This window comes from Lithobates pipiens, unplaced genomic scaffold (assembly GCF_037356315.1).
Source record: "Lithobates pipiens isolate NorthernLeopardFrog02 unplaced genomic scaffold, aLitPip1_a1.2 Scaffold_22, whole genome shotgun sequence".
In the NCBI taxonomy this organism is placed as follows: domain Eukaryota; kingdom Metazoa; phylum Chordata; class Amphibia; order Anura; family Ranidae; genus Lithobates; species Lithobates pipiens.
Genome location: NW_027507784.1, coordinates 24159452 through 24303630, shown reverse-complemented (window position 1 = coordinate 24303630; position 144179 = coordinate 24159452). Strand labels below are relative to the sequence as shown.

Genomic DNA, 144179 nt, shown 5'->3' with positions numbered 1-144179 from the left:
GGAAACAGGTTAGAGCTTTCCTGGGTATTACGGGTTATTACCGTAGATTTGTGCCGAACTTTGCCTCAGTTGCTGCTCCACTAACTGACTTGACAAAAGGCTCAGCCCTCCGGTCTGAAAAAGAGGGGGGGAATATGTAGACATGTCACTGGAGAAGTGATCGAGGGGGTGTACATCTCACCTAGGTTGCTACACAGTGTGAGATGGTAAATCCAGGATGGATCAGTTTCTCAGCAGCGATATGCTGCTGAGTTGTTATTTAATTTTGCCGGGCCTGGGTTTATATGGAATGGCAGGTAGGTTTGGTAGAGGGACCTGTCATTCCACATCCCCCGATCCAGTTCTGGGTTTGGGATCAGGTGAGCTTTGATCCTAATTAGCCTGGGAAGCTAAAGGCTCTGCAAGGTCTGCAGGTGATTGCTCCCAGCCAGGGAAACGAACAGTCTGTGTGTTTGAGGAAGCTGCAAGCACAGCCAGTGCTGGAGCTAACATCCACCCTGCGATATCCAGGCGAAAGACGCTGTGTTTATAAGTGTCAGATAGGTGAGAAGAACCTGTTAGTAAGCGCCCAGCCGGGCTAGGTTGTTTTGTTTTTGTTATTATTTTGTGCCTGTTATACACAAGAAGCACGGTGTTGCTGTATACTTTGTTTGTTGGACTGTTTGTACCACGAATAAACGCCAAGTTCTACTTTATAAAGTCCAAGTCTGCTGTGAACTGTGTCCAAACACACCCTACCCCGGGAAGATCCCTTACAATATATATATATATATATATGGAAATATATATGTAGAAATGCATGGGTCACTTGAAAAGGTTGGGACCCATGCCAGAAATGGAGTCATTATGTTTGGTCTGGTGTCAGTCCAGATTAATGGCTAACATGTGTTGGGGGGTCTGTGGTCAGTTAGTGAGTCCTCGAGGTGAGTTGGCGGCTGGGGACAGATGCTGACGAAGAGGGATCACAGGCTCAAAGTAATAAGGGGTCGTCAGGGAACAGCCAAAAAAATTACTTAGTGGTCTTTGGGTAACTGGAAGATGTTACAAGTTTTGAATTGTTGAAAATATTTAAAATAAAGTTTAGTTTTTTATTGTTATTTAATAAAGGCCGTTGAGGCCATTTTCATCCAACCAGGTGTCCGTGTATTCATTTTAAGGTAATAGTTAGTGTATACATGTATTGGTGGGGAAGTAAGTTATCTGGCTACACTAGTAAAGCCTTAATCTAGGCTTACCTGTAGGTCAAAGTGTGTTGTAAGGGTTTACAACCACTTTAACCTGCGATGTTCCTGATACCTGTAGTATTATTTTTCAGCAGAGATTTAATTTCCTTCCTAAGCATCTTCTTCTCCGCAACGTTGTATCCTTTCAGGCTGCGATTATATGTATCCAGCCCACTCACTGACCCTGGATCTCTTCACAGATGGCCTCACTCTAAGGACCTTCAGGCTAGGTTCACACTATTGCGATGCGGGAACGCCGCGAATCTGCGGCGTTTTCCCGCATCGCATACCTCCCGCCGGCAGTTCACACTGCCCTATGCGGACGGCTGGGGGTGTCAATGTTATGTTAATGACACCCCCAGATCCGTCGGCATATCGCAGTGCGATCTGCCGACTCGCACAGGAATCGGATCGCATGGTGTGAACCCCCATGCGATCCGATTCCGTTGCGGACCCAAAAAAGGGTCCTGTGCGAGTTTGCTGCGGGACAGCTGCGAGTTCAGCCATACTATCTGTATGGCTGAACTCGCAGTGCTACGGAGATCGGATGTGATTTGCTGTGCGAATCACATCCGGTTCTCCCCCCGCAGCGGTGTGAACCCAGCCTCAATGTAGGAGCTTCGGCAGGGAGCTGTAGGAGAAAAGAACTATGTAAAGATGTTGTACTTGCCCACTTTAGTATGAAATAAGATCATCTGGTGCTACATGGATACCTGGAATTTGTATCTCTAAAAAGGGAATGGCCAGTTAGTATAATATTCTACTGACTTTAGATCTTCTCTTAACCACTTCAAGACCGCAATACTGTACGTATATATATGTTGCGGCCTTAGAGTGGTTTTCTGGAGTTACCCCATATTTTTTTTTTTTTTTAGCTCATGAGCCGCTGGAACGCTTTCAGAAGCGGCGGGAGGGGACCCTACCCCCTCTCGCTGCTCCCCGGTGTTTCTTAAGCTTACCGTTTTTACCGGTGCGCCCAAAAAAAACTATCCGATGGTGCAGCCAGCTGGTCACAGAAGCGATAAGAGACCAGATCGTCTTTGATGGCCTCTATGGCCTTAAGGACCGGAGCGATGTCATGACGTCACATCCAGTCCAGGGTTGAAGTAATTTTTATTTTATTTTAAATCAAAAGATCAAAAATGTTTTTCATTTTTTTTGCTTTTGAAATTAAAAAAAGGAGATATTTGGGGTCTTTTTGACCCTTGATCTCTGTTTATATTCCTTGTAATAGGAATAAATAAAAGTTATCAAAAAAAATAAATGAGACCGTGTAAAAATAAAAAATAAAATAAATAAAAAAAATTGAAAGCGCCCCCATCACCCCCATTGCGCGCAGAAGCAAACGCATATGTAAGTCACACACGCAGGGCTTTTTTTCAGCGGGAAGGTGGGGGAACGCAGTTCCGGTTTTCTGGCAGATAGTGTCTTGCCATCACATAGTGTCCGCCCCGTAGAAGAAGCTTCGGAAAATCTCCGAAGCTGAACGGCGCCTGCGCCATGAGTGGAGGTGGTAGCCCCCCCATCCAAGCGGACATAGGGTTGTGAAAATTAGAGGGCCCCTCGTGGGCGAGATTCGCTCGCCGGGCTCGGCCTCGCTGCGCTCAGCACTTTTTTTATTCCTACTCTATGTCCACTTGAATGGTGGGGCTAGAACCTGGACTCACGGCGCTGGCGCCGTTCATCCTCGGCTATTTTCGGAATCTGCGTTGCTGTGTACTGCGCATGCGCAGTACACAGCGGACACTATCTGATGGGGGACCTTATATGATGGGACACCGGTACCTCCAGCACTGTGTCTATGTAATGACAAGGGGAACTGGGGGGTGATCTATTGATGCTTGCGGCTGGCGAATCTATTGCTGGAGGGAATCTATTTTTGCGGGGGGGTCCTATTGTTGCTCGGAAGTTATTTTATTGCTGGTGAGTGTCAATTGTTGCTAGGGGTGGGTCTTATGTTGCTGGGGGTCAATCGTTGCTGGGAGGTATCTACTGTTGAGGGAGGGGTCTATTGCTGCTGGCTGTTGGGGGTCTATTGTTGCTGGAATGGATCTATTGTTGCCAACTACAGGGACTCTATTTTACTATTTTTCTTGGTCTCATGAACAAATTCCGTGCAAATGACTTAGCACCACAAAATGATACTTGATTCTGTATTCTCTAAAAGGGGCAATACTAGGAGCTTGGGAGGGGGTAGAACTCTGGAACGGTGCTCCTTCCTTTTTGCTCTTTGTCTTAATCCTGCTGCTTCTTTTACTTTACTTTTTACTTTACATTTCCTTTCCATGTCTGACTACTTTTTACTACATCAAGCTCAGGTAATCATTTCTCCTCTTCTAGTCCACCATCTAGTGGAACTTCTCCTGCACTGCAGCCAGACCAGATTTATAAATGAATACTGTTAACTATCATTAAACCCTGATTCCATATTTAAGCACTTACAGTAAGGACCGACTCCTGCACATATACGTCGGCAGAATGGCACGGCTGGGCACAAGCACGTACCTGTGGGTCGGGAGCGCATCTCAACTTTACATCTCAACTTGCAGATTTCCCTCAGCCCTTGTACACACGGTCGGAGATTCCGACAACCAAATCCGTCGGATTTTGTCCGTCGGATTTTGCCCGACGGATTTTGTCCGAAACTGTTGTATACACACGGTCGGACGAAGTTGTCGGAAAATCCGATAGTTCAGAACGTGATGACGTTATTTCGTTACGACGGGACTACGTTCAGGCTAGTAGCCAATAGCTTTGATGTAGGAATTTGATCTGAGCATGCGTGGCACTTTGTCCGATCGGAATTCTCTACACATGATCGGAGTATGTCCGATCGGAGCATTTTGTCGGAAAATATTTCCGGCAAGTTGGAAAATTTGGTCCGACGGATATTCTCAGTCTCAGGCAGCGGAGTAGTGTAATTAGAGCTGCAGAGCAGCACTGGAGCCAACGCATAAAGGAAGAAGAGCCAATGCTTCCTGTATAGCGGCGCCTTCTGCCACATGGGCAGGGAAAATGGGGTGGAGTCAGGGGTGGAAAAATTAGGTTTTGCCTAGGGTGTCAAAAATCCCTGTAGCAGCCCTGCTGACATAAGGGATGCTCTGGAAACCCTGATTTAAGGGGGAACAATAAGAACTCCGATGTACGGAGAGGACTCTGATATAAGGGGGAACATTGCTGCCTCTGGTGTAAAGAGGAACACTGATGTAAGGGGTGCTCTGAGAAGGTGGCAACCCTACCTATCATAGTTTCGAAAGCCATAAAATGCCAAGATAGCACAAAATCCCCCAAATTACCCCCTTTTGGAAAGTAGATACCCCAAGCTATTTGCTGAGAGGCAAGTTGAGTCCATGGAATATTTTATATTTTGCCATAAGTTGCAGGAAAATTATAATTGTTTTTTTTTTTCACAAAGTCGTCACTAAATGATATATTGCTCAAACATGCCATGGGCATATGTGGAATTACACCCCAAAATATATTCTGCTGCTTCTCTTGAGTACGGAGATACCACATATGTGAGACTTTTTGGGAGCCTAGCCGCGTACGGCACCCCGAAACCCGAGCACCGCCTTCATGGTTTCTAAAGGCGTAAAATTGTGATTTTACTCCTCACTACCTATCACAGTTATGAAGGCCCTGGAATGTCCACATAGTACAAAACCCCCACAAATGACCACATTTTGGAAAGTAGACACCCCAAGCTATTTGCTGAGAGGCATGTTGAGTCCATGGAATATTTTATATTTTTCCACAAATTGCGGGAAAATTAATAATTATTTTTTTTTCTCACAAAGTTGTCACTAGATGATAGTTGACCACATTTTGGAAAGTAGACACCCCAATGTATCTGCTAAGAAGCACGGTGAGTATTTTGCAGATCTCATTTGTTTTTGAAAATGAAGAAAGAAAAGAAAAATGTATTTTGTTTTCTTTTTTCCATTTTCAAAACTTTGTGACAAAAAGTGAGATCTGCAAAATACTCAACATGCATATCAGCAAATAGCTTGGGGTGTCTACTTTCCAAAAAGGGTGTCATTTGGGGGGGTTTGAACTGTCCTGGCATTGTATGCACAACCTTTCTCGCAACTCGAGGAAACTGTTTGTTGGAAGTCTACGCAATAGAGGGCTCTGGACTGTGCCATTCTTTCTTTACAAAGGGTTAATTGCAGGTCACTACCTGGTATGTGAGCTGTGGGCGGAGTCAAGAAAATCCTACGAGTTACGTGACTAGATGAGCCAGTAGGAGGAGTCTTCTCTATCTATTTGCTACACGAGGCGTGTCTGTGTTGAGACGCTGAAGAAAGAGTTGATCTTTCGCTAAAGGATAAGTTCCGAATGCCAGGACCAGTTATGGGACCCAGGATGTTCTCTGTGGGTACCACTACAAGTATCAGACTGCCTGGAATGCTGTTGATAGATACAGGGATTAGCCTGAGACTGGAGGGGAGTTTCATACTGTATACTACAGGAGATGTTGAGGCCTTGGGCATGCTGTGCAACAGGGGTGAAGGACTGGTCGCAAACCCCGTCCATTTGTCCGATGTTTGCATTGTGGGGAGTACCTGTTCGCAGTCGGCAGCCTACCGTGCCACTTCCTGCATATAGAATGGACTGGGCTATGGGCATCGGCACCGAGGAGACCACTACATTTACTCCTGTGGCCGGGCCTACATCTTCCAAACCAACTGCTACAACCAATGTTTCTGAGGGAGATGGTACTGTTACTGCCATCAGAGGAACAACTGTGGGCATCATGGAAGCTGCTCCTTCCACCACTACTCACTTTCCTGCATCCACCCAAAAGAAGGTGGGATATGTGAAAGTCTCCCACAGCCGCAGTTGAGGCCTACCTCGGAGATTGCCTGGACAGGATTCGAAAAAAGTGATCGCTCCCGAGGAATCCACCACAGGAACGGGTGAGAACTCTGAGGAAAATTTACCTAGTGGGACTGTTTGCAGATATCTACCGGCAGAAGAGTTACGGGACTCCGAGATAGACTCTTTGTCGGACATATCTGAGGACGAAGACTTGTTTGAAACCATGTCCCAAGAGATGTTGTGGGCAAACGCTGAGGATGTTGCTGCAACATGTAATGTGTCTGGTTGGCTAACTTTGAACTCGGGGAGTGCATCGCTTCGTGCGGAAACCCCGGTTACCATTAGTGAGACTTTGCCCAAAGATAATAGTTAATTCGGGTCAAAGAAATTACCTGTCTATGCCATGGTACAGAAGTCGCCAAATTCTTGTGTACCTCACAGATTGGGAAGTGCCCAATCCTTACCTAGACTTGCCCAATCACAGCTGCTGCTAAATAAACGGGTAGCTACCGAGTATGGGCTGGAATTCCCTTACGTTCCTAAAGAGGCCATGCAAGAGATCGAACAAAACAGAGAACGTTGGTATGCCGATGATGTTTGGGACTATTTGAAAGTACCAAAACCTTTCAGGAAGCCAGGATGTTCTCCCGGCATGGATGATCGTTTTACCGGGTGTCTTCAACACTGGAGTTACGGGAGGCACATTTATGCGGATAAAGTAATTATTTTCTGGCCGGGAAAGGACAATATTGTGTATTTCATCACAACTGTGGATGCTAAAGGGAAAGCCGTAACTTTACCAGATCCTCGTTTCTATTGGTAATGGATCACAGTGACTTTTCTTTGGTGCCAGTTCTAAAAGAAGAACTTTTCTCAAAATACAAGGACTGTGGGGACTAGCTAGATAGTGTTAGGTTTCCCAGAAGGAAGCTTCGGGTCAAGACTATCTACTGGCCAAGGTACTAAAGGACTTGTTGTCTTTCAACACTTTCGCCAATAGATAGTGGAGGTTTGCGCAACAGGTTGGACTCTTGCACTTAGACACACAGTTAAATATATTGGAAAGAAAGTGTCATTTCTTTTTGAAATGGGGCTTTGCTTCCTATAGACGTACATTTTATATGCTTCTGTTTTTCTGTGTTTTGTTTCAGGAATGCAACGAGATCTTCTATCAAGCTGCTGGAGAGTGGGTGGTTTAGATAGTTAGAGGATGGGAGTTATGTGTTATGTAACTTGTCTACATGTGAAATTGTTCAAATATATTGTGTGTTCGCTTTACCTTTCCTTTTCCCTTCCCTATCCAAGTTTTGAGCTCAGGTGGCAGACTTTCACGACTGAAAGTCTTTATTTTCCCAGACGATGGGGACATCGTCTAATGCGGATGGGGGAGTATGTAGCGCCCCACTCCTAATGGGCAGACGCTATTCTTTTTCAAATTTAGTTGTCTGAAGCTGAAACTGGCTCAGGCTGTTTCCTAAAAGTTTTGGTTTCTGTGCCAGTCCAGCTGGGTTGCACTGGTTCCCACTTGACCATAGGTGTCACTGTCACCGCCAGTAAGTGTGGAAATGCAGCAGGCTGGATGTATTGAATACCACCTCTTGCTCGAAAATAGCTCAAAGCCCCCGGCTGGCCCAGGGCTCTGCAACTGAGAGGGTGAGCCCAGAAAAGTCTTGGGGGCTACTGATCCAGGGGTGGTCCTGTGCTGTCTGGCCTGCGGGGAGCGCAGGATCCAGAGGAGGACTTTTCTAGTAGAGGACCGAGCGCAAGGCTGGGGTCTCTGGAGGAGCCTGAAAATTCAGTTGGAGGATGCAACCCGGATCAATACACAAACAGTATCGCCGGGTCAGCTGAAAGAAACTGGTACTGTATGGTAGTTCTTTAAAACTCTCAACATTTCTCAGTTCATTTGACAAGTCTGTGGCAGAGACTTTGTTGAGAATCTCATCGGCTGCTAGGTCAAGTGAGAGGGGCCTATCCGATGGTTGTTGGATCCAATTTGTGGAGCTGTTTGTCCTCTGGATCTGACCAATACCTCTAAATCGCAATTACTAGGTGCCTGAACTCCCCCTTTATCCTTTGACATTCTATTTAAGGAATTTTGTGCTTGTCCTGAATAAATGTAAAAGAAAAGGACTAAGTGTCGGATTCAACATCATTTGGGCTACTTTCCAACGGGACCCCTGTAACAGAGAGGCGAACAGGTGAGGTAACAGAAAGCCCAAATAAAACCAGCAGCTCCTTCGGGGGTTAGAGCTACACTTTTTTTGTGTTTTTGTGTGTTTCTTTTTTTTTTCACTTTTATAAAAACTGTATGTTGCAGATTAGGGTCTCTCAAAATGTGATGGTCATCTCATCTTTCGAGACCCTGTATATGTGTGCCTAGGACTGTGTGGTGCTGTACCCTACACTAATACTCAACTAGTGTGTGGTAGCGTTTGAAACAGTCACCGATCCAAAGACCAGGTTGGTAAGGACAAGAGGGACAATAAAAGCGAGTGTCCTGCCTAAATCCGCGTTTTCTGCAGACACAAATTCTTCTTTGGGGTGTTCTTTGGGTGGGGGTACCAGGGAGGACATATGGAAAATGCCTCTCATGCAGCCGGCTCACTGCATTTGCGTTGGGAAGTTGGGCCACAGCACCATCTGGAAACAGAAGGGCTCTGACAATCTCTTCCTGGAATTTTAGGAAGGATCCAGTTCCTCCTGAAGCTTTGTATAGCACAAAAGCGTTCAGCGGAGCCAATTGAAATAAGTATATGGACACTTTTTTGTATTAGCATCTGGCCTTACGGGCATATAGGTACAGGACCAACAACTGGCCGCTGAGGTCCACCCCTCCCATATTAAGGTTGTATTCATGGACACAGAGGGGTTTCTCCACAACACCAGTCACCGTAGGAATTTGGACTGTCGTATCTGTGTGAAGGGAGGACAGAAAGAAAAAATTCTGTGAATCCCTCCACTTCACTGCTAACAAATTATTACACTTCAAGCAGGCTCTCTCTACCCCCCTCCCCCCACCCCATTTAAGTCGGAATTCTACAAGCCGGTGGAGGAAGCCCCGGTGATTAGATTGCACGGTGCAACATGCGCCAATACCATAATCAAAAAGGTGACTAAAAAGTGGCACGCTCGTGTAGTAAATGTACAAGTGGTACCCCTTTCCGAATAAGGGGGATAAAGTCCCACACCCACGCAATCTTACTAGCGCTTCCTATGCAGTCTGAGGAGTTCTCTGGCTCTATGTGAATATTTCCTCCCTTATAAACCATCAAACTATATGTATAGCCTGTTGCCCTGTAATCAGGGACTCATGAACGCAGACAACTTGATGGGGAGTAAACAAGGCTGCAAACTGTTGGTTGAAGTGGTTTACGAGGGGCCAAATTTTGTAGAGCTGATCAAATCCACGGTCACCCCGAAGACGACAGAGTACATTATCATGGAAGTGCATGAACCGCAAGATCTGTTCGTATCGTGTCCTGGTCATGGAGGCAGAGAACACGGGCATATGATGAATTGGGTCAGTGGACCAATATGATCGCAACTCACTCTTTTTAGTTATGCCCATGAGGGGGGAAAAGCTCAGGAAGGTCTTAAATTCCGAGTCCATAATAGGTCTCCAATCTCTAGCAAGGGTCAACTGGGGATTAGCGGTGGTGAATTGACCAGCATACAAATTGTAGAATACAAGTAGCACTCTAGAGATCTTCCGTGTAAAACAGCGAATAAAAATCAAGTGACTTAAAATCAACTGTTTCCACCTGAATTCCGGGTTGGCCAGTGAATGGAGGAAGTGCGGGTGCTGCAGAAGTGGTGGGCTCCCAATTAGGATTGGCAAATGCAGCGGGAAGGGCACTATGGGCTCTATGGGCCTGTCTTTGTCTTTTTCTTGGTGGCTGTGGAACATTACGGCACCAGCTTGAAGTGCACTTATGGGAATCACCACGTCACCATGTATTACTGCAGTGCTGGTTTGACTACGACCAGGATGTACTAGGCCGCTGGTGCTTGCCAGTTCGCCAGAAGGATGAGCGACACTAGTACTTCCCTGCTCCATACGAGAGCCCTGCAGTTCTTGCACATCAACGACAGCAGAAGAACGAGGTCTGGTATGCCTGACCTTGGCAGGGACCACAACTCTGTTGTCAGAGCTATCTGTCATGGAGCCACTGCTGTTTACAAGTTCGTATTCTGAGCCTGAATCTGACAGATGAGTGACTTCCTCTTCACTATCTGTTATGCTCAGAAACGTGTAGGCCTCTTTACTAGTGTACCTAGTCTCTAAATTTACTGGTACAGTAGTGAGAAAAAAAAAAAGCTCCTGCCTGTTAGCGACTGATTCAGATGCTACCAAAAAAACTGTTATGCCACGTACACACGACCAGACTTTTTGACAGCAATTCGATCGTGTGTGGGCTCCATTTGACCTTTGCTTGCTCCATTGGACCTTTGCTTCCTACCGGAACTCCGCCGGAAATCCATTCATGTGTATGCTAGTCCGACGGACAAAAACGGACGCTAGGGCAGCTATTGGCTACTAGCTATGAACTTCCTTATTCTAGTCCGGTTGTACGTCATAACGTTCAAATCCGTCGGACTTTCGTATGATTGTGTGTGGCCAAGTCCGTTCATTCGGAAAGTCCGTCGGAACTCCGCCAAAAGTCCGTCGGACCTAGTCCCTCGTGTGTACGCGGCATTAGCGTTCATAGGGATCAGGCCTGACTCTGCGAAAGCTGCAGCTATGTGTTTAGTGTTTTTGTAAGTGACAGTGATTGATACTGCACTTGGGTGGACTGGGGTGGGCTGGGAGGAGGGGCTAAACGCAGGTGCTAGAAGGTAACTGGGCTGATCTTGCTAACACTGCATTTTTGAGAACCCTAAACTGCTGGGGACGCTAGTATAGATCTGATCAGGTCAGATATCGATCCATTCGGACACTATACTACAAAGGGTGTTAGCGCTACTGGCACTAATCTGACGCTGCCTGGGGCGACGCAGACCCTATCTGACCCTAAAACCTAACTGATATCTCAACCGCTGGGTAATCAGGGGGTTAAACCTCTATTTAGGTAATATACGACTGGTGCCCTGACGCTATGAAAAAAATGAAGAACTAACTAGCGTCACCCGTGACACTAATACATTGATCATAGGTGACAGGGTGTGGTCAAGGGGTTAAACCTTTATTAGGGGGGGTTGGGGGGAGTCCAAAGACCTATCTGGGCCTATCACTAAGTACCCCAACACTGATTAGTGTCACTAATGACACCAGTACAGTGATCAAAAAAATATGAACACTGCACAGGGGGTAAAGGGGTTAACTGGGGGGGGGGGGGGTGATCGGGAAGTGACAAGTGTACATACATGAACTGGTATCAGTGTAGTGTATAGCTATGACGCTTCATGCAGCAAGGCCAAACTGCCACAGTATAACTGCGTTACCAGTTAAGCAAAAATATTCACTTTGCTCATGTAGCGGTAGGGACTGCTGGATATTGTGGTCCTACCTGTCACCTCTGCCCAGTCTTTATGTTTGTTTTGTATTTTAATGAGGGATTTTGAACTTTGGTTGGGTAAGAGAAATTATGGGATGCCCAGAATCAATAATAGAATCTATAAGATGATCAGTTGAAACCTATATTTGCTCTACTAGAGCTCCAGCCTCCTCCAGCACAACGCTTATTTGTAGACTGTTCCTCTTTCTCCTGTATAATACTTGATTCCAGGCACAGGTAGCACATGGTAGGCCCAACTCTGACTCGGTCAGACCTTAGCAATTGCCATTTGCAGGGACCACAAGGGCCCCTTTAGTGTAGCTACAAATAGTGAAAGAAATGTCTTTTAATGCTAGCTGTCCTATGGTGGACTACTGCTCCCAGTCAGTCCTCTTCAGGCCCTGCCAGCCCTCCTGACTGCAGCCGCCCGGCTCCACTGCCCATGACATCACAGTCTCTCCTGCCGGCTCTACATTCATCTCAGACTGCACACTCCCAGTCCGCTCTGGCATGCCTCCCCAGCTCTCCCAACTGTGCATGTCACTCACCAGCCCTCCTGGCTGCACTTGCTCCCATTGTCTCTCGGCCCCTCTCTGTCCAAAATCCTTCTTTGTTACCCAGAATGGCTCCAACTTGCACCCGAACCCCACGGGCCCAAGGTCAGAATGGGGAGTGCCTCAAAGGCCGACAACCTAGTGCTCCATCTCCAGCTTCTTCCACCAAACAACTCCTCCACAGCTGTGCTGACCCTTGGTATGTCAAGGAGGGCACCTGCCAATCCTAGTTGGGGACTGGTCAGGGCTCCCTGAGACACCTTCAGATAGCTCTACCTCTTTTCTCCTCCTCTCTTCTAGGATCCTCTAGAAGCCTCTAGAGGGAGGTAACTGAAAGATGATGCTGTTAGTCACCTGCTGCTGCTCTAGCCCACCCCCAGTCCAGCTAGGCCTGATTAAAATTACCTGAACATAAAAAAAAAATCCTACTTCTAGCACCTACCTAAAGTAGAGGGTGCTACACTAAGCTTTGTATCTGTATTCTTAAAACTTATTAAAAACAATTGAAATAAAAAAAATATATATATAATTTTTAAAAAGACACACATCGAACAGAAAATATAATTAGGAACTCTTAGTTTATTGGAAAAATAAAGTTGCAGAACAAGGCTTGCCTTCAATGGACCTGAGGGACATTAGTGTTATTTAGAGATATCCCCTACGTGGGCCTGTGATGATGGGCAGTTTGCCTTCAGGTGGATTTCACTTGCACTTGAGATGAGTTTGAAAGCTTAAAGGGGTTCTGCACTCATAATACAACATTTGCCCATTCTGTTGCCTATAGTTAATATATCTCATAATGCCACCTGTTTTTTTTTTTTGATTCACCTACCTTTTGTAATCTTCAGTACTTTATTTTAAACCCCTGCGGCGATGGGCGGTCTCTTGCGGGGATCAGCGTAATTTCCTGTTGAAGCCCGCACTGTCTCCTGGGATCTCGTTCGTGTAATCCCGGTAGACATTGCGGCTAATGCACCCGACATCTCGCGAGATTTCGGGTGCTACAGCCGACATCTCGCGAGATTTCGGGTGCTACAGCCGACATCTCGCGTGATTTCGGTAATTACAGCCGAGATCTCGCGAGATCTCGGCTGTAATTACCAAAATCACGCGAGATGTCGGCTGTAGCACCCGAAATCTTGCGAGATGTCGGGTGCATTAGCCGCAATGTCTCCTGGGATTACACGAACGAGATCACAGGAGACAGTGCGGGCTTCAACAGGAAATTACGCTGATCCCCGCAAGAGACCGCCCATCGCCGCAAGAGACCGCCCATCGCCGCAGGGGTTTAAAATAAAGTACTGAAGATTACAAAAGGTAGGTGAATCAAAAAAAAAAAACAGGTGGCATTATGAGATATATTAACTATAGGCAACAGAATGGGCAAATGTTGTATTATGAGTGCAGAACCCCTTTAAGAGGTCATTCATGGTTCATTAACACGTGCTGGTAACCTTCTAAGCCCTTGTACACACGGTCAGACATTCTGACAACCAAATCCGTTGGATTTTGTCTGAAACTGTTGCATACACACGGTCGGACAAAGTTGTCAGAAAATCCGATTGTACATAACGTGATGACGTGATTTCGTTACGACGGGACTACATTCAGGCTAGTAGCCAATAGCTTTGGTCTAGGAATTTGATCTGAGCATGCGTGGCACTTTGTCCGTCGGAGTAGGCTACACATGATCGGAGTATGTCCGATCGGACCAGTTTGTCGGAAGATATTTCCAGCAAGTTGGAAAATTTGGTCCGACGGATATTCCGATGGAAACAGTCTGATGCATACCACACACAGTCGGAATATCCGACAAAACAGTCCGATAGGACACATTCCGACGGATTCTCCGACCGTGTGTACAAGGGCTTAGATGCATCAACCTGCTCTGAACTGCTTTTGTGCTCCTTTTGACTTGTATGAAGAAAAATAAGCAGTTCTGGCGCAAACAAAAGCTGGTTGGCACAGGCCTGTATCTGGTTTCTAGAATGTATTGTGCATTTATATCTCTGAAAGAAATGTAATGTAAATCCAATTTCAAATCAATCAAAAAATAGTTACCTGAAAATGTAAAGCTAATAAATGTTAAATACACATATAAAGATATCCGGTAAAAGGCTGTGCCACCGTTAAAGGTAAACAGTTCACAAATAAAAGAACGTCAAAGTCCTTCCAGAGATTTTCCAGGAATGATGCCAGTCTTATTCATCCACCAGATGTTCGGTGTCCTCTGTGGACGCCTCTGTACTGCGCTCTGCTTTTGTGTCTTTTTTCTTTTCCACGTGTCCAACAACGCGACCAACGCCCGCTCCAACACCTGTGCCAATAGCCCCGAGAGTGACGGAGCCTCCGAGTGCCCCTGTGACCACTGCCGCAGTTGTACTGCCCAATAAACCTACAGCTTCAACAGCGAGCACAGTCCCAGCCACGGCTGCCCCTACAACCCCACCGGCCAGGCACAGGACTCCGCCTCCTACTACACAGCCAATACCCACTGCGCACCTGGTGAAGAGTTTTGAATATTTGGCGCAGAAATGCTCTTCTTTTTCTTTCAACAGAGATTTCATCTCCTCCATGAGCATCCCCTTCTCTGCAGCATTATCGCCTCTCAGGATACTCTCATACGTATCTAGAAGAACATCAGCCTGCTCTCTGACCCTGGTCCTCATCTCAGATATACTCACCCCAAGGACCTTAAATGGAGAAGCGTTGGCAGGGAGCTGTAGGAGAAAAAGAACAGTAAAAATGAAATAAAAATGTTGGACTTTCCCAGGTTAGTGTGAAACTAGAACATCTGGTGCTACATACAACACCACCTACATTAATTAAACCATAGAAATTCTATATCGGAACGTGCAAGTTTGGTTAAGTATCTGGACAATTTTTTCAAATATTCTCTGAAGGGGATACCGTATATACTCAAGTATAAGCCGAGTTTTTCAGCAAATTTTTTTTGTGCTGAAAGTGCCCCCTTGGCTTATACTTGAGTCACGGTGCCATCTCCCTACCTGATCAGCCCGTGTAATGCTCAGACGGCAGCCGACCGGTGTTCAAAAGCCACATCTCCTCCTCGTCTGCGTCCGTGATAGGGGAACACTCAGTTTCCCAGCAGTGAGTCAGTGTTCAGTGCTCCGCCTATCACGGACGTCCTCTCATTCTCATCCCACGGACGAGAACGAGAGGGTGCCCATGATAGGTGGAAAAAACACTGAATACTGACTGCTGGGAAACTGAGTGTTCCGCCTATCAAGGAGGAGGCGCGGCTTTTGAACACTGGATGGCCGCCGTCTGACTGCGTGACGCGGCTGATCAGGTAGGGATATCGGCAATGCATACACTGAGGCATAAACAAGAGGCATACACTGAGGCATGCAATGGACACAGTGAGGCTCTCCCTCGGCTTATACTCGAGTCAATACGTTTTCCCAGTTTTTTTGTGGTAAAAGTAGGTCCTCAGCTTATATTTGGATCGTCTTATACTCGAATATATACGGTAATTAACATGAACTTCAAAAGTACATTTCTAGGAGTCTTTTAGGTTGGATAGAAAAATATTACATATTTCGACCAGCTTTGGAGAAATAAGTGACATTATAACAACATTTAGTGGCTCCATCAGTCAAGTCTCTGGATCTCCATAGGAGGAAGTTGTAAATGCCAACTTTGTTTGAGCACAGGAGAGGAGCGCTCCTTCTACCTCAATCCCCTTCTCAAACTCTTTCCCTTTGCATCTGTTCCTCTTTCTCTTTTGCTTCTTCCTACCCCTTTCTACTACTAAAAAAACTCCTAAAGTGGTTCTAAAGTCAGAAGGTTTTCAATTTTAATGCTTTCTTTGCATTAAGATAAAAAAAAAAAACCTTCTGTGTGCCGCAGCCCCCCCCCCCAATACTTATCTGAGCCCATCTCAATCCAGCGATGTTGCCCAAGAGTCTTGGCTGTCCGGGACTCACCCTCCTCATTGGCTGAGACAGCAGCGGTGTGCCATTGTCTCCCGCTGCTGTCCAGTCAGTGAGCCAACGAGGAGATAGACGGGGCTGGACCAAGAAGGCTTTGTGTCTGAATGCACACACAGAGCAGCGGCTCGGCTGCCTCCATCGCAAGCTGCTTGCTGTGGGGGCACTCGGCAGGAGTGAGGGGCCAGGAACGCAGTCGAAGGGACCCGAGAAGAGGAGGATCTGGGCTTCTCTGTGCAAAACCACTAAACAGACGACGCAAGTATAACATGGTTGTTATTTTTAATCAAAAAAGCCAAGACTTTAATATCATTTAAGGAAGCAATCCGTATACAACTGCATCAAGCTCGGCTTACCAAAAAGCCACATCTCTCTCTTCTTCTAAACCGCAGCCAATGGCAACAATAGACCATGACTGAGCTATGTGTGGGTATAGTAGCTTGTAGTCTCCAGAGGAGCATGTGACATGGAGACAACTCAGAATCTCAATTCAGAGTTCTCACCCTCTTACAGGAAATATCTGAACAAGGCTGCAAATTTAGCACTTTTTAAAACAAACTTTTAAATGAATTTGACATATTAAAAAAGGTATATTAAAATGTAGTGATTGGATTTACATCTACTTTATATTTTACAGTCAATTACTTTTTAATTCAGTAATGATTTTACAGACAATTATTAATTACTATGATATATAGCCCATATTTCTAAAAACACTAGCTAGAGGAAGTGTCTAAAGAACCTTATTTTAACAAAGGGTGGAGAATAAAAAAAAAGAGTTTTAAAACTTTTTTTTTTAAATTAATTTAATAGGGGAAATTTTCTACTACTTTAGCTTTTACTATCCATTGCTTTTTAATGTAGTTATGAATTTGCAAGCAATTACAGGTCATTAGGATAGCGTGCATTTCCATAAAAAAAAGACGTTTTTAAAAAATGTTTTTTAAATAATGTTACATTTTAAAATTTAATTTTAGTTCACATAAACTTTACCTTTCACTATCATTTTTATTTTTTTTATTTTATTAGATTTTGAATTCAGTACAGAGGAATGCAGCTCAGATGTGTTCATTTTCTCTATATAAATGTTGACATTTCATATACAAAAAGAAATATCAGAGTATCGGGTAATGAGGGGTCTCAGTATTACCTGCTGCTCCAAGAATTCCTCAAATCTTTTTAAGACAGTATTCATGTATTTCTGGTTTTCAAGTGAATAAAGCATCTATTGAGAGAATTGGACACAATGCGGTTAATCTCACCTTCTGCAAAGCAACCAATCAGCATCTAACCTCAGCTTGTTCAATTAAACTTTGGCAATAACCTGGAAGCTGATTGGTTTCTACACAAAAAATTGTTTATAAATAAACTCCAATGGGTCTGATTAAAGTAGAACTTGTAAAAAACAAACAAAAAAACGAAAAAAAAAAAAAAAACACAAAAATCATTAGCCAATATCATTAATCATTATAAGATAAAATAACACAAATAATATTTTACATACCGGCCATCAGGAGTGTCCATTATATAAAAATGCCCAATATAATATAATAAATACCTGCAAGGGGGAACTAAAGCTGTACTGTCTTCTCTTTAGAATGATGACAAATTTCTATAAAATAAGATAGTGTGTTATTGTCTGAACTCAAACTGGAACTTCATTTTATATTTCTATTTATAAGCCCCTCTTTCACTGCATATAAAAAAAAAGTGAAAAAAAAATAAAATAAAAAAAAGTAAAATAATGTCAAGTTTCAACCTCTCTATATTGCTTCTTCCTTGGTCCAGCACTGGTAGTCCTCTTCAGGGCAGAACGACACCCATCTACTGCAAGCCCAGCCTGTGGTTTACATGCTGCTACCAGGTGGCGTTTCATTACAATGCTCCACCAAGGCTGGGCGGCACTCATGCGCCATTACCTAAGCTTTGCTTAGTCCTGGAAGAATGACCCCCTTTACCCGTATTCAGAAGAAGAGGATCTTCCTGGAACATTGCCAGACCGGCTTAAATAATGTGAGCAAGTTCTTTTTAAAGATAGCTGGAAGAAAGATTTTTTTTTTTTTGGGGGGCCCACTTTAAAACCTCAAACCAATGGGATTTTATATATTCCTCTCGGGTTGGCTTATGAAAGACATTATTAATAATACAGTATAATGAGGACAGTTAAAAATTCCACGGATTTTAGTAACAACCCCCCACCCCTTCTGATGGTTGTTATAAAAAAAAAGAATAGATCCAAATGCCTATTTTACTCCCCTGAAGCCACGGGCATGTAATGCCACCACCCCTATCCTTCTCCCTTCTTCTGTTTTCTTCTTGGGGTCCTTGTTTGGATGTCCACATCACTGCCTGCATGTGGAAACCCTTTTATTGGTGGAGACAGGCATGTACTGGCCATCGGGACTACCGGGAGTTTCCCGGTGGGCCGATGGCTCAGTGGGCCACTCTGATGTAAGGGGCTGGTGATGGGACACTCTGATGTAAGTTGGTGCTGATGGGACACTCTGATGTAAGGGGGCTGCTGATGGGACACTCTGATGTAAGGGGGCTGGTGATGGGACACTCTGATGTAAGGGGGCTGCTGATGGGACACTCTGATGTAAGGGGGCTGCTGATGGGACACTCTGATGTAAGGGGGCTGGTGATGGGACCCTCTGATGTAAGGGGGCTGGTGATGGGACACTCTGATGTAAGGGGGTGCTGATGGGACACTCTGATGTAAGGGGGTGCTGATGGGACACTCTGATGTAAGGGGGTGATGATGGGACACTCTGATGTAATGGAGTGCTGATGGGACACTCAAAATGTAAGTGGGCCGGTCTGGATGAAGTCCAGGGCCAAATTTCTGTCCCAGTCCAGCCCTGGGTGGAGATGACACTTCCAGCAACCGGGTAATCCCTTATAGACTCCAGAGGCAGGAGAAATCAGGGGAGACTGAAAGGGGACTGGTGACCAAGAAGATAACAGGCAAGAAACAATGTCTGCTACCCAAGATAGGAAAGGAGTTTGGTTCATAGAGGACACCATGACTCTGATCCATTACACTGTAGGGTGGCTTAAGACAGGGGTAGGCAACCTCGGCCCTCCAGCTGTGGTGAAACTACAAGTCCCATGGGACATTGCAAGACAATCACAGGTATGACTCCTAAAGGCAGAGGTGTGATGGGATTTGTAGTTTCACCACAGTTGGAGTTCCGAGGTTGCCTACCCCTGGCTTCAGAGGAGGAGTTTGGAATCAAGAGGAGTAAGGTCATTGAAGCACCATGCACTATTTCAATTTTTTGGAGTTGGGCTTTAGCATACGTCTCAGACTTCATGGTACTGCGGGATTGGAGGATGAACATAAAACCGGATGGTTTTACAAAATATCACACCTCCCATTGTGTTCTTGGACAATCAACATCTGCCTTGACATATTCCATAGTGATTGGGTTTAGGTGAGAGAGCTAGAGAATTTTGGATACTTTATACTGTCTAGAGCCCACACATTAGCTGTAGCCGAAGCTGCAAGGTTTAAACTTGTATAGTTCAGCTTAGCAACCAGATTCTATCTTGCAGTGATAGGACTTCAGTGATACTGATTGCTATGGATCATTACACTGGTTTTCTATGTTCCAATAGTAGGACCAGTTGTCTTTGGGGTGGACTGACCTTCAGTGCTTCTCCCACATGGGCGCAGGTGATCGTCTCTCCACTGATACTGGTTTTGCGGTGGAGCCAAACTCCTGCCGTAAGATCGGAGATGTATCTTGTGAGGTGATCTTTGAAATCTTCATCCATGTCTGTGATTGGATGGAAAGACACACAATGTCAGCAGAGGATTTTGTTGAAGGCTCTAAAGTCCCAATGAAGAAATGCCACAAGTGGAGCCATTGAGTGTACAATATAAGAGGTGGCGGGGAAGAGTTTAGCTGGTTGGAGCCCACAGGCATGTAAAAAAATCATAATTTTCTTGATAGAAAATTACTCAGAACCATCAAACATTATATCGTTTTTTTATCAGAGACCCAAAGGAATTAAAATGGCGGTCGTCGCAACTTTTTATGTCACACAGTGTTTGTGCAGAAATTTTTGCCCTTAATGTCCCTGCTGGTTGCTGCAACCATCTTCACCCCTCTTCCTTCTAGCGCTGTGGACTCTGGCTCTGTGACTGGCCGGAGCCACATGCCGGTCATGGCATAGGCCTTTTTAGAAATGGCACAATAGTGCCCTTTCTTCAGTGCGCATGCGCGATGACATCGGCGCAAGCGTACATGGTAAATATCTTGTAAACCTTGCAGGTTTAGGGGATATTTCCAGTACCTACAGGCAGTGTTAATTTTGTCGACTAAAACATTTTAGTTGACTAAATTAATTCTATTTTGGTCGACTAAAACAATTGAGATGAGTAAAATACGACTTAAACTAAAATGGCATTTTAGTCAAAAGTCTAAAACTAAAATGGCATTTTAGTAGAAAGACTGAGGCCGCGTACACACGGGCGGATTGTCTGCCCAACTTAGTCCGCTGAACTGCGTTTCAGCGGACAGTCCGCTCGTGTGTGGGCTTCAGCTGACTTTTTCAGCGGACAGTCTGACGGACTAAGTCTTTCGGAATTTCCGTAATTTTGTCCGTCCAAACTTGGTTTCAGCGGACAGTCCGCTCGTGTGTAGGCAAGTTGGACGGACTAAGTATGGCGCATGCTCAGAAAGGATTTACACGGCCGAAGGTTGCATTGCAGTGTATTGGACGTCGTATTTCTAGTCCCGTCGTACGTGCTGTACACGTCATCGCGCAAGTTTTCAGCGGACTGTCTGTTCATCGTGTGTGGTCAAGTCCGTTCATTCAAAAGTTGAACGGACTGTCTGTCGGATTGTCTGACGAACTTAGTTGGGCAGACAATCCGCCTGTGTGTACGCGGCTTAAGACTAAAACTAAATTTAAATCTGACTTCAAAATTAACACTGGTCTGTAGTGCATGTTCATACCTCAATACCATAAATAATAATATATGAGATTTTTCACTCCAACAGTATATAATGTGTTTGGAAATAGTAGAGAAATGTTCACTAATGCATTACAACTGAAATACACCCATTCGATTTTAGTCGACTAAAATGTGCTGGAGATTTAGTCGACTAAATACGACTAAAACCAAAACAATTGCAAAAGACTAAAATGAGACTAAAATTAAAATACCATTTTAGTCCCAAGACTAAAACTAAATCGAAATTTGCTGCCAAAATTAACACTGCCTACAGGTAAACCTTTTTATAGGCTTACCTGTAGGTAAAAGTGGTGCAACTAGGTTTACAACCACTTTAAGCATCAGCCTTTTGCCATCACTGCATTATTATCCATTTAATAGAGAGCGCCCCCTAGTGCCCTATTGCTGCACAACTCCTTTTAGTTTTGTATGTTTTTATTCAATTGTAATAAACAAGACCTTTAAGAGCCCATTCACACAGGGGCAACTCCTGATCCGACTTCAGGTCGCCCCTAGTCGCCTCAGGTCGCCTCAGGTCGGACAACATTTAAAAAGCAATGTAAGTGAATGAGAGCCGTCTTAATGCACACTACTGAAGTCGCTCCGACTTCAGAAAAGGTTCCTGTACTACTTCTATCCGACTTGTAGGCGACCGGTACCCATTGATTTCAATGGAGATCGCCTCCAAGTCGGATCTCCGTCTATACGGAGGCGACTTTGACAGAATTATTAGCTCTGAATGGGGAACTCCACGGCAAATTTATGAAAAAAATTTGGCGTGGGTTCCCCCTCCGAGAGCATACCAGGCCCTTAGGTCTGGTATGGATTCCAAGGGGAACCCCCTACGCCGAAAAAACGGCGTGGGGGTCCCCCTCAGATCCACACCAGACCCTTATCCGAGCACGCTACCCGGCCGGCCAGGAAAGGGGGTGGGGACGAGCGGGCGGCCCCCCCCCTCCTGAGCCGTACCAGGCCGCGTGCCCTCAACATGGGGGGGTGCCTTGGGGGAGGGGGGGCGTGCGGCCCCCCCACCCCAAAGCACCTTGTCCCCATGTCGATGAGGACAAGGGCCTCTTCCCGACAACCCTGGCCGTTGGTTGTCGGGGTCTGCGGGCGGGGGGCTTATCGGAATCCGGGAGCCCCCTTTAATAAGGGGGCCCCCAGATACCGGCCCCCCACCCTATGTGAATGAGTATGGGGTACAATGTACCCCTACCCATTCACCTGTGGAAAAAAAGTACAAAAAAAAAACACAACACAGGGAAAAAATATTTTATTGCACAGCTCTGGGGGTCTTCCGTCTTCGGGGGTCTTGTCCCCCTCTTCGGTTCTTCTGCCGGGCCACCGCGCCTTCTTATAGCTCTTTTGCAGGCGGTGGCCCGGTCTTCTGTCGCCGCCGCCGCCGCCTTCCGTTCTTCTTCTTCTTCTTCTTCTTCTTCTCCAGGAGATGTTGACACGACGCTCTCTCCGGCCACAATGCCAGGGACGCGCTCCGCTGCCACTTATATAGGGACAATGGGGCGGTGTCACATGGGTTGATGTCACATGGTAAGGGGACGGGGTCACCATGTGACATCAACCCATGTGACACCGCCCCATTGTCCCTATATAAGTGGCAGCGGAGCGCGTCCCTGGCATTGTGGCCGGAGAGAGCGTCGTGTCAACATCTCCTGGAGAAGGAGAAGAAGGAGGAGAAGGAGGAGAAGAAGGAGAAGAAGGAGAAGAAGGAGAAGAAGGAGGAGAAGGAGAAGAAGGAGGAGAAGGAGAAGAAGGAGGAGAAGGAGAAGAAGGAGGAGAAGGAGAAGGAGAAGGAGAAGGAGAAGGAGAAGGAGAAGGAGAAGGAGAAGGAGAAGGAGAAGGAGAAGGAGAAGGAGAAGGAGAAGGAGAAGGAGAAGAAGAAGACCGGGCCACCGCCTGCAAAAGAGCTATAAGAAGGCGCCGTGGCCCGGCAGAAGAACCGAAGAGGGGGACAAGACCCCCGAAGTCGGGAGAAGAGGCCGGCGGCGGGGAGGAAGAAAGCCGGACTCCTCCGCTAGCAAAAGAGCTACAAGAAGATAGCGGAGGAGTCCGGCGAGAAGACCCCCGAAGACGGAAGACCCCCGGAGCTGTGCAATAAAATATTTTTTCCCTGTGTTGTGTTTTTTTTTTGTACTTTTTTTCCACAGGTGAATGGGTAGGGGTACATTGTACCCCATACTCATTCACATAGGGTGGGGGGCCGGTATCCGGGGGCCCCCTTATTAAAGGGGGCTCCCGGATTCCGATAAGCCCCCCGCCCGCAGACCCCGACAACCAACGGCCAGGGTTGTCGGGAAGAGGCCCTTGTCCTCATCGACATGGGGACAAGGTGCTTTGGGGTCGGGGGGGCGCACGCCCCCCCTCCCCCAAGGCACCCCCCCATGTTGAGGGCACGCGGCCTGGTACGGCTCAGGAGGGGGGGGCCGCCCGCTCGTCCACACCCCCTTTCCTGGCCGGCCGGGTAGCGTGCTCGGATAAGGGTCTGGTGTGGATCTGGGGGGGACCCCCACGCCGTTTTTTCGGCGTAGGGGGTTCCCCTTGGAATCCATACCAGACCTAAGGGCCTGGTATGCTCTCGGAGGGGGAACCCACGCCAAATTTTTTTCAGAAATTTGCCGTGGAGTTCCCCCTTGAGCTCATTCTCTGCTTGGCCTCGGCAAAAGTCGCCTGGCCTGGGGCGACTTGTAAGTCGTCCCAAGTCGGGCTTGAAGTCATCACAAGTCGTTTTGAAGTCGTCCCAAGTCGCGCTGTGATCTTATAAATAAAGATACTAATAAACACTTCTGTACAGAGCCTATTGCCATGGCAGGAAATGTTCATTATCTGTACACAGCCAATTAATTTTTTAGCAGCAATGGTACGGTGCAAACAAAGACTATGTAATGAATGTAGATAATTTGTCTTTGAAAACTGTCTACACAGGAACAGTACATGAGGGTCTATATTACCTGCCAATGTGCCCCTCCTTGATCTCAGGAACCCTTTCCCGGGGAAGGGCAACAGGAAGCCGCTGATAGACGGACTCCTAAGAGTGTCCAGCAAAAGACTATGTTCTGAACCTTTCTGTAGCCTCAGTTTCTGTAACAATAATAAGGTTACTTTTATAATTAATATACAGCATATGGCCAAAAGATTGTAGACACCTAACATGCCAATATGAGTTTGTTTGGCATCTTATTTAAAACACATGGCCATTATTATAGTTTTGGTTCTCAATTGTCGCCTCTCCTCTGGAAATCATTTCCACAAGATTTTGGAGGGTTTCTGTGGGAATTTATTCTAAATTGAAATCAGGTACTGACGTTGGACAAGAAGATATGGATTCCATTTGGGGCAATAATTTCATCCAAGTAGGGTTGAGTTAAGGGCTCTATACAGGCTACTCGAGTGAAGGGAAATTTAGCGTAACCGCTTTCATTCTTTAAGAAATTTGGTTTTCATTTTGTGTCTCTAACATCCACCTCCCAAAAGATATGCTCAAGTTTTGCTAGTCTAGTTTAGTTTCTCATGTTACTGTTATCTTATTTAGTTGTTTCCTTTCTTGGAAAGCATATGATTTTGAGGAATCACTAGTTTCACTTTTATTTTAGGCTGTACTTGTATACGATTGGATAATCTGTATGACACGTTCAAAGGGCGGTACTTTCTGAAAGCCCCCTTTAAATATTCACACCAAAGAATAAAGATTAGATTTGCTCGGAGAGACTTTGTTGTTTTCTGTCATTGTCTCAATGGGCTAATCTCCCAGGCCTGTGTGGGTGATTGGACATCACACTTTAACAGACATGAAGGGGTTAAAAACAACCTCTAGACATTCTACATTCCCTTCAGTTTGGGAGCTCGGTCCGACCCAGCCACCCTTTAAATATTCACACCAAAGAATAAAGATTTGATTTGCTCGGAGAGAATTTGTTGTTTTCTGTCATTGTCTCAATGGGCTAATCTCCCAGGCCTGTGTGGGTGATTGGACATCACACTTTAACAGACATGAAGGGGTTAAAAACCACCTCTAGACAATCTACATTCCCTTCACTAGAGTTCCTCCACACCAAATTCATCAAACCGTTTCCGTATGGAGCTGGCTGTCATAAACTAGATGTGACCAGAACTGTGTGACTGCGACAGAGTGAACCAGACATAAATAGGTGAAAGTACGTTTATTTAAATAAATGCATATAAATGCGAACACACCGCCAATACAAACTGAGTGAACAAACAAAACAACCAAACAGTTATAATAAACCAACCAGCATATATAGCAAAAGGGAGTACCAGAATCATAGTCAAGCCAGGCCAGGGTCATAAACAGGAGATCAGTAGATGGGGGGCCAGGAGTAAACAGACAGGGAACAAGATGAAAGGACCAGGCTGCAGGGCAAGGATCCAGGGATACAGGAACAGATACAAACAAGTCCAGGATACAGGAATCAGGGTTCAGGATCAGGATCAGGCTAACAGATAAACAGGCTGCAGGTCAGGGCACAAGGACAATACCAGGGCAAAGTGCGTGTGCACTTGCCGGGTATTTATACTATAGCTGCTCTCAAAGTCAGGTGATACCTAATTGCAGAAGGTAATACCTGCTCCACACTGCCAGGATCCCTCCGCTGCTGGACACCAGTACTAATACCAGCAGGGAAAAGTTATTTTGACAGCTCCAAACTGCCAGGAGACACCTGCTGGTGGACCTCAGTACTGCACGCCAAATGATCAATATTGCCAGCGGAGGGAACCTTTCTGACACTGGCTTTGTACACAGGGGCACAGTCACACTGGAAAAGAAAAAGGATCTTCTCCAAATTAGTGCTCAAATTTGGAAGAGCACTATTGGCTAAAGTTTCTTTGTATGTTGTAGCATTAACAGTACCCATCACTGGATATACCTGAACTTATGTGATGACCCTAATGTAGGTATGATGGTCAGGTGTCCACAAATGTTTAGCCAGAAACTCAAGCATATTAGAAACCTGCTAAAGTAAAGTGTTTTTAAACTTCTGGTGATAGGAGGCACATGTGCGGAGTATAACAGGAAGGTCATGCCCTGTTAGAGCTCCGCTCCGTGAGGGGAGAAAACTGCCATTATTTATCAGCCCGCCGGTATTTAAAACACACGGCTTCTCCCAGTTGCTCCTGAGTACCTGGAGAAACATTTTGGGACACAAAATGGTGCTGGGGGGGACTCACACAAAGGTAAACCTTCCCCAACAGTGCAACACGGTCCCGCACTTCGGCTAAAATGGCGCAAGTCTCCTCAGCCACCAGGGTTCCAGACACACCTGCAGTTCGCCAGAAGAACTTCATCAGACCCTTCAAGACCTACATCTGGGAGATAACCTACCCGCCGCTTCTACCTCACGTAGAATAACAGCTTCATCCTTCTCTCCAAGCAACTCATCTCAATCCCAACAGAAAAATGGAAGTCATCAATCCCACAAGAGAGATCGCTTCACCTCTCCACCTCAGGACCAAGAAGATTCCATCCTAACTCGACACTCCTATAGTCCTCCTTTCCATAACCACAATCTAGAAACTATTTTTGAAGGATCTCTGCTTTGTTTGACTCTCCTTTTTTTTTTACAAGCAGTTTATGCTACATTTTTATTCCCAATAACTGAACACCAATTTGTTGGACTGTTCTCTGCCAACAATGCATAGGGACACAGTTTATTTTATTATATCTGTTTTTTTCTGTTATAGTATGCAAGTATGTATAGTATGTAAGTCCCCACTTATGGGTCTGAAGTCTGGGACCAGGTTGATTGCTTGGACCCAGATTTCAGATACATCTCTTTAATTCAGGTTTTTATTCATAGGTTGGATTGATCATATTTAGGCACAAAGACTCAGCCAAATTACATTCCAAATGTTTTAGTTTATAGCAGTTAGTTTGACCAACAAAGCCCTGGGTTTGTTACAACTCCAATAGTTCACATGTCCCTTTCTAACTTCCAATCTGCCTCATTCCCACCCTATCTCCCTCCATGGCTTATCCCCATTTATATATTTAATAAATTAGACTTACAGTTAGTACTTACCATATGTATCTTCTATTTATTCCCCCTTTTCTTTTGGAAGATACGGAATATTTGGAGAAACATTATTATACCTGGCAGGTTATAATTATACATCTTCATGTTTTTTTTTAGGAGGTTATCCTGCATGCGGAAGATCTGTGTGCTCCATCTCGCCTCCCTTGGCTCCCCACTTTTATTATGTGGGTGGTCGAAGTAGGCCCTCTATCCCCTGATGGGGAGTTGTACCCCCAATCACAGTTAATTTTTGAAGCTCGTTTCTTATGGTTCTTATTTTTTCTCCACTCCAGTCTACCCTGGATCTCCTTTCTCCTTGCTTTTCTTCAGGTCCACACAGGTCGTCCAATACAGCCAAAGGACCTCGAAAGTTGGTATCATTTCCTAACTCAGCTATCATGGCGCCTTTAAACATGTTATCCCTGAATGTTCAGGGTCTCAATATACCGCAGAAATGCACTAAAGCTTTCCACTCGTTTCATGCAAACAAAGCGCACATAGTTCACGGTTCACGGCAAATTCTACGCCTAAATTTGTAAACTCCTTTTATCCGCAAATATTCACAGCTTCAGCCACTACTAAACAACGTGGAACACTCATAGCCTTCCACCGCACCACCCCATTTACACTTCATTCTGAAATAAAAGACCCTGAAGGGAGATATTTAAATCTTCTGGGGCATATAATGGACACAGCAGTTACGGGTGTTTCATACTATGCACCCAATAAACAGCCCACACCTTTTCTCACCCATCTTCTACAAGTAGTATCTACACATAAGATGAGAACATATGAAGGGATTTTAATCAGGTCCTCCTCCTATTTCTCGACAAATCACCATATATCCCCCATCAAAATCCAACCAAGATGTCTCCCCCCCAGTTTCTTTCTAAACATAAATTGGTGGATTCTTGGAGAGAATGTAATCCGACTAAAAAGGAAATACACTTATTACTCATATCCACAGCAAACATTCACTCGCATTGACCACATATTTCTAACAATAGGTACGATTCCAGAATTGCTTACACTGAATATAATCCCCATCCCATGGTCTGATCATAACGCGGTCTTTACTACTATCACTTCCACTATTCCCAAAAAACACGACTTACTTACACCTACTTGGTACCTCCGAGATATATTACTCAAACACCCGTCGCATAGTTTAACAATCGAACAGGCTCTAAAAGAATGTTTAACACACAACACAAATGCTGACGTTTCCCCAATAACATTGTGGGAAGCACATAAACCCGTGCTGCTCGGTACCATACAACGGCAATTTGTATTATTCAAATGGGAACGTAGGAGTCTTGGGAGAAAATTAGAAACTGAATTTAACTCTTCCTTTATAGCTTTTCAAGATAATCCAATGCCATTTACCAAAAGTTGCCTAGAAAAAGCCCATCTGGAATATGACTTATTCCTCGCAGAATCCGCGGATTAATACTTTAACCATTCTCGACACGCCTTCTATATGAAATCCAATCAGTTTGGTACTTTTCTGGCACGCTTAAGTCATTAAACAAATCTTTTAAGCCGATTAGACTTAAATCGTCTAAATGGCACATATACTAGTAATCCTACTAAAATTGTTCATAAATTCCGCTCCCACCTAACCTCCCTATATTCGGAAACAAATACATTTAATACCATTGAGGCTGATGCCTTCTTCTCAGATATCACCCTACCTGAGATGTCTGACACCCAAAAGATTATACTCGAAGCACCCATCACTGTGAATGATATAACAAAAGCAATCAAAGAATTAAAACTAAACAAAAGACCAGGCCCTGATGGTTATTCTGCCTTATACTATCATATTTTTTTCAGAGATCTTCTCCCCTATTTTGGCCGAAGCTTTTAATGTTTTACTAGAAGGTAAATCTACAACTATTTGTATGATTCCTAAGCCTCATTCTGATGACACATCCTGTATTAACTACCGCCCCATTTCCTTGTTAAACTTAGATATCAAACTATTAGCAAAAATTCTAGCAGCCCGCCTCAATGGAATCATAGGAAATCTTATACATCATGATCAAGTAGGCTTCATGCCTACACGCCAAGCAGGTGATAATGTACGTAGAGCGGTCCTTTTGCCACACATTGCTAAAACCCTTCGCATTCTTTCGTGCTTTATATTTCTGGATATTAAAAAAGCCTTTGATTCCATCTCCTGGCCCTCTTTACAATACTCACTTCAGAAATGGGGTTTTGGCCCTAACTTTAGAACTTGGATCACTGCATTGTATAATAAACCAAAAGCATATAATAAGTATGCAGGTTATAAATCTGACTCCTTCAATATAGAAAGAGGCACAAGACAAGGATGTCCACTCCCTCCCCTTTTATTTGCCCTCCCAATAGAACCGCTTTCCCTGTCGATTAGATCAAATCCCAAAATAACCCGGAATAGAATTAGGAGGATATCAACATAAACTTTGTTTGCAGACGATATACTCCTATTTCTATCATCCCCACAGGTCTCAGGCCCTAATCTCCTTCCCATCCTCAATAGGTTTGATGCTTTTTCTGGCCTATCAATCTTAAAGAAATGCTTAGCATTAAATATATCCCTATCTAACCTGGAACTAAATTCAGCAAAGGTAGGACTTCAGTTTTCCTGAGCGGAAAAATCAATACCATATCTAGGGATTCATCTTACTGCTTCTATATCATATCTTTTCTCAGCAAATTATCCACCGATTCTCAAAAGTGTGACAAACCTATTGAACTCTTATGCCGCGTACACACGGTCGAATTGTCCGGCGTACTTAGCCCGGCAAACAATCCGGCTGATAGTCTGGCGGACTTTCTACCGAACGGACTTGGCCACACACGGACACTCAGAAAGTCCGGCGTTTGCTAGCGCGATGACGTACAGCACGTACGATGGGACTAGAAAAAGGAAGTTCAATAGCCAGTAGCCAATAGCTTCCTTTTTCGTACTTGCTTCTGAGCATGCGTCATTCTTAGTCCACCGGACTAGCATACTGATGAACGTATTGTCCGCTGAAACCCAAGTCCGGCGGAAAGATTGGACTGCAAAAATACTTTCTAAGTCCGCCGGACTTTACGCTGAGAAAGTCCGCTGAAGCCCACACACGATCGAAGTGTCCGGTGAAATGCGTTTCAGCGGACTAAGTACGCCTGACAATTTGATCGTGTGTACGCGGCATAAGTCCCCCATCCCACTATCATGGTTCGGTAGAATTAATGCAATCAAAATGACGATCCTGCCTAAGTTGCTGTATCTGTTCAGGGTTTTACCAATTTCAATTCCTGCTTATTATTCATGACTAATACAGAAAAAAGCAACATCTTATATATGGGAGGCATCCAAACCACGTATACCTTTGCACACAATTTACTTTGCAAAGTAAATGGAGGCTTTGCTAGCTTATCTAAATACTATGCAAGACAGGAAATCCTATTCAGGCAGCTACCGAATGTGATCCCTTATCGATCTCTAACCTGCTTTGGCTTCATCCTAAAGACCGAAAGGTTTACGAAACCCCCATCACCAAACACTTTATTTCTCTTTGGGACAGTTTTAAATACAACCACTGGTTACAATCTCCACATAAGCTTCTTCTCTCCTTCCTAAAAATCCCTGATTTTTATCCTGCTTGGACTGCTCCCAAATCCTTTTGAGTATGGTCATCCTGGGAAATCCTGACTATGCAGAAATTTGTCACTAATATGTATTTCATCCCTTTCCCAACCCTTTGTGAAATCTATGGCTTACCTCAATCAGAATTATTCCGATACCTGCAAATGTAAAAACTTTTCCACTCCTCATATAAACTCCTCTAACACACTTTACTGACTTAGTAGAAAAGACCCCCACACAAAGCCTAATCTCCTCTCTTTGATAGTAAAACCTGACCTGGATAAGCCTTCTTATGTCCAGAAATAGGAGGCGGACCTGGGATGAATGCTCAACATCACAGACTGGAATCAAATCTGGTCAACAAGCAAATCACCTTCCCCTATTATTATTGAGGTTGAGGCTATTTATAAAGTATTAACAAGATGGTACTTTGTACCTGCTAGGGTTGCCAAATATGTACCAACCTGTTCTGCACAGTGTTATCGTGGTTGCTTAGAGTTAGGCACACACCTGCACATTTGGTGGACATGCCCAATAGCACAAGCCTTTTGGAAAGGTATTTTTAAAATGGCCTCCAAGATGTTTGGTTTGCAAGTACAGCCTAATCCTGCTACTACCCTACTTAATCTGAAACCAGGATGTCTAACCTTGTTTCAATTTAAACTATTTGTCCAACTTCTAATGGTTGCTAAGCAAACTTTGGCAAAGGCATGGCGATCCCCAACATTGGTAGTGGCTGAGACGAAGAATAGGATGACTAACACCATGATTCATGCCAAAATGGTGGCTATTGATAATGCTCTGCTTCCCAAAAGTGAAAAAATTATGGCTCCCATGGATAACACATTATTTGCCATCTAACTTTGACGAGAATGTTCTACTGCCATGGTAGCTGAATTGAGAAGACTTAAGCTGATCTACAATGAACACACAAACTTTCATGATGGTTCTCAAACCAACCCTGTGGACCCCCTCTCTTCTATGTTTCACTCCCTCTCTCCTTTCTCTTCTTGCTTACTCCCTTTCTGATTTTTGAACTCTTTTTCCTAATAGAGTGTATTCCTCTGCAGACATCTCTGCTGTGGACACAATTATAATTTAAAAATTAAACTTACTTTCTAACAGCTCCTCCATAGCGCTTCAATACCGAATCTAAGACCCAATTATCTCTATATTATCATTTATTATTAACTAGTAATTCTAGCATCTTACCTTCACTACAATATGTTTACTCATTATATTTGTTATGTATTCCTTTGTACACTCAATAAAATCTTTTGACAAGGAAACTTCTTGTGATAATTGTAGAAAAAAAACTCCTATTTTCTGAGCCATCCTCACATTTACCATCATACCTCACTCTCGCACTGTAGGTAGGAAAGAGCGGCTTCACGGCCACAGTTGTCAGGATCCTGCCAGTCTCTCACTAGAAAATCCAAGTGCTGAAGAATAAAATGGTACAATAACTTCTCAAGAGAGGCAAAGTGTTTTTTTTGTTTTGTTTTTTGTATTTTTAGAGTATTCAGAGATCTAGCTTAACAATTTTAAATGATTGTTTTATTGAAAGAAAAATAAAACCAGTGGTAGAAATATTTACAGTAAATATATTACAAAACAGTAAAAACAACAGTAAAATAAAGGGTTTTAAAAGTAAAAAAAATCCTTCAGTGGAAATGCCTGGTCTTTGGGTCTGTACCAGAATCAAGTTGGATGACTTGTAGAGCAGTGATCCAATCTGTTATTGCAGAGTCACTGGCCCTCATAAATGACTCTCAGTATCCCAAGCAGTTTTAATTGTAAAATGAGTGCCAAATGCAGCAACCTTTTCTTGTACCTGGAGAGGGTGTTGCAAGGGGCATATATCCACTGCTATATGTGCTCCAATTAGGAGACTCTCAAAACTATAGCCTTAGGGCCGCAGTATACAGAGGAGCCTTGATGTGGGTGCTGCGGCTTCCACATATATTTGCAAAGGAGTGCAATGAAATGCTCTGTTAAAACGCTATTTAATGTGCATTGTTAGGGTCAGTTTGGTTTGTTTGCAGGCTAGCTGGTATATGTGCTGGGAAACGTTTGCTTGTTTGTGATGTGCAATGCCCTTCCATGTGCACCTGACTGCAAAGGCTAGCTGGCCAGTTGCCATCAGTGTTAATTTCATCTACTAAATTAATACTATTTTACTCTACTAAAATACGACTAAAATTAAAACAATTAAGATGATTAAAAAAAATACAACTAAAACTAAAATGGCATTTTAGTTAAAAGACTAAAATTGGACTAAAACTTAAATGCCATTTTAGTCAAAAGACTAAACACACGACCAGACTTTAACATCAAAAGTCCGACGGAACAATTCCGGCAGACCATTTGATCGTGTGTGGGCTGCAGCGGACTTTTGATTTGCAAAAGTCTGACAGACTTTAGAAATGGAACAGGTTTCAAATTTTTCCGCCAGAACTCCGCCGGACCCAGTTCCTACCGAGAAATCCGCTCATATGTATGCTAGTCCGACGGACAAAAACCGACGCTAGGGCAGCTATTGGCTACTGGCTATGAACTTCCTTATTCTAGTCCAGTCGTACGTCATCACGTTCGAATCCGTCGGACTTTGGTGTGATTGTGTGTGGCCAAGTCCGTTCATTCGGAAAGTCCGTCAGAACTCTGTCAGAACTCCGTCAGAACTCCGTCGAAAGTCTGTCAGACCTAGTCCCTCGAAAAGTCCGGTCGTGTGTACGTGGCATAAGACTAAAACTAAATTGTAATCTGACTTCAAAATTAAGACTGGTCTGTAGTGCATGTTCATATCTCAATACCATAAATAATAACATATTCGATTTTTCGCTCCATTTTCGCTCCAGCAATATATAATGTAATGAAATTGTAGAGAAATTTTAACTAATGCTTTACAATTTAATTACATACATTAAATTTTAGACGACTAAAATGAGTTTTAGCCGACTAAAATGTACTGGAGATTTTAGTAGACTAAAATGTAGGACATTTTAGTCGACTAAAATATACTGGGGATTTAGTCGACTAAATACGACTAAAACTAAAAACAAACAATTGCAGAAGACTGAAATGGGACTAAATCTAAAATTCCGTTTTAGTTCTAAGACTAAGAATAAAAACGAAATCAAAATTTGCTGCCAAAATTAACACTTTCTATAGCTTATTGCAGTGTTAACGCCACCCAACCAAAGGGTTTGAGGTGGGATGGAGCATTTTATTATGCCCAGCAGACACACCCTCAATGTAAACTATGCTGTATTTCCATATTAAACGGTTTTACAATCCAAAAAACAGGCATATTCTTTATCAGACTAAAGTTACAATGTGTTAGATACCAAATATGATATAGATCTGAGGAGAAATCTGTGCTTCATTAGCCTCCTAGACCTTGTAAAATAGTCATGTTTGGTATTTAAATATGTTCATCAACATTAGTGTAGTCAAGGAAAGTAACTTCATCACTGTAGGAGTTATGGAATATGAATTAAAGTTGATGGTATGAGATGTATAAGTGTTCGGGCTGTAGGTCAAAATTCCAGATACACAGATGTGTGCTCCTTCCATTTATGAATTGGTCATTTATGACGGGGACTCATAAAAAGTCCTTTGAAGACCCTGGCTATGTAAGCTTTTTATGATCTGCAATTTTTCAAAGCTGGACTGTGTTCTATTAAAATTGTCACTCTACATGACTGCCTAGAACAGGGTTTCATTGAACCCTAAGGTTCCTCCAGAGGGTGCTAGGGGTTCCTTGAGCAAAGAAAAATTTCTGTTGATAATTTCCCACTGACACCATTGATCTTTTTTGCCATCTATCATTGGGTAATTCTTTCCAATGGCCACAAGTGTACGGAGCATTTGTCCCATTGACTATCATGCTACTGTATAATGAGTTGTAGATATAGTAATTTTAGCAGGGGTTCCCTGAGACTGGAACGTTATTTCAAGGGTTCCTTTGTGTTGAAAAGGTTTAGGGCGGCACAGTGGTGTAGTGGTTAGCACTCTCGCCTAGCAGTAAAAAGGGTCACTGGTTCAAATCCCAACCACAACACTACCTGCCTGGAGTTTGCATGTTCTCCCTGTGGGTACTCCGGTTTCCTCCCACAATCCAAAGACATGCAGGTAGGTTAATTGGCTTCTGTCCAAAATTGGCCCTAGTATATGAATGGGGACCTTGGATTGTGGGCTCCTTGAGGGTAGGGACCAATGTGAGTATGCGTTGCACAGGGGCATCATAGGGACAATTGTAGACACTCACTCAGGATGAACTGGATAGACTGGTGTCTTTATTCAACCTTCCTAACTGTGTAACTATGTAACTATGAGTGAGCTGAACTAGAATAGATATGAGATTTAAATCTGACCATTTTTGTTATTGATGATGTTTGAATTTTGGGGACAATGAGAGTGGCATTGTGTTCAGTACTACTCCCCAATTCTCTCTATACAGTTTTGGATCAGATCTCACTATATTCACTTCCATCATAGCTTTGCACTCTACTTTGAAACAACTGGCAGCTGTTCATCTCATCACATGACCCTTTCCCCGTCACATGACCCTTTCCCGCGTCACATGACCCTTTCCCCGTCACATGACCCTTTCCCCGTCACATGACCCTTTCCTCATCACATGACCCTTTCCACTAGTTGTCCTATGTCAGTAACAGTTGACAGATGTGGTAAATACTGTATGGAGAGGTTTCATTTAATAAAAGAGAGAAAGTTTAGTCCCTTGTAAAAGTTATCGATAAGAAAATCTATTTCAGGTCACCTGGAGATATTGCAGTGAAAATGATGTTGCTGTCAGTTCGGACACATGAAGATACATCTGGAAAGACCAAAGAGAAAACGTATCAATGAGATTCTCCAACCTGACGGGATGTTGTCCCTTTCACTATGGCTAACCTAGTCTGATCTTGTCCACCAACATAGACATGGCATTATGGTTTTCTAGCAGGCCTAGAGTGAGATTCACAGAGAGAAAAAATGGAGTGGAGGGTAAGGGGTAATGGTTTTAGGGAAACTTTGCAAAACACAGGAGGTGTCCAACAATGGTGGCCTCATAGTGAAATACTCCATGTCTGCACCATGCAAGCTTCTGCGTTGGTCTTGAAATATATCTAGACTCTAACTAAAAGATCTATTGGTGACTTTGCATGATCTTATCCCGTTTTTTTTTTTTTTTACCTTTTAATACACTATTGGTAAATAATATGGATGGATGGATGAATGGATAGATTATTCTGGCCAAAAATGAAGGCTCTTCTAGACAATGGAGTCAAAGTTTCATCAAGATCTCTTGTAAAGATTCACTGTCATGGCTGTGTAAAGTGCCACGTCGGACCCTCGCCTTTGCCACAATATCATAACTAAAAGTATTCTGAAGCCAGTCCTGGGTACTAAGGAGAATCACAGCAATAGTCACAAAAATAGGACACCAAAATGCCACAACACACCAGAAGGTTGCTTAGGGATTATATCTGTGCACTGAGCAAAATGTACGTGGATGTGATAAATGTGCCTTTGCTGCGTGCATGTATGGATGGACACATACCTGGTCTAACATGGAAAATATTAGGAGCTAACTACATAAAGGAAGGACTGTTAGCTATCCGTTGACGTTACCCCATTTGTATTATATATTAGAACATTGCATCTCATAAACCACCTACCTCCAGATAATCCAGTTCTGTGGTTTTCAGATTTGCGTTCACATTAAAAATCTGCAGAATACATGAAAGTTGACACATTATCATTATCAACAACTTACGAATAGGGCAGAACATTACTGGAGTATTCAATATAAAATGGTAGAATCCTAGAATCTAATACCAGATGTGAGCTGAGTAGCATAGACAGTGCAGAAAGTTTAAGGCAGTTCTCCCGGTCACCCTCGATATCCAGCGAGCCCTCCGTGTCCAGGACAAATACCGCCATCTGTGAGGAGAAGGTAAATGGTCATGAAAGCAATCAATGAACCAATCCCAAAGGACACTCCTTGGGTTATATCATACGATGAATAGGTGGTTTGACTGAGAAAATACATACTGTACATCTATCATGTCTAATCTTACTTAATAAATTGGTGCATGGGGATTTAAATTTGACCAAAATTTATGTGTCATGTACTATTGTGTTATATATTATGTAATATTCTCATTTATTCAGATCATGGTATAACTGTTGTTAGTACTTAGTTATATTAAACTGGACTTCTTCTGTGATACACAAGAAATGTTACCACTGATCCAAGTGGCTTCCTCAGGTCTAGCGATTGTCAGGAACCTACCCCGGCATTTAAACAGTTATCTAGATTGATGAAGAAAAATCCTTATCATGTGTTTTACTAACTAATAACAATAGAAAGAATAAGGCCAATGTTAAGTGCCAATATGCACTTTTTGGTTCACTTGTTAGAAGAAATATTGTGTTCTCTGGTCCCATCACATGTCTTGTTATGGAACATAGAGACAGTTCGTTTTCTTGCTCTTAAGTACAAAAAATGGAAAAATTTCCCCAGGGTTTTTTTTTTTTTTTTAGGCAGCAAGGAGTTTATACGAGGATAATTGAGTAAAAACCTTTTATTGGGTCAGGAAATAAACGATACATTCAAACATACAATACATTTAAAATACAAGCTCTGGTTAGCGACACAGACAACATAAAACATCACTCGTGGCAAAAAGTACCCCAAGGATTGCCAATTACATTTACAGCATAGCTATCCACAGGAATACCCAATGCGTGGTATCCAACTGCGGGTGCTTTGCCCCCCCCCCCGTCCTCCTCTCCAGGTCCAAGAGCGTGGCCCCTTGTAAGCCTGGTGGACTGTGGATTCACCTGTAGGGTGCGAAGGGGATGTGCGGAAACGATGGGATCACTGAACGCAAATGTTTTTAGCAATCTGGTTTGTGTGATACATTCTCACTCTGTCATCCACTAAATGGTAAATATACCTCTATGTATATGGAGATATTACTTTTGCACAATTTGAAATGATTAACAATGTTTTATATTCTGTTAAATACCAAAATTTTAATTTTTTTATATATTTCCCTAGAATAAAAATCCCCCTGACGAAGGCCAGAAATGAAAGGATCGGAATGCATTGAGGTATTCATGCGGATAACTATGCTGTAAATGTAGTTGGCAAACCATGTTTTCCTAGGGGTACTTTTTGCCATGAGTGATGTTTTATGTTGTTGTCTGTATTGCTAACCAGAACTTGTATTTTAAATGTATTGTATTTGAATTTATCATTTATTTCCTGACCCAATAAAAAGGTTTTTACTCAATTATCCTCTTATAAACTCTTTGCTGCCTAAAAAACCCCCTGGGAAAATGTTTCCATGTTTTGTATACTCTTGGGTTGTGCAGCCTTGTGAACTCTCGTATATGTGTTTTCCTATTCTCTTGCTCTTTAAGTAAGTTAACTGGGAGTTTGGAGATCGGTCAAGCTGAAAAGATGTTCTAGGATAACAGACATAAATGTCTCTTGTAAGTAATGATGTGCATGTGCAAATTATTAAAACTGGTTCTCGCCAAATGCAGTCCGGTGCGTCTTTACTTTGCATCAAAAAATGCAAGCGCAGTGTTTAACATAGATTCAAATGGACCTAGTTCACACCAGTGCAGTGCTTTCCAGGACAGTCAGCAAAAATAGAACAGGTTGCATTTTATTTCGGCAAAATGCATCAAAAACTCACCAAAATGCATCAAAAATGCACGTGTCCTAATGAGGGGAAGAAACAAAAATAGAGTAAAATGCACAAAAAAAAAAAAAAAACGAGATGCATCAAAAAAACACACATGCAGAAATGAATGTGGAACACAGAAATTGTGATGTGAACTGGCCCTTAAAGATGAATTTCAGGTGTGGATATTTTTTGCATATATTGGTCTGGTTCAATGTAACTATGTATATACCATACAAAGCCAATCCCTCTGGATTGGCTACTAAAGTCTATCTTCCAGGTCCAGTGCCATGTGGCTGCTCTGCTGATTACTGAACACAGGAGGTCAACCACTGAGCATAGGCGCCATTCAGAGAATACTTTACATTTTCTCAATAAATGCAAAGTGTTTTCTGGTTGAATTGGAGAGGTGGCACGGTGATGTTGTGATCTCCACCACATCTTCAAGTGAATGATTTAATACATAAAAAGGTTTCAGTTGGGAATGTGCCTTCACGGCCACTGTTCAGGACTGGAGCCTAAAAGCCTCAGTTTCTGGCCAAGTGATCAGTCCTCCTTGGTACATCTGCCATGTCTAAAGGATCTCAACACAAAAACCTTCAATCGTGAGCAGAAGTTGTAGATTTGCTGATCACGATGGAGCATGTTCATGACACTCCATACCAAACTCAAAACATTGCAAAATAAGTCCAGTTGAATGTTACAAATTTTTTGGGTATTTTTTCATGCTGGTTACTCTGCATCTTGCCTGTTAAATCCAAAATTGGCAAGGCTGCAAGTACAAATAGCTTGACCCTTACAACAAATTTACTAAGCCAAGGAAAAAAAAAAAAAGCCAACCTCTACTCCACAACCCAGCACCAATATCAGAAGGACGTGAACCTTTTGGTCCATGATGCTCCTACATTACAGGTACGGACTCTGTGCTGGAACACATGTGGGCCCCACCAACACTGCCTATAGACATACCAGTCCTGTGTTTTCTTGGCACTGGCTTATGTTTGTGTTACTTTTTCAGATGGGGGGGGGTGACATTTACACCATTACAGGTAAGCAATACATCTACTGACAGATAAGAGCAACAGGTGGATTGCCAGTGATCCTGAGATAATCCATTTGTAAAATTTAGTCACAGAGATGCTGTGGCCTGTAAGTAGGGGCTAGTACCACTTTTAGGGAAACCCTTCCCCTGGGTAGATGTGGTGGGTAGGGCTAGTTTACTTGCTTATAATCTAGAGCCAGAAGAATTTGAGGCAGAGGGTAATTGGAATGGCTACCCCTGGTATACTGCCATGTTAGATTGTAGCCTCAAGAAGTGAACCCTTTGGGGTAGGCCCGGTACAGGCGCCGTTGGAGAGCCAGGGGACCCTACGGTGAGGACATTGGAAGAGTTGAGTGGCCATCCTATGTTAATGTTGGACTTGCACTGTGCAGAGTTAATAATGTCATGACTAAAGAGGCAGAAGTGAAGGGTTGTTGGCCAAGTGCTGTACATTATGTTATTTCTACAGTAAAAAAAATCATTGAAAATCTGAACGTGTGGACATTCCTTGTTTTTTTGGAGGAGGGCCTCAGGTTGGGAGAATGTGAGTGATCAAAGATGGTGGAGTTTCACTGTGTTATAGGTGTGTGTGTGTCTACCCAATCTCATTCCTGAGCAGGGAGACAGAGGAAGGTGCTCTTGTCTACCCAATCTCATTCCTGAGCAGGGAGACAGAGGAAGGTGCTCTTGCCCATCATGTTCTTTGCTGTTTGAGAATTGGAGCCCTATTAGTAGGTCTATTTGCTCAACTCTAGCTTGGCTGAAGGAAGGGATAAGCTATAATGAAGTGTAATCCCCTAATATTTGTCTATCATTGTACAAAATAAGATATCAGTCTTTATATTGTAACAGAAAATGTCTCCATCAAACCTTCTCCTCATTCCTCTCCAGGATGAAGGGTTTGCTCCAAATCCAGATCCCCTTCGTTACACTGTCAATACCATTTCTCCATTCAAACCCTGTGAGGGGCTCCTCGTCGTGCCCCAGACTGACCGGCTGCTGTCTCTCCTACAAAAGGAAAAATTCATCATGAGTTCAATACACTCAACCAGTAAAAAAAAGATAAAGATTTAAAAAAAAACAACATAAAAAGCCCTATAAACCAGCTTCAGGTATAGGTTAAAGCTGAACTCTAGGCAGATATGAAAGACACATAGTAAAGCATCAATCTCATTATAAAGAAGCTGCGTTGTTTGGGCAGTAAAGCCAACTTAAAGGGCCACTGGGAGTTAAAAATTGGTGTTATGGTGTTAAAAGTAGGGCTCAGGAAGGAGAGATGAGTGATTGTCTTTTTTTTTACTGCAAGGTCCACTTTAACGGAGGCAAAAAAAAAAAAAGTTCTACTCCTTTGCCAATATGGGGCAGAGTTGAGTATCTCTGAGCTGGATGAACAAAGACAAATTCTTTGGCAGGTAGAACATACAATGTATTTTTTGTGTGTATTTAGGGTTGAAATTATTCTGCATGAAAAACTTATCTACCACACTGTCAAGTAGCAGACAAGATTTACATTAAAGTGATGGAAGCCCCAATTTGAGTAGCTCAGAAGATTGCCTAATGCTATGGAACCAAGTAGACCAAACAATAAAAATATTGAGCAGTGGGGTTGTAGTTAAGGAAGGACTGAAAGTACTGGGAGTAGAAAATGCTAAAATACCCACCAGTTATTAAAGGCCTCTCAGGTATTGGTATGGATGGCTTTTAGTATCAGGCAGTGAAGGGATCTCAGGATATCACATGGATGGGTTTACTCACCAGGCAGTGTAGGGCTATCAGTATATAATATGGACAGGTGTACTCACCCAGCAGTGATGGGCTCTTGGGTTATTATATGGATGGGTTTAGCCAACAGGCAGTAAAGGGCTCTCAGGATATGATATGGATGGGTTTAATCACCAAGCAGTGAAGGGCTCTCAGAATATGATATGGACGGGTTTACCAACAAGCCAATGAGGAGCTCTCAGGATATGATATGGATTGGTTTACGCACCAGGCAGTGTAGGGCCATCAGGATATAATATGGACAGGTGTACTCACTCAGCAGTGATGGGCTCTTGGGTTATTATATGGATGAGTTTAGCCAACAGGCAGTGAAGGGCTCTCAGGATATGATATGGACGGGTTTACTCACCAGGCAGTGATAGGCTCTCAGGATATGAGATGGATGGGTTTACCAACAAGGCAACGAGGAGCTCTCAGGATATGATATGGATAGCTTTACTCACCAGGCAGTGATAGGATCCCAAGATATGTTATGCATCACTTTACCCACCAGGTATTAAAGGCCTCTCAGGCAATGGTATGGATGACATTTAGTACCAGACAGTGAAGGGCTCTCAGGATTAGGGATGAGCTCGATGTTTGGGTCGAACATAAGTTCAACTTGAACATTGGGTGTTCGCCTGTACATCACAAAACAAATTTTATGGGGTGTTCGCGGCAAATTCGAAAGCCGCGGGACACCGCTTAAAAGTCTATGGAGATTAACATGAATAATCAAAAGTGCTAATTTTAAAGGCTAATATGTAAGTTATTGTCATAAAAAGTGTTCGGGGACCCGGGTCCTGCCCCAGGGGACATATATCAATGCAGAAAAAAGTTTTTAAAAATGGCAGTTTTTTCGGGAGCAGTGATTTTAATAATGCTTAAAGTGAAAGAATAAAAGTGAAATATTCCTTTAGAACAGTCCCTGAACAAAATGACATTTCTAAAGGAAAAAAAAGTAATCAACATGGGGGGCAAGGTACTTTGAGGTGGGGGGTGCAGAGCTCCCCCTGCCCCAAAGCACCCATCCCCCCATGTTGAGGGCATGTGGACTCTGGTATGGTTCGGGGGGGGCGCACTCTCGCCCCCCCTCTTTTCCTGTGGCCTGCCAGGTAGCGTGCTTGGATAAGGGTCTGGTGTGGATTTTTTCGGGGAACCCTACACCATTTTTTTTTTAAATTTGGCGCAGGGTCCATACCAGACCTGAAGAGCCTGGTTAAGGATTTTGGGGGGACCCCGTGGAATTTTTTAAAATTTTGGTTTGGGGTTCCCCTTAATATTCATACCAGACAAAAGGATCTGGTAATGGACTGGGGGGGAGGGGACCCAATGAAGTTTTTTTCAATGAGTTTTATCTATATTGCCAAGACCCAACAGTTCATTATAGCCGCAAGCTGTTTTAAATGACTTTTTTTCCTTAAAATTAGCACTTTTGATTTTTCATGTTTGTGTCCCATGGACTTTAACAGTGTTCGAACTAATTTTTTGTCTGTTCGCAAGTTCTGGTGCGAACCGAACCAGGGGTGTTTGGCTCATCCTTACTCAGGATATGATATGGATGTCTTTACTCACCAGACAGTCAAGGGCTCTAAGGATAAAATTCAGTAGGATGGACTTTCCTCTCCGCTTCTCTCCAATCACACAGATAAGGCACAGGGGGTATTCTGACACCTCTGTGTCCAAGAAGCATCTCTGTATCACCGACTCATCCAGTTGCAATCTTTCATCATTGTCTGTATACACCAGTTGAAGGGCTGAAGGTGGAATCTAATAAGATAAAAAAAAAGTCACTAGTAATATAGGGCTGTTCCTTTCTGCTCAGGTGGCAAGTCCAGATCCTCCAGTGAGTCACAGTAAGGCACCGTTTAAGTCAAGTCTTAAAAGTAGAGGTAATCCTAATTGGATAATGTATAGTTTGTTAAGGCACGGTATACCAAACAATTGTAATTTTCTCTATAAAATACTGAGACTAATGATGTGGCACTATTCCTCTAACTGAGACCAATGATGGGGCACTATTCCTCTAACTGGGACCAATGATGGGGCACTATTCCTCCCACTGAGACCACTGATGGGACACTATTTCTCCCACTGATACCACTTCTGGGGCACTATACCTCATACTGATACCATTGGTGGGGCACTATTCTTCCCACTGACGGTGGGATATTTTCTACTCCCACTGGCCAGAGCCTGGACCTCCTAAAGCCTGAAGAACAGTAAACTGGCCCTTTGTTTAAAAGGTTGGAGACCCTTAGTTTAGAACAAGCAACATGAAGCCCCACCTGGGACCTCCTCCTCTGGTGCATTTCACCCAATTGGACCTATTTGTAACAATAAATTCTTCGTGATTAGGTCTAGTTGTGTGAAAAGTGTAAGAAGAGGTATTGTGTTGTGTTTCTTGTCATGGACTAATAAAGTTATATAGGCACTGGACTTTACACTGTGCCACCTGTTTTTTGGTGTACCAATGGATGTTTGCACCTGATCAGCCCACTGATTGATTCACTATAGAGGACTTGGAAGGAGGTAGAAAGCTTCATTTAGGTTTGTTAATAAAGCCCTATCATTACTTCTTCCAAATACATTAGAGTGTGTGTGTGAGGGTAAGATTACAGTCGTTATGGGATTTGAAATACATACGCCGCTTGATCCTTCAATCAAGAAGGATCGCGTTTGAATTTACACCTCTTGTCCTGTTAGGAACATTTCCTTTCTGGTATACACCCTATATATAGTAGAATTTTCCACTCTCTCACCTCTCTGCTCTGCTCTTCCTTGATGGCCAGTTGGACCTTGGTCACCACGTTCTTCAGCCTGTAGGCAGGGATGAGCTGGTTTTTGGGGCAGATTTTCCTGCACTCAGGGCAGCGGTAACCGAGGAGCCCCGGGTCATCCCAATATTTGGTTATACAGTCTCTGCAGAAGGTATGACCACAAGTGGTTGAGACCGGATCCGAGAGCTCTTGAAGACAAATGGAACATAAAATATCATCTTCTAACTTGTAAAATTGAGCAGCACCTTCCTGAGGCATGGTACTCCTGGCAGAAATAAAACAAATATTAGTTCTAAATAGAGAAGACAGAGCATGTCCAGTCTGAAATCCATAGAGAGTTGGGAATATTCATACAAGATAAAATGTCATAAAATACAAGAAGATAACTGCAAACTGGGAACAGGGCAGGAATTTGTACATAGCAGGTTTCTCATTATACTGTATGATAAACACGCTAAAGAAGAACTTATCAGGTATAGCAAATAAGGGAAGAACCAGACAAACAACAGGAAGATTGTAACACGGGTAGTTACTTCAGCATTGAGAAGAACATTGGAGGCTCAGTGTCCTCTGTACAACACTCTGGATCCTGTAAGCCCTTGTACACACGGTCGGAAATTCCGACGGAATGTGTCCTATCGGACCGGTTTGTCGGATAATCCGACTGTGTGTGGTATGCACCGGAATATCCGTCGGACCCAATTTTCCAACTTGTTGGAAATATTTTCTGACCAACTGGTTCGATCGGACATACTCCGATCATGTGTAGAGTATTTTGATCGGACAAAGTGCCACACATGCTCATGCTCATGATCAAATTCCTACATCAAAGCTATTGGCTACTAGCCTGAACGTAGTCCCATCGTAATGAAATTACGTCATCACGTTCTGAATGATCGGATTTTTCGACAACTTTGTCCGACCGTGTGTATGCAACAGTTTCGGACAAAATCAGACGGATTTGGTTGTCGAAATCTCCGACCGTGTGTACAGGGGCTAAGAGCTATATAAATGTGTAATAATAGTGCGACTGTGGAGGGACATTAGAGTGTAAGCTCCTTCGGTACAAAGATTGATGTGACAGGCTCAGTGTTCTCTGTACAGCTCTGTGGTACCGTATATCTCAGAGCTGTATAATAATAATAATAATAATAGTGTGTGACTATACAAACATACAGTTCATTAATAAAAACATATTTACACAAAAATAAACAACTAAACAAAAACAAGCGTGCTTACATCAGCGAGTAAAGGAAACAATTTCCTGGCAAGATAACATAGAATGAAACATATTTTAATGACAAAAAAAAAGACTACAAACCCCGAACCTCAACATTTTGAGATTTATTTGCCACCAGGATGCGATTCCAAACCCCCTCATTAACCCCTCCCCCCACATCATTCACCCCGACTTCCACATCATTCACGTTGCATTCTGTACCAGCCATCCTCATTCCCTTCCCACCTCCCCCTCCACCATCATCCAATCCATCCCTCACTCCACCCCTTGGTGTCTGCCAACCTCCAGCCACACCAAGGAGGAGGGGTTGGCACCACCGTACATTTTGGTCCAGCACCCTCCGCTGCCTTCACTATACTAGGAGAAACAATAGGTGCAGACACAGAGTTGACAACCACACTTTCTGACACTGACTGGGGAACCACAGACTGGGGGGGGGGGGACACCGACACCACAGACTGGGGGGACACTGACACCACAGAGGGCTTCAGAGACACAGATTCTGATGGGACAGAGACACTAGGATCCCCTGGTACAACCTCTACCAACCTAGACTCTTCTCTATCCAGATGGAAGAATTCCTTCACTAACTCTGGCTTATTGTGCAAAGTCTCAGGGCACCGGCTATAAGGGTGACCAACCTTATCACATCAGGTTACATTTAATGATGTTACAGTCCCATGCCAATTGCCCCAGTTCCTGACACAAAGAGCACTTCTGTTCTAGACAGTTAAAGGAGAAATTTACCTTGGCTCCACATTTATGGCACGGCTTAGGTTGACCAGGGTAGAAGACAGTAATCCTATCTCTACCAATAAAGGCAGAGGAGGGAAAATGCTGGACCACATTCCCACACACACTCAACCTCAATGACACTGACCACCCACCCAACCAGTTTACTCTATCATCCACAATCTTTTTTAGGGGATACAACGTTTCACCAAACCTCCTCAAACAGACCCATAAATCCTCGGGGGATATAGAATCATTACTAGTCAGGATAGTCACATCCATAATCAAGTGCTGATGTGAGACAACTTTGGGGACAAGCCCTTTCCAGTCCGGCTGGCCCCCATATACATGCTCAAATCGCTCCCAAAACAGATCCAGTGACTCTGGACGCAAAAATGATAAATCATATTCATAGGAACCAACGGGACTGATGAGAGCATAAATATCCTCCGCCTTAAAACCCATGGCTAGGATCTTATCCACAACCACCCTCCTGATAGGTGGAATACCTCCTCCTTCCCGCCTGAGCTGTACCACATTCCTGCGTTTAATGGAAGGTGTGTTAGGTGAAAGTTGCACAACTGGCTCCCTTCCACCACTAGCAGCACGACTTTGTCCCAACACAGCTATAGTTCATAACTGGGACAGATGACACATTAACTGGCTGCATAGGAACCTCTGAAATCCAGTTTGGTAAATTACCCACCACTTGATCCTCCCTCCTCCCCTCCAGCACAACAGTCCTGCTCACCATAGTCCCAAAAGTACCACAGATACCAGCAGTCTTCTGTTTAGAAAAAACTCCAGCTGTTTCAGCATTCAGCCCTCCTGCTCTGCAGTTCCAATGTTCATGCGACATTCCTGCTCTGCACTGTTAATGTCCATGTGGGACTCCTCACAGCCAGCAGAAACTTCTCTGTCTGGATACATGCCATCTTTTCTTGCATTCCCACGATCTTCATCTGATGGGTTGGTGCCACTCAAGGTAGATTCCATTTCTGTAATGGCCTGCAGCAATCTGCCATTTTCCTCAACCTCCTCCTGAGATGACCCAGGCCACTGGGAAGGGAGGGGGGCAGATACTGACTCAGGTGCAACAGATCCTGAGACAGGGGTAGTACTGGGGCAACCATGTGAAGCCACTTCCTTACCCCCCTTCCATACTGTTGCCGTTGCTCTGGTATTCACCCTCTGGCTGGTACTGGCACAGGCACTTTCCTTCATCTGTAGGAATCTCTCCTCATTCTCACACCTCTGCTCTTCTTCAGACAGGTGACCGACATCTCCTACTATTTTTTTAATGCCTCTTCCAGAGACTTCAGCTTGGAGATTTCCCTCTTACTGTTTCCAGACTTACTGTACAGGGATTTCTTTTTCCTGAGATCCTCTTTTATGACAGCAAGTTTCTGTTCCTCTTTATCAATGCGGCGAAGTCTTTTCACCACTCTATCCTGGAGGACTGGTAAGGATTCCTCTTGCATAGGGACAGGCCCAGGATCCATTGCAGCTTGAGCACATGGACTGCCTCTGAAGAGCCTCCACCTTCATCTCCCCCCACCCACTTATTGGGGGCTGGGGGAGAAGCCTGCAGGACAGGCCCAGGCTTGATGTTTCCTCCAACTGAGAGCAAAGCAGAGTGGGCCAACATCCTCACCTGGTGGAGAAGCTCCTCTGGTGCAGAGACTAATGTGACCGGCTCAGCGTTCTTTGTACAGCACTACAGTATAAGTCAGAGCTAACAATAGGTGCAGGAACCCACACTCCCAATTTAGCTCCCTGCCCCCAACCCCAAATCCAATTCCTCCATTCCTCAGGAAAGAGAAGTGTTGCCAAATAATAAGGGTGGTCAAGGCTCACCCCCTCCACCCCCAGGTTTCCCCCAAATCCACACATCATCTTCTCCCCTCTCATCCACAGTTTACCCCCCTCCCCAGAGGTCACCTTCTCTCCTCTGGTCTACAGAACCCCCGCCCACCCATCCACAGCTTGAACTTCTGTGGTCCACAGCTCACCCGCCCCACCCTGTCCACAGCTCTCTCCCGCCCCCTCCACAGGTCACATTCTCTGGTCCACAGCTTACCCTCTCCCCCTTGTCCACAGCCCCCCCCCACCATTTATAGCTCACTACCCCCCCCCCCTCCACAGGTCACCTTCTCTCCTCTAGTCTACAGAACCCCCACCCACCCATCCACAGTTCAACTTCTCTGGTCCACAGCTCACCCTCTCCACCCTGTCCACAGCTCTCCCCCCCCCCCCACAGGTCACATTCTCTGGTCCACAGCTTACCCTCTTACCCCTTGTCCACAGCCCCCCCCCACCATTTACAGCTCACTATCCCCCCCCTCCACAGGTCACCTTCTCTCCTCTAGTCTACAGCTCTCCCGCCCCCCAACCACAGCTCACCCTCCCCCCCTGTCCACAGCTCCCCCCCATTTACAGCTCACTATCCCCCCCCTCCACAGGTCACCTTCTCTCCTCTGGTCTACAGCTCCCCCGCCCCCCCCCAATCACAGCTCACCCTCTCCCCCCTGTCCACAGCTCCCCCCCATCCACTGGTCTCCTGGTATCCTCTGGTCCACAGCTCCCCCCCCCCCCATTTACCCCTTAGCATGCGCCCCATTTTCAACATATCACCTCCCCACCTCGTTCACAGTTTATCTCCCCCCCCCCCCCAACATTTCACTTTTTAACAACAGCTCAACTGAAGCCACAGCTCTCAACCTCTGCAACCCCCCCCCCATATTTCACCTCTGCACCCCCAATGTATCCCTCTGCCCGCAGCTCTCACTTTACACAATCTAACACCCCCCCACATCAGAGCTGTGACCTCTGCGGAACATCCACAAGTTCTCCACACCTGTCACTCTGCATAACTGACAGGCTCGGTGTCCTCTGTACAGCACCACGGTATATGTCAGAGATATATCATTGAATGAAATTCATGTATACACACACATAAATATTTGAACCTAATATACGTACGGTTTGTTGCTGCTGTTCCCCATGAGACTCTCCGGGGTTCCTCCTCACCTTGTGGGATCTGCAAATAAAACTTACTGTTACTAGAAGTGAAAGAAACTAAAAAGAATGCTGATATTACAAAGAAATGAAACTCACATGACTAGAAAATCAGGAACTTCTCGCTGAAGGACAGAGGGGTGGAAGGAAACCGCAGTGTAATAATAATAATAATAAAATTACATAACACACATTATATATATATATTTTCAATGTAGTTGGGGAGAGCCGCACCTGTTTATTATTTAGTGCAAAGCCATCTGGTCTTCCCACCGACCATACATATAAGAAAAAAGTTTGAAGGATTGCTGCACTTAAAATTTGATTTTTTCAATAATTTCTAAAATAGTTACATAATAAAGTGTTCAAAGAGGTTTCCGTTTCGGGCTCAGATGCTTACGCCCTTCCACTGATCAGAACACATCCAACATCACATTCATGAGAATTTACACATTTTTCAAATAATCACATATGGAATCAATTACGTGGTTAATTAATATATATATATATATATATATATATATATATATATATATATATATATATATTTATTAATTAGTATAATTGTATTCCTTCATGGGCTGATTTTTTTTCAAAGCTACTGATACAGAAATGGTTAATTAAGCCGACATTAATCTCACTATTCCATCTGAAACCATCACATTGTTAATCTGTCAACAAAATAAAGTATATGAATATCATGATCTAGAGATCCAAAAATAATATTATTATGTATGACAAAAAAAAAAATAGAATGAGTATAAATAATTCTGAAAAGGAAAATAAAAAAAATAAAAAAAAGGGAAAAAAAAAGAGAAGGAATAAATATTCCTAATCAGTTATACAAACAAGTATAAATCTAAATCTGTGTTTAGTCCATGAAGGATACAATTATACTAATGAATAATTAACCACGTAATTCATTCCATATGGGATTATTTGACAAATGTTTAAATTCTCATGAATGTGATTGTGTTCGGTGTGTTGTGATCAGAGGAAGGGCGCAAGCATGTGAGCCCGAAAAGGAAGCCTCTTTGATCACTTTACTATGTAACTATTTTTTAAATTAATGAACAAATAAAATCTTAAGTGCAGCAATCCTTCGAACTTTTTTCTATATATATATATATATATATATATATATATATATATATATATTCTATATATTATTTTTTTCCTCTATAGAGAATATAAGCGACTTTGCTGTGTGGCCTTGAATCAATGGGATTACCGGTTACCTTCTCCTGGCCTGCTCTTCCGCGTCTAGGGGTTCCCAGGGTTGATACCCAATGACTTGTACACTGACACGGGTAAAGTCCTTTCAAAAGGTTTTATTTTGCAGTAGAAGTTTCACAAAACACAGAATCTTTAGGAACAGAGGGCACGAGTGAAGAACTCAGATACCTTGAACTGCAGGTTTTACAAAGTCTCTATTTCCACCCAGAGAGGAGCCACTCACAGCTGGGTACTTCAAGGCTGAACAGATCCCTAGCCAGAGGTCATGGCAGTCAGCACAAACTCAAACATGAACAAATAACTGAAGATGAATAGGAACCTTTTTCCAACTGTACCTGGAACATTTCCCGCTTCCTTTGAGGTACTGGAAAAGTTTGGACTCATCAATGTCCTTCCCAACTCAGTAACCAGGCACTTCTCAGGATGCCACTTGCCGACCCTCCTCCGAAGAGTCCTCCCCCGGGCACTTCCACGAGCTGTGGTGCCCCTCCAAGCCGAGAGCACACCCGGACACCTTGAATGCTCCCTCAGTCACTGCGCCTCGGACCGGCAGGTTCTGAGACTCGGGAACAGACGGATCCCTACCCCAGACCAGTCAGGTCTATCAGGGGCCACTGACAGGAACATGTTGCGGGATGTCGAACACCCCGTGACCGGGACCCCTCACGGGGGCTACCCCGGTCCTGGAACCAGAACAGACCACACGGCCACTCGAACAACTCTGGAACCCTGAACACGTGACCCACACCTGTTTAAGTACCCCCTCCCAGACTCCTCAGCGGGCACAGAACTCCCTCTCATTGACTCCGAGAAGGCCAATACCAAAACATCCAACCAAGCCTGGTTCTCGCCTGTCATGTGCACCTCACCGCCCACATGACCAGGCAGAACATCACTCATGGCCTGGCCAGACTGGTGTTAAGCCTTACCTACACAATTAACCCTCAGTACTGTAAGGTTCTGAGGCAAAAACTAAATTTACAAAGTGTGTGACATTTGATCCCAAATGTCATCCGCTACACATATATCTCTATATCTCTCTCTCTCTCTATTATATATATATATATATATATATATATATATATATATATATATATATATATATATATATATACATACACACATATACACTCTTCAAAACACAATGCAAGAAGATAAACTACATCCTAATACCCACAACAACCCCCCTCAAAGAGGTGCATTAGGAAAGACTGCGGGTGCGTCATACTTTTCTCCTGAGAGCGACCCCATGAATATATTACCTCCATTTAAGTCGATGGAAACATACTTATAAAAGCTCTGCTCCATTTTTATATATTTTTTCTGTGTTGTATTGAACTGCGTTAGGTTATTATTGGTTTTCTGTTATGCTGACATCTAGTGGCAGTTTTAGGCCACTACAACCTGGTTTACTATGAGATTTGGGTTTCTTCTTCTGCCCCAACCCGCTTAGTGCTAGTTAGTTCAGCCCTAGCTGGACCCTATCCTGTCTCTTCTTTGTTCTCCCAGTCAGTGTTCGTTCTTCATAGAGATGGGAATTAGGAAAGTCATTATCTTCCAACACAGGAGATGGGAACGAGGGACACCTGATAGGAAACGTACAAACCCCCGCCACGCCCCTTACACCACTTGTACCTACAGGCAAGCCTATAATAAGGCTTACCTGTAGGTGATGTAAATATCTCCTAAACCTTCCCGTTTTAGGAGATATTTACCGTATACGCTTGCACCGACGTCATTGGCGCATGCGCACTGAAGAAACAGCTTGATCGCGCCATTTCTAAAGGACCTGTGCCGTGGCCTGCAGCATGCACGTGGGTGTGACGTCATCGTCGCTTTGGCCAATCACAGCGCCGGAGCCCGCAAACCAAGAGATAACTCGGGGGGGGGGGGGTGGTGGATTGTCACCTGTGTGCGGGGACCACTGCAAGAGCTTCGTTCTAAGGTAAGTTCTAAGATAAGTATTTCATAATGAGCTAGTATGCGATGCACACTAGCTCATTATGCCTTTGTCTTGTCTTGATATGACCTTGCCCCTGTGGCGGGGGCAAGGTCATATCAGGGTGAATATGCCACCAACTGGGGAGAGGGGAGGGTAGGGAGAGTGGGGTGTGGGATACAGCGCACTTTGCTGAACCATGTAGCTTTCATCATTCTATCCCGAGGTAAAATATGTGGTAACAGTGATATAGAAAGTAATAGGGCCTCTGTGCAGAACCAGATGTTGGGCCCTCCTGAGCGAGAACAAGAAAGTTGGGCGTGGTTTTTGTTGTGCTGAATTTTGGGTTTGGTTAGGAAGCGGAGTACCGGGGATCAGCGGTGCAAAGTTCAGGAGGTCAGAGATGTCAGTGCCATCTTAATAGCATCATGGGCCCCTGGACAAAGTAATGCACAGGGGCCCCTATAAGGGAGATGGTGACCTTGGCAAACAGTGGGTGTGGCCAAAATATGCTACGTATTGGATGTGCCATTTTAGTCTGTCTTATTACGTGTTTTTCACAATGCTGTTGGGGGGTCTTTGGTGAGGTATTAGGGGGTGAAGTCTCACTCTTCAGACAGAGAAAGGGACAGAGAATCCACATTCCCCGGGTTAGGAATGAGTTGGCGCATGGAACTAAAGGGATCTAGGGGGGCTCTGAGGGAGGAAGGAGGGCTGGAAGGGCTTGCTGAGATGTGTAGTTGTCATTGCCGGTTTTGAAAGGCAGTGAGGGAGTGGTATACCACCTCCTCAATGTATGTGTTGACCCGGAAAATGCTGACCTACCGTGCCACAACCATGGGCATTGCACACAACTGCAGGGTGGTTATGGACCTCAGGGGCGGGCTGGGCCAGGGGGGCAGGGTGGCAATTTCCCCCTAGGCTGCCCTAACAATATACGCATAATGGCCGGCAGCCGCCGCTCACGATTTTTTTTTCTTTTTTTTTCTTTTCTGTAGGAAGTCGGATCAGGGCAGGGGCTGCAAGCTGAGGCAGAGGGAGGGACGCAGAAGCTCAAGTGGCACTCACTTATGTAGTGGAGGCCGCTCTGTTCCCGCACCTCCCGTCGGTCGCCCTCACACTAATCCACTGACAGTGGAGTGAGAGCCAACCTGACCTGTCAGTTTGTGCGTGGGATTTCCCCTCTCCTCCAAACACTGCAGCATGTGTCAGCTCCGCTCACACAATCCGGTGTCCTATCATATACGGTCCCCCATCGGATAGTGTGCGCTGTGTACTGCGCATGCGCAGTACACAGCACACACAGATTCCGAAAATAGCCGAGGATGAACGGTGCCTGCGCCGTGAGTCCAGGTTCTATCCCCACCATCCAAGTGGACATAGAGTAGGAATATAAAAGAGCCGAGCGTAGTGAGGGCGAGCCCGAAGCGTGGCGAGCGAAGCTCGCCCGCGAGGGGCCCTCTAATTTTCACAACCCTATATCCGCTTGGATGGGGGGGCTACCACCTCCACTCACGGCGCAGGCGCCGTTCATCTTCTGAGATTTTCCGAAGCTTCTTGATGGCAGGACACTATCTGCCAGAACACCGGCTGCCCACTCTGTTCCCTCCCCTGCTTCCTCATTGGTAGACGGAGGGAACCCATCAGCCAAGCCTCCAGAAGCTGCAAAGCATCGTGGGACATATAGTCCCTATTGCCGATGGCCCAATAGCAATTCCCCAGCTTGTCCACAGGAGGAGGATGAAGGAGAGGCTGTGGGGAAGCAGAATGTCACTCCATGAGGCTGAGCCTGAGGACAGAGCAGAGATAATGTAAGTTTTTTGGTGAATGTGTTTTTTTTTTATTAAAAAGAAAGGTCTTACACTAGGAAGATTTTTCACTTCTTTCCCATTGTTTCAAGCTGGGAGCTGATATTATTAAAGGGGTTGTAAAGGTAAATGTTTTTTCACCTTAATGCATTCTATGCATTAAGGTGAAAAAACCATCTCACAGTGCCGGCGCCCCCAGTCCCCCCCCCCCCCGTTTTACTTACCCGACCCCTCGAAAATCCCGTGCTCGCCCCCGCCGTCCTCTTCGCTGCTCAGCCTGGCCGCTGATTGGCTGGAGTGGATGGATTGAAGGCAGCGCAGCCATTGGCTCGCGCTGCCGTCAATCACATCCAATGATGCGGCGCGCCGGGGGGCGGGGCCGTGTGATACAGCGAGTGGCTATAGCCGCCGGCTGTATCACGGGAGCGCGCCCGCAGGTGCTTCTCACCATGCGAGGGAGCTCGCATGAACGTGAGAAGTACCTGTGGGAAGAAGCAGAGACAGCCGTCGAGGGACCTCAGAAGAGCAGGTTCAGGGCCACTCTGTGCAAAACGAGCTGCACAGTGGAGGTAAGTATAACAGGTTATTTAATAAAAAAAATGTAACAAATCAGTATTTTTGTTAGACAATTACTTAGAACCCCTAAACATTATATATATATATTTTAGCAGAGACCCTAGAGAATAAAATGGCAAATTGTTGCAATATTTTATGTCATACTGTATTTATGTAGCTGTTTTTCAAATACAATTTTTTTTGGAAGAAATACACTTTCATTAATTTACCACTTCAATACCGGGCATTTTCACCCCCTTCCTGCTCAAGTCGATTTTCATTGTGCAGTCATGCAACGTTGTACCCAAATTAATTTTTTTTCCCACAAATAGAGCTTTCTTTTGGTGGTATTTGATCACTTCTGCGTTTTTTATTATTCGCGCTTTAAACAAAAAAAAGAGCAACAACTTTGGAAAAAACACAATATTTTTTACTTTTTGCTATAATAAATATGCCAAATTAATAATAATAAAAATGTTTCCTCAGTTTAGGCCAATATGTATTTTTCTACATATTTTTGGTAAAAATATTGCAATAAGCGATAAGCATACATTGATTGGTTTGCACAAAAGTTATAGCGTCTACAAAATAGGTTATTGATTTATGGCATTTTTATTATTTTTTTCTTTTTACTAGTAATGCTGCGATTTTTATTGTGACTGTGACATTACGGTGGACAGATCAGACACTTTTGACACTATTTTGGGACCAGTGACATTTATACAGAGATCAGAGCTATAAAAATGCACTGATTACTGTATAAATGTCACTGGCAGGGAAGGGGTTAACACTAGGGGACAATCATGGGGTTCAATGTGTTACCTAGGGAGTGATTCCAACTGTGGGGGAGATGGGACTGACTAGGGAGGTGACTGATCCTATATACTAGGAGCACATAATCTGTCTCCTCTTTGTCCTATGATAAACAGCACACTGGTGACATCTATCATAGAACCTGGTCCAGGAGGCAGGACTTAGTATGACAGCAGCCACACTGGGTCAACGGTAGATCTCCGCTCTGTGTAATCCAGTGGCTCGTCTCTCTCTAATCCCCATGCACTGAACAGACTGCATTGATGGGCTATGGTGAGGCTGCATTGATGGGCACTGATGAGGCTGCATTGATAGACACTAGTGAGGTTGCATCGATGGGCATTGGTGAGGCTGCATTGATGGGCACTGGTGATGGTGAGCTGATTCGTGGTTTAATGGGCTACTTGACTAGACTTGCCCCCCTAGGCCTAAGGCTGACAGCCCTCCCCTGGTAATGGTGCAGCCCCATTTATGGTGAAATGCTATTACATTTTTGCCATGAGTACAACCCTGAAAATGGGTGGTCAGAGTGGTAAAGCCATGGCTCAACTGCCGGCTTTTTTCCAGCCTCATTTAGACTTGTGGTAAACACAGGCGGTTAAGACATCATTTTACCTACAAAATGACAATGGTCGTGGGACTTTGAATGAGGCAGGACACTAGAAATACATACAGAGTACACGAGGTTGTGTGTTTATTATTATGTTTTTCCATATTGTAAACATTTCATAATCATAGATGTAGCACCCTCTACCATAGGTAGGTGCTAGAGTGAGGATTTTGTAAGGGAAACTGTCAGTTCAGGTAAATTTGGGTAGACCTATGCTTCAGGCTAGGCCTGCTTGTTTTAATCTGGGGGGCCGGGAGTGGTTAGTGCAGCAGTGGGTGTGCCCACCTGTGCTTTAGTTCTGAGGCGCCTCCCCTGCTTCCAGGGAGAATGTTCTGGAAAAGGGTCAGGGCCTAGGATTGGAGTGGCAGGCAGCTCATTTGAGGAGCTCTGACCAATCCACCAACTGGAATTGGCAGGGGGCAGGCCTTCCATATAAGATGAGGTAACGGGCCACTAGGGAGGAGTTTTTGGCTGGGAGACATGGAGAATGGAGTACTAGGTAGCAGCAGCAGCAAGGGGGTGTAAGGCCTAGCCAATAGGGTTGCCACATCATCCCTTTAATCCAGGACAAACATGAATTGCACAGGTTATGAGGCTGATTTAATGCAGATAAGGCACCAGGTGAGTTTAATTACCACCTTAGTCAGCCACAGAACCTGTGTAATTCATGTGTGTCCCGGATTAAAGGGATGATGTGGCAACCCTACTAGCGGAGGAGCCTCGGGAGAGCTGGGATGGAGTATCCTGGAACAGCAGGGGCTGGAGAAGCTGCCGAAACGTATGTCCAGTTAAAGTTCTCCATCATGGACACGGGGCAGGAGAAGGCCGGTGAGTGGACCACAGTGGAGTTCTGGATGAGGCATGCCAGGGGAGTTGGGTGCGAAGCCAGGAGGAGAGACTGTGGGGAGAGTGTCAAATCGCAATTAAAGTTGAAGTTCACAGCAACATACACCTCTTTTTGGGGATGGGCTGCCGTGCATTTAGAAGCGCAGCCTAAAGGGCTAATGCAAGCGCAGCGCACATTTGCCACACATTATGGAAACGCATGGCCAAGTGTGTATTTTCGGAGCGGATTCAGATGAGAAAATTGACTAAATGGTGACTCAAGAGCGATGCAAGGATTCCCGAAACACGCTGCAAACCATGTTATCTGCGCGGGCTGCCGTATGTTAGGAAATGTGAAGATGAAAATGCAACACAAGAGCGACACGCATTTGCAGTGTGTTTCCAAAAAACGCAGCAAAGGGGGGGCGGAGCCGGCGTGCAAGGAGTATGGATGCGTGAGTCCTGAGCTCCTTGCCATACGGGACATCCAGAGCCTAGCACAGCGACAACCGGCACGGACAAGCGGCAGATTACCACGGCGGAAGGTCGGCGGATCTATCCGGTCATGTCGAGGAGGAGGAGGGAGCGCAAACAGCCCGGGAAACTGACAGATTTTTTCGGCCGGCTAGGCCGCTCGGTCGGGCAAGATGGCACGGCCGAAACACGTGGCACCCAGGCCTCAGAGAGTATGGAGGATTCGGCAGACGGATGGGAAAGTGTGAGTAGGCACAAACATAAGCACAAAACGCCACAGGCTATGTCCCAATCCTCCTCCAATACGAACAGCCCGGTTAAAACGAAGCCCAAGCTGACACAGGAACAGGCAGGCAGAGGGGATGGAGGCATGGCTGACGTTATTGATGACACACTGGAGTTTCAGGACGCCATTGCAGCATTCCCCACTAACAATCAGCCTGTTATGGACTCAACTTTAAAAGAGATGTTGGTCACACTGAGAGGGGCGATTCACACTGACATGCTGCAGCTGGTGACACAATGTAAGACTGAAGTGAGTGCAGTCAGTGACAGAGTTTGCCATATAGAGAACAAGATGGGGGAGTTCACAGACACGTTCAACAATATGGTGGACGCTCATAATGAACATGATGATGATATAGCCTGGCTTAAAGCAAAAGTGGCGGACCTGGAAGACCGTTCCAGGAGGAACAATGTGAAAATTAGAGGCATTCCTGAGACAGTCAAACCCCAAGATTTGATGGCATACCTCACTACAATTATGCGTGAGCTTTTGCCGGAGGTCTCTTGGAGGAACTAACAATTGACCGTATACACGGGCTACCAAAGCCGCAACATATACAAGCAAAACTCCCCAGGGACACCATTGCAAGGATACACTACTATAGAGTGAAGGAAAAATTAATGTTGGCCATAAGGCACACCACCCAGCCCCCGGAATGTATACAGGGGCTTGCCTTCTTCGCGGACCTGTCAGCCCATACTATGCAGCGAATGCGAAATCTCCTGACCATTACCAAACCGCTTAGGAACCACAAGATTCCTTATAAGTGGAACCACCCAGCTACCCTGGTCGTCTCCAAAGGGGACCGAGACTATCGCATTAATACACTGGAAGATGGCCTGCGTCTGTTGGAAAAGTGGAAAATCATCACTCCGGAATCGTCTGGCCCCACGGCACATCAAGCATTTGCGGACCCTCCTGACAGATGAAGAGGCTTCAGTGCCATGCCGTGCCTAGTTTATATTCTATTACACTTGACTCTGGATGACCCCATCGGCATTGAGACTTGTGTTTCCCCCCGTTTCTACAGCCACTGTTGGCTCGGATTCCTTGGAATCGGTTTCTATATATTTTTGTTTTTTTAATTATTTTCTATTACTTTTTTGCTCAGCATCTTATTTTTTTTTACTCGTTTTTTTTTTTTTTTTGATCTTTTGCTTCTCCTTTCGGAAATAAGACTTTCCCCAAATAGTTACTACAGTGTTCATCTATTCATCTGGTGGGTAATTGTGCTCAAAGAGGTTAGCAATTTGGCTCCATGTTTAGAGTATTCTTCTCCATTTATTGATTGGTTGTACATTCACTAGTTATGGGATTCAAAATATCTTCGTTAAATGTTAATGGTTTAAACAGTCTGCAAAAGCGGCACATGTGATGGAAGGAGGCCCAGCTGTTGCACAGCGAAGTCCTGTGCCTGCAGGAGACGCACCTTAAAGAAAGTAACCACCCCAAACTATTTAATAAACACTTTCCTACTATATACCTGTCTAATGCCCCGACAAAAAAAAGAGGTGTCGCAATTCTCATTAAACAATCAGTGGCTTTTAAATATGTTTCCCATCAACAGGATAAAGAAGGGAGGTATTTGATCCTTTGCTGTGAAATTAACAACGAGGTCTATACCATAATTAACGCCTATGCCCCAAATGCCAGACAGGTGCATTTTCTTAATAAGCTCTGGAAAAAAATACAAAAAACAGCAAAGGGCCATATTATCTTTTGCGGGGACTTGAATGCAGTTCCAGATAAAATTCTAGATGTATCCAGCCCCACCCCGCGTCTATCCTGCAGGCCAGAGCTTGCTAAATTCATGGGCTCAGCTGGCCTATTTGATGTATGGATGTGCCAACACTCCACTGAACGTGACTTTACCTTTTTTTCACGTACTCATGGCAAAAATGTAACACGTCCTATTCCAGGATTGACATGTTTTTAGTTGACAAGTTTTTATTACAGCGCATCTCCAAATCGGAGATTGGTACAATTTCGTGGACTGATCATGCACCAGTATCGGTCGTGGTTGGGGATGGCACTTTCTCCACTAGGGCAAACCAGTGGAGGTGTGATCCCCATCTGTTCAAAAACCCAGAGGTTGTAAAAGAGGTTTCTGATGCATTACAAGAGTATTTTACAATTAATGATGTTGGTGACGTAGACCCCTTCATCTTATGGAATGCGCACAAAGCATTTATTAGAGGTCTCTTGATCAAGATCAGCGCAGGGGAGAACAGGAGGAGGAGGCAGCGCTTGGATTGCCTTTTGAAGGAGATATCAGATTTAGAAACTTTGAATAAAGCCACATCCTCTTTTTCAGTCAGTAATAATCTTGCAAAAGCCCGTAATGACTTACACGCACTATTAGTTGCTCAACACTCTAGGAACATCCACAAGCTCAGGGCTAACTATTACACGCATGGCAATAAAGCAGGGAAGCTCTTGGCCACACAGCTTAAAGAGAGAGTGCTAAGGCAAAGAATACCCCATATATTCCATCCACAGAGTGATTCTAGACTCACTAACCCTAAAGAAATAGCAGATGCATTTGGTTGGTACTACAGCAACCTATACAACCTGAAGGAAGTACAACCCACACCTGATGTCATAGACCGCTTCCTTCGGGAGCTAAACCTCCCAAAACTGCAACCACAGCAATTAGAGGAGTTAAATGCCCCATTTTTGATAGCTGAAATACAGAAGACCATAGAGGCCCTTCCTAAAAATAAATCACCTGGCCCTGATGGATACTCTGCGGAGTATTACCGGACATTTTCCAGTACCCTGAACTCCTATATGCAGAGGGTGTTCCGGGTAGCTGCCTCCTCAGCCTCCTTCCCACCAGAGATGCTATCAGCAACTATTGTAACCAGGGATGCACCGAAATTTCGGCCGCCGAAACATATCGGCCGAAAATGCCCTTTTCGGCAATTTGCCAAAAGGAAAAAACGGCCGATAATTGAGCCGGAAATGGGGCGGGGCCTGGGGCAAAACTCCGCCCCCGCCCCTGGTGCCTCCCATGATGGGGGTGAATAGCGCAGGACTGATGCAGCCAGTGATGTCCCTCTGCAGTGAAGAGAGCCGTTTGGTTGAATAGAGCGCCGGGAACATCACAGCTAATAGCTGTATGTTCCCCGTCGTGCGCTGTCACACACAGCCCCTCCCCCTTGTCCGGGGAACTTTGATAGACAGATCACCTGTCCAGATTGGACGGGTGATCTGTCTATCAAAGTGCCTGGACAAGGGGGAGGGGCTGTGTGTGACGGCGCACGACGGGGAACACACAGCTATTGAAATTAAAGCTGTGATGTTCCCGGTGCTCTATTCAACCAAACGGCTCTCTTCACTGCAGAGGAACATCGCTGGCTGCATCAGTCCTGCACTATTCACCCCCATCATGGGAGGCACCAGGGGTGGGGAGGGGGCAACACTGTCTGCATCACAGGGGGAAACACTGTCTGCATCACAGGGGGAAACACTGGCTGCATCACAGGGGGCAACACTGGCTGCATCACAGGGGGGCAACACTGGCTGCATCACAGGGGGCAACACTGGCTGCATCACTGGGGGCAACACTGGCTGCATCACTGGGGGCAACACTGGCTGCATCACTGGGGGCAACACTGGCTGCATCACTGGGGGCAACACTGGCTGCACTTATCTCTTTTATCGTGTTGCCAGTCTCTGACCACCTCCTGTACCGTGTCGCCAGTCTCTGACCACCTCCCGTACCGTGTCGCCAGTCTCTGACCACCTCCTGTACCGTGTCGCCAGTCTCTGACCACCTCCTGTACCGTGTTGCCAGTCTCTGACCACCTCCTGTACCGTGTCCCCAGTCTCTGACCACCTCCTGTACCGTGTCGCCAGTCTCTGACCACCTCCTGTACCGTGTCGCCAGTCTCTGACCATCTCCTGTACCGTGTCCCCAGTCTCTTACCATCTCCTGTACCATGTTCTCTGTCTCTGACCATCTCCTGTACCGTGTCCCCAGCCTCTGACCACCTCCTGTACCGTGTCCCCAGCCTCTGACCACCTCCTGTACTGTGTCCCCAGCCTCTGACCACCTCCTGTACCATGTCCCCAGCCTCTGACCACCTCCTGTTCCATGTTCCCAGCCTCTGACCACCTCCTGTACCATGTCCTCAGCCTCTGATCACCTCCTGTACCATGTCCCCAGCCTCTGACCACCTCCTGTACCATGTCCCCAGCCTCTGACCACCTCCTGTACCATGTCCCCAGCCTCTGACCACCTCCTGTACCATGTCCCCAATCTCTGACCACCTCCTGTACCATGTCCCCAGTCTCTGACCACCTCCTGTACCATGTCCCCAGTCTCTGACCACCACCTGTACCATGTCCCCAGTCTCTGACCACCTCCTGTACCATGTCCCCAGTCTCTGACCACCTCCTGTACCATGTCCCCAGTCTCTGACCATCTCCTGTATAAAAATATTTTTTGAAAACAGTCATTTTCGGTATCGGTGCTGTTTCGGTATCGGTTTCGGTTTTCGGCCTAGTGTATTTTTCATTTTCGGTATCGGTTTCGGCACCAAAAAACCCATTCGGTGCATCCCTAATTGTAACTTTACCTAAGCCAGGGAAGGACCCAGATAGAGTGCAGAACTTCAGGCCCATATCTTTGTTAAATGTGGACTTGAAGATATATGCAAAGATCCTGGCTAACAGGTTAACAAAGCTTTTACCCCAATTGGTACAGCCCGATCAAGTGGGGTTCATTGCGGGGAGACAGGCTCCAGATTCCACTAGGAGGGTGTTAAATTTGATTCACTCTGCGTCCGGTGGGGGGGGGCCTGTGGTCCTCCTGTCGCTGGACGCAGAGAAAGCCTTCGACAGAGTACACTGGGGGTATCTCTCGGCAGTCCTATCGAAGTTTGGCTTCTCGGGCCCGGTCTTCTCCGCCATTTCCGCTCTGTACTCCAGACCCTCGGCACATGTTTTTGCAGAAGGCCTGTTCTCTGAACAGTTTTGTATTACCAATGGGACGAGACAGGGGTGCCCTTTGTCACCCCTGATATTCGCCCTTGTGATGGAGCCGCTGGCGGAGAGGATAAGGACTCATCTGCACATTCGGGGTATTAGCTTCGGGTCCACCAGACACTCTATAACTTTATACGCAGATGATGTGATTTTGTCTCTTGTGGATCCGGAGATATCCCTGAAAATGGTATATGAGGTGTTGGAGGAGTTCAAAGATGTATCCTTCTATAAGATTAATGCAACTAAATCAAGCATATTGGGAATAAATGTTTCATTAGACATGCAGAGCCGTATACAAACCTCCTTGCCATACGTCTGGGCGGCAGAATCTATACAATACTTAGGCGTAAGGTTGACCAGCTCCTTATCTCAAATCTATAAATACAACTTTGAATCTGTCCCATCGAGCTTTGAGGGAGAACTGTCCAGATTTAGGAAGTTTTTTCTCTCTTGGTCTGGCAGATTGGCCACGTACAAAATGTTCTTACTACCGAAGCTTTTATATCTCTTTAGAGCACTTCCTGTTACACTTTCTAGACGGTATCTCCCCTACTATCGGAGGTAGCGGCCTTGGTGGATGTTTCGTTTGAGTATGAAAAATCAATAGCATATCAGGAAAAGAGAATGCATTCCTTTCTTTGGAAATGTGCTTTATGGGATAAATTTAGGAGACGTCCTTAGACAGGTATGCAGGAATAGTTCTGGCTTGTTAGAATAATGCTGATATGTCACCCCGCCTTCGATTTTTGCCTTATTGAATGTTAAGTTACTTGTCATTATCTCATAGTATATATCTAGGAGACAGTAATTCATGTATCTCCTGTTAATCTTTTTGAGTGAGCTTGACTTTGTTTTGCAACTTTATCACTGATTGACCAAGCTTGAACCTGTACTTATTTAAATGTTAATCTGTGAAATTTCAATAAAAAGATTTTGAAACAAAAAAACGCAGCAAAGTGCATGTTTTTTGTGCGGGTTGCTGGGCATTTGGAAATGTGCAGATGTGACCGAAAACGAATGGTTAATGACGCCCCAATTGTGGTTAGCGTGACAAAATGTGCTACAAACAAACCAGCATGCACAACGTTTCACAATTGGGAAGCTTATTAACCACTTGCTGACCGGGCTTTCTCAGGAACTTCTTGTTTACATGTTGCAATCAGTATTTTTTTTGCTAGAAAATTACTTATAACCCCCAAACATTATACAGAGACCCTAGGGAATAAAATGGCAATTGTCGCAATTTTTTGTCACATGGCATTTGCAAAGGCAATTTTTGGGGAAAAAAATTCACTTGAATTTAAGGAAAAAAAAAAAACGCATGTCACACTTTAAAATCGTGCATGCTCGTGGAATGGGGACAAACTACAGTACTTTAAAATCTCCATTGGCGACGCTTTGAATGCCTTTACAGGTTACATGTTTAGAGTTACAGAGGAGGTCTAGCACTAGAATTATTGCTCCTGCTTTAACGTTTGCAGCCGTATCTCACATGTGTGGTTCGAATATCGTTTACATATGCATGACTTATGTATGCGTAAGCATGGTGGGGGGGGGCTTTACTTTTTTTTAAATTATTATTTATTTTATTTTTACACTGTCCCTTTATTTGTTTTTTTAATCACTTTTATGTCTATTAAAATGTGTAAACATCCCCTGTAAGAGAAATAATGATAACAGGTCCACTTCTTTACCTTTAAAAGCAAAAGATAATAAAAATATATAAATAGTAATATTAATAAATGTATGTATAATATATATATATCCCTCCTTACATCAGGTGTCTCTCAGCGGAGTCCTTCCTTTCATCAGGTGTCCCTCAGCGGAGTCCTTACATACATCTGGTGTCCATCAGCGGAGTCCTTCCATACATCTGGTGTCCCTCAGCAGAGTCCTTCCATACATCTGGTGTCCCTCAGCGGAGTCCTTCCATACATCTGGTGTCCATCAGCGGAGTCCTTCCATACATCTGGTGTCCCTCAGCAGAGTCCTTCCATACATCTGGTGTCCATCAGCAGAGTCCTTCCATACATCTGGTGTCCATCAGCGGAGTCCTTCCATACATCTGGTGTCCCTCAGCAGAGTCCTTCCTTACATCTGGTGTCCCTCAGCGGAGTTCTTCCATACATCTGGTGTCCCTCAGCGGAGTCCTTACATACATCTGATGTCCCTCAGCAGAGTCCTTCCTTACATCAGGTGTCCCTCAGCAGAGTCCTTCCTTACATCAGGTGTCTTTCAGCAGAGTCGTTCCTTACATCAGGTGTCCCTCAGCAAAGTCCTTCCTTACATCAGGTGTCCCTCAGCAGAGCCCTGCCTTACATCAGGTGTCCCTCAGCGGAGTCCTGCCTTACATCAGGTGTCCCTCAGTGGTGTCCCCCCAGTGAAGCCCCTCCTTACATTCCATCAGCGGCGTCTGCCATTACAGTAGATCGGCTCTCGTGTAACAAGTGAACAAGCAATAGGTTAGCTTAGATCAGGGGATCTCAACTCCTCAGGACCCACTAACAGGTTTGTAAGATAACTGAAATACATCACAGGTGATATAATTTGCTGCTCAGTGATTGCAGTATTCTAGTCTGCATCTCCCCAAGGTAATACTTAAAGTCTGGCCTGTTAGTGGGTCCTGAGAACAGAAGTTGAGAACCCCTGGTTTAGATCAAAAGCATATTCATGTGTTAGAATGGCCCAGTCACAGTTCAGACCTAAATCCAATTGACAATCTGTGGCTAGACTTGAAAATTGCTGTTCACAGACGCTCTCCATCCAATCTGACAGAACTTGAGATATTCTGCCAAGAAGAATGGGCAGAAATGTCACTTTCTAGATGTGCAAAGCTGGTAGAGACATCCCCAAAAAGACTTGCAGCTGTAATTGCAGAGAAAGGCGGTTCTACAAAGTATTGACTCTGGGGGGCGCCATACAAATGTCCCCCACATATTTATTTGTAAAAAAAAAATGAAAATAATTTATCATTTTCCTTTCACTTCACAATTATGTGCCGCTTTGTGTTGGTCTATCACATAAAATCCCAATAAAATACATTTACATTTTTGGTTGTAATATGACAAAATATGAAAAATTACAAGGGGTACGAATACTTTTTCAAGGCACTGTACATTAAAATAGTTGTTAAGCCACTCTGCTATCTTTACACAAACTTCCCTGTTTGCTAATGACAAATGTCCCGGCGTCTGTGCTTTATAAACAAAATGCCGATATATACCCGATTTCGAAGCTCCGCTCGGTGCTCACGTGTCCGGCCGGCTCTCTCCTCTCCCGATCTGACAGCTAGAGCTGGGAGGGGCCAATAATCCCCCCGCTGACGTATCAGCATATTTCATGCACACTATTTCTTAGCATATTTGAACAGCCTTGTTGAGCTGTGAATTATTTTTCTTTATATAGTTCTTTCACTGGCGTGGCTTGTTTCTACATCCTGACTAGGGATGAGCTTCGTGTTCGAGTCGAACATACGTTCGACTCGAACATCGGCTGTTCGTCCGTTCAGCGAAGTCCGAACATTTTGGTCCGTTCGCGCCAAATTCGTGTGGCGCAGTGCATTGCTGGCTCATGATTGGCCAAGCATGCACTGTGACCCCGCATGCTTGGCCAATCGCAGCGCCAGCAGCGAGGAGAGCCATGATTGGCCACAGGCAGGATGCCTGTGGCCAATCATAGCTCAGGCTGTGTAGTGCACGCCCCAAACTATATAAGGCCACCAGCGCGGCGGCCTTGTGTAGTGTGTTGGCGTCTGAAGCAGTGGGTGTTCTGTGTACCTTCAACACAGTACACACCGATCGTTTTCGGCCGATTTTCGATCTTGCTGTTGTGTAGTGGTTGTTGTCTGCGTGCCCTGACCGCAGTATACACCGCTATATTCACCTCACCTATATAGCTAGTGATCTATCTTTTATAATAGAGCTTGCAGTCAGTAGTGTTAGGAGATTGTGCGTGCTGTCTGCGTGCTCTGTACCCAGTACACACCGCTATATCCACCTACATAGCTCTTCTCTATTTGAGCCCACTTGCCATCTGCAGGAGCTATTGGAAGTTGTGTGTGCCTCCAGCACAGCACAGTATACATCTGTATATACCCCTTTATCTCTGGTGTTCTATAATAAAGGCATCTGCAGGAGTAAGTGGGTGTTCTGTGTACCTTCAACACAGTACACACCGATCATTTTCGGACGATTTTCGATCTTGCTGTTGTGTAGTGGTTGTTGTCTGCGTGCCCTGACCGCAGTATACACCGCTATATTCACCTCACCTATATAGCTAGTGATCTATCTTTTATAATAGAGCTTGCAGTCAGTAGTGTTAGGAGCTTGTGCGTGCTGTCTGCGTGCTCTGTACCCAGTACACACCGCTATATCCACCTACATAGCTCTTCTCTATTTGAGACCACTTGCCATCTGCAGGAGTTATTGGAAGTTGTGTGTGCCTCCAGCAGAGCACAGTATACATCTGTATATAGCCCTTTATCTCTGGTGTTCTATAATAAAGGCATCTGCAGGAGTTAGTGGGTGTTGTGTGCCTCCAGCACAATATACACTACCCAACTGCTTTTTTACCCAACTCCCTTCAGGCCATTACCATGTCCGGAAGGCCAGCAAGGAGAGGCAGACAGGCGCGAGCCGATAAAAGAGGGCAAGCAGGCTCTGTGTCTAGAGACCACAGTGCTGGTCGTGGACGCGGTGCATTGTCATCAGCACGTGGCCATGGGACACGCTTGTCCTTCTTTTCGGCAGCTGGACATGTTGAGCCGCAACATGCCAACGACTTGGTAGAGTAAATGACCAAGCCCTCTTCATCCTCCTCATCCTCTCTCACCCAGTCTCAGGGTACTAGCAAAGTAGCTGCCAACGCATAGTCTTCCCTCCTCTCAATGTCATCATCAGTGACTCCTTCCCTAGACCCACCACGTCCTCCTGAGGAGTCTCCTGAACTCTTTGAGCACAGTGTTGGGTACATGCTCCAGGAGGATGCCCAGTGTTTTGTAGCCTCTGATGATGACACTCAGCTAGAGGAAGGCAGTAGCGTGAATGCAGAGAGAGGGGATGCTCAAGAAGGACAGCAATCTGGCAGTCATGTTCCACAAGCTGCAGCATACTGCCAGGTTTGCTACAGCGATGAAGAGGGAGGGGATGATGAGGGCACTGACTCCACGTGGGTGCCTGGTAGGAGAGAGGAGGAGGAGGAGGAGGAGGCACATGTACAACGAGGCAGGATGTCCTCCGGGGGCCAGCTTAGGGGCAGCACACCGACTGAATCACACCGCAGAGCTCCGCCTGTACAGGGCGCTGCCTCTGCACGTTATTCTAAAAGTTCTTTGGTGTGGGCCTTTTTTGAGACGAGTGCAGTCTCAAGCGTATCTCGCGTGGCCAAAACATCAGCCGCTTGGGCAACACATACTTGACCAGACATATGTTGACCTGCCATGCAGCTCGTTGGCAAGCGTACCTCAAAGACCCACACCAAAGAACAAAGCGGCCCTCTCCTTGCTCTTCATCAGCTGGCATCTCCAACCCCACTAGACCTTCAGTCCTCTCTGAAACCTGCTCTGAGAGGAATGAAGGTGTAGAATTAGGTGTGTCACAGCCAAGTGTTTCCAGGCACTCTGCTAGCAGTACACCCACGTCCGATTATAGCAGGCAAATGTCCCTGCCCCAGCTGCTGGACCGGCGAAAGAAGTTCACTCCCAGCCATCCACATGCCCAGCGGTTGAATGCTAGCTTGGCTAAATTGCTAGCACTTCAACTGCTGCCTTTTCAGTTGGTAGACTTCCCTTCCGTGAGTTTGTACAATGCGCGGTTCCTCAGTGGCAGGTCCCCAAACGCCACTTTTTCTCACGGAAGGCGATTCCGGCTCTCTACTGGCATGTGAAAGGCAATGTCCTTGCCTCGCTGGACAGGGCGGTCAGCGGTAAGGTGCATATTACCGCTGACTCATGGTCCAGCAGGCATGGACAGGGACGTTACCTGTCTTTCACGGCCCATTGGGTCACTCTTCTGGCAGCTGGGAAGGATGCAGGACAAGGTGCAGTAGTGTTGGAGGTTGTTCCGCCTCCAAAATGCTACTATTGGTTGTGACACACCTCTCTCCTCCACCCCCTCCTCTTCTTCTTCCTCCATGGCCTCTTCAAGTGCTCTGTCCTCAGAACCAGCGGTGTTCCGTAGGCGTTCCAGGGGCTACGCAAGTACGCAGGCAAAACGATGCCATGCCGTGCTTGCGCTGGTTTGTTTGGGGGACAGGAGCCACACTGGGGCGGATGTTTTGTCAGCTCTGCAGGGGCAGGCCGAGAGGTGGTTGACGCCACGCCAGCTTAAGCCAGGAATGGTGGTTTGTGACAATGGCACTAACCTCCTCTCCGCCCTCCGAAAGGGGCAACTAACCCATGTGCCCTGTGTAGCTCACGTCCTTAACCTGGTGGTGTAGCGGTTCTTGGGCAGGTACTCCGGCTTACAGGATGTACTGAAGCAGGCCAGGAAAGTCTGTGTGCATTTCCACCGATCATTTAATGCCTGTGCTCGGCTGGCTGAGCTCCAAAAGGAGTTGAACCTGCCCAAGAACCGCCTTATATGTGACATGCCCACCAGGTGGAACTCAACGTTGGCCATGCTGCAGTGGCTGCACACGCAGCAGAGGGCCATCAATGAGTACCTGTGCGACTACGGCACCAGGACAGGGTCAGGGGAGCTCGGTTTTTTCTCACCACGCCAGTGGGGCTTGATCAGGGATGCATGCACTATCCTGTCACCGTTTGTGGAGGCCACAAGGATGGTGAGCAGTGACAGTGCATGCATCAGTGACACTGTACCTCTTGTCCACCTCTTGGAGCATACGCTGCGTGGAATAATGGACAGGGCACTTGAGGCAGAACAGAGGCAGGAAGAGGACTTCCTTGCCTCTCAAGGCCCCCTTTATCCAGACAGTGTTCCTGCTGTGCCACCCATCACACAGGAAGAGGATGAGGAGGAGGAAGAGGAGGAGGAGGATGATTGTGTCAGCATGGAGGTGGAGGTTGGCACTCAGCATCAGCAGCAGTCTTGTAGGGATGATTTACAGTCCCAAGAAACACGTGGACTTGTACGTGGCTGGGAGGAGGTAGCTGCGGATCATGTTGCCCTTAGTGACCCAGAGGACTCCGGACCGAATGCCTCAGCTAACCTACGCTGCATGGCCTCCCTGATCCTGCAAAGCCTGCGGAAGGATCCTCGTATTCTTTGGATCAAGGAGAGGGACCATTACTGGCTGGCCACTCTCCTTGATCCACGATACAAGGGTAAGGTTGCCGACCTTATCTTGCCATCGCAGAGGGAGCAGACGATGAGACATCTCCGGGAGGCCTTGCAGAAAGGTCTGTGCAATGCTTTCCCAGAGACTGGGAGGTTACAAACTCCTGGCCCTGGACAACGTGTTGCTGAGGCATCGGTCAGAAGGAGCGGTGGAGAAGGTGGCCGTCTGACTGATGCTTTCAGACAATTTTTTAGTCCGCAGCCCCAAGGTATGATCGGTTCCAGCAACCATCGCCAGCGTATGATTTACATGGTGCAGGAATACCTAGGGGCAAGGTCAGACTTGGACACCTTCCCCACCGAAAATCCTCTGGCTTACTGGGTCTTGAGGATGAATCACTGGCCAGAGCTTGCACAGTATGCAATTGAGCTACTGGCCTGTCCTGCATCCAGCGTTCTTTCGGAACGCACCTTCAGTGCTGCTGGTGGCTTTGTTACCCATCACAGGGTGCGCCTGTCCACCGAATCAGTTGATCGACTGACCTTCATCAAGATGAATCAGTCTTGGATCACCCACAGCTACCAAGCACCTGATGTAACCGAAGAATTTTTTTTGAAATATCACATCCCTTCAAGACTGCCTATGCTGATGCTGAGTGACTGTCCTGTTATGTTGATTGTCTATCCTCTTCCACCTCCGCTGATATGTTGGAAGAACATTTCTGGTTCTGAGTGATGCCATTAGCCCAATTTTTCTGCCCCTGTTTAACAGGGGCGTTTAAGTACAATTTTTGATGCAATGCTTTGCAGCAGGGCTAATTCCTGCAATAAAACTAGAGTATATGGGAGAGGTTGCAGTGTCGTGGCAACAGCACCAGTGCCTAAGGCCCAATTTTTCTGCCTTTGTTTAACAGGGACATGTAATTACAATTCTTGATATAATATTTCACAGGAGGGCCCATTCCTGTGCCCACCCAGAGTAACTGTGAGGACTTATAGTGTTGTGGCACCAGCACCACAACCACCAAAGGTCAATTTTTCTACCACTGTTCAACAATGGCATGTAATTACAGTTCTTGATATAATCGTTCACAGCAGGGTGCTACAGCGCCCAGCAAGAGTCACTTTGAGGGCTTACAATGTTGTGGCAAAACCAACACCTTGTTCCGCCATTTCTGCAGAGCATATAGGGCAGGCCCCTACTTTCAAACATCCAACTTACAAACATCTCCTACTTGCAAATGGAAGGAGACAACAGCAAGTGAGATGAAAAAAGATGGACGACAAAACAAATTATACAGGGGTGATAACCCTTCCCTATGTTTTCCAAAAAGCTTAAAAATTGATTTTTTGACTGGAGCTACACTTTAAAAATGTGCCAGTTGAAAATTACAAACAGATTCAACTTAACACAACAAACCTACACAGTCCCTGTCTTGTTTGCACCGCCTGTATACTGCTGTTCTGAGTATATAGGGCCTGGGGGCCACATGCATTTCCTTTTTTCAATATGGGTACGGGGTTCCCCTTAATATGCGTACGAAACCCAAAGGGGCTGGTAATGGGCAGGGAGGGCTACCCATGCCATTTTTCTCAATGATTTTCAACCATATTGCAGGAACCAGATATAACATTAAAATCGCAAGCAGTTTTAAATGGTGTTATTTCCGTTTAATGTCATATTGTGCAGGGACTGTTCTAAACACGGGAAACACGTGGCACTTCACAGGCATACTACAGACACCCCCTAGGCACCATATTTAAAGTAATATTTCACTTTTATTTTTCACTTTAATCATCATTAAAATCAGTGCTCCCGCCAAAATGGCCATTTTTAAAAACATTTTAGGCATTGACCCATGTCCCCTGGGGCAAGAGCCAGGTCCCCAAACCATTTTTAGGACAGTATCTTGCATATTAGCCGTTAAAATTAGCACTTTTAATTTCGAACGTTCGAGTCCCATAGACGTCAATGGGGTTCTAAAGTTCGTTCGAATTTGGGGTCCGTTCGAAAGTTCTGGTGCGAACCGAACCGGGGGGTGTTCAGCTCATCCCTAATCCTGACCACCATTATTATCTGTAGAGATATGTGTGAACGCTTACTTTAAAGTAAAAATATTTACTTTGCTGATGTAGCGGTACCCCCGCAGGGGCTGCTAGATATTGTGGTCCTACCCGTCACCTCTGCCCAGCCCAGAATTCACTTCCCATTCACCTTAGAGATAATGAACAGTCCGTATGTTTGTTTTGTATTTTTGAGGGATTTTGAAGTTGGATAGGGCAAGGAAAATTATGGGATACCTCTCTCTCCTGTACAATACTTGGTTACAGGCACAGATAGCACATGGTAGACCCAACTCTGACTCGGTCAGGCCTTAGAAACTGCCATTTGCAGGCAGGGACAGTGAGGGCCCCTTTAGTGTAGCAACAAATAGTGAAAGAAAAATCTTTTAATGCTAGCTGTCCTATGGTGGACTACTGCTCCCAAGCAGTCCTCTTCAGGCCCTGCCAGCCCTCCTGACTGCAGCCGCCCGACTCCACAGTCTCTTCTTCTGGCTCTACATCCATCTCAGACTGCACTCTCCAAGTCCGATCTGGCATGCCTACCCCGCTCTCCCAACTGTGCCCGTCACTCACCGGCACTGCACTTCGGTGGATCCCTCCTGGAAACTTGCCTGGTAACACTAGCTTCCCGTCGTCTCTCTCATCCCCTCTCCGTGCCTTCTGTCCAGATCCTTCATTGTTACTCAGAATGGCTCCAACTTGCACCCGAACCCCACAGGCCCAAGGTCACCCCCCCCCACCAGAATGGGAGTGCCTCAAAGGCCACTCAACAACCTAGTGCTCCATCTCCAGCTTCTTCCACCAAACAACTCCTCCCCAGCAGTGCTGACCCTGGGTATGTCAAGGAGGCCTGCCACCTGCCAATCCTAGTTGGGGACTGGTCAGGGCTCCCTGAGACTAGAGTTGCTACATCATCCCTTTAATCCAGGGCACATATTAATTACACAGGTTCTGAGGCTGATTTATTGCAGATAAGGCACCAAGTGAGTTTAATTACCACCTTAATCAGCCTCAGAACCTGTGTAATTAATGTGTGTCCTGGATTAAAGGGATGATGTGGCAACCCTACCTGAGACACCTTCAGACAGCTCCACCTCTCTTCCCCCTCCTCTCTACTAGAATCCTCTAGAAGACAGAGGGAGGTAACCGAAAGATGTGGCTATCTGTAAATCACCTGATCCTGCTCTAGGGCCAGGCCACTCCCAGTCCACACAGATCAAAACAAACAGGCCTAGCTTCCAGCTAAGCCTGATTAAATTAACCTGCACACAAAAAAATCCTACTTCTAGCACCTACCTAAAGTAGAGGCTGCTTCACTAATCTTCATATCTGTATTCTTAAAACATATTAAAAACAATTGAAAAAAAAAAAATATATATATATAAATTTTAGTAAGACACAAATCACATAGAAAATATAATTAGGAACTCTTAGTTTATTGTAAAAATTAAGTTTCAGAACAAGGCTTGCCTTCAATGGACCTGTGGGACATTGGTGTTATTTAGAGAGGTCTCCTACGTGGGCCTGTGATGATGGGCAGTTTGCCTTCAGGTGGATTTCACTTGAACTTGAGATGAGTTTAGAACCTTAAGCGGTCATTCATGGTTCATTAACAGATACAGGTAACCTTCTAAGATGTATCAACCTGCTCTGAACTGCTTTCGCACTCCTTTTGACTTGTATGAAGGAAACTAAGCAGTTCTGGTGCAAACAAAAGCTGGTTGGCACAGGTCCTGTATCTGGTTTCTAGAATGTATTGTAATTTATATCTCTGAAAGAAATGTAATGCAAATACGAAATCCAATTTCAAATCAATCAAAAAATAATTACCCAAAAAAGTAAAGCTAATAAATGTTAAATACACATATAAAGATATCCGGTAAAAGAATGTGCCACTGTTATATTAAACAGTTCATAAATAAAAGAAGTTCCAGAGATATTTCCAGGAATGATGCCAGTCTTATTTGTCCACCAGATGTTCGGTGTCCTCTGTGGACGCCTCTGTACTGCGCTCTGCTTTTGTGTCTTTTTTCTTTTCCACGTGTCCAACAACGCGACCAACGCCCGCTCCAACACCTGTGCCGATAGCTCCGAGGGCGACGGAGCCTCCGAGCGCCCCTGTGACCACTGCCGCGGTTGTGCTGCCCAATAAACCTACAGCCTCAACGGCGAGCACAGTCCCAGCCACAGCTGCCCCTACAACCCCACCGGCCAGGCTCAGGACTCCGCCTCCTACTGCACAGCCAATGCCCACTGCGCACCTGGTGAAGCGCTTTGAATAGTCGGCGCAGAAACGCTCTTCTTTTTCTTTCAACAGAGATTTCATCTCTTCCATGAGCATCCCCTTCTCTGCAGCATTATCGCCTCTCAGGATACCCTCATACGTATCTAGAAGAACATCAGCCTGCTCTCTGACCCTGGTCCTCATCTGAGATGTCCTCACCCCAAGGACCTTAAATGGAGAAGCGTTGGCAGGGAGCTGTAGGAGAAAAAGAACAGTAAAAATCAAAAATGTTGGACTTGCCCAGGTTAGTGTGAAACTAGAACATCTGGTGCTACATACAACACCACCTACATTAATCCATAGAAATTCTATATCGGAACGTGCAAGTTTGGTTAAATATCTGGGCAATTTATTCAAATATTCTCTGAAGGGGATAATTAACATGAACTTCAAAATTACATTTCTAGGAGTCTCTTAGGTTGGATAGAACAATATTACTTATTTCTCCAAAGCTGGTCAAAAATATGTAACATTATAACATTTAGTGGCTCCATCAGTCAAGTCTCTGGATCTCCATAGGAGGAAGTTGTAAATGCCAACTTTGTTTGAGCACAGGAGAGGAGTGCTCCTTCTACCTCAATCCCCTTCTCAAACTCTTTCCCTTTGCATCTGTTCCTCTTTCTCTTTTGCTTCTTCCTACCCCTTTGTACTACTAAAAAAAATTCCTAAAGTGTTTCTAAACTCAGAAGGTTTTCAATCTCAATGCTTTCTTTGCTTTAAGATAAAAAAAAAAAACCTTCTTTGTGTAGCAGTCCCCCTAATACTTACCTGAGCCAATCTCAATCCAGTGATGTTGCCCAAGAGTCTTGGCTGTCCAGGACACACCCTCCTCATTGGCTGAGACAGCAGCGGAGTGCCATTGGCTCCCACTGCTATCACGTCAGTGAGCCAATGAGGAGATATTGGGGGCAGGACCAAGGGGGCTTTGTGTCTGAATGGACACACAGAGCAATGCTTCTTGCTGTAGGGGCACTCGGCAGGAGGGAGGGGCCAGGAACACAGGTGTGGGACCCCAGAAGAGGAGGATCGGGCTACTCTGTGCAAAACCATTACAAAGAGCAGGTGAGTATAACATGTTTGTTAGTTTTAATCTCAAAAGCCAAGACTTTAATAGCACTTTAAGGAAGCAATCCCTATACAACTGCATCAAGCTCGGTTTACCAAAAAGCCACATCGCTCTACTCTTCTGGACCTTCTTCTGAACTGCAGCTAGGGATGAACATACGTTCGACTCGAACATCGGCTGTTCGCACGTTCGGCGAATACCGAACGTTATGGGCCGTTCGCGCCAAATTCGTGTGGTGCTCATGGCCCACAATGCGCTGCGCCATCGCAGTGCATTGCTGGCTCATGATTGGCCAAGCATGCACTGTGACCCCGCATGCTTGGCCAATCACAGTGCCGGCAGCAAGGAGAGCCATGATTGGCCACAGGCAGGATGCCTGTGGCCAATCATAGCTCAGGCTGTGTAGTACACGCCCCACACTATATAAGGCCACCAGCGCGGTGGCCTTGTGTAGTGTGTTGGCGTCTGTAGGAGTTAGTGGGTGTTCTGTGTACCTTCAACACAGTATACACCGTTCGTTAATCGGATGATTTTGCGTTCTTGCTCTTCTGTAATTGAGCTTTTAGCAATCTGCAGGAGTTTGTGGGTGTTGTCTGCGTGCCCTGACCGCAGTATACACCATTATCCACCTATATAGCTAGCTATATTGCTCTTCTGTAATAAAGCTTGCAGTCAGTTGTAGGAGATTGTGTGTGTTGTCTGCGTGCCCTGAGCGCACTATACACCATTATATCCACCTATACCAGCACCAGTGCCACCAGCCCAATTTTTCAGCCCCTGTTTAACAGGGGCATTTAATTACAATTTTTGATGCAATGCTTTGCAGCCGGGCTCATTCCTGCACTACAACTAGAGTATATGGGAGAGGTTGCAGTATCGTGGCACCAGCACCAGTGCCTAAGGCCCAATTTTTCAGCCCCTGTTTAACAGGGACATGTAATTACAATTCCTGATATAATATTTCACAGCAGGGCCCATTCCTGCGCCCACCAAGAGTAACTGTTGTGGCACCAGCACCAGTACCACAACCACCAAAGGCCCAATTTTTCTACCACTGTTCAACAATGGCATGTAATTGCAATTCTAGAGTCACTTTGAGGGCTTACAATGTTGTGGCAACACCAACACCTTGTTCCGCCATTTCTGCAGAGCATATAGGGCAGGCCCCTACTTTCAAACATCCAACTTACAAACGTCTCCTACTTGCAAACGGGAGGAGACAACAGGAAGTGAGATGAAAAAAGACGGACGGCAAAACAAATTATACAGGGGTGATAACCCTTCCCTATGTTTTCCAAAAAGCTTAAAAATAGATTTTTTGACTGGAGCTACACTTTAAAAATGTACCAGTTCAAAATTACAAACAGATTCCACTTAACACAACAAATTTACACAGTCCCTGTCTTGTTTGCATCGCCTGTATACTGCTGTTCTGAGTATATAGGGCCTGGGGGCCACACGCATTTCCTTTTTTTAATATGGGTACGGGGTTCCCCTTAATATCCGTACAAGACCCAAAAGGGGCTGTTAATGGGCAGGGGGGGCTACCCATGCAATTTTTCTCAATGATTTTCATCCATATTGCCAGAACCAGATATTACATTAAAAACGCAAGCAGTTTTAAATGACGTTATTTCCGTTTAATGTCATTTTGTGCAGGGACTGTTCTAAACACCGGAAACACGTGGCACTTCACAGGCATACTACAGACACCCCCCAGGCACCATATTTAAAGGAATATTTCACTTTTTTTTTTTTCACTTTAATAGTCATTAAAATCAGTGCTCCCGCCAAAACGGCCATTTTTAAAAACATTTTAGGCATTGACCCATGTCCCCTGGGGCAGGAGCCAGGTCCCCAAACTCTTTTTAGGACAGTATCTTGCATATTAGCCATTAAAATTAGCACTTTTTATTTCGAACGTTCGAATCTATGTGTGTAGGCATAACAACTTGTAGTCTCCAGAGGAGCATGTGACATGGAGACAACTAACTTTTTAAAACAATTTTTTAAATGAATTTGACATATTAAAAACTTTAGTGATTGGATTTAGGTCTACCTTTTACCATCAATTACTTTTTAATTCAGTATTGATTTTATGGGCAATTATTGGATTACTATGATATATAGCCTGTATTTCTAAACCCACTAGCTACAGGAAGTGCCTAAAAAAACTTCCATTCAAGATCCGAGATTTAAAAAAAAAGCTTCAATATAGAAAAAATAAATAAATAAATGATTTTACAAGCAATTACAGATCATTAGGATAGCGCGCAAAAAAAAAAAAAAAAAAAAAGTTTTATTTTTTTTAACCACATAAGCCCTGGACCATTAGGCTGGCCAAAGACCAGAGCACTTTTTGCAATTTGGCACTGTGTCGCTTTAACTGATAATTGCGCGGTCGTGCGATGTGGCTCCCAAACAAAACTGACGTCCTTTTTTCCCCACAAATAGAGCTTTCTTTTGGTGGCATTTGATCACCTCTGCATTTTTTTATTTAAATTTTTTTGCTCTATAAACAAAAAAATAGGGACAATATTGAAAAGAAAAAAGTTTTCCTCAGTTTAGGCCAATATGTATTCAACATATTTTTTGAAAAAAAAAAAAAAAACTGCAATAAGCGTTTATTGATTGGTTTGCGCAAAAGTTATAGCATCTACAAAATAGGGGAACATTTTATGGCATTTTTATTAATATTTTTTTTTTTTTTACTAGTAATGCGATTTTTTTTTATCAGGACTGCAACACCATGGTGGACATGTCGGACAATTTTGACACATTCTTGGGACCATTCACATTTATACAGCGATCAGTGCGATTTAAAAGGCATTGATTACTGTGTAAATGTGACTGGCAGTGAAGGGGTTAACACTAGGCGGTGCTGTAAGGGTTAAGTGTGTCCTAGGGAGTGATTCTAACTCGGGAGGGGAGGGGCTACGTGTGACACATCACTGATCACCGCTCCCGATCACAGGGAGCAGAGATCAGTGACACTCTCACTAGGCAGAACGGGGAGATGCTTTGTTTACTTCAGCGCCTAGAGGCGATTCAGTTCGCATTGTGCGCTATACAAGTATTTAATTCATACTTCAGAATTTCCTCTTTCTTCCTTTCCGCGAGACGATCGCGGGTGTCCCTGCTGACATCGAGTCTGCGGGGACCCACAATCACACTCACGGAGCAAATTCAAAAAGGGACTTACAGGTACGCCCATTTGCGTAGTCGTGCCATTCTGTTGACGTAAAAGTACATGCGGCGGTCAGGAACTGGTTAAATAATGTAACATTTTAACATTTAATTTTAGCTCACATCAACTTTACATTTCACTATCAATTTATTTATTTTTTTCAGTACAGAGGAATGCAGCTCAGATGTGTTCATTTTCTCCATATAAAATGTTGACATTAAATATACAAAAAGACATGTCGGAGTATCGGGTAATGAGGGGTCTCAGTATTGTTACCTGCTGCTCCAGGAATTCCTGAAATCTTTGTAAGACAGTACTCAAGTGTTTCCGGTTTTCAAGTGAATAAAACATCTGTTGGGAGAATTGGACACAACGCGGTTAATTCACTAAAGCTGGGAGAGTGCGAAATCAGTCTCACTTCTGCAAAGCAACCAATCAGCATCTAACCTCAGCTTGTTCAATTAAGCTTTGGCAATGACCTGGAAGCTGATTGGTTTCTACGCAAAAATAGTTCATAAATAAACTCCAATGGGTCTGATTAAAGTAGAACTCAAGCAAAAACAAACAAAAACAAAACAAAAAACACAAAAAAAATAATAATTAGCCCATTAGAAGATAAAAATAACACAAATATTTTACATACAGGCCATCAGGAGTGTCCATTATATAAAAATGTCCAATATAACATACTGTAATAAATACCTGCAAGGGGGAAGTAAAGCTGTACGGTCTCCTCTGTAGTATGACGACAAATTCCTATAAAATAAGGATAGTGTGTTATTGTCTGAACTCAAACTGGAGCTTTATTTTATTTCTATTTATAAGTCCCTCTTTCATTCCATATATAAAAAAAAAAAAAAAAAAAAGTAAAGTAATGTCAAGTTTCAATCTCTCTATATTGCTTTGTCCTTGGTCCAGCACTGGTAGTCCTGTTTAGGGCAGAACACTACTCAGCCATTCTACCCATTTACTGCAAGCCCAGCCTGTGGTTTACATGATGCCACTAGGTGGCATTTCATTACACAGGCTGAGCTCACAATACTCCACCAAGGCTTAGCGGCACTCATGTGCCATTACCTAAGCGTTGCTTAGTCCTGGAAGAACGATCCCCCTTTCCCCGTATTCAGAAGAGGATCTTCCTGGAACATTACCTGACCGGCATAAATAATGTGAGCAAGTTCTTCTTATGCTCTGTACACACAGTAGGATTTTCTGACAACAAAATCCATGGGCTTTTTTCTGACGATGTTGGCTCAAACTTGTCTTGCATACACACGGTCACACAAATGTTCTGCTTGATTTCGAGCATGTGTGTGCGTCAGAATTGTTTACACATGATCAGAATTTCCGACAACGGATTTTGTTGTCGGAAAATTTGAGAACCAGATCTCAAATTTTGTATGACTGAAATTCCTATGGAAAATGTGTGATTGGGCCTACACACGGTCGGAATTTCTGACAACAGGCTCCCATCACACATTTTCCATCGGAAAATCCCATCGTGTGTACAGGGCATTAAAGACAGCTCGAAGAAAGGCTTTCTTTTTTTTGGTGGGGGGGCTCACTTTAAAACCTCAACCCAATGGGAGTTTATATATTCCTCTAGGGTTGGCTTATGGTTACGAACAACATTATTAATACATTATAAATAGTTAAACTCCACAGATATTTGTAACACCCCCACCTCCACCCCTTCTGATGGTTATTATGAAACAAAAAAAAAAAAAAAAGATCCAAATGCCCATTTACCCACCTAAAGCCACAGTCATATAACACCACCACCCCTATCCTTCTCCCTTCTTCAGTTTTCTTTTTAGGGTCCTCGTTTGGATGTCCACATCGATGCCCGAATGATGTGGAAATCCTTTCATTGGTGGAGATGAAACTTCCAGCAACCAGGCCTTCACTTAAACTCCAGAGTCAGGAGAAATCAGGGGGGACAGACAGGCGACTGGTGCCCAAGAAGATAACAAGCAGGAAACAAACAATGTCTGCTACCCAAGGTAGGAAAGTCGTTTGGTTGATGTAGGACACCATGACTCTGATCCATTACACTGCAAGGTGGCTTTAGACAGGGGTAGGCAACCTTGGCTCTCCAGCTGTGGTGAAACTACAAGTCCCTTGATCCTGACAATCATGGGCATGACTCCTAGTGGCAGAGGCGTGATTGGGATTTGTAGTTTACCCACAGTTGGAGTTCCGAGGTTGCCTACCCCTGGCTTAAGAGGAGGAGTTTGGAAACAAGAGGAGAAAGGTAATTGAAGCACAATGCACAATTTAAACTTTTTGGAGTTGGGCTTTAGCATACGTCCCAGACTTCATAGTACTATGGGATTAGAGGATGAAAATCAAACCGGTGCTTTTACAAAATATCACACCTCCCATTATGTTCTTGAAAATCAACATCTGCCTTGACACATTCCATAGTGATTGGGTTTAGGTGAGTGAGCTAGAGAATTTTGGATACTTTATCTTCTCTAGAGCCCTCACATTAGCTGTAGAAGAAGCTGCGAGATTTAAACTTGTATAGCTCTGCTTAGCAACCAGATTCTATCTTGCAGTAGTAGGACATCAGTAATACTGATTGCTATGGGTCATTACACTGGTTTTCTATGTTCCAATAGTAGGACCAGTTGTCTTTGGGGTGGACTGACCTTCAGTGCTCTCCCCACATGGGCGCAGGTGATCGTCTCTCCACTGATATCAGTTTTGCGGTGGACCCAAACTCCTGCCGCAAGATCGGAGATGTATCTTGTGAGGTGTTCTTTGAAATCTTCATCCATGTCTGTGAATAGAGAAGGACTGTGATTGGATGGAAAGACACACAATGTCAGCAGAAATTTTCTTGAAGGCTCTAAAGTCCCAATGAAGAAATGTCACAAGTGGAGCCATTGGGTGTACAATATAAGAGGTGGCGGGAGAAGAGTTTAGCTGGTTGGAGCCCACAGGCATGTAAAAATCATAATTTTCTTGCTAGAAAATTACTTAGAACCCCCAAACATAATATATGTTTTTTTTTTCTTTTTTTAGAGACCCTCAGGAATTACAATTTCGGTCGTTGCAATTTTTTATGTCACACAGCAATTTTTCAAACAAAATAGTTTCTTGAAAAAAAAAAAAAAAAAAACTCAACTAAAGTTAGCCTGATTTTTTTGTATAATGTGAAAGATGATGTTACGTCGAGTAAATAGATACCTGACACGTCACGCTTTAAAATTGTACACACTTGTGTAAAGGTGGCCAGACTTTGGTACTTAAAAACTTCCATAGACAGCACTTTAAATTTTTTTACAGGTTACATGTTAAGAGTTACAGAGGAGGTCTAGTGCTATAATTATTGCTCTCACTCTAACGTTCGCAGTGATACCACACATGTGTGGTTTTGAACACCATTTACATATGTAGGCGCGGGAACAGGGGCGCTTTACATTTTTTTTTATTGTCTATTTTATTTTTATTTACACTTTCCCTTTAATTTTTTGAAAAAAATTTTTTTATCACTTTTATTCCTAGGAATAGTGCATGACACAGAGAGATCCGGGGTGTACATGTCCCAAGATCTCTCCTCTAGGCTGGAAAGCCTGAGATTAAAAAAAAAATATATATATATATATATATATATATATATATATATATATATGCTCCTTTCCAATTAAAAACACAGCAGTGTTTACTTCTTCTGAAGGCAGAAATTACGTCATAACGTTGCGCCCAACCTCCAAAATGTCATAGAGACGGCCAGGGACTATCTGGTCCATCTGGTGACGTCATTTCTGCCCGCGTTCCACACTGGTTTGCTTCCTACTGGCCACAGGATGCCCAGGAGGAGCACTTGATCTCTACATCCCTGTGGATGGTGCAATACCTGAAGGATGGACCTGGTGAGCCCCCCCTCTCCCCTGTGTGTCTTCTGGGACACACAGGTCCCAGAAGACAGCAGGGACCAGTCAGGACTCACGCATGTGCAGTAGGGAACCAGTTTGTGAAGCTGCAAGGCTTCACTTCCAGATTCCCTTACTGAAGATGGCAGCACCTCCACCCAGGAGCCGAGGGACAGGTTGGCTTCGGATGAGGACATCGCGGGCACCCTGGACAACTAAGTGTCCATATTTTAAAAGTCAGCAGCTGCAGCATTTGTAGCTGCTGACTTATTTTAATTTTTATTTTTTTGGCGGAACTTCACTTTAAATTCCAGCCTTTTGCCATCACTGCATTATTATCCATTTAATAGAGAGCGCCACTAGTGCCCTATTGTGACACAACTCCTTTTATTCATGTATGTTTTTATTCAGTTGTAATAAAAAAAAATACCTTTTATAGAACATATATGTGTTGATTTCCTTGTATAGTACCATTACAAGTCCATACTTGCCTGAAAACAATACCTTTCCTATAAAATGTTTCTGTACAGAACCTATTGCCATGGCAGGAAATGTTCATTATCTGTACACAGCCAATAAATTTTTTAGCAGCAATGGTACGGTGCAAACAAAGACTATATAATGAATGTAGATAATTTGTCTTTGAAAACTGTCTACACAGGAACAGTACCTGAGGGTGTGAATTACCTGCCAGTGTGCCCTGACTTGATCTCAGGAACCTTTTCCCGGGGTGGGGCAACAGGAAGCCACTGATAGACGGACTCCTAAGAGTGTCCAGCAAAAGACGATATTCTGAACCTTTCCGCAGCCTCAGTTTCTGTAAAAATAATAAGGTTACATTTAGAATTAATATACAGTACATAGCCAAAAGATTGTAGACACCCAACATGCCAATAGGAGTTTGTCTGGCATCTTATTCCAAACACATGGCCATTATTATGGTTTTGGTTCTCAATTATGGCCACTCCTCTGGAAAGGATTTTGGAGGGTTTGTTTGGGAATTTGTTCTAAATTGAAATCAGGTACTGATGTTGGACAAGAAGACTTGGCTTCCATTTGGGGTAATAATGAATCCAAAGGTGTTCAGTAGGGTTGAAGTAAGAGCTCTGTACAGGCTACTTGAGTTCCCTCACACAAAATTCATCAAATTGTGTCTTTATGGAGCTGGCTTTGTACACAGGGGAACAGTCACACTGGAAAAGAAAAGGGTCTTCTCCAAACTGTTGCCCAAATTTGAGAGAGCAAAATGTCTTTGTGTGTTGTAGCATTAACAGTACCCATCACTGGAAACACCTGAACTTATGTGATGACCCTAATGTAGGTATGATGGCCAGGTGTCCACAAATGTTTAGCCAGAAACTCAATCATATCAGTAACCTCATCAAGTAAATAAAGCAGTATGAATTTAAACGTCTGGTGATAATTGTAGAAAAAAAAAAAAACTCCTTTTCTGAGCCCTCCTCACATTTGCCATCATACCTCACTCTCATGCTGTAGGTAGGTACGAGCCGCTTCGCGGCCACAGCGGTCAGGATCCTGCCAGTCTCTCACTAGAACATCCAAGTGCTGAAGAATTGTAAAAGAAAAACGGTAAAATAACTTCTCCAGAGAGGCAACGTTTTTTTTTTTTTTTTTATTTTTAGTTAGAGCATTTAGAGATTTAGCTTAACAATTTTAAATTGTTTTGTTGAAAGAAAAATAAAACCAGTGGTAGAAATATTTACAGAAAATATATTAAAAAACAACAAAAGCAACAGTAAAATAAAAGGGTTCTTTAAAAGTGAAAAGATCCTTCAGTGGAAACGTCTGGTCTTTGGGTCTGTGCCAGAATCAAGTTGGATCACATTTAGAGCAATAACCTAATCTAACATGGCAGAGTCACTGGCCCTCATAAATGACTCTGTATCCCAAGCAGTTTTAATTGTAAAATGAGAGCGTCCAACTGCCAAACGCAGCAGCCTTTTCTTGCACCTGGAGAGGGTGTTGCAGAGCATATATCCACTGCTATATGTGCTCCAACTTGGAGAATCTCAAAACTATAGCCTTGGGACTGCAGTATACAGAGGAGCCTTGACATGGGTGCTGTGGCTTCCACATATATTTGCAAATGAGGGCAATGCAATCCTCTGTTAAAACTCTGTTTAATGTGCATTGTAAGCCCCTGTACACACGGTCGGAGATTCTGCCAACCAAATCCGTCGGATTTTGTCCGTTAGATTTAGTCTGACGGATTGTGTCCAAAACTGTTGCATACACACGGTCGGACCAAGTTGTCGAAAAAATCCGATCTTTCAGAACGTGATGACGTAATTTTGTTACGATGGATTCAGGCTAGTAGCCAATAGCTTTGATGTAGGAATTTGATCTGAGCATGCGTGGCACTTGGCCCGATCAAAATTCTCTACAGATGATCGGATTACGTCCGACCGGCCCAGTTGGTCGGGAAATATTTCCAACATGTTGGAAAATTGGGTCGGACGGAGATTCGGACAGAATCAGTCTGATGCATACCACACACAGTCAGATTATCTGACGACACGGTCCGATAGGACACATTCCGACGGATTCTCCGACCGTGTGTACGCGGCTTTAGACAGGGTCAGTTTGGTTTGTTTGCAGGCTATCTGGAAAGTGTGCTGGAAAATGTTTGCTTGTTTGTTTGTTTGTGATGCCCTTCCATGTGCACCTGACTGTAAAGGCTAGATGGTTAGTTGCCATCTTTTTGTATAGCTTGTTGCAGTGTTAACTTCACTCAACTAAAGGGTTTGAGGTGGGATAGAGTATTTTATTATGCTCAGCAGACACGCTCAATGTAAACCTTCCTGGGCACATCTGTATTTCCATACTATTTTAAAAACCTAAAAACAGGCATATTATTTATCAGACTAAAAGATACAATGTGTTAAATATCAAATATAACATAGATCTGGAGGAGATTATTAGCCTCCTGGACCTTGTAAAATAGGCATGTTTTGATGTTTAACTAAACGATATGTTCATCAACATTTGTGTGGCCAAGGTAGGTAACTTCATCACTTTAGGAGTTATGGAATATGAATAAAAGTTGATAGTATGAGATGTATAAGTGTTCAGCTGTAGGTCAATATTCCAGATGCACAGATGTGTGCTCCTTCCGTTTATGAATTGGTCATTTATGACAGGGACATATCAGAGTAAGCTTTTTATGATCTTCAATTTTTCAAAGCTGGACTGTGTTTTGTTAAAAATTGTCATCCTACATGACTGCCTAGAACAGAATTTCTCAACCAGGGTTCCATGGGACCCCAAGGTTCCTCCAGAGGTTGCTAGGGGTTCCCTGAGCAAAGAGCAATTTCTGCTGATAAGTTCCCACTGACACCATTGATCTTTTTTCTATCTATAAAGGGGGGTAATTCTTCTCAATGACCACAAATGTAAGGATCATTCTTCCCACTGACCATCACACTAATGTATCATGAGTTATAGATATAGTAATTTTAGCAGGTGTTCCCCGAGACTGGAACGTTATTTGAAGCGTTCCTCTGTGTTGAAAAGGCTGAGAAAAGCTGAACTAGAATTTTCAACATGAGATTTAAATCTGACCATGTTTGTTATTGACATTTGAATTTTGGGGACAATGCGAGTGGCACTGTGTTCAATACTACTTCCCAATTCTCTATACAGTTTTGGATCAGATCTCACTATATTCACTTCCGTCATATCTCTGCACTCTGCCTCAAAACAACTGGCAGCTGTTCATCCCATCACATGACCCTTTGCCCGTCACATGACCCTTTCCCCGTCACATGACCCTTCCCCAGTCACATGACCATTTCCCCGTCACATGACCATTTCCCCGTCACATGACCATTTCCCCGTCACATGACCATTTCCCCATCACATGACCCTTTCCCCTAGCTGTCCTATGTCTGTAGCAGTTAACAGATGCGGTATATACTGTATGGAGAGGTTTCATATGATTAAAAGAGAGAAAGTTTAGTCCCTTGTAAAAGTTATCGATTAAAAAAAACTGGTTTCAGTCACCTGGAGATATTGCAGTGAAAATGAGGTTGCTGTCAGTTCGGACACATGAAGATACATCTGGAAAGACCAAAAGAGAAAACGTATCAATGAGATTCTCCATCCGTACGGAATGTTGTCCCTTTCACTATGGCTAACCTAGTCTGATCTTGTCCACCAACATAAACATGGCATTATGGTTTACTAGCAGGCCTAGAGTGAGATTCACAAACAGCAAAAATGGAGAGGAGTGAAAGGTGTAATTGTTTTAGGGAAACTTTGCAAAACACAAGAGGTGTCCAACAATGGTGGCCTCATAGTGAAATACTTGTCAGTCTGCACCATGCAAGCTTTTGTGTTGGTCTTGAAATATATCTAGACTCATAAAAGACCTAAAAGATCTACTGGTGACTCTGTATGACCTTATCACAGTTTGTTTACCTTTTTATACACAATTAGTAAATAATATAGATGGATGCATGGATTATTCTGGCCAATAATGAAGGCTCTTCTAGGCCATGGAGTCAAATGTATGTCAAAGTTTCATCAAGATCCCACGTAAAGAGTTATTGTCGTGGCTGTGTAAGGTGCCACATTGGACCCTCACCTTTGCCACAAAATCATGACTAAAGTATTCAGAAGCCAGTCCTGGGTACTAAGGAGAATCACAGCAAGTCACAAAAATAGGACACCGAAATTCCTCAGAAGACCAGAAGGTTGCTTAGGGATTATATCAGTGCACTGAGAAAAATTCATTAGGGCATCATAAATGTGCCTTTGCTGCGTGTATGTTGTTTGGACACATACCTGGTCTAATATGGAAAATATTAGGAGCCAACCATATAGAGGGAGGACTGTTAGCGATCCGTTGACGTTACCTGATTTGTTTTTTTTTTTTTTTTTTTGCATCAGTATACAGCACGCCATGGTCTCTCTTCATCAAATTGTGGCAAACTTTGCGCCCTTGTTACCTTAGTTCCTTCTTCTTATCGCCACCATTTTGCCTATTGGCAGTGCTATTTTCACATCACGTGCAGACCTTTTTTTTTTTTTTTTTTTTTTTTTTAACATTTCCTCTGTTTAATTCTTTGTTTATTTTATTAAGGTTTCAAAGAAGAAGTATATTACAAAAAGTATGCTACCCATTCCATTTTCGTATCTATCTCCGACCCCCCTCCCAGACCCGCTCCCTCCCTCCCCTCTCTCTCTCTCCAACTCTCCCCCGCGCTCCCCCCCTCATTTCCCCTCGGATCCACTCATTCTGAGATATTCCCTTGTTTTCTTATACTCCAGCCATTTTTCCCACTTACTGAGGTAGGATTCCACTTGGTCCCCTCTTCTAGATATTGATTCCTCCATTGATCTTACCCACTCTATTTTGCCTAACCATTCCCTCATAGATGGGGGTTCGGGGGTGCCCCATCTCTTTGGGATCAGGCTTTTTGCTGCAATCAGTAAGTGAGGGGTCAATGAGTTTTTATATTCCCCCAGTGTTTTGTCAGTGTCGTGAGACAGGCATGTCCATGGTTCCTTCTTTACCTCTCCCCCTGTTATTCGGAAAATATTTTCTATAATTTTCTCCCAGTATGGGCCAATCTTTCCACACTCCCACCATATGTGTGCAAAGGTTCCCACCTTATCGCAGCCCCGCCAACATAGTGCTGATATACCTGCTCTCCTCTTATGCGCTCTTTGTGGGACAACATACCATCTTGCCATTAATTTAAATGACATTTCTAATGACATATTGTCCCTAGATATTGTACCTGCTATTCTTAAGATCTTCTTTCTACGTTCCTTATCACCCACGGTGCCCAACTCTTCTTCCCATTTTTTCAGGAATAGTGGTTCCCCTGGGTCCTCTTCCTCCTGTAAGATTTTATAGATTTTGGACATACTTTTTTTCTTGCAGCTCGAATCCGAGAGCATTCTCTCCATTGGTCCGAGATCTCCTGTCCCTCGGAGTGGCTTAGGCAAAGTCTGAACAAAATGTTTAATTTGTGCATATCTCCAGCTATCTAAATTCCTACTTCCCCATCTTTGTCTTATTTCTCCTAAAGTGCAAAATCTATCCCCGTTCATCACATCTTTCAGTAAAATATCATCTTTTTTTGCCCATCTAGTGAAATAAACAAATTCCTCCTTCCCTGGTTTAAAAAAACTTGTGTCTAATAAAGAAATTAAAGGTGAGTTGTACTGCCAGTGATTTGATTCGCCCACTTTATCCCATGTTTTGAACAAATTAGTAGTTAGTGGATTAGTGCTCCTCCCCAAATCGCGAAAATCCCTTGGTATCCAGATCCTTTTTCCTAGATTAACTCCGCTTTGTGTTTTCTCTATATTTACCCACCCTTTATCCCCTTTATCATACACCCAATCCACCACTCGTGAGATTACTGCTGCCTGATAGTATCTTCTAAAGTTTGGGGCTGCTAATCCTCCTCCTACTTTCCCCCTTTCCAGAGTCGCATAAGAGATCCTGGGATTCCTACGTCCCCATATATATTTTAAAGTTAGAGTTTTAAGTTTCGTGAAGAACTCCTGCGGAACTTTTATTGGGATCATTTGGAACATATATGTCAATTTTGGTAAAATGAACATTTTTAACGCATTTACTCTCCCTATTAGTGACAAGGGTTTATATCTCATACTTTTAAAACATTCTTTGACCTTATTTAATATATATGTATAATTGGCCGCGTATACAGATGACAATGTGGGCGTAATTCTTACCCCCAGATAACTCAGCTCCTCCCTACACCAAATAAAGGGGAAAGAGCTCTGGAGTTCCTCTTGTTCTTTTTTAGGTACTGTTATGTTCAGAATTTCAGTTTTTGATATGTTGATCTTAAAATTTGTCAACCTCCCATATCTATGGATCTCCTTAATTATATTTGGGAGAGTCACCCTGAGTTCTGAGGCATAAAATAATATGTCATCTGCATACGCAGACACCTTATACTCTTCTCTACCAATTCTCACTCCCCTTATATCTTCATTTTTCCTAATCGAGACCAACAAGGGTTCCAAGGCCAGAACAAACAGCATTGGGGACAAAGGACACCCCTGTCTGGTTCCATTATATAGCTTTACTACTGGGGAAAGGTTACCGTTAATTTTTATTTTTGCCGTCGGGTGGGAGTAAAATGCTTTTATCCATCGCAATGTTTTTTCTTTTAATCCCAAATATCCTAAGGTCTCGAACATGAAGCCCCAGTCGACCCTGTCAAATGCTTTTTCAGCATCCACTGATAACAGGGCAACTGGGGATCCGCTGCTTTCCACTCCATGGATCAACATGAGGGTTTTAAGGCAGTTATCTCTACCCTCCCTTCCCATGACAAACCCCGTTTGATCGCTATGGACCCATTGGGGTAGTAATGGTTTTAGCCTTTCTGCTATTACTTTTGAAAATATCTTCACATCCGTATTCAGAAGAGAGATCGGTCTATAACTCCCCGGGGTTGTTGGATCCTTCCCCTCCTTTAATATCAAAGTTATGTAAGCCATCAGTGCTTCTTCCCTAAGTTCTTCCCCTTCTGCGACTGCGTTCATATACTCGCATAGTTTGGGCGCCAGTATTTTTTCAAACTTTTTATAATAAAGGGTTGGAAACCCATCCGGGCCTGGACTCTTCCCGATTGCCATCCCCCTTATTGCCCGCACCACCTCGTCTACCGTTACCGGGGCGTCTAACCTCTCTAACTCATCCTCTGGAACTGTAGGGAACTCTATTCCTGTTAGGTACTCGATAGTATCTTTTTTATTCCTGCTTTTCTCCTTTCCCTGTCCTACCTTATATAGCTGGCTATAATAACCATGAAAGACCGTTGCGATTTCGGGAGTGGAATGCTTCATTTCCCCCTTTTCATTTTTTATTTTTGATATGAAGGACACATTTCTTCTCTCCCGCACTACTCTTGCTAACCATTTCCCAGATTTATTCCCCTCCTGGTATCTTATACTCTCTGCCCAGTGGTTGACTCGCACCCTTTCCTTCTCCATAAGTCCTTCTAATTCTAGCTTCTTATCTTTTAGTTCTACTCTCTCTGGGATCCCCTTTGGTCTTGTTCGTTGCTCCAATTCCCAAATCTCCTTATTTAACTCTTGTAGCCTTTTCCCTGTTTCCTTCTTTTTCCCTGTCCCGATGCTTATTAAAATTCCTCTTATAAATGCTTTGTGGGTCTCCCATATCGTACCCCTCGTAACCTCTGGGGAGTCATTTCTTATAAAGAACTCTTCCAGCTCTGTTTCAATCCTACTTCTAGTCTCTAGGTCCTGAATTAGCGCTTCATTTAATCTCCATGTCTCTCTTTTGGCCTGGTCTGTTGCTAGCTCCAGCTGTACTATAACTGGGGCATGGTCAGATAGGGAGATAGGTTTTATTACTATATCTTTGAGTGCTGGGAGCATTTGATGTTCAATCAGTACATAGTCGATTCGTGTAAATGTCCCATGCACCGATGAGTAGAAGGTATAGTCTCTGCTATTTGGATGTTTAATCCTCCAAGCGTCGACCAGCTGAAATTCTAAAAGCATAGCCTTTATCTTTTTATATCTGAGCCCCGTCCATCGGGGGGACCCCGCAGAAGAGTCCACCCGAGGGTCGATGCACATATTCAGATCCCCCGCCACTATCAATTTACCTTTTCTGAACTCTGCCAATAAATCCAGGGCCTTCCTTAGGAATTTATCTGGGTCCCTATTTGGGGCATATATGTTCGCAAAAGTGTATACTCCATCCAAGATTCTTCCCCTTATGAACAAAAATCTCCCTTCCGGATCGGCCATTTGTTTCTCAACTTCGAACCTGACACTCCTCTCGAATCCTATTGCTACCCCCCTCGCGTAGCATGTAGTAGAGTCACCATAGAACCATGTAGGGAACTTCCAAGATGTCAATCCCCCTCTGGCCTCGTGTGACATATGCGTTTCCTGCAGACAGATCACATTCGCCCCATATAATTCTAGCTCCTTGTTTACTCTAAACTTTTTTTGGGGAGTGCTTATACCCCTCACATTGTATGTTATCAAATTCAACCTTGTCATATCTCACTCATCCTCCTCCCCTCCCCCCACCCCCCGCCCCCCGCCGGGGGGGGCAGAAGCCCCCCCCCCCGCCGGAGGTCGACGCGGGGAGCGAGAGGAGGGGGAGACGAGAGAGCGTGAGAGAGAGTACATGTCCCCTATTTGAGAGAGAGATTGCCCCCCATCCCACCCCCCCCTTCCTCCCACCCCCTTCCCAGCCCCCTCCCTCCCTAACCCTCCCCCATCCCCCTCCCCCCCTCCTCCCTTCAGAGGAGTGAACAAATTCCATTTTTGTTCCTCGCATAGGTGTCCCGGTGACCCGCAGGTCACCTTTTGCCCGCCTAGCTTTCTTTGGGAGGGCCGCCTCAATCACAGCCTATCGAAGCACCCGCGCCCCCCCCCCACCTCCCGCCCCCACCCCCCGCTCCCCAATGATGGTGATTATACCCCGTCTCTCCCCCCCCTGTCCCCGACCCTAGACCACTGCATAGCCCCACTGTTTCCGTTGTTCCCCCCCCCCTCCTCCCATCCTGGAATTGGTGGTGGGGGGATTTCTAGCCTATTAAAAAAGTCCGTTAAGTCCTCTGGGAACCTTAATACTGCAGTACGGCCGTCTCTCCTTCCCCTAAGACATGCTGGAAATCCCCATTGATAGGGAACATTTAATGACCTCATCAGATCTGTCAGGGGTTTAAGGAGCCTTCTTCTCCTCAATGTTTCCCCCGCCAGATCTGAGAATATCTGTATCTCCGATTCCTGGAACATAATCTTGTCCTTCCTTCGGATATTCCCCAGTACTAGCGCCTTTTCCTCATAGAAATGAAATCTGATTATTACATCTCTTGGTTTTCCTGTGGCTTGGGGCCGATAACCCAAGACTCGGTGCACTCTATCTATTTTTAGTATTTCATCCTCCGCTCTTCCTAGGATAGGATTAAACAGGTCCCGCATCACCTTAGGGAGTTCTTCATTTTTAAATTTTTCTTCCAAACCTTTTATCCTTAAGTTTTTCCTTCTTCCGCGGTTTTCCTGATCCTCGATTTTATATAGGATTGCTTTATTTATTTTTTGGGCTGATTTCACTTGTTCGCTTAGGTCCCTCAGTTTCTGTTCATACCCATTCATTCTTTCCTCCATTTCCTCGACCCTGCCTAGTACTAGACCAATGTCCGCCCTTATCCCAGCTATATCGGATTTAAGTGAAGTTTCTACTTTAGTCAATGCCTCTGTAAATATCTCTTTCAACATGCCCAGGGTCGCTTGTGGCTCCGCCAGCACTGGGTCTCCTTCTATATCAAATTGAGTTTCAGGTTGAGTTTCGGGTTGGGGAGGGGCCTCTCCTTTTCTCCCCGATTCTTCCCTTCTTTTGACCTTGTCATCTTCTCGGGAGCTAACCCCCCCCATCCTAGTGCGAGTTGAGCATAAGTCCTTAGGTTTTTCCGCTCCCCGCCCCTCTCCCGTCTCCATAGTTTTACTGATGCCCGCGCCTGATTTTCTTAATGTCTTCTGGCTGGGGGTTTCCTGGCTGTTTTCCGTCGTACTTGTCTCCCCCACCAGATATCGTTGTATCCCCCCAGGACTAGTAGGTCCCGCCCCTCCCCTTTTATTCATTTTCCCCCGCATACTCCTTTTGTAGTGGGTCAGCTCCAGAGACTCAGGACCTTTTCCAGAGCCAAGGTCCTTTTCCTTTTCCTGTAACTCTTTGTGGGGTACAGGTTGCTTACATCACTTTCTAGGAGCGGGGCACTTCTATCAATTAGGGAGAGGTGCTGAAGAGAATTATTTTGCGTGGGAGTTTTTCCTTTCTTCCCCTTCCCCGTTCCTTCTTTCACGAAGTGGGGGGCGCACAATGGTGTAGTTCTTCCCCCTTATGCCAGTCTGCCAACGGGCGACAGCAGATGCTGTCGACGGGCAGTGGACTTCCCTTTTTGTCACAGGTATATGCCGTAGTTCAATTCCCGCGTCAATACCAGCATTTGCCACCTGTGTCTGCCTGCCGGTCCACTGTCGAGTAGGCAAGGGGGCAGATAGTCGCAAGCGAGCGCTAACCGGCCTCACTACTTTATGCCTCTGTATGAGAAATGTATGTAAAGGAAAGAGAAAACTCCACACTGCATGGCTGTTTGTCTGCCCTTCATATATCCATCCACCTCACACAACTTCTCGTCCTACAGGGTTTATATCCAACTGATCAGACAAGACTAATAACAATCCAGTGGTCTGGTAGTGAGCGTCACACTGATAGCATTCATTAGGAGGGTTATAACTATTCGCCTTATCACTTTAAAAAAGAGCCATTTCATCGGTACTTTTAGTCAGTTTTAGTGAGTAGCGATATACAAGAGACCAACTGTCCATTCCCCCTTCTTTCATCCACATTACTTGCTCACCTCACCGCTCCGCTGCTCCTCTGCTCTGTCACTGTTATCTGATCCGAGACCTTACCTGCGCGTGAGGGGGGGTAGAGATGTCCGTGGAGTCAGGTCGGCTCAGTGGAGAGGGGGGGGGGGCACAGGGCTCCGCACATTGCTGCCGTCCTACCGCTGTGTCCCTGCTTCACAAGGGAACGCTCGCTCTGCTCGCTCTCTCTGTGCTGTCTTCACCTGGGGCGTCCGCTCTGTCTCGTACAGGCGAACAGCTGATGGCAGGCGGGCGGTGCGGTCGACGCGGAAGGCGGGAGGCGGGGACGGCGAGGGAAGAGGACGCACGCCGCTCCGGCGGCTGCTACGTGTCAGCGGCTCCTCCCATCCCCCATATGTGACACTATCTATGATCCCAATTACACGCAAGTTGCCACTTCGACGTTACCTGATTTGTATTACTGTATATATTAGAACATTGGATATCATAAACCACCTACCTCCAGATAATCCAGCTCTGTGGTTTTCAGACATGCGTTCACATTAAAAATCTGCAGAATACATGAAAGTTGACACATTATCATCATCAACTTATGAAAACATCATAACATTACTAGAGGATTTAATATAAAATTACAGAATTCTAGAATCCATTACCATATGTGAACTGAGTAGCATAGACAGTGCAGAAAGTTTAAGACAGTTCTCCCGGTCACCCTCGATATCCAGCGAGCCCTCCGTGTCCAGGACAAATACCACCATCTGTGAGTAGAAGGTAAATGGTCACCAAAGAAATCAATGAACCAATCTCAAAGGACACTCCTTGGGTTATATCATACGATGAATAGATGGTTTGACTGAGAAAATACATACTGTACATCAAACCTTGCTTAATCATTTGACCAAAGCTTATGTGTGATGTATCTGAAGATTCTCATTTATCCAGGTTATGGTATAGCTGTTAGCACTTTGTTATATTAAACTGGACTTCTTCTGTGATACTTAAAATGGAATTCCACTCAAAAGTGGAACTTCCTCTTTAAGCACTCCTAACCCCCTGACATGCCACATTTAGACACTTTCTATCTAATATACATCAATTAACAAATGAATGAATGGGTTAGATCTTTATAGAATAATTGAGTTGTATATAAGTATTTATATATATATATCTTTTAAATATGGAAAAAGTGAAATTATGTAAACCTTTATGCATGTGAAAGTATACATATTATTATAAGCTGCTTAATCATTCCTATGGAGAACCGTGTGTTATTAATTAGGAATCTTCTTAACTTCCCCCCCATCACAGATGGAGAAGAAAGGACTCATATTTCTGATTATGTAAAAATGTATGTTTTAGTTAAGATTATAAATTCTGTAGTATAAAGAATTTCTTGATTAGGATATTAATTAGAACATTGGGTTTTCAATTAATATACATACTGATTTATGTAGTATTTGATTTAGATGTTTTAGATGTTAAAGAAGTTATATCCTATACTTAAAATAGTTTCACACATTGTTCTTGCCCACTACTCAGGAATGTCAATGCATAAAGACTGAGCAACTCCCACTATTACATGAGGGGGGTTAAAGCCCGTGTTTTTCTGTATTACTGCAAGACAAAGGAGAATCTTAAATCAGCCTGTTTAGGAAAGAGGGGGCAGATTTTAAAAGTAAAAGCTAGAAACAGAAATACAGTGAGGCAGACTGATTTGCTTTAGACACACCATGAGGAAACTTCACACACACACACACACACACACACACACACACACAAAGAAACACATCTGATTCAATCTTCATCTTACATTATTGATGTTATTTTTACATTTTGCAATTCAGGACATGCAGCGTGACAGCCGCAAGCTGTCACAGCAGGGTGCCCACCCTAGCGATGCCGGTGCCAGGGAGAGGCGGGAGGGAGAGAACCGAGGCTTCAGGTGGCCGCATCGTTGGACCGTAGGACAGGGGAGTGTGTGTTTATTAAAAGTCAGACACTACACTTTTTAATAAACAGAACAATTAGTGGAACTCCACTTTAAGAAATGTTACCACTAAGCCAAAAGTTTCCTCAGTTATAGCGAGTGTCTGGTAACATGCATTTATACAGTTATCTAGATTGATAAAGAAAAATAATTATCATGTGTTGTACTAACTAATAAACAATAGAAAGAATAAGGCCAATGTTAAGTGCCAATATGAACTTTTTGGTTCAGTTGTTAGAATGATTTTTACAGAAAGAGGTTATTAGAGGAAATATTGTGTTCTCTGGGCCCTTCATGTTTTTTACGGAACATAGAGAACAGTAATGCCCCATACACACGATCGGAAATTCCGCCAGCAAAAGCCTGATGTGAGCTTTTGGTCAGAAATACAGACCGTGTGTATGCTCCATCGGACTTTTGCTGGCGGAATTCCCGGTTCTCTATTTTTCGGTTGGAAAAAGTTCCTATCAGAAAATACGTTAGTCTGTAGCAATTTCGAAGCGCACAATTCCTATGCATGCTCGGAAACAATTTGATGCATGCTTGGAAGCATTGGACTTGTTTTTCTCGGCTCATCGTAGTGTTGTACATCACCACGTTCTTGACGGTCGAAAGTTCAGAGAACTTTTGTGTGACCGTGTGCAAGCAAGTCAAGCTTGAGCGGAATTCCGTTGGAAAAACCATCCAAGATTTTTCCGACAGAAATTCCACTCGTGTGTACAGGGCATTCGTTTTCTTGTTCTTAAAAGGTGAAGTCCAGCCTGAGCTTGCTTGGCTGGGTTTCTCCTATGGGTCACAGGAGTGCAATTCATTTTGCACCCCTGTGACCCATTTTCAGCAGTCTGAAGTCTGCTGACGTCACTGGAATCAGTCCAGGCTCCGCGTCATCACGACAATAAAGTCTGGCTTTGCCAGGTACCTGGACCGAGAGGCTGAGACAGCCCCATCCCTCCACAACTCAGCGATCCAATGAGCGTGGGGGGGGGCGTGGCCGAGAACGGAGAGACACTGACTGACAGGCAGCAGCTCTCTGCTCGGGGATCTGTGAGAACCGAGCCATCGGCGGTGTTTGATCGCTTGGTTCTCAGTGCAGAGACAGATGCCGCATCGGACCAATTCTGGATCCACCTAGGTAAATATGAATCTGTAAAAAAACTAAAATAAAATTTCTCTTTTAAGTAAGTTATCTAGGAGTTTTGTGATGGATCAAGTTGAAAAGGTGTTCTAGGATAACAAAAAAAAAAAAAAAAACTGGTTCACACCAGATGCAGTTCAGTGCGACTTTACTCTGCATCAAAAATGCATGCACAGTGTTTAACATGGATTCCAATAGCCCTGTATTCGAATAGAAGACTAAAATGCATTAAAAATGTATACAAAAATAAATAAATAAAAAGTAAAATGTACTGCGACGCATAAAAACAAAAAAAAAAAAAAAAACAAACACACATAAGGAAATTAGTGTGGAACACAGAAATTGTGATGTGAACTGGCCCTTAAAGTTGAATTCCAGGTATGGATATTTTTACATAATTATATTAGTCTGGTTTGGATCAATGTAACCATGTACTGTATATACCATACCAGGCCAATCCCTCTGGAGGGTGGTAATCACTGTACTAGGCATTTCTGCTACAGTAATGTCCACTATCTTCCAGGTCCAGTGCCATGTGGCTGCTCTGCCAATTACTGATCATAGGAGGTTACCCACTGAGCATGGGCGCCTTTCAGAGAATACTTTAAATTTTCTCAATAAATGTAAAGTGTTTTCTGATAGGTTGAATTAGAGAGGTGGTACAGTGATGTCTTGATCTCCACCACATCTTTAAGTGAATGATTGAATGCATAAAAAGGTTTCAGTTGGAAAGGTGCCTTCATGGTCACTGTCCAGGACTGGAGCCTAAAAGCTTCCGTTTCTGGCCAAGTGGTCAGTCTTCCTTGGTGCATCTGCCATGTCTAAAGGATCTCAACACCAAAACCTTCAATCGTGAGCAGAAGTTGTAGATTTGCTTATGATGGGGCATGTGCATGACACTCCATACCAAACTCAAACATTGCAAAATAAGTCCAGTTGAATGTTACTAAAATTTTTAATGTACCGTATTTTTTCCTGCTGGTTACTCTGCATCTTGCCTGTTAATCCCAAAATAGGCAAGGCTGCAAGTACAAATAGCTCGACCCTTACAACATATTTTCGAAGCCAAGGAAAAAGAAAAAAAGAACCAAGCTCTACTCCACAACCCAGCACCAATATCAGAAGGACGTGAACTTCTTTTGTCCACGATGCTCCTATATTACAGGTACAGACTCTGTGCTAGAACACATGTGGGCCCCACAATCACTGCCAATAGAAGTACCAGTCCTGTGTTTTCTTGGCACTGGCCCACGTATGCGTTTCTTCTCCAGATATGGGGGGGGGGGGGGGGTTCATTTACACCATTACAAGTAAGCAATACATCTAATGACAGATAAGAGCAACAGGTGGATTGCCAGTGATCATGAGATAAGCCATTTGTAAAAATTGTATACAGAGTTGCCGTGGCCTGTAAGCAGGGGTTTGGGTGACTTTAAAGGAAACCCTTCCCCTGGGTAGATGTGGTGGGTAGGGCTAGTTTGCTCACTTATAATCTAGAGCTGGAAGAATTTGAGGCAGAGGGTAATGGGAAAGGCTACCGCTGGTATACTGCCATGTTAGCATGTAGTCTTAAGAAATGAACCCTTTGGGGTAGGTCTGGTACAGGCACCGTTGGAGAGCCCACTTATGGGGACCTACGGTGAGGACATTGGAAGAGTTGAGTGGCCATTAATGTTGGACTTGCACTGTGCAGAGTTAATAATGTCGGAACTAAAGAGGCAGAGGTGAAGGGTTGTTGGCTAAGACCTATACATTATGTTATTGCTACAGTAAAAAAAAAAAAAAATCATTGAAAATCTGAACGTGTGGACATTCCTTGTTTTTTGGAGGAAGGCCTCAGGTCAGGAGAATGTGAGTGATCAAAGATGGTGGAGTTTCTCCAAGTTATATGTGTGTGTGTGTGTGTGTGTGTGTGTGTGTGTGTGTGTGTGTGTGTGTGTGTGTGTGTGTGTACCCCATCTCATTACTGAGCAGGAAGACAGAGAAAGGTGCCCTTGGCCATCATGTTCTTTGCTGTTGGAGAATTGGAGCCCTATTAGTAGGTCTATTTGCTCAACTCTAGCTTGGCAAAAGGAAGGGATAAGTTATAATGAAGTGTAACTCCCTAATATTTTTCCATCTTTGTACATGATAAGATATCAGTCTGTATATTTTAACAGAAAATGTTTCCATCAAACCTTCTCCTCATTCCTCTCCAGGATGAAGGGTTTGCTCCAAATCCAGATCCCCTTTGTTACACTGTCAATACCACTTCTCCATTCAAATCCTGTGAGGGGCTCCTCGTCGTGCCCCAGACTGACTTGCTGCTGTCTCTCCTACAAAAGGAAAAATTCATCACGAGTTCAATACACTCAACCAGTAAAACAAAAACATAAAAATCTCTATAAACCAGCTTCATGTATAGGTTAAAGCTGGACTAAGGGAGATATGAAAGACACATAGTAAAGCAGCTCAGAATTTATCATTACATCATCGGTCACATTATAAAGAAGCTGAGTCTTTTGGGCAGTAAAGCCCACTTAAAGGGGCGTGGGGGTTAAAAAGTGGTGTTATGGGGTTAAAAGTAGGGCTCAGGAAGGAGAGATGGGAGATTTTTCTTTTTATTTGCTGCAAGGACCACTTTAACTGTAGCAAAGAATAAAAAATAAAAAAAAGAAGAAGTGTTCTACTCCTTCGCCGTCATGGAGCAGAGTTGTATATCTCTGGGCTGGATGGACAGAGAGACGAATCCTTTGTCAGGTAAAACATACAATATTTCTTGTGTGTATTTAGGGTTGACATTATTCTGCATGAAAAACTCATCTGCAACACTGTCAAGTTGCAGACAAGATTTACATTAAAGTGATGGAAACTCCAATTTGAGCAGCTCAGAAGATAGCCTAAGACTATGGAACCAAGTAGACCAAACAGTAAAAATATTGAGCAGTGGGGTTGTAGTTAACCACTTGCTTACTGGGCACTTAAACACCATTCTGCCCAGACCAATTTTCAGCTTTCGGTGCTCTCACAATTTGAATGACAATTACTCAGTCATGCAACACTGTACCCAAATGAATTTTTTGTCCTTTTTTTCCCACAAATAGAGCTTTCTTTTGGTGGTATTTGATCACCTCTGGGGTTTTTATTTTTTGCGCTATAAATGAAAAAAGACCGAAAATTTTGAAAAAAAACGCATATTTCTTTGTTTCTGTGACAAAATTATGCAAATTATTAATTTTTCTTCATAAATTTTGGTCACAATTTATACTGCTACATATCTTTGGTAAAAATAACCCAAATTAGTGGATATTATTTGGTCTTTGTGAAAGTTAGAGCGTCTACAAGCTGTGGTGCGAATCGCACAAAATTGATCACATCTGATGTACTGGTGGCCTATCTCGCTTCTTGTGACCCGAACAAGTCAGAAAAGTACAAATACCCCCCAAATGACCCCTTTTTGGAAAGTAGACATTCCAAGGTATTTAGTAAGAGGCATGGTGAGCTTTTTGATGTTGTAATTTTTTTCCCACAATTCTTTGCAAAATGAAGATTTTTCATTTTTTTTATTTTTCTCCACAAAATTGTCATTGTAATAGGTTATTTCTCTCACGTGGCATGTGTATACCACAAATGACACCCCCCAAAAAATTCTGCTACTCCTCCTGAATATTACAATACCACATGTGTGGGACTTTTTCACAGCCTGGCCACATAGAGAGGCCCAACATGCAGGGAGCGCCATCACGTGTTCTAGAAGCATAAATTACACATCTAACTTGTTGACTATTTATTACACTTTTGAAATACCAGGACAATGACACGTGACACTGATGACAGATGGCACTGATACGTGGCACTGATGACACGTGGCACTGATGACAGATGGCACTAATATGTGGCACTGATGACACGTGGCACTAATACGTGGCACTGATGGCACGTGGCACTAATACGTGGCACTAATACGTGCCACCGGTGACAGATGGCACTAATACGTGGCACCAATGACGCGTGACACTGATGACAAATGGCACTGATACATGGCACTGATGACAGATGGCACTATGTGGCACTGACGACACGTGGCACTGACGACACGTGGCACTGACGACACGTGGCACTGGGGTGGATGGCACTGGGGGCAGGTAGCACTGGGGTGGATGGCACTGGGGGCAGGTAGCACTGGGGTGGATGGCACTGGGGGCAGGTAGCACTGGGGTGGATGGCACTGGGGGCAGGTAGCACTGGGGTGGATGGCACTGGGGGCAGGTGGCACTGGGGTGGATGGCACTGGGGCGGATGGCACTGGGGCAGATGGCACTGGGGCGGATGGCACTGGGGCAGATGGCACTGGGGCAGATGGCACTGCTGGGGGTGGATGGCACTGCTGGGGGTGGATGGCACTGCTAGGGGAGGATGGCACTGCTAGGGGAGGATGGCACTTTATTTTATTTTTTTACTTTTTTTTCTTTCACAGGCAGAACGGCTGCCGCTGCAGCCGTTCATCTCTCCCCTCTCGCACTGTCTGTGCGAGGAAGGAGAGCGGCGCTGAGAGATGATCTCATATGTAAACATATGAGATCATCTCCCATTGGATACGCCGATCACGCTGTAAACGGCCGCTGTGATTGGCCGTTTACAGCGATCTGTGTTTGCCTGTCCCCGGGGGACACGGCGAACACAGAACTTCCGCGATGCGCGCCCGCGGCGGCGCGCATTGCGGAAGTAAACATCACGCCGTCCAGGGACGGCAACCCGGACGAAGGCGCCTGCTCTACTGCCGTCATTCGGCCATAGGGCGGGCGCGAGGAGGTTAAGGAAGGACTGAAAATACTGAGAGTAGAAAAGGCTGAAAAAAAAATACATCTGGAGCCAATTCAGATCTTGATATCCACGGGTGTTGAGTTAACGAAAAGGAATAGGCTGGCAACCCATCAAAATGTGCAAAAAAAATAAAAAAAATAAAAAAAATAGACATGCACCGATATTGGCACAGTAGTGAGATACTGGGCTTTGTAGTGTGCTGCAATGTATGTGCATTAAAGATACATTGCCACGGTGAGTTGAAGTGCCATTCAAAATGAAGGATATGGACGGGTTTACTCACCAGACAGTGAAGGGCTCTCAGGATATGATATGGACGGGTTTACTCGCCAGACAGTGAAGGGCTCTCAGGATATGATTTGGACGGGTTTACTCACCAGGCAGTGAAGGGCTCTCAGGATATGATATGGATGGGTTTACTCACCAGGCAGTGAAGGGCTCTCAGGATATGATATGGATGTGTTTACTCACCAGACAGTGAAGGGCTCTCAGGATATGATATGTACGGGTTTACCCACCAGGCAGTGAAGGGCTCTCAGGATATGATATGGATGGGTTTACTCACCAGGCAGTGAAGGGCTCTCAGGATATGATATGGACGGGTTTACTCACCAGGCAGTGAAGGGCTCTCAGGATATGATATGGATGTGTTTACTCACCAGACAGTGAAGGGCTCTCAGGATATGATATGGACGGGTTTACCCACCAGGCAGTGAAGGGCTCTCAGGATATGATATGGACGGGTTTACTCACCAGGCAGTGAAGGGCTCTCAGGATATGATATGGACGGGTTTACTCACCAGGCAGTGAAGGGCTCTCAGGATATGATTTGGACGGGTTTACTCACCAGGCAGTGAAGGGCTCTCAGGATATGATTTGGACGGGTTTACTCACCAGGCAGTGAAGGGCTCTCAGGATATGATATGGACGGGTTTACCCACCAGACAGTGAAGGGCTCTCAGGATATGATATGGACGGGTTTACCCACCAGGCAGTGAAGGGCTCTCAGGATATGATATGGACGGGTTTACCCACCAGGCAGTGAAGGGCTCTCAGGATATGATATGGACGGGTTTACCCACCAAGCAGTAAAGGGCTCTCAGGATATGATATGGACGGGTTTACCCACCAGGCAGTGAAGGGCTCTCAGGATATTATATGGACGGGTTTACCCACCAGCCAGTAATAGGCTCTCAGGATATGATATGGACGGGTTTACCAACAAGGCAATGAGGAGATCTCAAGATATGATATGGAAAGCTTTTACTCACTAGGCAGTGATGGGATCTCAAGATATGTTATGAATCACTTTACCCACCAGGTATTAAAGTCCTCTCAGGTAATGGTATGATTGGCATTTAGTACCAGGCAGTGAAGGGCTCTCAGAATATGATATTGGCGGGTTTTCTCACCAGACATTGAAGGGCTCTCAGGATAAAATTCAGTAGTGTGGACTTTCCTCTCCGCTTCTCCCCAATCACACAGATAAGGCACAGGGGGTATTCCGACACCTCCGTGTCCAAGAAGCATCTCTGTGCCACCGACTCATCCAGTTGCAATCTTTCATCACCATCTGTGTACACCAGTTGAAGGGCTGAAGGTGGAATCTAATAAGATTAAAAAAAAAAAAAAAAGTCACCAGTAATATGGGTCTATTCCTTTCTTATGGAGACTGCTCAGGTGGCGAGTCCAGATCCTCCTATGAGTCACAGTAAAGCACCAAGGCTTAAAGTAGAGCTAATCCTAGCTGGATAATGTATAGTTTAAGGCACAGTGTACCAAACAATTGTCATTTGTTTCTATAAAATACTGTTTTTTTCCCCCCTTTTTTTTTTACCCTTTATTCCCATCTCAATGTCACAGACCTCGTGCAGTCCTGTTCAACTACTTTCTGTCCACACTCACTCCAGCATCAGCTGCAACGGTGGACCATGCCTGAGCAATGTGTGTTAGCATAGCTAGGGGAACATGTGAGAGTGATAAAACAGGAGCACTATTGAAAATTGTAACCCCATAACAGGCAGTGCTTAAATAAGGACCTTCAGGGCAGGAATTAATTGAACGAAAACTGCAGATTTTTTATTTTTATTTTTTTCATAAAATTTTATTGAGAAAAGAAAAGGGTACATTACAAAAGGGTAATCGGTACGTACAAAAATTTCCTCATTTTTGAAAATGTACAGGCTATATAATAACAACATATTGAGCAACAATTGGTGTCGGAGCACCGTCCCATAAACCACAAAAAATGGAGAGTATCACTCTCCCTGACAGTCAAATAGAAACAAGGTAGCAATAACTGGATGGATCCTGGAATAATTAGGCACTAACTCAACCTCGGCGAGAAGAAACAGTGTATATATCAGATCATCAAGAAGGCTCTGATTGGGGGGGGGGGGGGGGTGGGGAGGTGGGGGGGGCCCATAATTGCAGTCTTGCCGTGGGTACCTACCCAGTAGTACAGGGGGTTGCGGTGAGCCATTGGCCATCGTAGATAAAAGAGTGTTCAGCCAGGGGAGCTTGTTCCTGAGGAGTAAGTTGCGATTTCACAAAAGAGTCCCATCTGCTGTGGAAGCACTGAACGGCCTTTTTGTGGGCTAGATTAGCATTAATTTTGTCACAAAATAGGAGATGCAGGAGATCTCTGTTAACCTGTGCGACTGAGGGTGAAGCAGTAGACGTCCAATTGGCTAGTATTGCCCGTCTTGCCATCAGGAGGCATATCAAGACCCATTCTTTGTCTCGTGGGCCAGAAACTTTTGACCAGGGAAGTAGTGTGGGATCCCAATATCCGAAGATAAGTAGTAAAGGGTCTTTGGGTAGCTTCAGCAGTGTGATCTTAAAGATGAAAGCCAGGATTTGGTCCCAGAACGCCGAGATAAAGGAGCAAGTCCAGTAACGGTGCATGAGAGAGGACTTAGGTTGTTGGCATAGAGGGCATAGTGAAGACGGGGTGGAGTGGGGTTGTTTGGCAGGAAGAAAGGGGATGTGTGCCCGGTGGGTGATTTTTAGTTGTGTTTCCCTCCAGGATTCATTTGGAACCAAGTTGTAGACTGTGCGAAGACCTTGAAGGATCTTGTCCACTATGTCGTCGTTCGGGAAGTCTTTTGCCCAATTTGACACTGATGAGGAATCCAAGAGAGGCGTCGTTTGGACGAGTAGAGGCTTATAAATATCCGAGATTTTGTATGAGTCCTTCTGTATAAGGGTCTCGAGGAATGACGACGTGAATCTCGCGGATGCGACTCTGCAGGTGTTGCGGAGAAAGCTGAGACATTGACCATGATGAAAAGAGGAGGTTGCGGTGAGGGAGAATCGAGTAGCTAGAGTATGGAAAGGTAGTGCTTGGCCAGTAGCAGGATCACAAAGGGAGAAGAAGGTGGAGAGACCCTTTTGCCGCCAGGAGTCATAGGGTTTGTGTTCCAGACCTGGAAAGAAGCTCGGGTTGCCTTGTATCAGAAGAAATTTCGAGATGAAAGGAGAAAGTCGGAGGCTTTTCCTTACCTCCCTCCATGCTATAGCAGTGTCCCTCAACAGAAGGTTATGTTGATATGGTGTTGGTAGAGATTTCCACTTACAGTGGAGAAGGGCTGTTAGGGAGTAGGGGTGGACCATTGCAGCCTCCAACTGGTAGTTAGAGCATTTGGATTTTTGGGTTATCCAGTCCAGACCTACGCTTAAAAGACAAGCAAGGTTATACATTCTAAGGCTCGGGAGACTAATACCGCCTTCGGTCCTGGGAAGATGAAGTTTTGAGAGAGCTATGCGTGGTCATTTGTTTCGCCATATAAATTTTGAGATCGCAGAATTCAGCAATTTGGAGTCTTTGTGTCTTAACAGTAAAGGTATTGTCTGGAGAGGATATAACAGGCGAGCGAAACTGACCATTTTCACCAAATGACATCTTCCCAGGAGCGAGAGGGGCAGATCCATCCAGTTGTCTAATTCCTGAGTGATTTGGGCAAAAAGTGGGGGGTAATTCAGGTGATAGAGAGAGGACGAGAGTTTCCCTTTTTTAATTCCCAAGTGAGTGATATGGGACTTGGCCGTAGTAAAGATGGATTTTTGAACCCAGGCAGGTGGGGGGAGGGATCCTAAGGGCAAAATCTCGCTTTTGGAGTAGTTTATGCGCAACCCTGAGCATTTTCTGAATAAATCAAAAGTGTATTTTATTGTGGGCATGTCTGCGGAAGGGTCAGCGGAGAAGATGAGGACATCATCCGCAAAGAGGGACGCCCTCAACTCTTGGTTCCCTATTCGAATGCCATGTAGCGGGGCAACTGTTAACAGATATCTAGAGAGTGGTTCCAGAGCGAAGTTAAAGAGGAGTGGGGATAGGGGGCAACCTTGTCTCGTGCCTTTGTGAAGGTGAAATTCATTGGAGAGGAGGCCAGCGGCTACCAGCCTAGCCGCCGGTGAGGTGTACATGGAATTTATTAGATGAAGGAAAGGGCCAGAGAATCTCATTTTACGTAAGACCATGGCGAGCCAATCAAAGTTTACATTGTCAAAAGCCTTTTCGGCATCAAGAGTGATAATGGCATAATCTCCCCTTGGATGGCATCTGGCGTGTTCTAGCGCCATCATCACCTTTCTGATATTCATCGTTGCTGTTCTGCCTTTCACAAAGCCAGATTGGGCAGGATGGATCAGAAAAGGGATGATGTCAGCCAGTCTTGTGGCTACAATTTTAGAGAGAATCTTAACATCAAGATTTAGTAGTGACATAGGTATGTACGATCCTGGTTCCTAGGGGGGCTTTCCCTTTCTTTTCTAATAGTTTAATTATTGCCTGATTGCCCGTGGGAAGGTAAGAGCCACCAGACCACATACGTTGATAAACACTGTGAAGAGTGGGTGCCAGGAGAGGATGCAATGATTTGTAGAATTCGCCTGTCAGGCCATCTGGGCCTGGCGCTTTAGAGGAGGCTAACTTCCGTATCGTGGCAGTGATTTCTAAAAGAGAGATAGGGGCATTGAGGGTTTCTAATTGGGAGGGAGATATTGGTGTCAGAGTCACTTTATCTAGGAAGTCGCACGCCGTGGGTTTGTCAATGGGATTGGCGGCATATAGCGTAGAGTAATAGCGCAGCATGGCAGAGTTTATGCCTTTTTGCGTGTTCGTGACAGAACCATCTGGCTCACGGATGGAGGGGATGATAGTCGGGCGATAGGTTCCCTTGCTAAGGCGGGCTAGGAGCTTACCCGCCTTATTTCCAAATTTGTGGAGAGTGGCGTCTAGGTATGCTTTCTTAGTCGATTCCACGGTGTCCGCCCAGGTGTCAAAAGATTGTTTGGCTAGTTGCCAAGCAGCCCGGTTTTCGGGGGAGTCATGGGCGTACAATGCTCGTTGAGCCATGTGAAGTCTGGAGCTGGAGGTGTCGTAGTTGAGGTGTGCATTTTTCTTAAAGGACGACGCATACGAAATGATGCGGCCTCTGAGAAAAGCTTTCCCCGCATCCCAAAATAGATTAGGGTCGTCAGCGTGAGGCGCATTAGTTTGCGTGTAAAACTGCCATTCTTTAGTGATGCAAGTTTGGAAATCCGCGTTGTGTTGGAGGAAGGAGGGGAAACGCCAAATTCTAGGGTTAGGATGTATGTCTGGGGTCTCTAGGGATATGGAAGCGTGGTCAGAGATGGCTATATCATGTATCTCCGCTTCTGGGATTAGAGGAAGTAGAGCATCAGAGCAGAAAAAATAATCTATCCTGGTAAAGACATGATGTGGGTGTGAGTAAAAGGAAAATTCTCTATCAGTCGGGTGGTGAAATCGCCATATGTCCCGAAGGTGGAGGGTTTCCATTGTTGCTGCAATTACTGTGGGGTTTAAAGAAGTAGGGATCAAGGCGGGGCGTAGTCGCGTGGATTTGTCATCAATCTGGTGGATAACAGAGTTGAAGTCACCCCCAACAATCTGAGGGAGGTGTGGGTGGCGTAGGAGCCAAGTGGTCAGCGTATTGAAAAAGTCCTTTGTAGGACTATTAGGGGCATACACGTTGGATATTGTCAGTTCCCTTGTCCCAATGAGGACGCGGATAGTGAGAAGTCTGCCCTGGTCATCTGAGTCTGTAGATAAGAGTTTATAGGGGAGACGTTTGTGAATGAGAACAAGGACCCCTGCTTTGCGGCCTAGAGCCTCAGAGCCCACAACTGTGCCCACCCAAAGTTTCCTCATCCGAGCAAAGTCGGGTGAGGAAAGATGGGTTTCCTGAAGCAGTGCTATGTCTGTGTTCAGCCTTTTGAGATGGCGAAGGACCTTCATCCTTTTAGAAGGAGAACGAAGGCCCTTCACGCTCCACGAGATTATCCGCAGCATTGTGGGAATATACTGGGGAGATGTTGTAAAGGTATTGTAGCTACTAGGTCATCGGGGCCTGGGTGAGAAAGATAGCTAAAAACTGCTGAGGACCTAGCTTCCCAAGGCCTATGAAGGGGAACAGTGAATGGGTTCAAAACAGTAGCGGACCGTAAGGGGAGAAGGAGAGACAAAAGGGGGGAGGGGGAGGACGGGTATGTGTACCAACAGTAGATTGAACAAAAGTGAACATATGCATTAACCAACTTCGCTTTTTTCCGCATGGGGGTCACCGTGAGGACCAGCTCCCATAACCAGCCCTGTGTCTGAAGTGAGGGTTTCCGCCCTTCAAATAGTAAGTATAGGATAGTAACAGCGGCCGCAGAGAACTGGAGCGTGGTTATAGGTCCGCACAATGTCGCCCAGGGGAGGAAAACAGGAGCACACATATAGTATAAACAACATCTAAGGTATCAATAAAGACAAATGAAACCGTATCATAAACTGTAGCAAAAGAAATAGCACCTGAGAACAGCAGAGATACCAGGCCATAACGAACCTGGATGTCGCTGGGGACATCCCCATAACCATTTAAATTTTGTCGAACAGTACCTGGGAGGTGTGGACAGTCCAGGAAGGAGAGTCCAAGAACAGTTCACCTGGAGCAGGTCGGATGGGGGCCAGGAGAGGCCATCCGGGAGAGAAACGAGAGTGTGCCGGGGGGGGCACCGTCAAGTGCTTCGCCCTTCAGCGGGCAGTTAGGCCATGCTGTGTTGGGCCGGAAGCCCTAAACTGCTAGTGAGAGTCTTTCCGTGGGCTCCGTTGATCCAAGGCTCGGTTGATTGGCGGGGCTTTAGGTGCGGGACTGAGGTGAGGGCCCGAGCGGGAAGATTTCAAGGAGGACGCCGCCTCCTCCGGATCATGAAAAGAGAGTTGTTCCCCGGCGGGTGTTTTGATCTGCAGAACGGCCGGGAATGCCAGGGTGAACTGGAGTTGGCGTTGATGAAGTTCTGCGCAGATGTGCTGAAAAGCCTTGCGTTTCTTGGAAACGTCCACTGAGTAGTCGGCAAAGATTAGAATTTTGATGCCATCAATCTGCAAAGATCTGGATTGACAGTATTTTTGCAGTATGGCGGCCTTGTCGGAGTAATTGAGGTATTTGGCGATTATCGGACGCGGTGATTTGCGTTCAGAATTAAAGGCTCCCACTCGGTGAGCGCGTTCCACTGTGGAAGGGCCTCCCAGAGCCAATGCCTCAGGAATGCGGCGGGCACAGAAGTCAGACAGACAGAGCAGATGAGGGAAGTGATTCGGGGAGTCCTACAAACCGCAGGTTGCTCCTCCTGGACCTATTCTCGAGGTCGTTGAGTTTTTCCAGAATGAACTTGTTCGTTCTGTCTTGGGCATGTTCAAAGGATTGCGTCTGGTAGAGTTCATCTTCAAGATTTGATATACGGTGTTCTGCTTCATTTAATCTGGAAGCATGTTCCCCTAGCTGGGCTTGGATCTTTTGCATGCCTGCGCTGACAGCCTTTTCTACTGATGCTGCAATCATAGGGGAGAGAAGAGCAGCCACAGCTTGAGCCAGAACCTCAGTGTGGTGATCCTGCAATGGCTGAGGTATGTGAGGCTGCTGCACATGCTGGGGTATTGCAGGGCCAGAGATTTGTGGAGGTGCCTGGGGTTGTGGAGACATGGAGTCCCTCTGAGTAGAGTGTGTAGCTGTCTGATCGCCTACCTCCATGGCTGGGGCCGTCTCCGCTGGATAGGCCGCGCAGGCCGGTTCCGTGCAGGCCGAAGCCGGGGCCTCGATTTGCGGCAGGGCCGACCGCGCGGTTGCGGCCGCATACGATCGCGGCCCAGTTTTTTCCACGAACCGGTCCATCTCGCGATCGGATTCGTGGAGAGGGTCGCAAGGATCTTTTTGAGCGAAAAACGCAGATTTTATAAGCCGTTTTGTAGGGCGGTCTGCGGGAGCTGTGAGGAGAGACAGCTACTCCATGCGGCGCCTGAACCGGAAGTGAAAAAACTGCAGATTTAAAAAGACTGCTTTTGAAATTACTTTAACATATGCAAGTTTATTTAACCACTTGCCGCCCGCCCTATTACAAATTGACGGCGGCAAAGTGGTTTCATTATCCTAACCGGACGTCATATGACGTGATTAGGATAATGAGCCGCTGCGCGCCCCCGGGGGCGCGCATCGCGGTGATCGTTGTTGCGGGGTGTCAGTCTGACACCCGGCAACTACGATCTCGGTAAAGAGTCTCCGACGGAGACTCTTTACCATGTGATCAGCCGTGTCCAATCACGGCTGATCACAGTGTAAATGGGAAGAGCCGGTGATCGGCTTTCCCTCACTCGCGTCTGTCAGAGCCGATCGGCTGCTCCTCTGACAGGGGGGGTCTGTGCTGATCGATTATCAGCACAGCCTCCCCGAGGATGCCCACACTGGACCACCAGGGACACCACTAGACCACCAGGGAAAAGGTAATAAAAATCCATAATCCTCCCTAGACCACCAGGGTGCCAGTCAGCACAATGGGTGCCAATCAGTGCCCATAATGGATGCCAATCAGTGGCCACAATGGGCATCACTGATTGGCATGCATTATTGTTTGGCACTGATTGGCATCCATTATTATAACACCGATGCCGCCTATGAGTGCCCACCTGTGCCGCCTATGAGTGCCCACCTGTGCCGCCTGAGTGCCCACCTGTGCCGCCTGAGTGCCCACCTGTGCCGCCTGAGTGCCCACCTGTGCCGCCTGAGTGCCCACCTGTGCTGCCTATCTATGCCCACCTGTGCCGCCTATCTATGCCCACCTGTGCCGCCTATCCATGCCCACCTGTGCCGCCTATCCATGCCCATCCGTGCCCCCCATCCGTGCCAGCTATCAGTGCCAATTTGTGCCACCTATCAGTGTCCGTCCGTGTCGCCCATCCGGGTCGCCCATCCGTGTCGCCCATCCGTGTCGCCCATCCGTGTCGCTCATCAGTGCCGCCTATCAGTGCCACTTCATTGGTGCCACATTGGTGCCCATCAGTGCCACCTTATCAGTGCCCATCAGTGTAGCCCCATCAGTGCCCATCAGTGAAGGAGAAAACATACTTATTTACAAAGTTTTGAAACTGAAACAAAAAAAAACATTTTTTTTTTCAAAATTTTCGGTATTTTTTTATTTGTAGCGCAAAAAATAAAAACCGTAGAGGTGATCAAATACCACCAAAAGAAAGCTCTATTTGTGGGAAAAAAATGATAAAAATTTCATTTGGGTACAGTGTAGCATGACCGCGCAATTGTCATTCAAAGTGCGACAGCGCTGAAAGCTCAAAATTGGTCTGGGCAGGAAGGTGTTTAAGTGCCCTGTATTGAAGTGGTTAAAGTCAAAATAGGATTTCAAGTAATTGCAAGTATGAATTCTGAAGGTCTACTGTAGCCAGAAAATTTCCTAGAAAGAGAAAAGGCCATGGCTTACCTGGCTGACTCCATGCAAAACTTTTGAACCCCGAGGAAAAATGTAAAGAGTCTCAGGCTCAGAATCCTCAATTTGGCTTGGGAACTGTGCATAGAAACCAAAAAAGTGTTCCTCCTTCAGAAGGGTCTCTGTAATTTTGCCATTTGAGAGTACTCCAAGCTTGATCCAGATTAGACCTACAGAGTACTTCCTAGCATGAAATTTTCTGGTCTCCCACCACGTAAAATAGGCTTTCCAGATGTGATGGTAGACTTTGTGCAAAATGTGATAACCACCATCCCTTAGGACCTGGGCTTCAACAGCTAAGTCATTAAAGATAGTGACCAAGAAGCAGGGTCTTGGACTGGCCCATGGGACAGAAGGTCCAGACCATTATTTGGAAGGGCCCATGGAGAGTCTGACAGTATAGGTCCAAGTATCACACCCTCCTCAATCAGTTTGGTGTGATGGGAATCACTATAATGCTTTCCATCATAATACTGTCATTCAAATGAGGGAGCATTTGCAGAGGAGGAAAGGCATAGCCAAGTAACAAATCCCATGGAGTCTACTGTGAAGACCACGGGGTCCCTGGACCTAGTGACAAACCTGTCCAGTTTGTTGGTGAATCTGGACATCTGGACACCTGTGGTAAAGGGCTTGAAATACCTCCAGTTGAATATCTCATTCCCTGGATTCAGATGCTAATGACTGAGAAATTCAACCTCCGTTTTTTTTTGGAATATGGAGGGGCAGACAGGTCCAGAATATGCAATTCTGGACAAGAGAATCAAGCCCGTTTCCCTTTGAGTGGCGCAACTTCTAGTGACTCCCTCCTGATTGATGTAGGCCACAGTCATGGCATTGCCTAAGTGCATTCTTGTCAGGTGGCCTCGCAACTGAGGGGTCCAGCATTGAAGAGACAACTGTCAAGCATTGACGGGACTTCCCATACTGATGGAAAGATGAGCTTCCCCCAATGACCAAGTCCCCTGCTCTGAGAAGGCATCTAGGACTCCTCCACTAGCCTGACACAGACTGCCATCGATCATGAGCATGCTCTAAATCTTTGGGTGAAAGGGTTTCCCCAACTCAGGTGAGACACACAGGGTGGTGCAATGACCAAAACGGTTTATCACACACTGCCAGAATGTTGACTTGCAATTATCTGGAGTGAAACTAGGCATACAGCACTGCCTACAAAGGGAATAAAGAACCAGGTTAAGGCCAAAGCTGCTCGTGCAGACACAAATTGAGGGTCGAGCCTGAAACCAAAGAAACCAAGCACGAGAGTGGAGGGGAACAGAAGTTTGTTCCAAGGTAGGAAGATTCTGAACAGGGCCCGAAGGAGGTAGGCAACGACTGACCTGGCCGATCCTATGCAAAATGTTTGAATTTGCAAAAACAAATTAAGAGTCTTCAAATACTAAAGGGCCAAACTCCTCCATTTGACTCAGGAACTGTGCACAGGTTCGATCAGAAACCCTGAAATAATTCCTCATTTGGAGATGAAAATAAGATCTGCCTATCTTTGCTGAGAGAGAGGCAAATTTAGGAGCATGAAGCAGGCAGCAAAGTCTAAAACTCCAGTTTGTAGCACCTGGGAAATTATACTAAGATGTCTGAATCCATAAATTTTCAGAAAACAGAAGGGCAAAAAGCTGACAGACATCTGATAAGTGAGGGTGGCCGATCTCTAAAAGCAGGGCTTGGAGAACCATCTCTTCTGGTAAAAATCGCAGTGACACCTATGTGGGCGACACTGATTCCAGGGCATGGCCCTGGACACAGCATCATCGCTGTTTTAGATGCGGAACTGTACTGATAAATGCAGGACAGTTGGCATCCTTGCTGTCTGTGTACCTGTTGGGTAATCTGCCAAAGGGGACACATGTTCTAGTGCCCACTGCCTAAGATGAGTGTTTTATTTACCTTGAGGGAACTTCCTTCAATGCACTGTTCCATCTCCAGGGACAGGAAATGAAGGCTAATCTCCCTAACAAGACAGGGGTGGCAAAAAATAAAATGGCATGAGTCTTAACCTGTCCATACTCCATCTGAAACTAAAAAGGAAAAGTTTTGCCTTTACATAAACCGGGTGGGCTTGTTGGGGTAGCCGAACACTTGTCTGACAATCTTGGTACGGAAAGGCTATGGTGAGAAGTTTTGGGGGCTCAAAGTATACCTGTTATTGAAACTGAATGTTATATTGATAGGGTTGATTTGGTTTATGTTTAATGCTATTTGTTAATAAAGAGGACCATCTGGGGACACATCTTAATGCCCAAAGTTTTGAAAATGTTGTTCGTTTAGGACAGTTTGTCTCCAAACTGCGGCCTGCAGGCAGGATGTGGCCTTTTGCTTATACTTATCTTGTCTTTGAGGCACCGTTACTTCCACTAACACCAAAGATGGGGTACTATGCCTTCCACCAGCAAAAATAATGGTTACCCATACCTGCCACTCACACCAATGATTGGGTAGCATTCCTATCAATGACGTTAATAATGGTGCACCATTTCTCCCTTGAAAACCCCCCAAAAAAGGTGCCATTTCTTGCACTGATACCAACAAAGGAGCACTATTACTCCCACTGACACCAATGATGGGGCAACAGATGAAAAACAAGCTCTGGACTGCCGCACTCTTCAGAAGACCACTTTCTTTTATTGGAAAATCACATCACAGCTCAACAAACACAGCGAACAAGGAAAAATTGCTGACGTTTCGCACTAGCTGTAGTGCTTATTCATAACCAATGATGGGGCACTATTCCTCGCACTGAGACCATTGATGGGGCAATAATCCTCCTACTGACGCTGGGGCATTTTCTACTTCCACTGGCAAGAGTCTGCCCCTCCTAAAGCCTGAAGGACAGTAAACTGGCTGGAGACCCCTAGCTTAGGACAAGCAACATGAAGCCCCACTTGGAACCTTCTCCTCTGTTGCATTTTACCCAACTGCAATACATTCTCTATGATTAGAACTAGTTGTGTGAAAAGTGTAAGAAGAGGTATTGTGTTGTGTTGCTTGTCCTGGACTAATAAAGTTATATAGGCACTGGACTTTACACTGTGCCACCTGTTTTTTGGTGTACCAATGGATGTTTGCACCTGATCAGCCAAACAATTGATCCACTATAGATGACTTGAAAGTAGGTTGAAAGCTTTATTTAGGTTTGTTAATAAAGCCCTATCATTCCATCTTCCAAATACATTAGAGTGTGTGTGTGTGAGGGTAAGATTACAGTTGTTATGGGATTCGAAATACATACGCTGCTTGATCCTTCAATCAAGAAGGATCGCATTTGAATTTACACCTCCTGTCCTGATAGAAACATTTCCTTTCTGGTATACACCCTATATAGTAGAATTTTCCACTCTCTCACCTCTCTGCTCTGCTCTTCCTTGACGGCCAGTTGGACCTTGGTCACCACGTTCTTCAGCCTGTAGGCAGGGATGAGCTGGTTCTTGGGGCAGATTTTCCTGCACTCGGGGCAGCGGTAACCGAGGAGCCCCGGGTCATCCCAATATTTGGTTATACAGTCTCTGCAGAAGGTATGACCACAGGTGATGGAGACCGGATCCGAGAGCTCATGAAGACAAATGGAACATAAAATATCTTCTTCTAACTTGTAAAATTGAGCAGCACCTTCCTGAGGCATGGTACTCCTGGCAGAAATAAAACAAATGTTAGCTCTAAATAGAGAAGACAGAGCATGTCCAGTCTGATATCCAGAGAGAGCTGGGAATGTTCATACAAGATAAAATGTCAAAGTACAAGAAGAGAACTGCAAACTGGGAACAGGGCAGGTTATTTACTTACTTTGTACATAGCAGGTTGCTCATACTACTGTATGATAAACACGCTGAAAAAGAACTTATCAGGTATAGCAAATAAGGGAAGGACCAGACAAACAACAGGAAGAATGTAACAGAGCTCACCCCCCCATCCACTGGTCACCTGTTCTTCTCTGGTCAACAGCTCACCCTCTCACCCCCCCCCCCCCTCATTTACAGGTCACCTCCTCTCCTTGCATCCACAGCTCACCCTCCCCCCCATCCACAAGTCACCCTCTCTTATCCGGTCCAGAGCTCACCCTCTCTCTCTCTCCCCCCAATCTGCAGGTCACCTCTCCTCGCATTCCACAGCTCTCCCTCCCCCCAATCTACAAGTCACCCTCTCTTCTCTGGTCCAAAGCTCACCCTCCCCCCCCCAATCTACAGGTCACCTCTTCTCCTCGCATTCCACAGCTCACCCTCCCCCCAATCTACAAGTCACCCTCTCTTCTCTGGTCCAAAGCTCACCCTCTCCCCCCCCCAATCTACAGGTCACCTCTTCTCCTCGCATTCCACAGCTCACCCTCCCCCCAATCTACAAGTCACCCTCTCTTCTCTGGTCCAGAGCTCACCCTCTCCCCCCCAATCTACAGGTCACCTCCTCTCCTCTACAGCTCAACCCCCCCCCCCCCCCCATACACAGGCCACCTCCTCTCATCCACAACTCACCCTCCCTCACCATCCCCCCAATCCACAAATCACCCTCACTTCTCTGGTCCACAGCTCACCCCCCTCCCCCCCCCAATCTACAGGTCACCTCCTCTCCTCTCATCCACAGCTCACCCTCAGTTCAACCTGTCCCCCCTTCACATGTCACCTTCTCCTTCACCATGTCAGAGATACAGTATATCATCAAATGAAATTCATGTATACACACACATATGTATTTGAATCTAATATACGTACGGTTTGTTGCTGCTGTTCCCCATGAGACTCTCCGGGGTTCCTCCTCACCTTGTGTGATCTGCAAATAAAAAACTTTGTTACTAGAAGTGAAAGAAACTAAAAAGAATGTCGATATTACAGAGAAACGAAACTCACAAGACTAGAAAATTGAGAACTGAAGGATGGGGGAGGGGGCAACATTGTAATAATACAAAAAAAAAAATTACATAATACACAATATATATTTATTTATTTATTTATTATGTAGTTAGGGAGAGCCGCACCCGGTTTGTATTTAGTGCAAAGCAATCTGGTCTTCCCACCGACCATACATATAAGAAAAAAGTTCAAAGGATTGCTGCACTTAAAAAAATTTTATTTGTTCAATAATTTCAAAATGAGTTACAAAGTAAAGGGTTCAAAGAGGTTTCCGTTTCGGGCTCACATGCTTACACCCTTCCACTGATCAGAACACATCCAACATCACATTCATGAGAATTTACACATTTTTCAAATAATCACATATGGAATGAATTTATGTGGTTAATTACTCATTAGTATAATTGTATTCCTTTATGGGTTGATTTTTTTTTCAAAGCTACTGATATAGAAATGGTTAATCAAGCAGACATTCATCTCACTATTCTATCTGAAACCATCACATTGTTAATCTGTCAAAGAAAGTATATGAATATCATGATCTAGATCCAAAAATAATATTATGTATAACAAAAAAATAGAATGAGTATAACTGAAAAAAAAAAAAAAAAAAAGGAGAGAAGGAATAATTATTCCTAATCAGTTATACAAACAAGTATAAATCTAAATCTGTGTTTAGTCCATGAAGGATACAATTATACTAATGAGTAATTAACCACGTAATTCATTCCATATGGGATTATTTAAATTTTGTTTACAATTCTCATGAAATGTGATTGTGATGTTAGCTGTGTTCTGATGTGAGGAAGGGCGTAAGCATGTGAAAAAGCCTCGGCTGCAATCCCAGTGTGAAAACCTGAGTGCTTTCACACACCGGGGGGCGCTGCGCTGGTCGGGCGTCACAAAAAGTCCTGCCAACAGCTTCTTTGCTGCGCTGTAGGGGCAGTGTATACACCGCTCCTAAAGCGCCCCCCCCCCCCCCCGCCCAAAAATTACAACTTCAAAAACCTCACCATGCATCTTACTGAATACCTTGGAATGTCTACCTTCCAAAAAGGGGTCATTTGGGGGGTATTTGTACTTTCCTGGCTTGTTAGGGTCTCAAGAAATGAGATAGGCCGTCAGTACATCAGGTGTGATCAGTTTTCAGATATTGGCACCATAGTTGTGGACTCTATAACTTTCACACAGACCAAATAATATACACTGATTTGGGTTATTTTTACCAAAGATATGTAGCAATATAAATTGTGGTCAAAATGTATGAAGAAAAAATAAAAATTAGCAAAATGTTATGATGGAAACTAAGAAAAATGCATTTTTTGAAATTAAATATATATTTTTTTTTTTTTTACACAGAATTTTCGGTCTTTTTTCTTTTATAGTGCAAAAAATAAAAAGCCCAGAGGTGATCAAATACTACGAAAATAAAGCTCTATTGGTGTGAAAAAAGGGACAAATATTTGATTTGGGTACAGTGTTGCGTTACTAAATGTCATTCAAAATGTGAGAGCACCGAAAGCTGAAAATTGGTCTGGTTAGGAAGGGGGTTTAAGTGCCCAGTGGTCAAGTGGTTAAAGAACATTATTTCGCTCCCCCCCCTAAAAAAAATACATTTCCCATGATGCTCATGCACTCTGCAGTGTAGTTGAGCATCATGGGAAATGTAGTTCCAAAACATCTGGAGTGCCAAGGTTCGCCATCACTGTGTATGTAAAAATGTCGGCTGTTGGAATATTTTATACACTGTATTTGTGCATTGTAGTTTGGAAAAAAAATACACTTCAATGCATTAATAGTAAAGTTATCCCAATTTTTTTGTAGGATATGAAAGATGATTTTACACCAAGTAAATAGATACCCAACATGTTACACTTTAAAATTGCGCATGCTCTCCATAGACCCGGCATTAAACATTTTTAACGGTTTAGAGTTACAGAGGAGGTCTAGCACTAGAATTATTGCTCTCACTTTAATGTGTGGTTTGAACACGGTTTACATTTGCGAGCGTGACTTACGTATGAGTAGTGTCCTCCTTCCTCACCCCCCCCCCCCCCCACACACAGTATTGTCCTCTGCTCCCCCCCCCCACACACAGTATTGTCCTCTGCTCCCCCCCCACACACAGTATTGTCCTCTGCTCCCCCCCCCCCCACACACAGTATTGTCCTCTGCTCCCCCCCCCCACACACACAGTATTGTCCTCTGCTCCCCCCCACACACACAGTATTGTCCTCTGCTCCCCCCCACACACACAGTATTGTCCTCTGCTCCCCCCCCACACACAGTATTGTCCTCTGCTCCCCCCCCCCCCACACACAGTATTGTCCTCTGCTCCCCCCCCCCACACACAGTATTGTCCTCTGCTCCCCCCCACACACACAGTATTGTCCTCTGCTCCCCCCCCCCCACACACACACACACACACACACAGTATTGTCCTCTGCTCCCCCCCCACACACACACACACACAGTATTGTCCTCTGCTCCCCCCCCCCCCCCCACACACACACACAGTATTGTCCTCTGCTCCCCCCCCCCACACACACAGTATTGTCCTCTGTTCCCCCCCCCCCACACACACAGTATTGTCCTCTGCTCCCCCCCACACACACACAGTATTGTCCTCTGCTCCCCCCCCACACACACACACACAGTATTGTCCTCTGCCCCCCCCCCCCCACACGCAGTATTGTCCTCTGCCCCCCCCCCCACACGCAGTATTATCCTCTGCCCCCCCCACACGCAGTATTGTCCTCTGCCCCCCCCCCCCCCCCCACACACACACACACACACACACACACAGTATTGTCCTCTGCTCCCCCCCCCACACACACACACACACAGTATTGTCCTCTGCTCCCCCCCCCCCCACACACACACAGTATTGTCCTCTGCTTCCCCCCCCACACACACACAGTATTGTCCTCTGCTCCCCCCCCCCACACACACAGTATTGTCCTCTGTTCCCCCCCCCCACACACACAGTATTGTCCTCTGCTCCCCCCCCCACACACACACACACACAGTATTGTCCTCTGCTCCCCCCCCCCCCCCCACACACACACACACACACACACACACACACACACACACACAGTATTGTCCTCTGCCCCCCCCCCCCCCCCCCACACGCAGTATTGTCCTCTGCCCCCCCCCCACACGCAGTATTATCCTCTGCCCCCCCCACACGCAGTATTGTCCTCTGCCCCCCCCCCCACACACAGTATTGTCCTCTTCTCCCACCCCCACACACAGTATTGTCCTCTTCCCCCCCCACACACAGTATTGTCCTCTGCCCCCCCACACACACAGTATTGTCCTATGGCCCCCCACACACACACACACAGTATTGTCCTCTGCTCCCCCCCCCCCCCCCCCCCCACACACACAGTATTGTCCTCTGCCCCCCCCCCCCACACACACACACAGTATTGTCCTCTGCTCCCCCCCCCCCACACACACAGTATTGTCCTCTGCTCCCCCCCCCCCCCACACACACACAGTATTGTCCTCTGCTCCCCCCCCCCCACACACACAGTATTGTCCTCTGCCCCCCCCACACGCAGTATTGTCCTCTGCCCCCCCCCACACGCAGTATTATCCTCTGCCCCCCCCCACACGCAGTATTGTCCTCTGCCCCCCCCCCCCACACACAGTATTGTCCTCTTCTCCCACCCCCACACACAGTATTGTCCTCTTTCCCCCCCCACACAGTATTGTCCTCTGCCCCCCCACACACAGTATTGTCCTCTGCCCCCCCACACACACAGTATTGTCCTCTGCCCCCCCACACACACAGTATTGTCCTATGGCCCCCCACACACACACACAGTATTGTCCTCTGCTCCCCCCCCACACACACACACACACACAGTATTGTCCTCTGCCCCCCCCCCACACACACACACAGTATTGTCCTCTGCCCCCCCACACACAGTATTGTCCTCTGCCCCCCCCCACACACACAGTATTGTCCTCTGCCCCCCCCCCCCCACACACAGTATTGTCCTCTGCTCCCCCCCCCCCACACACAGTATTGTCCTCTGCTCCCCCCCAGATGGGAATGAGGAACGCCTATTAGCAAATGTAGGTAGGCATAGGACAACCCCCGCCATGCCCCCTTAAAGTAGAATTATACGTAAAAAAATAAATAAAAAGAAAGGATTAGTTAGTTCAATTTGTTTTTTGCTACTATTGTTTTTTTGTACTGGTTTTGAAATTTACAAATGTAGCAATTTAGAAACAGTTTTTGAAGATAAAAAGTGCATTTTATATAGAACTATACTGATCAGACCAAAATGAGGGACAAATGAGGAAGAAAGAGGGACAGAAGGACATTGCTCCGAATCAGGGACAGTCCCTTGAAGTCGGGGACAGTTGGGAGCTATGGGTACGAAATCTGCAGCTCCCTCCATTCAGGATTGGTCTTCTCCCCTAGAGGCGATTCAGTTCGCATTGCGCGCTATATAAGTATTTCATTCATTCATTCATTCCCCCCACCAGTGTGGCGTTCTATAGGAGGAAAAGATGGATAACAGCTTGGACACGTCCCTCGTCCTCCTGAATGATCCAATTTCTCAGCTCATCGCTGACTATAATCAACGTCTAATCCACAATACTCACCCCTCGCCCCCATAGAAACTGTTGGCGCTATATAAATCCTGTATAATAATAATAATAATCTCAGGATCTCCTCTCCGAGCCAGACATCGTACAACCAGGAAGAGAGAAACGAAAGTGAAAGTATTGCATCTCCCCAGCCTCCTCTGATTGGCTGGTGTGGGCGCGTTAAAGGCGAACGCTCCGCCCCACGTCATCCTATCCTATATAAAGTGACAGCTCTGGGTGACTCCAGAGGAGGAGGGGGGAGGGGGAGGATTATCTGGAGGGTGGAAGAGGATACTCATCTCCCTTCCTGGGGGTGAGGTCACCTCTGACTCTGCGTTCTCGTCATACAAAAACAGGAGTAAAGCCGGCCGTACACCAGTAGAATTTCACTTTAAATTTCTCATTCGCAGGATGTCCCTTTAAAATTTCTTTTTTTTGTTTTTGTCATTTACTGGTGTAAAGACGACAATCTTGTGACTGTATCAATCAAGAAAATTCCAAGGAGCAGAATAAGATTTTATTTTTTTTTTTTATTTAGAAACAACAAAATTTCTAAAGCTACCTGTACACTATTAGAAGTTCGTTTAACCACTTGCTTACTGGGCGCATATACCCCCCTTCCTGCCCAAGGCATTTTTCGGATTTCAGCGCTCTCACACTTTGAATGACAATTGCGCGGTCGTGCTACACTGTACACATATGACATTTGTATCATTTTATTTTCACACAAATAGGAGGTTTATTTTGGTGGCATTTAATCAACACTGGATGTTTATTTTTTTGCTAAACAAAAAAAAAAAAAAAAGACCAAACATTTTGAAAAAAAGAAGATTTCATTGTTTGTTATTATGTACATAGTTTTGCAAACAGTTAATTTTTCTTCTTCACTGATGGGCACTGAAGGCCACTGATGTGTGTCACTGAAGAGCACCGATAGGTGGTACTGGTGGGCTCTGGGGTAGGAGCGCTGGCGGGCTCTGGGGTAGGAGCGCTGGTAGGTAGCACTGGGGTAGGGGCACGGTAGGCTCTGGGGTAGGAGCACTGGTAGGTTGCACCGGTGGGCACTGGGGTAGGGGCACAGGCAGGCTCTGGGGTAGGAGCGCTGCTAGGTAGCACTGGGTTAGGAGCACATGTGGGCTCTGGGTTAGGAGCACTGCCGGGCTCTGGGTTCGGAGCACTGCTAGGTAGCACCGGTGGGCACTGGGGTAGGGGCACAGGCGGGCTCTGGGGTAGAAGTGCTGGTAGGTAGCACTGGAGTAGGGGCACGGTGGGCTCTGGGTTAGGAGCACAGGCGGGGTCTGGGTTAGGAGCACTGGTAGGTAGCAACGGTGGGCACTGGGATAGGGGCACAGGCAGGCTCTGGGGTAGGAGCGCTGGTAGGTAGCACTGGGGTAGGAGCACAGGTGGGCTCTGGGGTAGGGGCACAGGCGGGCTCTGGGGTAGGGGCACTGGTAGGTAGCACCGGTGGCACTGGGGTAGGGGCACTGGTAGGTAGCACCGGTGGGCACTGGGGTAGGGGCACAGGCGGGCTCTGGGGTAGGGGCACTGGTAGGAAGCACCGGTGGCACTGGGGTAGGGGCACTGGTAGGTAGCACTGGTGGGCACAGGTGGGCTCTGGGGTGGGAGCACTGGTAGGTAGCAATGGGGTAGGAGTACAGTCGGGCTCTGGGTTAGGAGCACTGGGGTAGGAGTACAGGCGGGCTCTGGGTTAGGAGCACTGGGGTAGGAGTACAGGCGGGCTCTGGGTTAGGAGCACTGGGGTAGAAGTACAGGCGGGCTCTGGCTTAGGAGCACTGGGGTAGGAGTACAGGCGGGCTCTGGCTTAGGAGCACTGGGGTAGGAGTACAGGCGGGCTCTGGCTTAGGAGCACTGGGGTAGGAGTACAGGCGGGCTCTGGCTTAGGAGCACTGGGGTAGGAGTACAGGCGGGCTCTGGCTTAGGAGCACTGGGGTAGGAGTACAGGCGGGCTCTGGCTTAGGAGCACTGGGGTAGGAGTACAGGCGGGCTCTGGCTTAGGGGCACTGGGGTAGGAGTACAGGCGGGCTCTGGCTTAGGAGCACTGGGGTAGGAGTACAGGCGGGCTCTGGCTTAGGAGCACTGGGGTAGGAGTACAGGCGGGCTCTGGCTTAGGAGCACTGGCGGGCTCTGGGGTAGGGACACTGGTAGGTAGCGCCGGTGGGCACTGGGGTAGGGGCACAGGCAGGCTCTGGGGTAGGAGCACAGGCAGGCTCTGGGGTAGGGGCACTGGTAGGTAGCACTGGTGGGCACTGGGGTAGGGGCACAGGTGGGCTCTGGGGTAGGAGTACAGGCGGGCTCTGGGTTAGGAGCACTGGTAGGTAGCACTGGTGGGCACTAGGGATGAGCCGAACACCCCCGGTTCGGTTCGCACCAGAACTTTCGAACGGACCCCAAATTCGTACGAACGTTAGAACCCCATTGAAGTCTATGGGACTCGAACGTTCGAAATTAAAAGTGCTAATTTTAACGGCTAATATGCAAGATACTGTCCTAAAAAGGGTTTGGGGACCTGGCTCCTGCCCCAGGGGACATGGGTCGATGCCTAAAATGTTTTTAAAAATGGCCGTTTTGGCGGGAGCACTGATTTTAATGACGATTAAAGTGAAAAAAAAAAAGTGAAATATTCCTTTAAATATGGTGCCTGGGGGGTGTCTGTAGTATGCCTGTGAAGTGCCACGTGTTTCCCGTGTTTAGAACAGTCCCTGCACAAAATGACAATAAACGGAAATAACGTCATTGAAAACTGCTTGCGGTTTTAATGTTATATCTGGTTCCTGCAATATGGTTGAAAATCATTGAGAAAAATGGCATGGGTAGCCCTCCCTGCCCATTACCAGCCCCTTTGGGTCATGTACGCATATTAAGGGGAACCCTGTACCCATATTAAAAAAAGGAAATGTGTGGCCCCCAGGCCCTATATACTCTGAACAGCAGTATACAGGCGGTGCAAACAAGACAGGGACTGTGTAGGTTTGTTGTGTTAAGTTGAATCTGTTTGTAATTTTCAACTGGTACATTTTTAAAGTGTAGCTCCAGTCAAAAAAAACTATTTTTAAGCTTTTTGGAAAACACAGGGAAGGGTTATCACCCCTGTATAATTTGTTTTGTCGTCCATCTTTTTTCATCTCACTTGCTGTTGTCTCCTTCCGTTTGCAAGTAGGAGAGGTTTGTAAATTGGATGTTTGAAAGTAGGGGCCTGCCCTATATGCTCTGCAGAAATGGCGGAACAAGGTGTTGGTTTTGCCACAACATTGTAAGCCCTCAAAGTGACTCTTGGTGGGCGCTGGAGCGCCCTGCTGTGAACGATTATATCAAGAATTGTAATTACATGCCATTGTTGAACAGTGGTAGAAAAATTGACCTTTGGTGGTTGTGGTGCTGGTGCCACAACACTACAAGTCCTCACCGTTACTCTGGGTGGGCACAGGAAGGGGCCCTCCTGTGAAATATTATATCAAGAATTGTAATTACATGTCCCTGTTAAACAGGGGCAGAAAAATTGGGCCTTAGGCACTGGTGCCACCACACTGCAACCTCTCCCATATACTCTAGTTTTATTGCAGGAATTAGCCCTGCTGCAAAGCATTGCATCAAAAATTGTAATTAAACGCCCCTGTTAAACAGGGGCAGAAAAATTGAGCTGATGGCATCACCCAGAACCAGAAATGTTCTTCCAACATATCAGCGGAGGAGGAAGAGGATAGACAATCAACATAACAGGACAGTCACTCAGCATCAGCATAGGCAGTCTTGAAGGGATGTGATATTTCAAAAAAAAATATTCGGTTACATCAGCTTCAGGTGCTTGGTAGCTGTGGGTGATCCAAAACGGATTCATCTTGATGAAGGTCAGTCGATCAACTGATTCGGTGGACAGGCGCACCCTGTGATCGGTAACAAAGCCACCAGTAGCACTGAAGGTGCGTTCCGAAAGAACGCTGGATGCAGGACAGGCCAGTAGCTCAATTGCATACTGTGCAAGCTCTGGCCAGTGATCCATCCTCAAGACCCAGTAAGCCAGAGGATTTTCGGTGAGAAAGGTGTCCAAGTCTGACCTTGCCCCTAGGTATTCCTGCACCATGTAAATCAGATGCTGCCTATCGTTGCTGGAACTGATCATACCTTGGGGCTGCGGACTAAAAAATTGTCTGAAAGCATCGGTCAGACGGCCACCTTCTCCACCGCTCCTTCTGACTGATGCCTCAGCAACACGTTGTCCAGGACCAGGAATTTGTAACCTCCCAGTCTCTGGGAACGCCTTGCACAGACCTTTCTGCAAGGCCTCCCGGAGATGTCTCATCCTCTGCTCCCTCTGCGATGGCAAGATAAGGTCGGCAACCTTACCCTTGTACCGTGGATCAAGGAGAGTGGCCAGCCAGTAATGGTCCCTCTCCTTGTTCCGAAGAATACGAGGATCCTTCCGCAGGCTTTGCAGGATCAGGGAGGCCATGCAGCGTAGGTTAGCTGAGGCATTCGGTCCGGAGTCCTCTGGGTCACTAAGGGCAACATGATCCGCAGCTACCTCCTCCCAGCCACGTACAAGTCCACGTGTTTCTTGGGACTGTAAATCATCCCTACAAGACTGCTGCTGCTGCTGATGCTGAGTGCCAGCCTCCACCTCCATGCTGACACAATCATCCTCCTCCTCCTCATCCTCTTCCTGTGTGATGGGTGGCACAGCAGGAACACTGTCTGGATAAAGGGGGCCTTGAGAGGCAAGGAAGTCCTCCTCTTCCTGCCTCTGTTCTGCCTCAAGTGCCCTGTCCATTATTCCATGCAGCGTATGCTCCAAGAGGTGGACAAAAGGTACAGTGTCACTGATGCATGCACTGTCACTGCTCACCATCCTTGTGGCCTCCTCAAACGGTGACAGGACAGTGCATGCATCCCTGATCATGCCCCACTGGCGTGGTGAGAAAAAACCGAGCTCCCCTGACCCTGTCCTGGTGCCGTAGTCACACAGGTACTCATTGATGGCCCTCTGCTGCGTGTGCAGCCGCTGCAGCATGGCCAACGTTGAGTTCCACCCGGTGGGCATGTCACATATAAGGCGGTTCTTGGGCAGGTTCAACTCCTTTTGGAGCTCAGCCAGCCGAGCACAGGCATTAAATGATCGGCGAAAATGCACACAGACTTTCCTGGCCTGCTTCAGTACATCCTGTAAGCCGGGAGGACCTGCCCAAGAACTGCTGCACCACCAGGTTAAGGATGTGAGCTACATAGGGCACATGGGTCAGTTGTCCCTGTCGGAGGGCGGAGAGGAGGTTGGTGCCATTGTCACAAACCACCATTCCTGGCTTAAGCTGGCGTGGCGTCAACCACCTCTCGGCCTGCCCCTGCAGAGCTGACAAAACATCCGCCCCAGTGTGGCTCCTGTCCCCCAAACAAACCAGCACAAGCACGGCATGGCATCGTTTTGCCTGCGTACTTGCGTAGCCCCTGGAACGCCTACGGAGCACCGCTGGTTCTGAGGACAGAGCACTGGAAGAGGCCATGGAGGAAGAAGAAGAGGAGGGGGTGGAGGAGAGAGGTGTGTCACAACCAATAGTAGCATTTTGGAGGCGTGGTGGCGGAACAACCTCCAACACTACTGCACCTTGTCCTGCATCCTTCCCAGCTGCCAGAAGAGTGACCCAATGGGCCGTGAAAGACAGGTAACATCCCTGTCCATGCCTGCTGGACCATGAGTCAGCGGTAATATGCACCTTACCGCTGACTGCCCTGTCCAGCGAGGCAAGGACATTGCCTTCCACATGCCGGTAGAGAGCCGGAATCGCCTTCCGTGAGAAAAAGTGGCGTTTGGGGACCTGCCACTGAGGAACCGCACATTGTACAAACTCACGGAAGGGGGCAGAGTCTACCAACTGAAGAGGCAGCAGTTGAAGTGCTAGCAATTTAGCCAAGCTAGCATTCAACCGCTGGGCATGTGGAGGGCTGGGAGTGAACTTCTTTCGCCGGTCCAGCAGCTGGGGCAGGGACATTTGCCTGCTATAATCGGACGTGGGTGTACTGCTAGCAGAGTGCCCGGAAGCACTTGGCTGTGACGCACCTAATTCTACACCTTCATTCTTCTCAGAGCAGGTTTCAGAGAGGACTGAAGGTCTAGTGGGGTTGGAGATGCCAGCTGTTGAGGATCAAGGAGAGGTCCGCTTTGTTCTTTGGTGTGGGTCTTTGAGGTACGCTTGCCAACGAGCTGCATGGCAGGTCAACATATGTCTGGTCAAGCATGTGGTGCCCAAGCGGCTGATGTTTTGGCCACGTGAGATACGCTTGAGACATATGTTGCAAATAGCAGCGATGCGATCTGATGCACTCGTCTCAAAAAAGGCCCACACCAAAGAACTTTTAGAATAACGTGCAGAGGCAGCGCCCTGCACAGGCAGAGCTCTGTGGTGTGATTCAGTCAGTGTGCTGCCCCTAAGCTGGCCCCCGGAGGGCATTCTGCCTCGTTGGACATGTGCCTCCTCCTCCTCTCTCCTACCAGGCACCCACGTGGAGTCAGTGCCCTCATCATCCCCTCCCTCTTCATCGCTGTAGCAAACCTGGCAGTATGCTGCAGCTTGTGGAACATGACTGCCAGATTGCTGTCCTTCTTGAGCATCCCCTCTCTCTGCATTCACGCTACTGCCTTCCTCTAGCTGAGTGTCATCATCAGAGGCTACAAAAAACACTGGGCATCCTCCTGGAGCATGTACCCAACACTGTGCTCAAAGAGTTCAGGAGACTCCTCAGGAGGACGTGGTGGGTCTAGGGAAGGAGTCACTGATGATGACATTGAGAGGAGGGAAGAAGATGCGTTGGCAGCTGCTTTGCTAGTACCCTGAGACTGGGTGAGAGAGGATGAGGAGGATATAGAGGGCTTGGTCATCCACTCTACCAAGTCGTTGGCATGTTGCGGTTCAACATGTCCAGCTGCCGAAAAGAAGGACAAGCGTGTCCCATGGCCACGTGCTGATGACAATGCACCGCGTCCACGACCAGCACTGTTGTCTCTAGACACAGAGCCTGCTTGCCCTCTTTTATCGGCTTGCGCCTGTCTGCCTCTCCTTGCTGGCCTTCCAGACATGGTAATGGCCTGAAGGGAGTTGGGTAAAACAGCAGTTGGGTAGTGTATATTGTGCTGGAGGCACACAACACCCACTAACTCCTGCAGATGCCTTTATTTATAGAACACCAGAGATAAAGGGGTATATACAGATGTATACTGTGCTGTGCTGGAGGCACACACAACTTCCAATAACTCCTGCAGATGGCAAGTGGGCTCAAATAGAGAACAGCTATGTAGGTGGATATAGCGGTGTGTACTGGGTACAGAGCACGCAGACAGCACGCACAAGCTCCTAACACTACTGACTGCAAGCTCTATTATAAAAGATAGATCACTAGCTATATAGGTGAGGTGAATATAGCGGTGTATACTGCGGTCAGGGCAAGCAGACAACAACCACTACAGAAGAGCAAGATCGAAAATCGTCCGATAACGATCGGTGTGTACTGTGTTGAAGGTACACAGAACACCCACTAACTGCTTCAGACGCCAACACACTACACAAGGCCGCCGCGCTGGCCGCCTTATATAGTGTGGGGCATGTACTACACAGCCTGAGCTATGATTGGCCACAGGCATCCTGCCTGTGGCCAATTATGGCTCTCCTCGCTGCTGGCGCTGTGATTGGCCAAGCATGCGGGGGTCGCAGTGCATGCTTGGCCAATCATGAGCCAGCAATGCACTGCGATGATGCAGTGCATTGTGGGCCGTGAGCGCCACACGAATTTGGCGCGAACGGCCCATAACGTTCGGAATTCGCCTAACGGGCGAACAGACGATGTTCGAGTCGAACGTATGTTCGACTCGAACACGAAGCTCATCCCTAGTGGGCACTGTGTAGGACCGAAGTCCATTTTGCAGAAACCGGAAATCGGCTTTATTCTTTTTGCCTCATACTGTCAGCATGAGAAAAAAAAAAAAAAAAAAAAAAAAAAAAAAGAAGCAGCTGATTAACGGCTTCTGTTTACATCATGTGATCAGCCATCATTGGCTGACAGCTGATCACGTGGTATGGGACCGGGATCGGCTCTTTACTCCGATCTGTGATCACCCGGGTGCCAAGGACTTGGTGATCACAGAGTGTGCCGTGTTAGTATGGGAGGACGTCTATGTACGCCCTCCCATCAATGTAAGCCCAGGCTGTAGCGGTCCTTCGGCTATATAGTGAGGGCACCACATAGTTAGCGGCTCCTCTCACACTGCTTGTTTTTTTCCCCCCCATATCGCTTCCCACTATTCCAATACGATTTCCAGTGCGACTTTAGAAGTTCTCAATCCGGGGGGAGGGGGGTTCCCAGAATTGCATGGCAAGGGGAGTCACATTATATTCTGACTTCAGTGCGATTTCAGCCCCATAGACATTTCTATGTTATCTCACAGAAATCGCATCAGCATAGATAAGAAGCATTCCTATGTGAGACTTTAATTTTTATTCTTTAACCCTCTCCTCCCTGCTCATCCTTGCTACCTAATGAAGGCAATACTCAGAGCAAATTTCTGCAACCAGGGGATGACAGGGGATGGGAATCCCCCCTGCTGAGCCATTGTACCCCCCCTCCCCCCCAGACATGGGGGTTTATTAGTAATAATAATAATAATAATAATAAATAATAATAAGTAATTCATAATTATATGTAACATTTTTATATTTATTGCACTTTCAATTACATATGTAAACTTTATAGGGCTCTCAAACTGGCGGCCCTCCAGCTGTTGCAGAACTACAATTCCCATGAGGCATTGCAAGGCTGACAGTTACAAGCATGACTCTCACAGGCAGAGGCATGATGGGACTTGTAGTTCTGCAACAGCTGGAGGGCCACCAGTTTGAGACCCCTGCTGGACAAGCACATGAACTTTAATGGCCTCCCAATCTTGGTCCGTAGGGTTCAATAATGAGTTGGCCCACCCTTTGCAGTTATAACAGCTTCAACTCTTCTGGGAAGGCCGTCCACAAGGTTTAGGAGTGTGTCTATGGGAATGTTTGACCATTCTTCCAGAAGAGCATTTGTGAGGTCAGACACGGATGTTGGACAAGAAGTCCTGACTCGCAGCCTCTGCTCCAGTTCATCCCAAAGTTGTTCTATCAGGTGCAGGCCAGTCAGGTTCCTTCACCCCAAACTAGCTCATCCATGTCTTTATGGACCTTGCTTTGTGCACTGGTGCTCCGTCATGTTGGAACAGAAAGGGACCATCATCAAAATGTTCCCACAAAATTGTCCAAAACGTGTTGGTATGCCGACGCCTCCAGGCTGCATTCACGCATGAGACTTTTCCCCTCATAAAACGCTCGTAAAACGCCCAACAAGCAAAATCCCATTCATTTCAATGGCACCTGTTCACATATATACCATTGTATCAGCTGGCATAACTCCGGTATTTTTTACCAACGGCGGGCAGTCTGCTTTGCAATAAAAGTGGTCTCCAATGCGGATTTGCTTTAATCAGAGACGGAAGAGGTGCTCCCCTCCTGCCGCTTACCGAATCCGCTGGTAGTGGTGGAAATGATCCAGTCCTGTGGCCTGACGGGCAGGAAGTTGAGTGAGGGAATGATGGCCCCCGCCCAATTCTATGCCATTGGATGACGGGAGCGATGTCAAACATCACTTCCACCCAACAACTTTAAAAAAAAAGGGCCAATTTTTCTTTTTATTGAAAAGAAAACACTTACACATAGCACCCATACGCGTTTCGACCCTTCTAATTGTGGTCTTCTTCAGGGTGAATTTTATTCTATATAGAAAGAAAAGGAATATCTTAAATTTTAATAATCATTTGATTTGCTTACCCGTAATATATAAATCACACAAAAGATGTATATTTACCAAGCAAGATGATGGAAGAGAAAGAAACATGTTCTATAGCCAGAGATTTCTTTTAAAAACGAATTTCAGCAATCCCAGACATGTCCCAGACATGTCTTTTTTTTTTTTAATTGCTTTTAAGTGTACATTAACCACTTCATATCCCGCGTATAGTCAAATGACATCCACGGATGGGATCTCCCATCCTGGGCGGGCAGTATACGATGTCCTCAACTTCTCACTGGCATAGGGGGCGCGCGCGTACCCACCGCGTTGCTGAGAAACCAACGCGCGTGCCCGGCAGCCACGATGTCCGCCGGGCACCCTCGATCGCGCCTGACAGAGCAGGAACGTGGATCTGTGTGTGTAAAAACACAGATCCACGTTCTGTCAAGGGAGAGAGGACAGATTGTGCATTCCTAGTATATAGGAACATCATCAGTCAGTCCCATCCCCAACAGTTAGAACACACAGTGAGGGAACACAGTTAACCCCGTGATCGCCCCGTAGTGTTAATCCCTTCCCTGCCAGTATCATTTCTACAGTAATCAGTGGCTATTTATAGCTCTGATCGCTTTATAAATGTCAATGATTTCAAAAGTGTCCGATCTGTTTGTCGCAATCCCAAAAAATAAAAATAAAAAAAATTTGCAGATCGCCGCCATTACTAGTAAAAAAAAAAATGCCTTAAATCAATAACCTATTCTGTAGACGCTATAACTTTTGCACAAACCAATCAATAAACGCTTATTGCGTTTTTTTTTTCTTCACCAAAAATATGTAGAAAAATATATATCGGCCTAAACTGAGGGGAAAAAAAAAAAAACGGAGTTAGACTTACCGGTAAATCTTTTTCTAGGAGTCTTCGAGGACAGCCTCTGAGATATAGGGCTCCTCCCTCCGGGACAGGAAACACGTCAACCCAATCAAATAAAAGGGTGGTCCTCCAGGCCCTCCTCAGTTTTACTCCAAGAACCGCCGGAAGGCTCTGAAACACATAACACACTAACAACCACGCTAGTACACATCCTCACCACTAGTCCAACTTAAACAACTTTGGGTGGGAAACCAGGCTGTCCTGGAAGACTCCTAGAAAAAAAAAAAAAAGTTACCGGTAAGTCTAACTCCGGTTTTCTCATATTTTCTTCCAGGACAGCCTCTGAGATGATAAGCAAGGAGCTCACCTTGTTAGGACGGGACCACTGCCTGAAGGACCTTTCATCCAAAAGTCTGTTCCTTATCAGACAATAAATTCAGACGGTAATGTCTTGCAAAAGTAGAGTAGCTGGACCAAGTTGCTGCCTTGCAGATCTCCTCCGGAGGGGCTCCAGCCCTCTCTGCTCATGAATCATAGGCTTTCACCATCGCCATTCTTATCCACCTGGCGATAGACGATTTGGATGCCTTGCAGCCCTTGCGGGCGCCCAAAAAATTAACAAAAAGTGAATCTGACTTCCTGAAGTCCCTAGTGGTGTCCATAAAAACTAAAAGGCTTCTTCTGACATCTAACAAACTCAAAGATCCCACCTCATCCCTGTCTGAGGTTGAAAAAAACGTTGGCAAAATAATGATCTGTGTCCTATGAAAAGTAGACACAACCTTAGGGAGAAAACTAGGGTCAGTCTTAACCCTGTCCTCTAAAATTAACAAAAATGGCTCCCTGATCGAGAGCGCTTGCAGATCACTCACCCTTCTGGCTGAGGTGATCGCTATCAAAAAAACTGTCTTCAGTGCTATACATTTAAGGGATGCCTTCTCTAAGGGTTCAAAGGGATCTCTGGTCAAAGACCTAAGGACCAAGGACAAATCCCAGGTAGGACAGGTCTTCATCTTCACCGGCCTGGATCTAGCCAGAGCTTTGAAGAAGTTCTTGACAAAAGGATTCTGCTGGAGAGAGGACTGAAGGAGAACACTTAAGGTGGCCACCTGTACCTTTAGGGTGCTGATAGAAAGGCCCAGCTCTACCCCCGCCTGCAGAAAATCTAAGACTGCCGGGACGTCTAACTCCCTGTTCTCGCAACCAGGAGTTAAACCTTTTCCCTATCTTGGCGTAAATCGCTCTAGTTACCGGCTTACGGCATTCCAACAAGGTTTTGACCACTCTCTCTGAGAAACCCTGCGATCTTAAGAGCTGTTCCTCAGATACCAGGCCGCAAGCTTGAGTCTCTCTATCTGAGGATGTAGAATGGGCCCCTGGGAAACCAAATCCTCCCTGACAGGAAGTAACAGCGGAGGGTGAACGGCCAACATCTTCAGACTGGCAAACCAGGGTCTCCTTGGCCAAAAAGGAGCCACTAGGATGAGGTCCGTAGCTTCCGTAAGGAACTTCTGCAGAACCTCTGCCACCATCCTTACAGGAGGGAAGGCATAACACAGACCGAATTGCCATGGATTGGCAAAGGAGTCTATCCCCCTGGCCTGATCCTACGGGTGAATGGAAAAAAACTGTCACCTGTTTTCTGCTGCAAATAGATCCATTTCTGGCCATCCCCAGCATGACACAATCTCCTCGAACACCTCCCTGTTGGGGGACCACTCGTCCTGGCCTACTTTCTGCCGACTGAGAAAATCGGCCAGCGAATTCTGAGCGCCCTTCAGATGAAATCGCTGATATCGAGGACAAGTTCCTCTCGGCCCAACAGAAAATTCTGTCTGCAATAGCCTGCAGGGCGGGGCTTCTGGTTCCCCCCTGCTTGTTCAGATAAGCTACTGCTGCCACATTGTCTGACCGAACCTGCAGATCCCGGCCCTGTATCTGGGACTGGAAGGCTTCTATTGCTTTCAAAATCACCAGAAGCTCCTTCTGGTTTGAGGAACGACCTGCCTCTACTTTTGACCAGGTCCCCTGGGCTAAGACGCCCTCTAGGTGGGCACCCCAACCAAATGCACTGGCATCGGTCGTGCCCACCACCGCGGCCTGTCGGGACCAGGGAAGACCCTTGTCCAGGTTGACCTGGGCCCGCCACCACCACAGAGACCTCCTGACGGTGGAGGATAGGGGCATAACCTGATCCAGGCTCTGCTCCTTGCCATCCCAATAACGGAGCATAAGGCTCTGCAACGGGCGCTGATGATGCCTTGCCCAGGCCACCTCTGGAAAACATGATGTCATCAGCCCCAGGACTCTCATAACCTCTCTGATCTGGGCTTCCCGACCTGATTGAAGCTGGGCTACCACCTGCTCTAACTTCCTGATCTTCTCCGCCAGAAGAAACTCCCTCATCTCCACCGAAGAGATCCTGATACAGGACCTCCTATGAGGGGGTCAACTGGGATTTTTCCTGGTTGATCAGCCACCCCAGTGAACGCAGGAAAACCAATGCCTCCTGCACGTCTTTCTCCAGCTGTTGGACCGACTGGGCTATAAATAGTAGATCGTCCAAATATGGAATCACTGTTATAGCCCTGAGCCTTAACGGGGCCAGCGTCTCTGCCAGTACCTTCGTAAAGATCCTTGGTGAGGCTGAGAGCCCGAAAGGAAGAGCTCGGAACTGGAGGTGTACCACTCCTGTGCTCGTCTAGACTGCTAACCTGAGAAACCTCTGGGACTCCAGATGAATCGGGATGTGTAAATATGCATCCCTGAGGTCCATCGTGGCCATGTGACAACCCCAAAACAGAAACTTGGTTACCGAAAAGATTGACTCCATCCGGAACCGTTTGTATTTTATGAACCTGTTCAAGGGGTGGAGATTCAAGATCAACCTGAATTTCCCCGAAGGCTTCTTTACCACAAAGATGTGGGAGTAAACCCCCAAGCTTCGTTCCTCCAAGGGTACCTGTACCGGTACCTCTTGATCTACCAGGTCTCCCAAAAGAAGACCCAGAGCCTTCGCCTTCTCTTGGTCCCTTGGTAACCTGGTTACCTGAAAATTCGGGAGGGGAACTGAACCAAACTCCAACCTGTAGCCGTTCCTTATTACATCTCGTATGAACGGACTTTCGGTTGAAGCGACCCATTGTGGGATTCCTCCTCTGCCCCTCCCCTTGTGACCCGACCAATGTTTTTTGGGGCGAACCTCCTTTTCCTGCAGGTTCTGCTGCCTAGAGCCTCGAAAAAAATGCTTTCCTTCAGCCTTCCTTTTCTTCTCTGGGAAAGCTTTCTTCTTATCCTGCGTACACTCTAAAGCCTCTTGCAGGCCAGGCCCGAACAAGTGGTCCCCTGAAAAAGGTAATCCGCACAGCCTTAATTTCGAAGCTGCGTCCCCCATCCAGGTCTTAAACCATACGGCCCTTCTGGCTGCATTCACTAACGCAGCAGATCTAGCGGCTAATTTGACTGACTCCGCGGAGGCATAGGCCAAAAACCCCACTGCCTTGAACAGTAACGGGAAGGACTTCAACAGTTGTTGCCTGGAAGTGCCCGCTGAAATCTGCGTCTGCAACCGTGTAAGCCAACACTCTAAATTCCTGGCCACACAGGTGGCTGCTAGGGCTGGTTTAAGCCCAATCGAAGAGGCATCCCAAGCCCTCTTAAGCAGTATGTCTCCCCTTTTGTCCATGGGGTCCCTGAGTGAATCCATATTATCAAAAGGCCAAATCCGTCTTTTTAAAGACTTTAGCCAAGGGGGCATCAAGCTTGGGGACCTTGTTCCAGGGATGCCCTGCATCTGTCTCAAAAGGGAACCTCCGTTTAAGGCTGCCTGAAAAAAACTGCCTCTTTTCCGGCTGCTTCCACTCCAGCAGAATCGCCTCAAACAGCGATTTATGAACGGGGGAATACCCTGTCTTTCAGTGCACTTGACCCCTGATACATCAAGTCGTGCTTTGAAAGCTGGACCTGTACTTCCCTGATTTCCAGCATCTCATATCGCTTTAAGAAGGTCACCCACATCGTCCAAAGATAATTTGTATCTGGACGACCTAGAGGACTCTTCCTCCCCCTCTGACTCAGAAGTAGACTCTGTTCGAGAGGAGGCTAGTGACCTTGATACCCTCTCCTTATCCACCTCTTCCTCCTGACTTGGCTCAGACAAGGAAGGCATGCTCATGGCCCTGGGTAAGGAGACAGAAGGACCCTGCATCCTATCCATCATACTCTTAAACGACTGGAAAGTGGATGCAATCTCATCCTTTAGGGATGTCAAGACTTTGTGACAAGCTGCCGAGTCCTCCTTCACAAGGCTACTGACACAGTCCGGGCAAGGCGGCTTCTCCCAACCGGTGCCTAACTTAGCCCCACACACGGCACATTTCCTTCTGGGCAAAGGTTTTTGGGCTCTGTCCTGTTTGACCTAAAAGAAAAACAGGGTTCCATTAGAATACCACCCCTGACCCACACCACTGTGCTTCTAGGGTCTGCCTAGGAAGTGCCCCCCTCACCAGCAGGTTCCCCACCCCGGGAGGGTACTACGGTCAAAGTGACCCCTCAACCCCCCAGTGTAAATCCTGGTCTGCCCTCACCAAGCTTACCTGGGAGGTGCTGGAACCTGCCGAACCGGAGTCCACCTGCACCACTGTGCCCTCCATGGTTCCTGTGTTCACTCAGTCTCCCTGAGCCTTTACACCGCTGCGCCCAGAGGAGTGGAACAGGTCCCGCGGCGCCCCCTGATGACGTGATTCCGGCGGAAGTGCGTCTCTCTCACTTCCGAACACTGGAACGCAAAAACTCCGCCCACTCACGCCGTTCGTTCCTTAAGACCACACCGCTCCATGCAGTACCCGAACGCCAGCCAGTGGATCCGAACGTCTCTCGCGCGCCATCCGACCGGCCAGGTACGAGCGGTTAGCGAGATAGTGGGGAGATTGCCTCACATCGGGGTCCCGTTCTCTCCGAATGTTTCATGGCAGCGGGGACTGATAGCTACCCTCTCCTCCCTCCGATCGGACCGAGGGGTGCTATGGGCAAGGTCCACCAGGTGCTCCCCCAGGACACCCCCTGAGAAAAGGAGCTCCACTACTAGTTCCCGACATGCTCCTTCCCATCGGGCAGGAAACACAAAAACTGAGGAGTGCATGGAGGACCCCCCTTTTTATCTGATTGGGTTGACGTGTTTCCTGTCCCGGAGCGAGGAGCCCTATATCTCAGAGGCTGTCCTGGAAGACGATATGAGAAAAACTTTTTTTTTTTTTTTTAATTGTGATATTTATTATAGCAAAAAGTAAAATTAAGAAAAAAAAAAATGTATTTCAAATTGTCGCTAAAAAAAAAAAAAAAAAAAAAAAGAAGAAGGACATACATTTTGTTTGGGTACAACGTCACACGAAGCAATTGTCAGTTAAAGTGACGCAGTGCTGTATCACAAAAAACGGGAAAGGGATGTTTATATTATTCCTTGTAATTGGAATAAAAGCGATCTTAATTTTTATTTTTTAAAAAGGGACAGTATAAAAATAAAAAGTAAAAAAAAATTCTTATTTATTTAACTTTTTATTTTTATACTGTTCCTTTAAAAATAAATAAAAAAATCGTATTTATTTTAAGCACCCTGTCCCTCCGTGCTCGCAAACACATATGTAAACAGTATTCAAACCACACATTTGAGGCATCGCCACGATCATTAGACCCAGAGCAATCATTCTAGCCTTAAACCTCCTCTAAAGCCTCGCACACACAATGCGATTGTTGGCCATCCGAGCGTCTGATTTTTGTAAAAGAGGAGTGTGCCAGGATTTTGTCTTATTAAAAAAAATAAAAAAAAAAATAAATGTATTTTTTCCTCCCAAGAAGTTGCAGTTATAAGACCGCTGTGCAAATACGATGTGACAAAGTATTGCAACGACCACCATTTTATTCTGTAGGGTATCTGAAAATAAAATAATATTAAAATGTATTTATTTATAATTATATATATATATATATATATATATATATATATACACACACACATACACACACATGTCCTTAAAGCGGAGTTCCGTTTAAAAAAATAAATAAATAAAAAGATAGCAGCTACAAGTAGTGCAGCTTCTGACTTTTAATAATTGGACACTTACCTGTCCCAGGGTCCAGCGATGCCCCGCTCGTCTCCCCCTCCACTCAGCAGCGTTGGCATTGTGACTGTGGGCGCCCGGCTGTGACTACACAGCCGGGCTTCCACTACGCATGCGCAAGCCGCGCTGCGCGTGCCGTGTCTGGCCACGCAATCACCTGCGACCTGTCACGTGTCCCAGATGATCGCCTAGAGAGGGAGAGGGGAGAGCTGATCTCCCTTCCTGTGCTGAGGGAAGTGATGTCAGGAGCCCAAGGAGGCAGATTTCGAGGGACCACATAGTAATAGGCATAAAAAGGTAAGTAAAAAAAAAAATAGAAAAAATCTTCCCTTTTTTTCATGCACATACATTTTTTTTTTTTTTTTTAGGGTGGAACTCCCTAAACCGAACACTTCATATTCTTGATATGTGTCTGCTGTACCATGTACTTGTATGAGAACGTCTCCTGTTCGTTTTGTATTGCTTCCCTTATGTGAAATCCCCGGTGTTCCTGCCAGTCCCTCTGCTTTCCTATTATAATCTGACCACACTAAGCTGGAGAACACACCCTGGTCAGTTCTCTTGCTATGCTGGGAACTCAGCCTGCTCTCCTCCAATGCTCAGAATTCACTGACACCACCCCCACAGCCTTTCACTGGGAATACCAGTGTTCTGCCGTTTCTCCTCCCCCACCACTCTGGTCTCAGCTGCATTAGGAGCTTAGAAGGAATGTGATCACTTATGAAAAAAAAAAAAAAAAAAATGGTGGAAAAGTGTATTTATAATGTTTTACCTTTTTTACCTTTCATTTCTATTTTAAACAGGATGGATTGTTTTACAAGGAGAGGGTTCACATATTCTCTAAGTTACATTTTTTTTTTGCAAGTCGAGAAAAATCCAAGTTGATCCTGACATTAAATCCAGGGTCCTTGCAGCTTCCTCTACTATTTATTTTTCCTGTAAACGCTACAACTCCTTCCCTCTATGTAATGCGGATGAAGGGAGGAGGAGGTGATTGTAGTCCAAATTGAGGCAGAACTCCGGGGTGGCAATGCTGCTCCTGAACAGACACAGCAAAGGGAGTGCCATCAACCACTTGGGTGGTGACCATCAAGCCCGCAATGTACTGCAGGGGAGCAGAAGTTGTAGGCGGTGTACGGCACTGCCTACTTTAGAGCGCCCCTTCACCCCCCGCATCCACTGTGATTGTGCACAGCCTGTCAGAAGGTCCCAGCCAATGATTCACAGCCAGGACCTGCTGATCTGCTGTGCCCAATCACAGCCCAGAGCTCTGTGTTGGTAAACAACACAGATTCCAGAATGTAGGTTTGATGAGGAACAACAAAACTCAACATTCCCTTCCACCCAAAGCAGCTGACGAGATAAGAATAATCCCAATGGAAAGGTTACATGGAAACCTTTAACCACCGATGGGGCTTGTAGACCAATCTGGAAGATGGCGTTCCATAGAAGCCTCCTCCAAGCCACCCCACAGAATCCAATCTACCCCCACACAGCTGAAGGGCTTGGTACTCCAGATCAGTGGAGCTGAGATTTTAAATGAAGGGATGGAAAACATGGACTGCCATAGAGTCCACAATGTAGGTTTGGTGAGGAACAACAAAGAACAAGACAAGAACAATCCCAATGGAAAGGTTACATAGAAAACATGAACCATTGATGGGGCCTGTAGACCAATCTGAAAGATGGTGTTCCATAGAAGCCTCCTCCTATCCACAAGATCCAATCTACCCCAACACAGCTGAATGGCTTGGGGCTAGAGATCAGGGCAGCTGATGTTTTACCTGGAAACCATGCACTGACCTAGAGTCCTGATGGTAGGTTTGGTAAGGCACAAGACTCAACTTGCCCTTCCATCTAAAGCATCTGCTGAGACAAGAATAATCCCAATGGAAAGGTTACATGGAAACCATGAACCATAGATGGGGCTTGTAGACCAGTCTGGAAGATGGCGTTCCATAGAAGCCTCCCCCAATCCACCCCACATAATCCAATCTACCCCCACACATCTAAATAGCTTGGTGCTAGAGATCAGCACAGCAGATATTTTATCTGGAAACCATGCACTGACCTAGAGTCCTGATGGTAGGTTTGGTAGGGAACAAGACTCAACACGCCTTTCCATCTAAAGCAGCTGCTGAGACAAGAATAATCCCAATGGAAGGGTTACATGGAAAACATGACCCATTGATGGGGTTTGTAGACCTTACAGATGGTGTTCCATAGAAGCCTCCTCCAATCCACCCCACAGAATCCAATCTACCCCAACACAGCTGAGTGGCTTGGTGCTAGAGATGAGTGCAGCTGAGCTTTTACCTGGAGGGTGGGAAAACATGGACTGCCATAACCTCCTGAAGGTGAGGAACAACAAGACTCAGCATGCCCTTCCAGTCAAAGCAGCTGATGACTGTAGAACTCTTTAAAGGTGACGTTGTTGTCTATAGACCGGAGGGTGAGGTTCTGGTTCCTATTTATCACAGAAATGTACATTCATGAAAAGAACTGGTTGACCTGCATTCCCGGGGCTCAGTGCTAATAACTGCAGCTGACTTCACGGGATTAGTGGTCAGAGCACGGCGAGGAAGAGGCACCTATGTACCTGCCGAGCGTGTCCTGGACCTTCCTTCTTCTGGGTGAGTGGTCCTGGACCTCCCTTACTAGGCAATGCCATGTAGAAGTGTCAGGGGGTGACTAGATGTCAGTGATGGGCTGAGAGCGATGGATGAGGGTAGAGCTAGGTGGACCGTCTATGGGTACCACACATGGGCAACGACCATTGGAAGACTTCTTCTTTATCTCATTCACCTCTCACAACCCCTCTGGACCCCAGCAAGTTTTACATTTCTGCTATGGGTCTGATTATTCAGGAATCACTTTGTCATTGCTTTTTATTACATACAAAAACAAAAATGTAATATATTGCAGATTATCAATCCTTAAATGTGGAGACTGCATTTATTTTCTTTTTTTAGGCTTGTTCTCTTTATTTCATCCGGCGATCCTGCCATTAACACACGTCCTTTCCCAAAGTGTCAACTCTCGATTGTTACACTGAGTTTATCATGTTTTCATCATTATTATTATTATTTGAATGACTGCATTGAAGTTACTCTGTATTGCAAATATCTATAGGAGGGATTTCCACCATCCCTGCTAAGTTTCTTTTTATTTTTAATTTTATTTTATTTTTTTTATGTTTATATGTGTAGTTGCATACCACAAAAATGGGCATTGTGATGATATTGAAGTTTTATTGAGAATACCATAAAGTAGAGAGTTCCATCATTATTGGTTAGTAAGGTGGCGCAGCACTATATTTATTTTATTATTGATTTTATTATTAATATACTTCTTCTTTTTTTTTTTTTTTTTTTTTTTTTTTTTGTGGGAATAATATATGCTTGGCAGCATGCCTTTCACTCACTTTTTTTATTTTTTATTTATTTTTTTATTATTTTACCTCCAGCAGTTTATTGTAAATAGTAGAGTAGTGGTTACCTATATGCTCTGGATTGTTAATTTGGCACTGACACTTTTGCTGGACAACATGGTCCGTTGACGTAAATCGAAAAATAAGACTAGCAGGATCACCAGGTGAAAATAAAGAGGGGAAGTAAACAAAAAGCACATCCAATACAGTGTGTATGTATATATGTGTGTGTGTGTGTGTATGTATGTGTGTATATTTATTATTATTATTATTATTATTATTATTATTATTATTATTATTTTTTTTTTTTTTAATCTGTAGACATAAAGGGTGTTTTTTTTTTTTTTTTTTTTTTTTTTTTTTTTTTTTGGGGGTGGGGGGGTTGTAAATAAAAAGTAAAGAGTTGTGTTAGTGTAGTCGAAAACAAAACAATTGTATTTCTTACTTTTCCAGTTTTTTAAAATGACGTTTCTGATAGAAATCGAGGCAAATAATAAAAGGGTGCGCCCCCGTGTTGTGTTTTTTTTTTTTTTTTTTTTTTTTTTTCCTTTATATGCAACACTGACAAAAACAAAACAGACAAAATAAATGTAATAATAAAAAAAAATAAAAAAAATAAAATAAAATAAAAAGTTAATGTTTAATTAAGGCTGATTAGACTTAACTGAGTGTCAATAAGGATTAAAGAGCAGAATTAACTACATCAAAATGACATTTGTAAAGGGTTGCGATGACAGCTGTCAGTCATTTGCTGCAGTTTCCTTTGCTTTGAAAAAAAAAAAAAAAAAATTCTCCTAGCTTTATGGATTGCTTTTTAAAAACTGAAAAACGCAATAAATTTCATTTAAAAAAAACAAAAAAACAAAAGTAGAGTAGTGCTTATGACCCCATTTGACACACTTTTAGCCCAGAAAATAAACATTTTTAATTTGACAGATTCATCCCTCCTAAAGGGGGTTCAGGTTTGGCATCCAAATGTCGTTTGAAGTTCACAGAACATCTGCCAGCTTGAACCAAACCCAGGACTGTTTTGGCTCATCAGTACTCTCATTTTGGTCCCCCCCCCCCCTTTTATTTTTTATTTTTTTTTTTGCTTTTCAAAATCTAGAAAAATGAATGTGATCTAGTTTTGTAAGTGTTTAAAATTATACAATTTTGTAGATCATTTGCAAATATTTTGTTTTTTTCTTTTATATCAGGAACACTTGGGATTGTCACAGCTGATACAGGTAAGGGTGACAAAGAATTGTTCTGTTATCTCAAGCAGCCCATTTCTAGATATTTCAGCAAAAACAGGTTTTTCTATTCATCAAAAATGGACAACGGTGACCAATTAATGAAATACACAAAGTGTGTGTGTGTGTGTGTAAAAATAAATAAATAAATATATATATTATACACACACACACACACACACACACACACACACACACACACACACACACACACACACACACACTTTGTAAAAAAAAAAAAAAGTGTGTGTGTGTGTATGTATGTATGTATGTATGTATGTGTGTATATATATATATATATATATATATATATATATATATATATATATATAATTAATTATACACACACACTTTTTTTTTTTTTTTTTTACAAAGTGTGTGTATATCTCTATCTCTCTAAAAAAAAAAATATATATATATTTTTTTTTTCTGAAAGCCAAGACCCTGTAGAATAAAAAGATTTGTCACGATTTTCACAGCCTTTTAACAAAATCTTATTTTAGTAAAAAACAAAATGCATTTTAACCACTTCAGCTCCAGAAGATTTATCCCCCCCCCCCTCCCCCACAAGACCAGGCCATTTTTTGTTATACGGCACTGCGTTACTTTAACTGACAATTACGCAGCTGTATGGTGTTGTACCAAAATATAATTTTGTCTGTTTTTGTTTTTTCACATCATCGGTTTTTATTTTTTGCCGCTATAAACAAAGAAAAACAAAAAAAAAAAAAATTATATAACACGTTCTTCATCAATTTAGGCCAATATGTATTCTGCTACATTTTTGGTTTATAAAAAAAAAAAAATAAAATCCCAATAAGCGTGTATTTATTGGTTTGTACAAAAGTTTATAACGTCTACAAACTATGGGATATTTTCATGGCTTTTTAAAAAAATAAATAAATAAATAAATAATAATAATTTAATGGTAGCAATCAGCGACTTAAGGCCTGTACACACGATATGAAAATCGGAAAGAAAAATTTAATCCGAATGATTTTCAGATGTGCAGACTATAACATTTTTGTCGTATGTGAACTGAACATCCGATTTTCGTATAATTAGTACGGTTTCTGTACGAAAAAAAATTGCAAAGGGCAAGACTACGCATGCGCAGAAATGGAAGGACGTGTACAAAACTAGTCAACGCATGACGTCACTTCTGACGTATTCTGTCATATGAACATTTCATATAATGAGTAACCTCCTTCACTTTCAACATGAGACTAGCATGTCCCAAAAAAAACGACGAGCGGTCGCCTGAAAATCTGCGACATGGCAGTGGACAAATCAGACACTAAGTGACACTTCATCAGGGGAGATCAAAGGGTTAAATGTGTTCCTTGGGGTGCCTACTGTGTGTAAAGGTGTTTTTTACTGGGGGAAGATAAAGATCCATGGGAGTCAGGCGCACGTAATGCAGAGAGTGCGGGGGGGGGGGGGGGGGGATCGTCGGGCGCACATAATGCAGAGAGTGTGGGGGGGGGGGGGGGTCGGCGCACATAATGCAATAATGCAGAGAGTGCGGGGGGTTGTCGGGAGCACGTAATGCAGAGAGTGCGGGTGGGGGGGGGGGTCGGGCGCATGTAATGCAGAGCGTGCAGGGGGGGGTCGGGCGCATGTAATGCAGAGCGTGCGGGGGGGGTCGGGCGCATGTAATGCAGAGCGTGCGGGGGGGGGGGGGTCGGGCGCATGTAATGCAGAGCGTGCGGGGGGGGGGTCGGGCGCATGTAATGCAGAGCGTGCAGGGGGGGTCGGGCGCATGTAATGCAGAGCGTGCGGGGGGGGGTCGGGCGCATGTAATGCAGAGCGTGCAGGGGGGGGGGTCGGGCGCATGTAATGCAGAGCGTGCGGGGGGGGGGTCGGGCGCATGTAATGCAGAGCATTTGGGGGGGGGGGGGGTCAGGAGTGCCAGGTGAGCCAAATCACTTAA

The 144179-nt window shown here is 45.4% G+C and overlaps 3 protein-coding genes across 3 annotated transcripts in view; 1 reads left to right on the top strand and 2 right to left on the bottom strand.

The window, feature by feature from the left end:
* Nucleotides 1-13475: 13475 nt before the first annotated feature.
* Nucleotides 13476-49049, bottom strand: LOC143923409 (RING finger protein 112-like). Its single transcript, XM_077447066.1, has 13 exons — nt 48925-49049; nt 43953-44235; nt 42766-42960; nt 40300-40437; nt 36526-36630; nt 36366-36416; nt 35465-35521; nt 32037-32123; nt 23982-24111; nt 19701-19831; nt 17608-17661; nt 17200-17274; nt 13476-14816 (listed from the first exon to the last, which is right to left on the bottom strand). Exons 1-13 carry the CDS (start codon nt 48945-48947, stop codon nt 14298-14300), a joined length of 1848 nt encoding a protein of 615 aa, XP_077303192.1. The 5' UTR covers nt 48948-49049; the 3' UTR covers nt 13476-14297.
* A 24163-nt stretch (nt 49050-73212) lies between these two features.
* On the bottom strand, nt 73213-120930 carry LOC143923407 (RING finger protein 112-like). Its single transcript, XM_077447065.1, has 14 exons — nt 120794-120930; nt 116030-116087; nt 114673-114955; nt 102944-103138; nt 98906-99043; nt 94260-94364; nt 94103-94153; nt 86239-86295; nt 83695-83781; nt 82903-83032; nt 80989-81119; nt 79037-79090; nt 78611-78685; nt 73213-74276 (listed from the first exon to the last, which is right to left on the bottom strand). The coding sequence occupies exons 2-14, from the start codon at nt 116050-116052 to the stop codon at nt 73758-73760; spliced, it is 1848 nt and encodes a 615-aa protein (XP_077303191.1). The 5' UTR covers nt 116053-116087; nt 120794-120930; the 3' UTR covers nt 73213-73757.
* Nucleotides 120931-139975: 19045 nt separating this feature from the next.
* Nucleotides 139976-144179, top strand: part of LOC143925631 (transmembrane protease serine 9-like) — a 117469-nt gene continuing 113265 nt past the window's right edge. Inside the window, exons 1-2 of the mRNA XM_077450097.1 lie at nt 139976-140214; nt 142211-142240. Coding sequence (XP_077306223.1) covers nt 140175-140214; nt 142211-142240 — 70 coding nt within the window. The 5' untranslated portion in view covers nt 139976-140174. The remainder of the gene's footprint in view (nt 140215-142210; nt 142241-144179) is intronic.

What these genes read in the sequence shown, in the direction of transcription:
- LOC143923409 (XM_077447066.1), bottom strand. Translation starts at nt 48,947, where the DNA reads ATGGGGAACAGCAGCAACAAACC. An exon ending in TTAGAGCCCTTGACTGTCTG is followed by an intron (nt 40,438 to 42,765) that starts GTGAGTAAAGAC and finishes TTCCTTTTGTAG; the next exon opens with GAGAGACAGCAGCCGGTCAG. An exon ending in TTTCACTGCAATATCTCCAG is followed by an intron (nt 32,124 to 35,464) that starts GTGACCTGAAAT and finishes TTTATTCTTCAG; the next exon opens with CACTTGGATTTTCTAGTGAG.
- LOC143923407 (XM_077447065.1), bottom strand. Translation starts at nt 116,052, where the DNA reads ATGGGGAACAGCAGCAACAAACC. An exon ending in TGAGAGCCCTTCAATGTCTG is followed by an intron (nt 99,044 to 102,943) that starts GTGAGAAAACCC and finishes TTCCTTTTGTAG; the next exon opens with GAGAGACAGCAGCAAGTCAG. An exon ending in GCTTTACTTCCCCCTTGCAG is followed by an intron (nt 78,686 to 79,036) that starts GTATTTATTACA and finishes TTCTCCCAACAG; the next exon opens with ATGTTTTATTCACTTGAAAA.